The following is a 144,179-nucleotide window of genomic DNA, read 5'->3' as shown; positions in this document are numbered from 1 at the left end:
TCATCTATTCATTTAAAAGCATCTCTACATGTTTTATGTCAGAGGTTTTCCCGGGATATCCAGCCTACTAGAATATTAGAAATGTAAGTCCTATTTAAAAAAATTTTTTTCCTTACTAATAATATATAATGAACATATTTGGTACCAATAAATATTCATTTAAAACATAATTCTTATGAATGAAAATATTTGCCTGTTTGTATAGTTCTTTGTACATTTCTATAAGAGGTTTCCATTTCATTGATATTTCAATAGACAAATTTAAATATATGGATCGATTTCTCCATTTTGAAAAGTGAGCAGTTTGGGGGTGTGGCCAGCAAGCAAGCATATCCTTTTTACTGCTGCATCCTGATGACAACTTAAACAAGCCTTTAAACTTTGTCCCAGGTGTGGGTCTTCTGTTTCTTCTTTGTGCAGACGTCCCCTCCCCCTCCTTGGCTAAATGTCCCAGACATTATTATCCCTGTGCACACTTACCAATGCTATTTATAAAAGCAAGAGAAATAGACAGAATGTGTGTAAGTGTGTGTGTGTGTGTGTGTGTGTGTGTGTGTCAGAGACACAAGCAGAGCAGAGAGACTGAAGACCCTCAGAGGTGTACGTACTTACCTGTCACACAGGAATCTCACAGAGAGGAGAAACCACGGTTTCATCTGATTTCGGTTTCCCATCGTGAGCTCCGCTCACCAGGGCTGTGGCTAAACCTGGCTCTGCATTGCTTGGGGCTGGCCTGGGCTGCTATTGATTTCAGGGTTGCTAATGACCGTATGGAATAGAAGAAGCTTTTGTGGCCAGACTGCACCCAGACGCAGAGTCGCATGACTAACTGTTCCTGAAACGCCGCCTGCTGAGGTAGTCAAAGTGGGTTTTATATTTTTGTGAACTTTTTGGCTCCAGTCTCTCTGAGGCCGGTGAGATAGGCTAGGAGGGCAGTCTGGGCTGGACTGGGTGCCCCCTGGGAGGCGAGATGCTGAACAAGGAAAGGGTTTCCTCCAGGGGCAGTGGAGGAGGGAAGCAACCTTGGATGAGTCTTTGGATACACCCACATAAAAGGCACAATCTCCTCCTAAGGTCACGCAGACAGCAGTTGCTTTAGGGATATCCCCCCTCCCCACCCGCCCCCGGGTGGCAGACTTCCTCCCAGGACTCCTGGGAACACATACTAAATGGAACAGGCCTGGTCCCAAGCGTCCTCTTCATTCAAGGACATATACAGAGTGCTCAGGAAAAGGACCACACACCAAGCTCCAAGTCAGCAGACGTCACAGAAACTGAAATTTCCTCAGTGTCCAAATTCTGGTTTTTAGGATGTCTCTCACCTTGGCTGGGATGACTGAGAAAGAAGGGAGGCTCCACTTCTGTTTTCCTACAGGCATCGGATGACTTCTCACCTCGTTAGGGCTTCAGCTGTGTGTAAAAAAGAAAGAAAAAGAATATGTAAGTATAGTTCAGAGCACCACTGGAATATCATCCAGTGGCCATGTCCACGAATTGTTCTAAAATGGACCACTTGGCACTCTGTAGGTTGAACAAGAAGAAATGGGGAACTTCATCCATCTGTCCATCCATCCATCCACCCATCCATCCATCCATCCATCCATCCATCCATCCACCCACCTATCCACCCATCCATCCATCTACCCACCCACCCACCCATCCATCCATCCAACCATCCACCCACCCACCCACCCATCCATCCATCCATCTATCCACCACCCACCCATCCATCCATCCATCCATCCACCCACCCATCCGTCCATCCACCCACCCACCTACCCATCCATCCGTCCATCTATCCACCCATCCATCCATCCATCCATCCATCCATCCATCCATCCACCCATCCATCCATCCATCCATCTACCCACCCACCCATCCATCCATCCATCTATCCACCCACCCACCCATCCATCCATCCATCCATCCACCCACCCATCCGTCCATCCACCCACCCACCCACCCGTCCATCCATCCACCCACCCATCCGTCCATCCACCCACCCACCCACCCATCCATCCGTCCATCTATCCACCCACCCATCCATCCATCCATCCAGCCATCCATCCAGCCATCCACTCACCCACCCACCCACTATCCATTGGCTTATCCATCCACTCACTGAGTGACCCCGCAGCATCAGACACTATTCTGGGTACTGGGACACAGAATCAAAGAGACAGCAAGAGAGCTCCCAGCCTGTCAGGTGAGATGGATAGAGAATAAATGATTAGGCAATTCATCGAATTGGTGGTAAAGGCCGCATGACGAGCATTGCCTATTAAGACTGACGGCCACTCATTTTCTGATTCGTACCCCTTTTAACCTTTTCACTGCAATCTCTCTGGTCCACGTCACCAGCATCTCTTGCTTTCTGAATGGACTCGTGTTTCTGCCCCTCCTTGTTCTTTTTCCTTCAATCTGTTCTCCATACAGCACCCAGAGGGACCCTGTTAAGAACCCATCCGTCGTCTCCTCCCTCTTCCACTCACCACCCCTCCAAGTGGCTCCCTTTGCAGAGGGACCTTCCTCTTCTAGCGCATCCCATAACTCTGGGACCTCATCTCCTGTTGTTCCCTGCTGACTCACCTGCCCCAGCCACCCAGCCTCCCCGTTGCTCCTGGACCATGTCAAACCCACCACAGCTCTGAGCCTTTGCTCTTTCTTCTACTTGGAATGTTTTTCTTCCAAATATCCACATGGTCAGATCCCTCACCACCTTGGTCGGTGTCCAAATGGTGCCTTCTTGTTTTCCAGATTTATTCTTCCCTCAGCTCTTACCGCCAACACCACACATCTTAATTACTTACAGTATTTATGGTCACTCTCTCTGCTTTGGAGTTAAGGTCCAAGAGAGCATGTCTGTGTGTGTTGTTCTCAGCTGATCTCCAGCAACTAGAACGCGGCCAGGCTGCTCACAGGCTCTCTCTTTCTCTCTCCAAGAACCTGACATGCTAGCATCGTGATCTTGGATTTCCAGCTATTTTCCAAAACTGTTGTTTAGGCCACCCAGTCAGTGGGATCGTGTTAAAGCTGCCTGAACTGAGAGAGACAGCCATCCACCAAACCCAGGTGCCACGCATTTCAGCCCAGAGTCTAGCTGGCCATAGCCAAGAGGAGGATCCCCAAACAAGTTGAAAAACCAGGGCTGTCATAAGGAATGGAATGCAGTGGCAGAGTGGCCCAGGAATAGACCTGGGGGTGACTCCTAAGCTCGTTGTGGGGCCAGCTGCTGTTTCTGAATCTACTCTCCACTGCAAAATCAGACTTTTCTATTTACCATCCTCTGGGGCCATTTTTTGCCCCCTCATGCCCTAGAGAGCTTGGAGTTACACTCTCAAGCCACTAGGTGGTGACCCTGCTTTGAAAAGTCAAAACCCACCACTGACCAGGAGCTGGGCACTCCATAGGAAAGCATGTTGCATACACCATCTCATTTAAACTTCATGACAACTTTAAGGAGTCAATGCTATTATTGTCTGTAATTTACGGACCAAAAAGCCTTCGACTTATCAAACTTTAAGGGTTTTGCCTAATGTCACTTACCCGATAGGTGGCTCTCTTAACACATTGTACGTTTGGGATGGGAGGAAAGTAAGCAATGACCCTTTTGCAGTTGTGTTGTAGGGACAGACGAGGCAAGGCACCGAAGACAGCAGGAGACAGTTTTATTTGGCTGCAGCCAGGTTCAGAGGGCACAGCTTTTGCTGTAATCAATCAATTCCCTGAACCCCGAGTTCAGGGAGTTTCAGAGTTTTACACCCAGTGTGTAAGGGGAGGAGCTCAGAAGTTCACAGTCTGCAGAAGTTCACATAAAAACAGCTTTTTCTTTCACTGTTCTGGGCAAGTTAACTCCTCAAGGACAGCACCTGAGAAGGGGGGAGCTTCTTCTCCCCTTTCTTCCCTCCCTCTGCCAGCTGTTACCATGGAGCCCATTTGTAAGGTATCTTAAAAATGTAGACACCTCTGGGAAGCCCAGCTCAAGGCCAGAGGACTTGTTTGCACATTTCTACAAACTACTATACTGGAAACTAGTAGGGGCTGTCCAGCACCTGGAGTGCTGGTATCTTCTCGGTCAGTGGCCAAGTAAACAGGGCGACATGAAAATAGGAAGTTTATCTACATTGAACTCTTTTGCTGACAGTCCCCATGTCAGCCCTGGTGGAGATTTCTGAAGAAGCCCAATTAAGACTCTTCTGTGGGGAAAGGGGGTGTCACTTCAGCTGGACAGGGGCAGTGCTCCAGGAAGTCATATATATTGAAAAAAATCACTATTGGTATTTTGTGCTTACTGGTGGAGTACTTCCTACATCTCAGGAATGACGGTTTACAGACAATATTTAATTTAACCCTCAAAACCACCCTATCCGTTGGGCACCGTTGTTATCCTCACCAGATGGGTGCATTTATTGAGGTGCAGAGAGTTTAAGCAAATGGCTGTGTTGTGTGTCTGAGTAGGTGGAGCCCCAAGGTCAATGGCAGAGAGATTGCCTGACTTCTCAGGTGCTGTGCCTGGGAATCTAAGTGGGAACAGGGAAGACCTCAGTCCTTGGCATCTGCTGGAGGTTTGGGGGGGGGGGGTCTCAGAAAGGGTGAGGGTAGCCCGATAAAATTCCCAAACTTCCTCAAACAGGGAGCAGTCAAAATTTTGACTCCAGATCCTAACTTTGGCCAGGAATTAAGCAATTAGCTTCCCCTGTGCGGTGGGGCTTGTTTTTTCTTTTCTTTCCCAACTACACAAGAAGGGGTTTGACTCCCTCTACATAAAGGTTTTCCACTCAAATGCTTATAGAGCCAGACAGGAAACTAAGCCAGTTTTTGTGTGGGCCAGGCAGGGACTGTGGCGGGCTGGTGAGGCCCCTTCCAACGGGAAGCTCTCACCTCTCATGGCTATGAAGGAACGTGGGTCTGTTGCTCTAGATCTTTTGATTTTCCAGAAGAATCTGGAATATCAATTTTTTAGAAATGTAAAATCTCCTTTAAAAATGTTGGTCATGGGTTCAAACCTTAGAAAACAACACAAAATAAAAAAAAAGAAACTTTCTGATAAAACACAAACACACACACACATACACACACACACACACACCATGATCTGGATTTGGAGTTGAGGGGCCAGTCCTATTGACTGTGCTCAAAGATGCCTTTGGTTATTCCCAGTTCTGAGCCCCTCTCATTGGCTGAACTTTTGGAGACATAGAAGGGGGGCAGGAGAAGAAATTAGGAAGAAAAGAGAATTATAGGAGGCTGACTCTTAGGGAAGTCCTCCAAGGTCACAGCCTCATGCTTTAGACAGTTTTAGTCACCTGGGCCTTCATGAGATGGCCAAGGCCTAGGTCCACTTTCCTCCATCAAGTTTGGACCTCTGTGCGGCTGGTGATTTCTTCAGATGATTCGGACACACACCAAGGTTTGAGAACTATTGTGCTAGAGCAGCGTGCCTCAGCACTGGCTGCAAAGGAGAGTCACCTGGGAGCTTTTAAGATGGCGGATGCACAAGCCCCTCTCAGGACCAGGACCTCAGCCCCCAGAGGATTCTGATGTGCACCCAGGGTTGAGACCCCCTGACCTGGATCAATGCTCCAGCCAATGCTTTTGATGGGCTGGAGAATCAGCTCGGGATCTTGTATAAAATTAGCAGATGGAAGCCAGAGACTGAGATTCTCCATTTCCAACAACCTCCCAAGTGATGCTAATCCTGCTGGTCTGGGGACCACACTTTGAGTAGCCAGGGTCTGGGATATGGTGTTTTCCCGACTTTCCTGATGATAAGAATTAACTTGCTCTGGTCAAATATATGAATTTTGTGACAATAAACCAAGACCCACCCAATGAGAACAAAGGGTCTTTCTTCAGAGCTCACTCTAGCAAAGGAGGTGGCCGCCATCACTTCCATTTGGCAGAGACTCAAAGGCAGGCAGAGGATGGGAAAGCTTTAGAGTGGAAAGGGGAGGATTCAGGTGTGTCCTGTCGGAAGCTGTGAAAGCAACTAACTAGAACAGTGTGTGTGATTGGTTAGAGGACTTGGCCATCATTAGTCCTACATTGAAATCAGAGCCCCAAATTAGAAAAGTTGTCCATTATTGGTTAAGTCCTGTTTTGGGGGGTGCTGATTGTTATAGGAGTTGACCCATGAGCAATGGGTCAGGGATCCATTTTTTTCTATGATCTGACCATTGTCCATTGATATATTCAGTCTCTCAATATCAGGGTCTCTTCTCTGGACTTTCTGATCCAGAAGGTCAGGGATGGGGCCCAGGAATCTCCAGGTGACTCATGTTATCAGGAAAGGTGGGGAGACACCCATGGAAACTATGTTGTACCTGGCCATACAAATTGATAGTCACTACCAACACCCTATTTGAAACTCAATGTGTCAGAATCTTGGGGGGTGGTGGTGGTGGTGGTGGTGAGGAATTTGCTTGTTTCCTATATCAGTTATCTATTCTTGAATAATAATTATCCCCAAACAGTGGCTTTAAAATAGCAATAATTTATTATTTCTCATGTTCTGTAGGTTGACGGGGACCCTCTCCAGATTAAAAACTCTGGATCTCAAGGGCAATTCTAGCAAGCCTACTGTCCCCAACCCCAGCAAGGAAACTTGGTCAGCACTTTGGAACCATCAACAAAGTGTACTAAAGTAAAGCCCTCCAATGGGTATTTTGACAGGCTTTGAATATCCAAACGTAGTGATTCTCATGAATTCCAAGGAGGAATTTCTTTTAAGAAGATGAAGTAACTGTAGGAATTTAATTTGCTGCCTGACACTGACTCTAGGGGCAGTGATGGAAACATTGTAAGTTTTTGAATGATAGCGGTCTTGAGAAGTTCTGTTTCCTACAAGTAATAAAAATGATAAATACATTCCTTGTGCCAAGTGGTTCTAAATACTTCACACGGGTCATCTGCATTTAGTCTTCACGACCTTATAAAACAAGGTCCCATCTGTCAGGTAGGAAAAATTGAGGTGCAGAATGATGAAGTAATTTGCCTAAAGTCATAAAGCCAGTCGGTGGAGGGACCAGGAATGGAACCCAGGGGATCTGACGCTACTGGATCCACTCAAATATACTGAAATATAGCATATACACTGCAACGAGAGGAAGAGGCTCCTTCTGGATCCCCAGTTCGATGTCTCTCAGCACCTATTTCTTGGGCTAAATAAAAGAGCCTGTTTTGTCAGCACAACTTACCTGTCAGGTCACAAAGAACCGTTTAGAGGTCTCAGTCTTCCAAAAGAAGTCACCCCCCCCCCCCCACCCCATTGCCGTCACTCCTCAGCTAGATGGACGTAGTCCCTCTAAGCCCAAGTCCCCTGTCTAGCACCCTGTGATCCTCTGGACACTCGGGGCAAGCTTGACAGTCTAGAGATGATAAAAATAAAAACTGTGGTGAAAACCTGCCACATCATCCGTTGCTATGCCAACCAGTGTTGCAACCCAAGCTATTCTATGGGGGTTGTCAAGGTAGAAAAGATTCTGGAGGATAGGTGGTAATGGAGGGTATTCAAAGTTTCCCTGAATGGATTTCACCTCTAATCTGCTTTCAGTGTCCATCAGTGACTCACATTTGCCTTTAGGGTAAAGTGTCCCTTGTCACCATGGCGTACCACTATCTGTTCACCCTGCCCATTTGGCTGGCTCCGTCTCTCTCCATCCCTTCCTTACCAAGTCCTCGTCCTCCTGTTAGATGGAACACATTCCTTGTTTGTTCCTTCCATCCCTCTTCTTATTCCGGTCATCCTTCAGACTTCAGTGTGTGTCACTTTGGGGCATGGGGGTGTTCCAAAATATCAAGGACTGAGAAGTCTGTGCATTCACTGGTTACCGTTTTGTAGATCCCTCAGAAGACATGAGACACGTGGATCTGAGATAAAGGATAGTTCGATACTCCCAGCCACACAGAGTCCAGAGTAGCAGCAGCATTTTTGTGTTGGGTTCACTTAAGCCCCACTTCCCACAGTGTAATGTGAACAGGGCTTTATGACCTGTATGTTCCCGAGAGCTAAGTTATCGGAGAACCCTTGGGTAAAGGGAACCGGAATTTTTCTGTGCTGAGCAGTGAGCATGCTACCCATTGCTCCAGAGAGAGACGATTATGTTCCAAGGTTGTTTGCTATTCAGACATCCTTGAAAAGATAGCCCAGGACAAAGACAGGCGGGGGCGAAGGCAGAAATGCAAGAGATCTATGGAGAATTGTCTTCCTATAGCTCTGGGTTCAACGCCGTCTCTGTTTGTCCTCCCAAGTAACTTCCTCTCAATTGATCCCCTTTCAATTCAAGGGGATCTTTTTTCATCTCCCTTTCTCATGGCCAATGTCAGAAGAGTAGTAAATTGTCACTGAACTGGGTTCAGGCTATAACGATTTGCTCATTACTGAGGTTATTTGATAAATATCTCCATATCCCATTAGTTTTTACGTGGGCTTCATGAAGGTAAAGACTACGTCTATTTTTTTTTTTTTTTTACAACTGTATCTGTATTGTTCCGTGCAATGCCTGCTACACAGTAGAAATTGAATAAGTGTCTATTGAATGAATGAGGTCACAGAATTGAATAAAAATCACTGAGGCCCAGAGAAATGAGGTCATCGGCTCCAAATTCCCTGAACCACAATCCATTTTCTTTTCCCATCTTGGAGGCTTAGTCAGATTTTGTGTCCACACCGTGGTGGTGAGGAATGTCGATTGGCAGGGCACTGGAGAAGGGCAGGAGTGACTTAGGCACCGTTGAGAAGCATCTGGTCATCCTGGCTGGAAGACGTTTCTCTCAGCTGTTTCTGCTCTGGGCTTCATTAAGAACCAAAGTTAAGATTATTAGAAGCCTACAAGGCAGATAAATGAGTGGTTCAGAGCTTCAAGTTTTGTGGAGATTATAAAAATAACCTCCAATTATTCCTTGGATAGTCTTTTCCCATAGGGACCCGGGACTGGCCTTCTAACTTGCTTTGACCCATGGACCGCTGACATATATGTTCTGTGCTCGTCTGCTTTGTGTTACAAAAATGAAAAAACTGAGGCTAGTAACCTTATAAAGAAAGGACGTGGGACTTTTAAAAGTCTTTTCCCCCCTTAGGACGGGATTGAACCCAAGGGCACTTAACCCCTGAGCGCCATATCCCCAGTCCTTTTTATTTTTTTGTTTTGAGAAAGGATCTCACTAAGTTGCTGGGGTCTCCCTTAGTTGCTGAGTCTAATCTCAAACTTGGGATTCTCCTGTCCCAGCTTCTGAATCCTTGGGAGTATAGGCCTGTGCCACCATGTTGGTCAAGAAAGAATTTTTATTTAGTTCACAGTTCTGGAGGTTCAAGGGCCCATCCAGTGATGTCCGTCTTGCTGATGGAGTCCCAACATGGTGCAGGACATCTCCTGGCTAGAGACAGGGACCATGTGTGTGGGTCTCTTTTTCCTCTCTTCCTACAAAGCCACCGGTGTTCAGTCATGGAGGCTCCATCCTGATGATCGTATCCAATTCCAATCATCTCCCATCGGCCCAGTTCTATATACCACCCTCTTAATACCTCGCAATGGGTATTAAGTATTAACAGATGAACCCTTGAGGGACATACCCAAATTGTAACCAAACCATAGCATGACCCTAGCCGAGGCTTAAAAACCACTATTGGGATCTTGTCCATTTGAGGCCTTGGTGACGACTGGGTGTGGATGTATCCAGGGTAGCTGTTGGATGATGAAGCACACAACCAACTCATCACCACCCCTGATGCTGACCAGGAGCCAACACCAGACATGTGAATGAGGCCATCCTGGACCACCCAGCTCCAGCATTACTGCCTGTTGACCACAGCGATCTGCTGAACTGACCTCGACCAGAAGAACCTGCCTGTCCATCCGCAGCACGAGGAGAAGTAATAAATATCTGCTGTCTTAAGCCATTACATTTGGGGATGGCCTATTAAACTCCGAAAGCTAACAGATTACAACCACGGGTTGTCGAGATGGAAATCCCAGCCTCACCATTGACCTCCCTGCGCCTTAGTCCCCTCACCTATGATATAGTGGTTCTAAATTCTCAGGACAGGGCCTCAGCACCGTGAGCGTTCCACATGATTGAAACAAAAACTGTTTGAAAAAAAATTGATAAATATCAGGACGCCTGCGAAGTTTGCTTTGCAACTACTGAATGCCAAGGGCCGCGGGCACCTCCGACCCCCTCCACATTGTGTGCACCCCCCATTGCTGGTCCCTTGTGTTCTGGATTGGGGGAACCCCCGCTGAGAGCCCCTGGGTGGAAGGATTCTCCCTCCTCTCCTGGCAGACATCAGGATGCAGCCAGCCCCTCCCTGCAGCAGCAGCAGCAGCAGCTGCATTTCACCGGGGCTCATCTGTATTCAGTCAGGGAGCTCAGCACCCAGCAAGACATTCAAATGCACATTTGAGACCCCACAAAGCCTATTCCCTGGACCGTGATCCACAGGGAGGGCAGAGCCCTTCCTGTGCCCACAGGGGGCTCTGTCCTCCCTCTTGGGGGGCTGTGCTAATGAGGGTGAGAGCTCAGATAATGGGAGGGCTCAATGCAGGCCTTGCTCTTGCTCTGCTCGCCCAGCCTTCCCAGGGCTCTAGGGGTTACAGAGACCGAGGCCTTGGACCCCTTTTCCAGCCACAGCAGCTGACAAAATTCTGTTTCCTTTAGAATTTCCATGGAATGGTCTTAACAGAAAGGGATAAAGGGGTCTCCCTACCCCTTGCATTATATGATATCATGAAATCGTCCCATGGGGGGTGACGTCATGGCAAGCCATCGTCCCTCCTGGAGGCCTCTGGTTTATATCCAGCTCATTATTAGCTACCAGGGCCCTGACGTCTCTGAATGCGCAATGGAACAAAATGTGGGGCCAGGGAAGGGCGCGGTGCTGAAAGGAACACTGTTGACTCAGCCCTTTTTATTTTCCATCTTTTTCCTCCTGGGCACACACAGACTGCAGCTCTGATAAGGGGTGCAGTGGGGGGGATTCAGAACACAGCCTTCGGTGAGATGGGCTTTTGGGCTGGGCCCCGACTGAGTGACTTACTGACCGTGAGGCTTGATCATGCCACTTTAGCCATGCTTCAGTTTCCCCAAATGTAAAATGAAGATGACGTGAGTTCCTGCTGGACAGGGTGGTTTGGGGGTTCAAAGAGACAAGGCAGGCACCCCCAAAACTCCACGTGCTTCTTCCTCCTGGAACATCCACCAGGCGCCCGCTTGATGGGGAATGAGTTCCTTCTACCCAAGAGGAAACAAGACCTGAGGTGGGAAGTGGGTGGCTTCAGCATTAGGCAAAACAGTGGGGGTGACCTTCTCTGGGTGCAGGTCTCCTGGTCCCCAAGCCCTTGACCTGTCACCCTGCACTCCTGTTGGGAGCGTCTCCCCGGTGACGTGGGGCCTTCCCAGTGCTGCCTGGAGCAGGAGAAGACCAGAATGAGGGTGGCCCATCTGCTCCTGCTTCAGGATCTGGCCGAGTGTCACTTGGAGAGATCATCACCCAGAGCAGGGGTCATGGAGGAGGGGGGCCAGTGTCCCGGCAAGAGGAAGGTGCGGGGCAACAGGATTTAGAGCAGAGAAAAGAAAAAGCACAGATGATGTGGTCACCACAGGAAGCGTGGCCCAGAGTGGGCCCTCGGCAGGTGGGTGTTCTTGGGTTTCGGGGAAATCTGTCACCCATCATGTCCCATGGACTTTCTAACGGAGCCTGCTTTCCCTGCCTTGTTTGAAAATTAAACTGGGACATCGATGCCGTGAGATGCACTGCTCTAAGGGAAGGGCAGGTGGTGAGAGGTGCAGGGTTTGACAAGGAGGAAGGAATGGTCTAAAGCAGGTGGGAGGATAACTGGAAGTACTGACCACCTCTCTCAGGGTGGACATTGTTCTGGGTACTTATTTCTGCGGTAACAAACCATCCCCAAACTTAGTGGTTGAAACGCCTATTTAGTAGTATCTCCCAAGGGCCTGGGGGTGGATGGGCTCAGCCAGGTGGGATTCGATTGGGGTTCCTCCTGTGTGACGGGAGGTGGAGGGCAGCTAAGCCCTAGTCACCTGAAGGCTGGACGTGGCTGGACACCCAAAATGGCCACTTATATGGCTGGAAGTAAGATGTACCCCAGGGAGAGGGTGAGTGACTGTGTCGCTGTGTGAATATTTCTGGCAGACAGGCCAAATGAGCCCTGTCCCTCAGGCCACACGGGCCACCAAGCCGTAGTTCAGGGTTTTTCAAGGCCATCGGGTGGGCTACATTTTCAATGATCCGTGACCAGACAGCTAGACCGAAATGACATCCGGATGGTGTACTTGAGTCATGGTTTAAGGACCGAGAACGTGCAGGCGTTGATTCAGAAAAGGCTAACTGTCCTTTTCCTGGAGGGCAAAGCCTTCCCTCCTGGTGACCTATGACCTGTGGATCAGGTGAGTAGCATCTTGCCCACAGGCAAAGATGTTGGTGGCTCTGAGTTCCCAAAGATGGGGAGACGTGATGTCAAAGAGGCTCACCCACCCCCACTCTGGAGACCAGAGCGCCTGTGGACACGGGAGCTGCTAGCCCTACCCAGAAGGCCGATTGCTCCATGCCTGGACAATGCTTTGTTTACATAGGTCACTATGCAAGGACACAAGACCAGCGCTACCACCAGTATCCATTGCAAAATGGTGCAAAATTGACTCTAGAATCTTCTGAATCTTCTGTCCCTGGGGGCAAAAAAAAAAAAAAAAAAAAAGGTGTTTTATATTTTGCTTTTTATTTTTTTAAAGGAGCAATGGTGACCGAGCTATCTCCTGCAGAATCAGTTCAAACAGAACCCTGTTGCTGCTCAACAGTCGGCTTGCCTTCGTCTGGGGTCCTCCTAGGTGTTGGTGACAACATCTCAACGAAGCGGAAAGACTTGATTGAGTTTGACAATGAAACCCAAACATATTTATACTTGACTTCCTTCTTTAAATGGTTCCTAGACAGGCGGGGGGGGGGGTGTTGGGGGGAGACGCTGATGCTGGAGCTCAGGTGTCTGCAGTGACAGGGGACGGACTGGCTGCGTGCGTTTCCGCAGGGCTTTTCAAGTAGCCAGAGTGAATTCTGGGTTTAGCAGGTGGTGGCAGAGGAGCCAGGGGATGGAGGGTGGGGTGAGCAGGTTGCTGAGATGAGGGATCGTGGGGGTCTAGGCTCGTGATGCTAAGAATTTAGCAGACCAGGAAAAGAGCCCGAAGGTCTCAGTGTCCTTGGAGCCTGGAAGCCATGGACAGGGTAAGAAACTTGCATTTATGATGTGATGCCCCTCTTTTGAGAGATGCTAAGAAGTTTCAGGCCTGGCTTGAGTTGAAGGGGGGAGACTTCAAAGTATTGTGGAGTCAAGGAACTGGGGGGCAGGGCATCCTGCAGACACTGAAGTTACCCCACCGAGGGGGGAGTGTCCAGGAGGTCGTGGGTGACAGTGATGAGGCTGGGGAGATAGGTGGTTAGATGGTGTGGGCTTCTTTTTTTTTTTTTTTTTTTTTGCTTAGCATTGGAGGAGTTGATGAGGAAGAAGTTCGGGAGAATGTGGAGATGGGAATGATCCAGGATATGCAGGATCCAAGCTGGTTGCATTTCGTAAAGTGGAGCTGTCTGGTGGCATGAGCTGCTGTTGAGTTTCCAGCTCAGGTGACAAATGTCCGGGAGACCCCCGAGTCCCCTGGACGCCTCTGTTTTTTGCTTTTGTTTTTAAAATCAAGGTCTCACATAGTTGGTGGATCTTGAGCAAACAATTCATTCCCAAAGCAAATGGTGGATAGAAAGCAGAGGCAGAGGGGTGGGTAGTCACCACAGGGGACGGAATTGCAATCTAGGTGACAGTCGCACAAGCCCTGACAGCCTTCGGGGAGAAGAAAGACCTTAAGACCTTGCTGCTTGTTTCCCTCGGTGGGATGGCATATCCCTTCCCAACGGCGTGCTCTTAGGTTTCTGTGGATGGGAACGAAGACAGCCCTGATGGCCCCTGAGCCCAGAGGACGCTTCCTCTCTGATGGCGATGGCTCCTCTAATTTTCCTTTTGCTGATTCATCCTGACATGTTTCTCCCGGGAGGAGCCACTGTGTGTGAGACTGTCCGTCCCTGAGTTCTGAATACGTCCCAAGTGCAAAGGGTCTTCCTTTGGGGGATGGCTTGAGGGACGGACCTGATGCCATCTTTCATTTTTGGAACACTCGTGGGAGGTGCTGACCCAGGATTCCCACTCCCACATCCCATGGCCTCCCCCGTCCATCAACACAGTGTGTTTCAGAGGAATGACACACAGAAAAATCAGGTGCATGTGTGTTCTTTGGGGAGAATGGCTTGGAAATAGCCTAGTGGCTGGACCGGGTGTGACTTTACTGTGGGGAGGAGCTGATCTGAGCGGGGACTCTCATGGATGATAGGTGATGGATGAGAGCCAAGACAGGAGGGGAGGGGGGTAGCCTGGAGGATGGGAGATGGACAGGGATGAGGGATACCACCTCTGGCCTTTGGCCACTCTGTATCCAGAATTTTGGGGTCAATCCCCTCCCACCCACCCACCCCTCAGAACAGGTGGGCTCCCCTAGGACGGCTGAGATTGTGTGTCTACCACCCAAGGAGATAAGGTCTGGGGTATCAATGAAGGTTGGCCATAGAACCATCCAGAAGGCTCAGTTTCTTGCCTCTCCAATATGTGGACTGGAAATTGGTGCTTCTGGGGACGGTGTGTCAGGAATTCTAATCAATTCTGGTTTTAGGTTAAATTGCAGGTCTGCATGCCATAAAAAATGGGAGAGATAAAGCCACCATCCCTTAAGGCAATGCTGACGTCCTGAGAGAATCGGTGGGCAGGGAAGATTCAGTTAGTTTTTATTTTTGGTCTCTGTGACGATTACCTGGGTGTGTGTGTGTGTGTGTGTGTGTGTGTGTGCGTGTGTCGGGGGGACAACTTAGAGGAGAAAAGATTTACATTGGCTCACAGTTTCAGACCACTTTGGGTGGGCTCCATGGCTTTGGGCCTGAGGAAGGGCGTGGGGGAGGAAGGGCGTGGGGGAGGAAGGGCGTGGGGGAGGAAGGGCGTGGGGGAGGAAGGGCGTGGGGGAGGAAGGGCGTGGGGGAGGAAGGGCGTGGGGGAGGAAGGGCGTGGGGGAGGAAGGGCGTGGGGGAGGAAGGGCGTGGGGGAGGAAGGGCGTGGGGGAGGAAGGGCGTGGGGGAGGAAGGGCGTGGGGGAGGAAGGGCGTGGGGGAGGAAGGGCGTGGGGGAGGAAGGGCGTGGGGGAGGAAGGGCGTGGGGGAGGAAGGGCGTGGGGGAGGAAGGGCGTGGGGGAGGAAGGGCGTGGGGGAGGAAGGGCGTGGGGGAGGAAGGGCGTGGGGGAGGAAGGGCGTGGGGGAGGAAGGGCGTGGGGGAGGAAGGGCGTGGGGGAGGAAGGGCGTGGGGGAGGAAGGGCGTGGGGGAGGAAGGGCGTGGGGGAGGAAGGGCGTGGGGGAGGAAGGGCGTGGGGGAGGAAGGGCGTGGGGGAGGAAGGGCGTGGGGGAGGAAGGGCGTGGGGGAGGAAGGGCGTGGGGGAGGAAGGGCGTGGGGGAGGAAGGGCGTGGGGGAGGAAGGGCGTGGGGGAGGAAGGGCGTGGGGGAGGAAGGGCGTGGGGGAGGAAGGGCGTGGGGGAGGAAGGGCGTGGGGGAGGAAGGGCGTGGGGGAGGAAGGGCGTGGGGGAGGAAGGGCGTGGGGGAGGAAGGGCGTGGGGGAGGAAGGGCGTGGGGGAGGAAGGGCGTGGGGGAGGAAGGGCGTGGGGGAGGAAGGGCGTGGGGGAGGAAGGGCGTGGGGGAGGAAGGGCGTGGGGGAGGAAGGGCGTGGGGGAGGAAGGGCGTGGGGGAGGAAGGGCGTGGGGGAGGAAGGGCGTGGGGGAGGAAGGGCGTGGGGGAGGAAGGGCGTGGGGGAGGAAGGGCGTGGGGGAGGAAGGGCGTGGGGGAGGAAGGGCGTGGGGGAGGAAGGGCGTGGGGGAGGAAGGGCGTGGGGGAGGAAGGGCGTGGGGGAGGAAGGGCGTGGGGGAGGAAGGGCGTGGGGGAGGAAGGGCGTGGGGGAGGAAGGGCGTGGGGGAGGAAGGGCGTGGGGGAGGAAGGGCGTGGGGGAGGAAGGGCGTGGGGGAGGAAGGGCGTGGGGGAGGAAGGGCGTGGGGGAGGAAGGGCGTGGGGGAGGAAGGGCGTGGGGGAGGAAGGGCGTGGGGGAGGAAGGGCGTGGGGGAGGAAGGGCGTGGGGGAGGAAGGGCGTGGGGGAGGAAGGGCGTGGGGGAGGAAGGGCGTGGGGGAGGAACGCTACTTCAGCTCACGGTAGCTGAGAACCAGAAAAAGAGAACAGAGAGATGGGGTCAGGAAGGGGTGGGAGACAAGAACTACCCCTCCAGGACATTCCTCCAGGGACATACGTCTGTTCTCCAACCGGCTTTACCGCCCCGTCTCCCACGCCTCCCACTCAGCTGTGAATGGATTAATCCACCCATGAGGTCAGAGCTCTCACAAGCCAATCACTTCCCCAAAGCCCCACCTGTGACCACTGCTGCCCTAGGGACCAGGCCCGCCACACTGAGACTCTGGGGGACATTTCAGATCCCAACCCTAACAGGTGACTTCGGAAGTCACCGCTGATTTTTAAAACAGTGCTACCTGGTGGATGCCCTGGTGGACAGTTTCCCACCCAGTGGCAGGATGAATCAGTGAAGGAGAAGTTGGAGTAGCAATTGTCACCTAGGAGGGAAGCCTCAGGCTCTCTGAGCTCCTGTCAAACCAGAGGGCCTCTTGGGGCGCCCCCCGAGTGGCATCCCTTGGGAGGTGCAGGGGGGACCCACTTGTGGGGATTCTTCTGGGCACTAGAAGTCTCCAGGGTGGAGCTGGTGGTGGTCAGGGCTCTTGGCCTCTAGAAGTGTGGCCCTCATTAGCAGTCTCCCGTGGCCCTGGGCGTGGATTGGAATAGTTTAGACATAAATGCCGCGTTCCTGATTGACTTGTTCCCATCGAGTCCATACCTATTAGGGATCTGTTGGTAATTATCCGGCTCCACTTCAGCCCCTGGGGGCCCGTGTGCCGCAGCCGTAATGAGGCTGAGCAACCTCTCTGGCATAATAAACAGCCCCGAACGCACACAAGGGCACTGGCTGCCGCTCTGGATAGGGCAGCTCTGGCTTCAAGGACGGTGCCGAGACTCACGAACACCAGCAAGCTTTAATTGCTTTTGTAAAAACTGCAGATGAGGAGCACGCGCTGAGGTCCCCCCGAGTCTTGGTTGAGAAGTGAGCTCTTTATTCATCTTGCTTATTTGGAAAGTAAGTAGGAGTCGCAATGACAACAGCCATCGTTTAGTGAGTGTTTATTATGTGCGAGGCTCTGTGCAGAGGAACTTTGTGCACGTATTTCATTGAAAACTCACCAGATCTGGTGAGACTGTGTTGGTGTATGTACATTGTCATCCCAGAGACCTGGGGGGCTAAGGCAGGAGGATCTTCAGTTTGGGGAAGAACGTGTCTTTTAAGACCCAAGAGATAATATAATTTTTTAATAGAATGGGAAAGAAGCAACCAGATGGATCAAAGGCCAGAAAGATGTATATCACCCTCTGAGGGGTAGAATTCTCCTCGTTTGATTTCCCTCCTCTTTTTGTTTGCTATAATGAGCCTATTTTTTAATTTAAAATAATCTCTAAAAACGGTTATTTTTAAGAGCTACAATAAACATTTCTCTCCTACAAAGTCATTTCAAAGAAAGTAGAAATGAAATATAACATCTTCGATTTTGTGGGATAAGTTGAAACTAGATTCAGGAAAAAATAATTGTCTGGAATGTTTTAGTCATTAAGCAAGTAGAGAGTGAAAACAAATGGGATGAACATTGACCTCAAGCGTGAGGAAGAGAAGAACAAGAAAATCAACTCTAGGAAAGCAGAAGGAAGGCCTTAAAAAAAAAGAGAGATACGTCATAAATCAAACCAGAAAAACCTTAGACCAATAAAAATTGATAGCTTCATCTGAGATCTGGGTCTTTAAACAGACCAATGAGATAAACAAACTTCTAGCAAATGGAGAAAGGGAGCAATATTCAGAACAGAAAAGGAATCAGAGCCATGGAATTAGAGGGTGTCTGAAAAGAATTACCAAGGCTGGGCTTGGCACACACCTGTCATCCCAGGAGGCTGAGGCAGGAGGATCGTGAGTTCAAAGGCAGCCTCAGCAAAAGTGAGGCCCTAAGCAACTCAGTGAGACCCTGTCTCTAAATAAAATCCAAAATAGGGCTGGGGATGGGGCTCAGTGGCCGAGTGCCCCTGAGTTCAACCCCTGACACCCCCCACCCCCAAGAAAGACTTATCAAAGGACCCTATGATGAGCAATGCAAATGCATTTGAAAATCTGCGCAAAGTGACTTCTTTTCAAGGAAAATGCAAATAAGTAAAATTGAAAGAAGTGGGAAATGTAAATAGACCAGTACCCCTGAAATAAACAGCAAAACCTTGAAACAAACACACAGAACCCCACTTCCCTGAGAGAGTCCGTGCTCAGACAATCTGTGGGTGAGTTCTTTTAAGTACATAAGAAAGGTCCCGACTTGGATAGAGCAGATAAAAAGAAGAAAAGTCCCTCGAATCATTTTTCTGACCCTAGCGTAACCGAGAGTCACATCTCCAAAACATCACCGAGAAGGAGTGAGATCCACCAACCAGACATCCTGGGGAGTATTGGTCTAAAAACCCCCAATAAGACTTCATCCAACCGAGTCTCATCAGATTGATTCTGACACTGTTCTGAACACAGCCCAGTCAAGCTTCATCTTGCAAAGCTAGGACCGATGACGGTTAGGAACGTTATGAAAACATCTGGTCGCAACAGCAAATCCAAAAGAGAAAACCAAGTCATCAGCAGATATTTTTTAAAACCATGTGACAAAAATCAATGTTCACTTTTCTTACCAACTCTAGGTAAAATCAGGATAAAAATGTAGTTCCATAATATGACAATATAATAAGACGATAATAAATAAAATACCAAGGGTAAAAGAGAGGCCCGTTACGATTTCCATACGTCGACATTTAACACTGCTAGATTTCCAGCCCCAAATTTTAAAAGATAATAAAAGCTAGTCAGAGGTGGACTGAGAGAGGTGAGCCTTTATGCGGAATGCTAGTTCCAACCTGATTTTAAGCATTCAACATTTGAATTCTAAGAGTTGTGCATGCTTGTTGCATTAAGTTAAACCATGGATACCATTCGAGCTTCCAAATAGTATTAATGACCTATATTTCCTTGTGCAAAGTAATATTCCTATTAGGCACCTTTCCCCTAGCTTATGTGAATGTATGAAAATACTAATACATACCTGGGTTCCTCTTTCTCTTTAAAAAGTGGAGAATACAAAATATCTCTTTAGCCCACTCACTTTGGCCAGTTAACGGTTTATGACAGACAAGTAGTTTTCCAGTTAATAGATAATACTCCACATGGTTAAAACTGATATTCATGAAATATTTGTTCAGTAGGGAAGTGGCTGGGTACTGTGTGGGACAGAGTGGAGAAGGAGTGGACATCAGACTCTCCACTGGTGCACCGACAATTCAGCTCTGCCCCTGAACTTGCACGCTCCACAGAGCAAAATAACATCCCTTAGACAGTAGTTTAGTGACCCTCTTTTTGTTCCTTAAGCCAGTCTCTTGAGGGGCCTCTCTTAATCCTCTAGACATGGTTCGTCAGCACATACCTTCTAACCGAGAGGAATGTCGGTGAATACAATGTTCAGCAACACTTGGGTTCACAAGTGTTTGACTGATGCTCTAATACACTGTGGCTCGGGAGTGGGAGAATGAGCCCTCGTAGACTGTATGTAATTTGATGCACAATCTTTGCCTGGTGTAGTTTGTACGTTGAAAAGGCATTCCATCAGATCAGGAAGTTGAACATAAAATAATATACAAAAATTCACTTATTACATAAGTCAAATAATTGGAGATTCTGGACAAACCTTTCTGGACAAAATGTCTCACGATAACTTATTTATAAAACATCAGAAGATTGGGAACGATCTAAACATTCATCAACAGGAAATATGATTAGGGTACGTTTATGTAATGGGGTGCTATGTAGTTGTTAAAAATAATGTTATAGAAGATCATTTATTGTCTCAGGAAAATACTTATAATATTTTGACAACTGACAGATTGACAGGTGCCTGCGCCTCTCTATTCATTCAGTGTATTTACTGAGTCCAACGTACCCACGCCCACAGAAGGTACCAGGCCCAGGAACACGCCAGGGAGCGACACCACTCCACGTCCTGTTCCCAGGGAGCTCAGGGTTCAGTGCAGGGAGGACACATCTTAAAGCAATGGTCACACCAGTGCACGTGACCTTAAAGAAATCCGGTCAACTATTCCCGTGAGCAGTAATAGTGGGAACGTGGGCTTGAGTCACTCCCTCACCCAGGACCTGCGGGTCCCCTTCCCTTCTTTTCCCAGGGCAGTGGGGAGGCAGCTTCCAGCCTTTAGTCCTCCACACCACAAAGTGACAGAGGAAATGGTCTTTCTTTCTTGTCTTAGGGTCAGGGTACGGGCAGGGCTCATGGTGCAGCCACTGCTCAGATGCAGGAGAAGGAGAACAAAGCTCCCTACTTATGGTGGCTCTTGAGGTCCTCCTGTGGGGAAAACAAAGAAATAGAAGTAAGAGGAGGGAGGCTAAAACTGGAACACATGAGGGGAGGATCATAGAGGACACAAAGTCATTTTCAGTTGGGACTACTCGGACTAGTTGAGACAAGAGCAGACTAGGCTGATCTGTTTTTCCACCTCCGGAAAAAAATCACAAAATCCAGACATCAGCAGCAGTTTGCTTCAGACTTGCTTCCTGCCCATGGTTGCCAAGTATTGCTGCTCAGGTTGTGTACTGCACCACTTCAGAGGCTCCATTCCTGTGGAGCATAATAAGAATGACGCTCCTGGGAAATCGTGCCACGTGGGGCCCCTGCCTCTGTTTTAACATGCGCTTTGCATCTCTGAATTAGGGATCTGGATACATAATGTGTCATTTTCCCCAAAGCCTTATTTAGGCCAGCCAAGGATCCCCGGTTCCTCCACGTACTAGCAGGGCTTATTTCCAGCCGGTGCCATTGGAATTGAATCTTATTCTCTTCTTTGTGATTTTTCCCATTTCCCAGTTTCCCTGCAATGAACGTGTATTCTTTCTTTAATCGGAGACGGGGGGGGGGGGGGGGGAATGACAATAAATGTTACATTAAGAAAGAAGTAAGCAGAGGTGCCCTGAGAGTCTGGCAGGCAGGGGGGCAGAGGCTGGCGTTTGCTGGTAAGTGAGAGGCTGAAGCGGCCATGAGAGCATGTGCAATGAGGCCGAGAGTCCAGGGAATGTGCCAGAAGGGGGCTGTGTGATTACTGTATGCATCTAACAGCCTTCTTTAGAAATTACTAAGTGCACAGCGTCCTGGGAACGTAGGGAGACGTGGCGACAAGCACCAGAGAGGGTACATGGCCCTGGGAATGAGGACTGAGGGCTGCCTTGCTTTCTCTCTCCCCGAGGGCATGGGAGCTGGGGAGAAGCCTGATTAATTACCCAGCTGTGGCCGGTGGATAAGAGTTCAATGACAATGTGCTGCTCATGCAATACCCTCGCCGACCTGCAGGGACCGCTCTGCCTTCTCTAAGCACAAACCAGGAGGCTGGAAAGTGTGGCCTGGGGGCACTGGGTGGGGCTGGGGGGCTGCTCCCCCAGTTTCCCTGAAGCCAGGTAGAAACTAACTGCATTGGTGTGCATACACTGTAGAGTGCTTCCATTTTTTGTTTTTCATCTAAAAGACAAGGACAATAATACGATCCTCACGGGATTATTGGAAGAATTAAGTGGTGTGACTTATACCAATTTCCTTTTTCCTGAGCTAATTCAATGTCAAATTCTTAGAGAATGCACCTGCAGGGGGCAGGCCACTGGGCAGGGCTCTGCAGAGAGGGGGGACTGAGTCATAGAAACTCTATTCTTTCCCATCGCCTTGATCCCATGAGATAAATATTTGATGATAACTTTGGTTGTTTTTAAACTTTTTAACTTGGAAGCAATTTTAGGTAGAAAAGGTAACAAAATAGCGTAGAGAGATCTCATAGGTCCTTGACCCAACTTCTGCTAACGTGAACGTCGAGTGGAGCCATAGCCCAATTCGGAAAAACCAGAGTGTTTTAACCAGGGGACCATTCTGTTCAGCAGACTACACAGCTGATCTGAAGGACCCCAGTGATTTCCTGAAGATCCTTCTCCCCTGCCGGGATTCGATCCAGGATCCCGAACTCACAAAGGGATGTGGGGCCCGTGGGGCCAGGTCTTCCAATTCATTTCTTAAAAAGGAGGATCCAGGGATCTGGATTCTCATGTGAAATAGCCCGATTCTTAAATTTGGGAAGCTGATTAAAAGCATTAGGAGCAATCCTATGTGGACCCAACAAACATGCTGGATGTGGCTCACCTCTGGGCAAAGAGAGCAGAAAGCTGAAAAATGATTGTTAAGTGAAAGAAGAGGAGGAGAAGCCATCTCCAGTGACTTTAGGACAGCTCCGGTGTCCTCAGGTCTTGCCCTGGAGTCTGCAGAGCAAGACTTAATAGCCCCAAAGCCCACAGGGGAGGGTAGGCGCGCTGGAGGTGTCTGCACAGGAGCAGAGAGGTGACCAACAGGGAAGGCCAGGAGTCCATCCTTCCTCTTTAACAGTGAAGTGCTGATATTCAGTGGGCTCACGGCTACTTGGAATAAAAGACTCTTCCCCCATCCTCTCTTGCAGTCGATAGGGCCATGTGATTACGTTGCAGCCAATGAAATGTAAGAGGAAGTGTACACAATTTCAAGGAAGTGTCCTTAAAGGGGAAGGACACATCTTCTCCCCTCCTTTCCTTCCTCTGGTTCCCTGGAATGTGATGTAATGGCTAAGCACAGGAAGCCATCTCGGAGGGGACAGGCAAAGGATGGTGGACCATCAGGACAGGAGGAGTCTGGATTCCTGAGGACCCTGGAGTCATCAGACCAGCCCTGGACTTCCTACCTCCTGACTTACTGTTGAAGAGAAAACTAAATTTCCATCTTGTTCAAGTCACTGGTATTTTGAAGGTTTTGGTCGTATGCATGTCGAATGAAAAATGAAGAAAGGTCATTTGGTGTGGGAGGGATCAGAAAGCAAGTTCCATCTAAGACTGTCAGTTTTTCCCAAATGCTCCTTTTACTAGAGTTTCCTGTCATGACAGAGCAGATCCCGAGTCATGGTCTTGCAGATCCCATGAAGAGAACACCTAAGTCAGACTCTCTGGAAGTGAGTATCAGAAATATGCATTTAATTTGTTCCCCAGTGTTTCTTAAATTATTTTTTATTCTAATTTGTTATATACAACAGCAGAATGCATTACAATTCATATCATACATATAGAGCACGATTTTTCATATCTCTGGCTGTACACAAAGTAGGGTCACTCCATTCATGTCTTCATACATGTACTGAGGGTCATGATGTCCATCTCATTCCACCATCTTTCCTACCCCCAGTGTTTTTTTTTTTATGCACATTAAAGCTTATGATTTAAAGGAAGGGAATGTTTGGAGGTAAGAAGTAGATTATCAACCATTATGTAAATCCAATTGCCTAAAATTAAAGTGGAAGGTTACTGTGCTACTCCTCTCTGCAGGAGAATTAGAGCAGTCCCCCCTCATCTGTGTTTTCACTTTTAGTAACCAGGCATGGGTCTGAAAAGTTTAAGTGGAAACGTTCAGAAATAAACAATTCATAAGTCTTAGATTGTGCACTGGTGTGAGCAGTGTGACGAGACCTTGCACTGTCCCGCCCATCTATTCCGAGACTTGAATCATCTCTTGGTCCAGAGTATCCATGGTGTATATGCTACATTCCCATTAGTCACTCAGTAGCTGCTTCAGTTTTCAGATCAACTATTGTGGTATAGAAATGCGTGTGTTCTAGGAACCCCCACCCTCCTTTTTTTTAACTTAATAATGACCTCACAGTGATGCCGACAATTTGAATATGCCAAAACAAAGCTGTAAAGTGCTTTATTTAAGTGAAAAAGTAAAACAACAATAAAATATTTTGAGAGATAGAGATCACATTCCCTTAACTTTTTAAAAATAGGATATCATTTAATCATTCTCTTTTATTAGTACTTATTGTTAATCTGTCCTTGTCATAGTTTAAGTGTGCCCCCCATACCAAATTTCATGTGTTGGAACCTCAATGGGGCAGTGTTGAGAGGTGGGACCCAGTGGGAGGGGTTGGGGTCATGGGGAGAAACCCTCATCTATGGATTTCATGCATCTTTGCAGGACTAGATTAGTGATTGAGAGAACTGGTTAGTATGAAGAGAGATTGCCCCTAGCATTTGCCTCTTTGCATAAGCCTGTGTGCCTTTCCCCTCTGCTTGAGCTGAAGAAGCTGGAGGCCCACACCAGATGCAGCCAGCTGATCTCTGACTTCCCAGCCAACAGAAGCATGAGCCCAAATTAACTTCTATTCTTGATATATTACCCAGTCTCAGGTATTCTGTTATAGAAACAGAAAATAGACTAAGATGCTTCCTTTGCCTAATTATGAGTTAAACTTTATCTTAGGGATATGTGTACAGTATATATAGGATTTGATACTATCGGTGGTTTCAGGCATCCTCTGGGGGTATTGGAATGTATCCCTTAAGGGTAAAGGTGGGGGACTACTATATACTACCTGCCTTGTTGAGCTCAGGCAAAGCAATGAGACTTGCTTTGGACAATGTGAAGAAGAATCACTTCTTAGCAGAGCCACTTAAAGTTAGTACTGAGTTTACTATCCCTCAGTAATATTCCAGTATGATTAACCTGGATCCTCACATAAAGATAACATGGAGCAGAGCCCCGGTCAATCTGGGCTGAAAATGTGGAACAAGCAAGAAATAACCTTTGCTGTCTGTGTTCAGCCGCTGAGATGTGGGTGTTGTTACTTCAGCAGAACCTAACCCATTCTGACTGATACCAAGTCATTTATCTAAAGGCAATCCACCTGGTTGCCTGTTCATATAAATATAAATTATGTGTCTCAGTTTCCCTAAGGGAACTTTTTAACTGATTTTTTTAACTTATCTGAAACATTTATGCCATTTTATTCTTGCGGATGTCCTTTTTTTCCTTTTCTTTCTGCTGAAGAACCTGTTTTGAAATTGTCTATTTCTTCCAATAAATATTTTTAGACCTGTAGCAGCGTTTTGAATAGGATTTACCAAATTCATCCATTTTCATTATTTTTTTTGTCTCCTTCTTGATTTGGGGGCTTCTGTTCTGCACTGTGCATGCTCAAGTACCCTTCACGGGCTAAATCAAATTAATATGTTGTCAGTGTTCCCTCCTGTTGAAGAAGACATTGGTGCTTTGACAGCCGGGATGAAGGCAGGAGATAGATGGGTTTAGAATCGTATTGAATTTCAATCTATTCTATTTTCAAGATATTTAATTCATAAAGTAATTCTGCGATGATGAGACACAATGGTACGGATAATATGACTACCAAATATATTTATTACTAAATTACAGAACTGTGGAGAGAAGGTCTCTAGGCAAGCTGGCAAAGAGCCATCCGAGTGTTTGAACATTTCTTCAGTCAATACATATTTATGTCTCAGATATACCAGGGGTACAACAAGGAATGACAGCTGTCCTTGTCGAGGGTCTATAACAGCAGACGGGAGGCAGTGGGGTAGTGAGCAGAGGCAGGCTTTGGGTCAGGAGGATGACTGAGCGATTGGCTTCATCCTCCTTCCCCGGGCCTCAGTTTCCCCATCTGTAAGATGAGGATGATTGTCATTCCCATGGTTGCTTGACAAATGAGTGAATTCATTAATTAGGAGATCTTTATTCATTTATTGAGACATCTTCCACGGCAGAGAGGAAGTCTAGAGTGCCAGCAGGAAGATGCCCAGGAATCTGGAGGCAGAGAGAGGCGGAGGCTGAAGCTCTCAGCTGCCAGGAACCTCTTGGGAGGAGGAGGGGGGCTTCTGGGGCAGCTTGAAACAGTTGGGAAAAAGCACCAAAGTGAGGACAGTTCTAGACTGATCCCTTCCCTCCATCCTGTTCCAGGGGACAACAGCTGGTATAGACCAATGGGACGACATTGAGCAGAAACATCCTCGATGGTCCATTTCAAAGGACGGAGGTGTAGGGAGGTTGAGAACATGGAGGCCACCCATTGGTTTCTGTGGCTTTACAGGTGAGTCATTTTGGGGCTCGGTTCGACTGCACCTGCGCGCATCCGTGAGTCTTCCTTCATGCTGTTCCATCTGCCAGGAACACATCTCTTGACTCTTCTTCTCCTGGTTAATTTCTTCAGATCTTAACACAGGTGACTCCTTCTCCAGGAAGCCCTCTTCCCTCCCCTCGGTTTTCTTGTACTCCAGTTGTCTTTTTAAATTACTGTGCCCCCTGCTAAACGGTAGGCATCACTTGTCCCCCAGCCTCCAGCCCAGTTCCGTGCTCCTGGCACCCAGCAAAAAACCCACAGATGCTCATGGAAATGAATGGATTCGGTGGCCCCAAGAAACAATGACCAACTCTTCCTGTAGGTGGCGCTGGTTGATTAGGCAGATCAGGGTGGGAAGGACCCTGTAGGTTTAAGGGGCTTTCGATGTCGTGGCTGGAGGTGGCCTCATCTCTACCCAAACGCGGGGGCTGTGGAGTCTTCCTGCGATTCCATGAAGGTCGCGGGCTTTGGAGTTGGACTGAGTTGAAATCCAGGCTTTGCTTCTTACCAGCTGTGAAACCTGGGAGGGGGGGCACTTCACAAAATCCTCTGACCTTGGGTTTACCCTTCTGAGAAATGGGCGTGAGAATAAGAGGACCTGCCTCCTTCCAAAGATGGAAGGGGGCGCGAGGCGCGGAGGCGCGCTGGGCAGGGCACAGAGCAGTTCAGAGACGGTCGGGAAGACGGGGAGGGCTGGTCTTGGGTGCGTCTTCCCGCCCCAAGCCTCCCCGGACTGCACCGAGAGCCGGCAGCAGAGGTTTCTGGGGTCTGGAGCCCGACTGGGGGTTGGGAAGCCGGCCCTGGGCTGTGGGCGCGCGGCTTCCGCTGCCTCCCTCCTCCCCCGCTGCACGCAGCGCTGCGGCACACAAAGTGGCCTTTTAAATGGTTTTTATAGCGGTATAAAAGCGCCAGCGGGCGGCCGGGCTCCTCCGCGGTGACCTCCGAGCTGGTGGTAAATTGCATCTCTTGGCAGAGGCGGCTGAGGGAAGCGCCAGGATCAATAACTGAGCCCTTGCCCCGCCAAGGGCAGCGCCCGGGCGCTGGGCTGCGCAGCTGGGGACTGATGGCTGGCTCCGCCTGGCTGTGCACCCTGCAGGGCAGACAGGGGGCCCGGGCCAAGGAACCACACGGGCTTGCAGGACTGAAGCTTGGCTAGGATGGGGCCTCCCTGTCCCTGAAAGGTTCCTTGGGCCTTAGAAACTCTTGCGGTTGGTGGAAGTGTTTGGGGGTTGGGTTTGGCATAAATGGAACCCGGATCTTGGAACTGGTGGAATTAGGGGCTATAACCCCACCCAGAAGTAGCCCTCAATACCCACTTTCTGCCCAGGAGCCAGGCAGGAACTGATGTCACCTTAGGGGGTCTTCACCATAAAATAGTGGTTACCAGCAATGAGCCCTGAACTCTACAAACAAAACTCTTACAGACTGTGACTTGAGGGAAATTTGCTTTTGGGGCCTCAGTTTCCTCATCTGTGAAGTGGAATTATAAATCAGCTTCCTCAAGTTGCTGCTGTTACAGGATTTGCACAATATGGTTCATTGCCTCTTCTGCAGCCAGGCAGACATGACTAATGGATGGCAGCAGTCAATCCTGTGCAGTCCAGAGAGACTCAGCAAGGTACTCCCAACTAGCTAATCAAGAGTTGGTGCTCAGGATGAAACCCAAAGGCCATGACTGGCCTTGGGCCTTGCCAGATTCAGGGCTCCAAGCTACATGGCAATTATACCTTATTTAGCCTCATTAAGGAGGAATCTGCTATTATTGCACATAAGAATGCTCCGATTTTCATTGCACTAGAGAAATGTGTGTGAGCCACTATATTTATAAATAAATGTACAGCCAATGCATTTATAAATAAATGTGTGTAGTCGCTCTGCCTTTTTTTTTTTCTTAAGAGGAAGATAATGTATCTGGGGGCATTTCATCTGCAGAATCTAATGAACTCAACATCATCCGATATTTACATAAATCTTTCCCAGCTCAAGAGACTACCTGGTTAGAAATCTAAGCTGAGTTGGCAACTAGAGAATGTGAACGCTCCTCTTTCTAGAAAGTTCCAAGGCCAGGTAATAAGAACTGGTTCTTGGCATTTGATGGGAATTAAGTGTTTTATGAAAGTTTTTTTTTTTTTTTAGAGCAAAGACTGAAGGGAGGGATTATAATCATAAAGATGTGTGAGTGAAACAGATGGGCTGTTGATTTGTGTAGGGGTCAGCAGGGGTCGTCTTTTGTGATCAATGAATTTCTCTAGATTAGGGACAATGTTTTTATCATATATAGTTTCCTTTTTGCCTCTCCACCCCAACATCCTGTGATTTAGCATGACCTGCTGTCTCTACCTCTAAAATATACTCTGTGCCATAGTTTGAATGTTTGCCTCCCAGAATTCATGTGCTGGGAACTTAATCCTCAAACCATGTTGATGGAGTTTGGAAATGGTGCCTTTTGGGAGGCAATTGGGATTAATGGAGTCATGAGAGTGGGTCTACCTACCTGCAACCCCCAGGATGGCATTAGTAGCTTCATAAAAGGAAAAAGGGAGACCCAAGCTGGCATGCTTGTTCTCTCTGGCCACGTGATGCCCTTGTGATGATGTAGCAAGAAGGTCTTCACAGTGGTTGGTGCCATGATCTTGGGCTTCTCAGCCTCCAGAACTGTAAGCTAAGTGTGTTCATCAGCTTTTCGTCACTGTGACCAAAACACCTGACTAGAACAACTTAGAGGAGTAAAGCTCACTTGGGGCCCATCGTTTCAGAGGTTCAGTCAATGGTTGACTGACTACATTGCTCTAGGTCTGAGGTGAGGCAAACCATCATGGCGGAAGGGCATGGCGGAGGAAGCTTTCAGCTCAGGGAAGCCAGGAAGCAGAGAGAGCAAGCAAGGAGCCAGGGACAAGATATAGTCCCCAAGGGTACGCCCCACCCCTCTGTGGCCTACTTTACTTCCTCCAGCTAACTCACTTGCCTACAGTTAGCACCCAGCAGTCCCTTCAAATTATTGATCCATCAAATGCATTAAACCACTGATGAGGATACAGCTCTTATAATCTAATCATCACCTAAAAGTCCTACCTCTGAACCTGTACTGGGGACCACGCCTTTACAACATGAGCTTTGGGGGAGATGTTAAAGATCCAAGTCATAACACCAAGCAAACCTTCATTTTTTTTTTTTCTAAATAACTTGCTGCTCTGCTTGGAACTCTGTTCTCCCCCATCGTCTCCATCTTCTCACCTCCACTTAGTCACCTCATCCAGAGATTCAAGATGGTGGGCTGGAGGAAGGCTGCATATCCAGTGGCTCTGTGGCCTGGAGTTCAAGCAGTGGGAGTGACACTTCACAGCGAGGGCATTGATGGATCTTGGAAAATGACTGTGGGATTTTTATAAACTTAATAAAATAATTATATGATATAAAAAAGGCCACCTCTCTCCGATGTGTGAAATAGGGACTCTGGCCATTCTCCATCCACCTACTCTGCTTTATTTTGTATTTTATTTACTTATTTTGGTGGTGCTGGGGATTGAACCCAGGGCCTTGTGCATGTGAGGCGAGCACTCTACCAACTGAGCTACATCCCCAGCCCCTCTGCTTTATTTATTTTTTTCTGCCATCAATTGATTTGCTTATTTACCATCTATGTTATATCTCCCCCAACAAGTGTTTTTGTTCCCCACAAGATGCTTTAACCATCTTCTTCAGTGTTGTTTCCCTTGAGCCAAGAACAGCACCTGTCATGGTCCAAGTACTCAAGAACTATCGGTTAAATGAGTGAAAAAATGAATCACCATTTGGAGATCCCCTGGGCTCTAGCACAAGCCAGGCAACCACTCATTTTTGGAGTGACTGAAGGGTTGGCAATGGCTTTGCGCCATCACCTCAGGGCATGACTGTGTTTCAGGATTGGCCATGTGGTGGTTTTATTCTTCAGAGGGTCCTTGAAATCCAGAAAACATAAGAAATAAACCTCAAGACAAGGTCAGCCCCGAGCGATGGTGCCTGGCATCCGCCTCTTCCCTGAACCACCTCTCTTCTGGACCACCTCAGAGTCCGGCACGAACAAGCTGATCCAGCAAGGAGCCGGTGGGCAGGTGAATATCTCCAAGGCTTGGTTGAAGCAATCATCAATGCTCCAAATGTCTGGGCTTCGGTGTGTCCCTGAAAGGACACCCTGTGGGGGTGGGTGGAACGTGTAGTCAGCATTTATTAAATGCCGCTCATTGCCTGGATACTGTGGTGCCATGCTAATTTGTATTTCCTTCCTTTTCCTTCCATGCAGGTGGGTGGCTGGCTTGGTGTTTGATTGCCCTGGGGGAGGGATGTGTCAGGCCAAAGGCAGAAGCATCCTCTGAGATTTCGGCCATTATGGCCAATAACTCAAATGTGTGGAGGATCAGTTTGTGAAATTAAGCAGAATGACTTGGAAGATTCAGAGGAGAGAGAGAGAGAGATGGGCTTCCCTCAAACCAAGAAAAAGAGAGACCCCTCACCCTGACAGGGCCAGGTAGGGTAGAGGAGGGAGCCAGTAGGTTCCTAGAGCGGGGGGAGGCAGGAAGACCCCAGGGGACAAATGGGTACATGGTGTATCCATGGCCATGAGGCCACAGAGACCCAGGTCTCCTCTCTCACCAGTGAGTCCTGTGACCCACACCAGGCGGAGCAGTAGGAAGGACCTGGGGCCAAAAGTACCACACAGAGATGGAAGAGCAAACTCTCAGGGACAATTGGTGGCAAAGACCCTGCGCTCTGTGACCGGGCACTGCAGAGGAGCCCGTATCCTTGGCAGGACAGCCTGGTCGAGCTGAGGGACACCCTAGGAAACCCAGGTGGGAGTTCCTGCTGGTTCTGTGAGGCTCCAGATGGGAAATTCAGCTGCTTCTTTAAAACAAGATGCAACCATTCTTGCATCCCGGCTTTTGGGACAGAGATTCCCATCTACTCTATGTGCATCTGAGAAGTGAGCAAGAGAGGAAGTGACGTGTGGATGGATTTCTGGTTGGCCAAGGGGTGGCTGAGCTGGTTTCCTGGAACCTTGGTTCCAGGGTGTGCTTGAGGAGATTCAGGGGAATGGCTTCCTCTGGGCTTCTGTGTTCAAGGTTAGGGAAGTAGTCCGTGCCTGGGGGTGCACCATCACACCTTCTTTTGTGTAAATAATACCTAATAAAGCGAGCTGTGAGCCTGCTGCTGCAGAGAACATCAGCTGTTAAACGTTTTCCTTTCCACTCCATTGACTCTCCCTGTTTATAGCAACTCCAGCAGAGTGTTCCTGTCAGATTCCTTTCCTGCCAACTGCTGCCCTCCTCATCTTAATTCTGGAGGGTACTTGCCCAGGACCACCTGGTCCCTATGGTGCTGGCTTCTGCTGGGGCCAGGAGTCAATAGGGAAAAGGCAGAGGGCACAGGGACTTTCTCCCTCTTGCTCTCTAGGCTTGGCCCAGATGTGTCTTTGCAGATGGCGGCAGTAACAATTCTCTGACCTGGGTTTACCTGGTAGAGGTAAGGGGCATCTACTGAGAGGAGAGGATTAAAGAATCTGGGTCAAGAGGAGGCTTTTCTTTTGCAGGGGGTACCGGGGATTGGATTTAGGGCACTTGACCACTAAGCCACATCCTCAGCCCTATTTTGTATTTTATTTATAGACAGGGTCTCACTGAGTTGCTTAGGGCCTCACTCTTGCTGGGGCTGGCTTTGAACCCTCGATCCTCCTGCCTCAGCCTCCCAAGCTGCTGGGATTGCAGGCATGTGCCACAGTAAGAGGAGACTTTTTGTTTTCAAAAGAGGACAACAGCTGTGGAAAGAGCCAGAAAGGTGAAGACTCCATTTAGGATGGGGATGTTTTCCTCTGACTAACACTATTTGTAATAATAGTAATGCTTGGTAGTTAATCTTTATGGAGTTGCTTCCTATGTGCTGATCACCGTACTGAGAACTTAAATAAATGCCTTATCAACTTAACCTCATCCCAACCCGACAGGGAGAGTGGACAGTATTAATCAGGGGGGAGTTGCTCATAGGAGGAGGACCATCTTGTAGCTGGTGAGTAGAAATAAATGAATTATGCGAGCAATCGTTCAGGCAGAACCGTGGCCGTGTTATTTATTCCTCAATCCCAAGGGCGGATTCTAATCCAATAGGAGTCATGTCTAAGTAGAGCCTGAATCTGCACAGGCACCACTTCTGGTTGCCCTGGTAATGGGACCCTCACTTTAGGACAAGAACATTATAATTGGAAAATGCAAATGAAATCAACAGTAATTAGAGAGGAACATGGTGTGGCCTAGTTAGTGCTACCTGGGGGGACAGGAGACAGTGGGTGGGGACAGGAGGGAGGACTCTTGTGTTGCGTATGAAAGTTACCTTGAGAGGGGGCAAGGCCTCTACCTGCAGCTTCTCCCAGGGGGTTTGGGGAAAGTGGGATGGATAGGAAATCATGGTTTGCTTGTCCCCTCCCACCCCCGGCACAGCCCTGCACAGAGACATTTTCCTGGGGAAAATAATGAAAGACCACCTTCATGGTCATCTGTGGCTTTGTACTTGGCTTTGGACACTGGGGTTGTGGCTGCCCTGAGATCTGAGATGGACAGCATCACCACACCGTAACATTGACCATCTGCTGCTTAGATCTTACCAACACCAGAGAGTGGGGCATGCCCCAAAGGACTATGGGAGTAGTTCTTACTTTTTTTTGGGGGGGGGTACTAGGATTTAGCCCTCGGGGGTGCTTTACCACGGAGCCACATGCCCAGCCCTTTTTATTTTTAAATTTTGAAACAGGTTCTAAGTTGCTTAGGGCCTCACTAAGTTGCTGAGGTTGGCCTCAAACTTGTGATCCTCCTGTCTGAGCCTCCCGAGCTGCTGGGATCACAGGCATACGCCGCCACGCTTGGCCGGTTCTTGTTATCGACATCACTTTATAGAAAAGGAAACGGAGGTTCAGAAAGGCTAAGCACTCGGTGTGGGGCTCAAGACCAAATATTTGGCTCTGGTCTAAGCATGCCATTCTCTGTGGCTTCTTAGTCATCTTTACAAAACTAAGGAGACTCAGAGATGGGTCAAGGATGGCCCACCTTGGCAGACTGGCTCGGCCAACCCAGGAAATTGTGGCAATAATCAATGTTTATTTTAATTCGCACTGAAGTTTTAGGACTGTTCATTGTGACAGCACTCTGGTGGCAAGAGCTGAGCAGTCCAATAGGCTATGGGGACTCCATCCCGGAAAGATGCACAATAGAGTCTCAGACAGCAGGAGAGCAAAGTAGATTTGGTGGATCACAAGGACTCTCAAATCTGAAACCCTCTGAGGATTGTGCATGGATAGAAGAAAGTAGATATTTTCTAATTCCATCCTCCTCGGAGACAGTCTCCTTGGAGAAAGATAAAGGAAACCAATATTCCATGCCAAGTAGTTGAGATTCATTTTTCTGTTTTTCTCCTTTGAGCCAAGGGAGGGGAAGGCACATGCCCAAGGTCACATAGCTGAGCAGTAGCAGAGTAGGGATCCTCATCCAGGTCTGATGGACTCCAAGGACCAGCTTCTTCTTAACCGGCTCTGTGCCTTCCAACCTGTTACAGGGCAGGCATTTATACGCTGGACACGGTGCTGGGCTCAAGATTTCCTAGCTGAGTGGTGGAAGATAGTCTGTGTCCCCAAAGAATCGAAAGTCCGTGTGAAATAAGGTGCTTTGGGTGACAGGAGATAAGTCCTCTTGGAGTGCAGTCCCTGCCCTGTGGAAAAGTTCTACATGAGAAGGTTCTAGATCCAGGTCATGATTAATGGACAGCAGTTTTCATATCCAATGCTTTTGACTCCCCTCATCTTGAAATAGGCTTGGGATCTGGGCCCCAAGTATGGGTTTTAGGCAAGAATGAATTCTAGGCTGGATCCCCTCTGAGTTCTCAGACAGGAGCTTGATTGTGTTCTAGGATGGTGTCCAGAGAAGGCTCGAGGGTTCTAGTTGGATTATACTTACTGCCCAGGGAAATGTTGGGTCTTTACCTAGATTTAGACTTGGCTAAGCTCAGGACTAAATATTTCACTCCGTCAGTGCTTGGCTTTGGGTGCTGGGGTCTCGGCAGAGCTGGGACATGAGATGGATAAGGCAGGTGGACTTAGGACACCATCCGTTGTGACGTCCTGGCCGGCTTCTCTTTGGTTGCTCTTTCTTTTGTTCCAACTGCATGTGACATTTATCTGGGAAGTCTTTCTCAGCCTCATTGGAAGAAGGCCATCGTTTCTCCTTCACCGAGGAGTGAAAATAGAAAAATTGTGTTTTGCATGGTTTCTTAATCTATTTACCACTTCCCCCCAAAATGACACCACTTCCCTGGTTGGTGTTAATCTTTATGTCTAAGGACAGATGCTGACTGCAGAATGCCAAGGAAGTCCTTTCTAAAGGCTCAAGGCCACTGGGTTGAAAGATCCAGGGACTTCCAACGATCACCTTCTGAATGAACTGAGGGGCGGGGGGCACCAGGTCATGAGCTACTGGGTTCAGTATGTGCAAAGTGAGCTGAGCAAACCTGGGGACCTGGGATAGTTTGGGGGAGGGGGCTAGATTGAGGGGAGTGTGGTGAGGAGTTCCTAGGTCCCTCCCCTATTCTTGCAGAATCCGGGCCACTGACCGGCTATCTACCTTTGCCCACGGGAAAAAAGTCCACAGAACCAGAAACAGGTTGATAGGAGTAAATTTCGAGATTCTGGGCCAGAGTAGACAGCAGGGACAGAGGGAGGCCACGGCTGGAAGCCACAGGGAGAGAAGATCCAGGAGCGAGGAGATGGGAAATTTAGTAATCGCATTAAAAAATGAAACAGCAGGCCTCAGTGGTTGTCACTTTCTGTCCGCTGAGATTCACAACACTTGACATCCAATTATAATTGTGGGTTCCTATAAAACAGCCCATTAACTGCAACTATAAATTATTATTGCTTATGTGGAGTAGGCTGCTGGCTTAGTACCTGATAGCGAGGATTACGGAAATTATTAACAAGCCACAGTGTCTCTCGGAGTCCTCCTGCTCTGGGGAGGATGTATAGACCCCCCCCCCCCCCCCCGGCCAGGAATGAAGACAGCTGTGTTGGGGGGTCCTCACTGCCTGTTCTGCCCGGGATTACGGCTGCCTTTGTGTCTGATGGGGGGAGGGAGGACTTCTTTCTCAACCGCTCCTCAAATTTCCCACCTGGTTACCTTCCAGAGACAGAAAGGTATATGCGTCCATGCATCTGCGCGCGCACTTAGGCACACACTTCTGCACGTATGCAGTCAGGTGGTATTAATTGCTCACATCTGCTGAGTGCTTTCCACGTACCTGGCAAAAGCGAAGGGATTTCCCAGTATTTTTATTTCATCTTCGTTATGGTTGGGATCTGGAATGTTCCCCCGAAAAGATCACAGGTGGGAAAAGCATGGTCCCCAGGGCAGCCAGGTTCACAGGTGGGGCTTTGAGGCAGTGATTGGGTTAGAAGAGCTTGGACCCCATCCATTTGGTGGATTAATAATTTGAAGGGACTACTGGCTGCAATTGTGGGCAGGTCGGTGTGGCTAGCGGAAGGAGGTCCCTGGGCATTTGCCCCTGGGGATGATAGCTTGTCCCTGCCCCTCCCTCTCTCTCTCTCTCTCTCTCTCTTCTCTCTCTCTCTCTCTCTCTCTCTGTTTTCTGAGAATTATTCCTCTGCAGGACCTTCTTCCATGATGGTCTGGCTTGGAGCTGGCTGACCAGGGACCTCGTCCTCTGAAACTATGAGCCAGAATAGATCTTTCTTCCTCTTAGTTGTTCCAGACGCATCTCTGCATCTCCGTACAGACAGACATTCAGGAATTTACTCCACTTTCTAAACACACAATCCCTCCAATGCCACATTCCACCCCCTCCCCTCTGGGGACAAGGGTGTACCAGGGATTCAATCCCGGGACATTTAACCACTGAGCCACATCCCCAGCCCCCCCACCCCACCCCACACACACCTTTTTTAAAATTTAGACACAAGGTCTTGCTAAGTTGCTTAGCGCCTTGCTAAGTTGCCGAGGCTGGCTTTGAACTCACGATCCTCCTTCTTCGGCCTCCTGAGCTGCTGAGATTATAAGTGAGCACCATCATGCCTGGCCCAATGCCACATTCTTAGCTGTTCCTAGATTCTCATGCGGACAACCCAATGTGTGTACACACACACACACACACACACACACGCGTGCGCGCTCACACAAGCATGCACTTTGTGCAGCTCCTGGTACCTGTCCCACCTATGAAGGAAAAACCAACATATATGTTGATATATACCGTTTCTTGAATTCCTTCAAATCAATCCTTTCATCCCTTACCAACCTTTTGAATCAGCAACTTCTGCTCTCTCCATTCCTCTCCTCTCTAAGCCGCACTGCTTCCTGGGAAGGGAGGGCCAGCCAGGGAGCCTTGGGCAACCAGGGATGGTCTTGCCAAGGACTCCATGTGCCTTGGAATAGTAGGGAGAGAGCCCTGGGCCCTGTCCGCTTCACGCCTTCCTGGAATGTTCCAGAGCCTCTGGTGAGTTTATTCTGGGGTTATTGAAGGGATTTGCCTTTTATCATTCCAGTGCAATTTGGAGAGGGAATAGAAGTGAACACCCAGGCTAGATTCAACCCCAGAAAACAAAAGTGGTCTGTCACTTTTTAAGAGTCAGTAAATTATTTTTTTTTTTACAGCAAAAAAAGTACATAAGCATTATTGACCGTTTTGCCGAACACCTGGTATCTATAATCACATTTAATACTCCCTGGAATTCTGTGGGGGAGGAACTATCATTACCAATCCTTTTTACAGATGAGGAGACTGAGGCACAGGGGCGTTTTCTTGAACAAACTCGAACAGCTAAAAAAACGACGGCACACATTTGAACCTGGTTTATGGAAATCCAAAGCCTGTCCTCCTAACCCCACCCATGCCTTCTTGTGGCCGAAAACAGGGTTTCTTAATTGTTCTCTTTTTATAAATGCAATGTCTTCTCAAGTCTCAAAAAAAAAAAAAAAGTACAGACTAGGAATAATTACAAAAAGTTTTTCATTTGTCTTGGCTTACATTTCCGAAGAATCTTTGAGTGCACTCTTTTTTTAAAGTCTGGAATCTTCTCTCAGTTTTTTTTTTTTTTCCTCCTATAATTTTTCTTTCCTTGGGTATTTTTACAGAGGGGGATTTTCTTATGCATTCTTGTGTGTGTGCGCGGGGTGTGTGTGTGTGTGTGTGTGTGTGTGTGAGAGAGAGAGAGAGAGAGAGAGAGAGAGAGAGAGAGAGAGAGAGAGAGACTTCGTGTTACTAGGGATGGAACCTGGAAGGCTGGCCTTGAACCTGGGATCCTCCTGCCTCAGCCTTCCCAGTGGCTGGGAATCCAGGCCTGCACCATCATGCCTGGCTGGCTTTTTAAAAATGGGTTTTGCTGGAGAGCATATGGGGCCCTTGTTCCATCTTTTTTAATTTCAGACTGAGAGGAGACGGGAAAGCTTGTATTTTTGTAGTTTTCTTTTTCTGGTCTAGGGTTTTGGTTGCTGTGATGAGTAGGAAGTGAATTTCCGGGGAGTCAGCATCGCCCAGGAGAAGCTTCCTGATGGGCAAAGCAATTTCCTCTCTGAGTTTATTCTGGCAGCAGAAGTTAGGAGGGTCCTGGCCTCTCTTCTAAGCTCCCTCGTTAGGAGCTCCCTGTGGAAATGCCTCTGCTGGGCTTGGCTTGCTGTCCAGGGGCCCACACCTCTGAGGGCCCTTGCTGATGCCGCCCATGTCACAGGTGTCCCGTGTCCTGCCCTGTGCCCACCGCTCCAAGGAGAATCCCACCCTGGCTTGTGGCTGGCTGGCTTCCCTGTCTCTCCCTCCTCTCCCATTTTTATCTCCACTTCTGTGACCATTACAGTTGGAATTTATGAAGAAAGAATTAACAGCGTGAGCTTAAATGATTATAATAAAAATGCAAATTTGAAATGTCCCCTTTAATAAGGAAAAAAAAAAAGGGACTAAGAGGACAAATACTCCAAGGTACCTCTGGGCAGTGGAATGATGAGTGATTTTTATTCTTTGCAGTTTTTCCTATCTCATTTGGGGTCTCTATTACTTTTACCTCGTCGTTTATCTTTTCATTTCAAAATGTCAAACATGTGGAACATACTAGAACCGACATCTGTGAACTCGCCGTGAAAGTTTAGCACATGTTAACATCGGCTCTTGTCCGTTTCAGATTTTCTGCTTTTTGGACATCTATTCTTCTCATCGTCAATGACTTCAATACTGGATGCAAGGTAACTTGGGGACTCTCCAAAATCCTTCAGGAGATGGTTTATTTATTAATAGCATAAGAGGCAGCAGAAACTATAAATGGGAGACTTGGTGCCTGGCTCTCAGAGTGACGGAATCTGGCTTTGCAGGGGTGCTCCTGTGGCCTCAGACCTTTCATAGAACTTGAGGGAGAAGTTGGGGTGCACATACAGGTTTAATGGCTGGGAAGCGTTTCCCCCCCCCAATCCTGTATCTATGGGATCTGCAGACTAGCGTTACCTGGCAGCTCTTTGGAAATGCATTGGGGCCTCTTCCACCCTAATGTGCGCACGAATCACCTGAGGATTTTGTGAAAATGCAGATTCTGATGCCCACCTGGGATTGTGCATCTCTGGAAGCTCCCAGGGGTTACAGATGCTGCTGGTCTGCAGACCACACTTTGGGTAGCAAGGCTTTAGAGAAGTTTCCATGACTCTGAATAGAAGAAAGTCACCCTGGTTGTATACAGTTGGCCTTTAGCCTCATTGGTCAGAGCCACTGTGGTACTGAATTTATAATTTTTTTTTGAATATCACCCTTGTTCCTGGAGAAAATGTCCAGCCGCTAGAATGCTTTAGGATTTTCCTCCCAGATTTGAGTGCCCCAATTATTGCAAATTATTGTTATTAACTCCTTGAATGGAGTCCATTGGGGGTGAACTCAAGGTGTAATATATTCTAGCTAGGAAAAAAAAAAAAGGGTAAATTTCTGTAATCTCCCTATTCATTATCCATACTCAGAGTGCTTCAAAGTGAGAAGAGTTGTCTTATTGTTGGTAGGTGAGAGGGTTTTAGCTATAGCACTGAATTTTTTTAAAAAAAAAATATATGAATATTTGTTGGGATTTGAAAGAATACCACAAGGTAAAATAAATAAATAAATATATATTTTTCCATCTGAATTCTGAACCAATTGAGAAAAAAAAATGTCAAAACCAGAAGGTAGATTGGGAGATGACAACCATATCCTTATTATGATAAAGGCTAGAATTGAGACCTGATTCTGTGAATTGAGTCCCCCTGAGGAAAACGCCAAGTCTGAGGAACAGGCACACTTGCCCAGATGGTGCCTGACCCTGGCCTGGACAGATAAAGGACGTAAAGAGACAAAAACTAAACATTGTTGATAAATCAGCTCAATCCCATCAGGAAATTGAACCAAGGACTGAACCGGCTGTTTCATCGAGCTTTCCCGCCCGTCACTGTGACCAAAAGATTTGACAAGAACAAGTAGAGGAGGAAAAGTTGATTGGGGACTCAAGATTTCAGAGGTCTCAGTCCACAGTTGGCCAAGTCCATAGTCTGGGCACAAGGTGAGGCAGAACGTGGTGGAAGAGGGGGCAGAGGAAAGCAGCTCAGGACAGGGCAGCCAGGAGGCAGAGAGAGAGCTCCACTCACCAGGGACAAAATATACACCCCAAAGGCACACCCCCCAGTGACCCACCTCCTCTGGTCACACCCTACCTACCTACAGTTACCACCCAGTTAATCCATATAAGTGGATTAATCCATATAAGTGGATTAAGCCATTGATTAAATTGCATCTTTCATTACCCAGTCAATTCACCTCTGAACATTCTTGTATTTTGCACACATGAAATTTTGAGGGCTGTCACCTATCCAAACCATAACACCCACCAACCAGGTAAATTCTGCACAGAGAGGAAGGGTAGACCAGAATCTAAGAGTGTTTTGTGAAAAAATCCTTCTCCTGGGAACCCGATGAATGGGAGCGAGACATTCCTTTATAGCAAGGGTGGTTCTTTTGTGTTTTAATTCATTCGTGGAACTGATTTTTTCCATTTATGACAGCAAACACAGAATTTCCTTTTAAAATAACTGAAGCAAATAAAAAAAGAGATGTTTTAGAGACAAAGAGTAAATAATAATAGTACAAATGAAATGCAAATATGCCAAAATTATAAAATGATGTTCAGATGTCTAAAATTCAGGAAACATTGACCCCCATCAAGAATCCCTGAAATCTCAATGTCATATTTCAGCTTCACAAACTGAAGATCGGGACTTCTTACCTAATGTTCTTCCTGAGGGATGGAGGCTGTAGTTCAGTTATCTGACCATTGGCCATGGTTTGGTTGGGTTTCCCTCAGTAGAGAGTTTTAGAACAAATAAGCTCAGACCCTTGATATATGATTGGCTTTGATTTCATATGTATAAATCATTTATAGGCCAAGTCAGATTATCTTAATAGTATTGATCCAAGAGTTTTAATTCTCTTTTTTTGGTCTCTCTCTTATTTTTGTAAATTTACTGTGAAAATTCAAGTGGGTAGGAGAGCAAATTCCATTTTTCAACAGCATAAAAGGAGACTGCAGTTTTTAGATGAACCAGAAACATGTTCTGTCACTAGAGGAGAATTGGGGAGTTCCTGTAGAGGGGAACCCCAACTCAGGACGAGTGGGCTTCTTGGCAGATATCACAGAAATGAATTTAAAGACGGATAGGTTAGAGGCATAGAAAGAGCTTTATTTAGAAAAGCAGAGACACATGCAAGAGAGAGCACAGGCCTGTCTTCAGAGTGAGAGATGCTTCTGGGGTCTCAGGCTCTTCTTTTAAAGGAAACCCTGTGAGGAGCAGGCATGACATCAATCTGGTGATCACAAAGGGTGGTCTGGCAATTCTCAGGATCCTTAGGGTGACAGCTCTCCACTATCTTATCAATAGATAATATTGGGAGAGTACCCTATATTTTAGGTTTCTGGAAAAATATATTATAGGCTTCCTATTTTTCTTTGCTCCAACTATTCTAAAAATATAGTTATTTATTGGGCTAATAAACAGCGCACAGAGCAACTTTCATAAGTGGTTGAATTTTCAGTACCTTTTAAGATCTTAAGTGAAAATTTGTAGATTTACCTGAAATTTGGAAGTGACAGGCCCCAGAGAGAGATCTGGCTTAGGGAGCAAAGGTCTGTGGAACTTTCGTTAAAGTCTTTCTGATTGAAGGTATGGTTTCTTGTCCTTCCTTTGGGGTCCTCTTTACCTATCTTTTATTTCTTCTGTCTTATCTCAGTTGTACTGATGTGACAAACGGGGACACCAATATCCTTTCATCCATCGCACGTCAAGGTCATGTTCACAGGTTCCAAGAGATAATGACAAAATGACGCCAGGTAGAATTAGCTACATGGGACTTATGCCAAAGGAAGGAAGGAAGGAAGGAAGGGAGGGAGGAAGGAAGGAAGGAAAGAAGGGAGGGAGGGAGAGAGGGAGGAAAAAGGGAAGAAAACCTGTATTTGGCAGAAAAATCTTGGCATCCAAATGAGAAACATTAAATCGTTCTACACCAAGATTTCATTCACACTGTTACCTGTGGGCCATTTTGCTGATAAGTTCCCCCACCCCAAAGGTTATTGTACTCAAAATCAAATATGCAACTGTTAGAGGTGACAGCCTCCCCCACCAAGAAACTCTCTCAGAAAAGACAGGAGTCATCTTACATTTGAGACTTTATAAAGTCTATATTAAAAGAGACACCCTTTACGTTATTGTCTTTGGAATCACGATGTTCTGTGTGTGCCGCCTGAAGTGAGCTGACTCAGTGCTAATTTGGGATGTTTATATAGGTCGCTGGATGGACTTGGAGACAGAACAGGAGAAGAAATGTAATACAGAGAAGGCAGAGAAACCTGGCGCAGATTTAGTCCTCATTCTGGGCCACGTGAACCCACAGTGCAAGTGTTGGAGGTAAACAAGCTCCTGGAAGGTCCTCGTAACAAGCCCCATGTGACACGATGACATTGCTTGGATCATGACTCCATCCATTCTCAACCAAGGACCAGAAAGTTCAACTGTCTTAATGTCCTGGGAATGGGTGCATGGAACTGGGAGGAGGTTCTGCCAGGTGACCATGCCTGGGTTTGCAAAGAGGAGCTTCCCAGACAGCCTCAGCAGAGAGCTGTTGGGCAAGGCAAAAAAAAAAAAAAAAAAAATGAGACCCAGATGCCAAAGATTAATGAGAATTTGCATATTATAATTTCATAAAGCGTGAGTGGGAAAGCAACATTTTAAATCCATCTGTTTATGCAGATGATCTGATTTTAAATATATCCAAGTCACTAATGTAAACTAGACATTAGGGGTAGAAGCTGACCATGTAACCTAAATTCCTAAAAATTGAGACTAGGTGGAGTCCTGGGAGTTTGCCTACAAGATCAACACAGCCAAGTCCGGGCAATTTCGTGTGATTCACTATCATAAACTCAAGTTGGCAGAACACATTAAAAAAAGAATCATTGGGACTTCAGTAGATTCCCCTTGGCCGTGGCAGGCATTTGAGTGACAAGGTCACAGTGGGACTCTGGAGCCTTCTAACCTCAGAATCTTCAAGGCCAGGGCTCTGATGTTATTTTAGGGACTTGACAGAGCATTTGTTGAATTTTTTAATTAACCTAGAACCGTCTTAAGAGGCATACTCTTGGCGGACTGTGGCTTTTCCAATAATCCTCCTTTTTGTAGAATAACCAAGCTTTTAATTGTTTTCATTACAAATTATCATTTTTGTTGACTTTTTGCCCAGTTTCTCTATTAGGTAGACCTTTTTTTTTTTTTTTTCGAACAAAGCCACAGAACACTTGTCCTTTGTGTAGTCACTAGTGTTCGTGGTGAATCTTCTGTCTACAGCTAGTAACAGAAGAAGATGGCTGAGGGTTTTTTTTTTTTTTTTTTTGGCGGGGTGGGGGGGCGGTCAGATGATCACCACTCTCTGAATTCCACAGGTTTTATCCTTCTGTCAAACTCGATTGCCCCTAATTTGTAATCCTTGTGCAATACCATCTCGATCTTCCCCAACAGAATCACCTTCATGGAACCATTATCTTAAACACTTATTAATTCAGATTTACCCTTATTTTTTATCTAGCAAACACTAATGTGTGGACTATCCTAGGATTTCCTGTGAAAGTAATTATCAAAGATACATTATATTGACCAGCATGTCTTTTATGAAGATTTCCTTTAGGAGATTGATTCTTTCTCCGTTGAGCTCACACATTTAGACCAGTGGAGGTATATTTTCCATCAATTTTTTTTCTTTGTCTTGACAATTAGGAAACTCAGAGCTATGTTTGAGCTCAGTCATGGCAGAACTTTTCTGTTTGATAGTATCCTTGATCGGATTCTATTTTCTTTTTAATTACTGAACTTTAAAAAAATAGTTTCTTTTTTAGTTGTAGTTGGATGCAATACCTTTATTTCACTTATTTATTTTTATGTGGTGCCAAGGATCGAATCCAGGGTCTCCTGTGTGCAAGGTGAGCGCTCTACCGCGGAGCCACAATCCCAGCCCCTTAATTACTGAACTTTTTTTTTTATCTAGAATTTAGTATTGACCCCTGTGGTATCAACTTCACTCCTCCCAGACAGTTTGGTTTTGGAGGACAGGCTTGGTTCAATTCCCACTCCATACCCCTTGAGACTTGTCTTTGTAGCCGTAAATGAAATATTAGAACTGTGCCCAATTTCTTCTTCTTATCTCCACTTCTCAGATAATAACATACTGGACTTAGAAGACACTATCAAAGCCACTGCATATCTGTTTTCCATTCCCAGGTCTAACAAACTTCATTGGTGGCCAATTCTTCTCAGAAGACAATTTAAAATTTAGCGTTGTGGCCTAAGTCTCTTCCCTATAAAGAGAAGGAATTTCAAGTTAGAAGTAGCCCATTTGAGTCCCGACTGTGTAACCTCAGGCAATTCCCTTTAAAAAAAAAAAAAAGTCTCTGGGCTTCAATTTCTTCCCTCTGAGAAGCAGGAATAAAATTCTTAGTTATTGCAAAGAGAAAATGATTTAAAGTATGTGATAGGACTTTATTCCCTTAAACTAGTATAGAAGTCGTGATATTATTATTCAAGGACAGGAGGAAAAATCCGAGTCCTGTATAAAATGCCTTTGTGTCCTGAATTCTTTACCTCTGTCATTGAATCTTTGTTTTTTTCCATCTTACCCAGAATCTCCTTCCTGGGCCTTTGTCTCAGGGTTCTGAACGGCGCTAGCCTTGCCATGAGGGCAGGGGACTTTGAAATGGGCATAAAAGACCTTTAAAGCTATGGTAAAGAGCCTTGCACGGAACTCCATTAGGATCCAATTCTGCTGGGTTTAGTGGGCTGCAGATACAGCCAACTACAGAGCACGGAAGAGCCAAGTCGGGGGCTGAGGTAGAGCCACAGTCAGGCTACAAATGCATCTGTCCCACACTAGGTCTGGAGAGGAACAGAGCCCCTTCCTAGGAGCCCGAGGACAGGATGGCGAGATGGACAGGTGGCAAGACTGCAGGGTTGAGCATATGTCAATCAGACCCATACTCCTCAGACAAGCTCCAGACTGCGGTGTGCTGAGACAGGCCATGTCAGTCAGCCATGATCCAATTAGCCGTGTGCAGTCAATCATGTTCCAGTCAAACGGGCATCAGCCAGACATGTGTCAGTCACGTAGACTCATCTCCAGGCCTTCGAGGCACATGGGGATAAAATAAATGTCAGTCATACACATGTCCCCTGGATGCGTTTTCCCAAACACTCTGTTGAGTGAGGAAAGAGAACAAATCACACCCCTCTCCCCCAGCAGGAGGAAGGACCATGTAAGAATTCAGAAGTTTCTAGAAGCCCTTCCATCCCCCCCCCTGCTTTTCTCTTATATCTTTCCTTCATAATCTAATCCCTTTTCCTCCTGTCTGATGATTATTACTTGTGGCTCTGTGCCAGTGGGGACAGATGCCCAATGGTGAGGTCAGATAAAGTGGAGCTACATCTTACTCAGAGATGGGGTTTCAAAGTCAACAGATCAGGGACAAAGGGACATAAGCAAAACTTGCTTTGAGAAGTCCCCTCAATCCAACATTGCCGGTTTTACCATTCATGCTGTATTAGTCCATTTGTGCTGCTATAACAAAACACCCCAGGCTGCAGAGTTTATAACAATAGAAATTTATTTCCCATAGTTCTGAAGACTGGAAAGTCCAAGATCAAGGCACCAGTAGTTTCTGTGTCTGGTGAGGCCCCAGTTGCTCTTTCCAAGATGGAGCCCTGGATGCTGTGTCTTCCGATGGCAGAAGCGAATGGGGGGGCCAAAGGTGGACAGACTCATCCCCTTCAGCTTTTTTTTTTTTTTTTTGAAGGATGCTCATTCTCCACCCATGAATGAGGAGCCCTATGGCCTAATTCCCTCTTGCTACTGTTGTGTTTGGGAGATGAGGTTTCAACATGAATTTTGCAGAGGATAAATATTCAAACCACAATTTGAATGGACCATCTTTGCAACAGATTTCTGTTTTCCAGTTGGACACCTGAGGAACTAGGTGATTTGCACTGAGGAACTGTGGGGCATAAAAAGTAACGATCAACATTAGAGTCACAGTTAGTGTGGAGGCAGAATGCTCCTACTGTGAAGGGCATCCTTGGACTTGGAGGGCAAAAGATACCAACCTCCCTTCTCATGGATATTGTGTAGTTATAGGTTCATTTTATCTGCAAAATGGGAGACAAAATTACTTACGCCATTGAAGTCATCTCTCCCTTTCTCCCTCTGACAGAATGGAATTGAATTTAGGTGGACTACATGCTAGAAGTGACTCCATCGCGTCATGAGATGAAATGTCATCTGACTTAGTGTTGAAAATGTGTCTGGTCCCGTGCTCAGGGCTCAGGTGAAATCTGGGCACCGGCACACGGGTGCGTAACGAACGCAACTGTCTCTGATTCCTCCTCTCCAGTGTTTCCTGGACTGGGAAACAGGGAGAGGAGAGATCAGGCAGAGATGTGCCAGGGCTGGTTAGTTCTGTCTCCTTATAGTTGATGGTGCACATCTCTTCCTAGCACTGCATTCAGTGGTGCCATGACGGTAGTTTAAAACTGGTCATGATGGGAAAGGATGGGAAGAGATATTGGAGGTCTTAAATATGGGAAATGCTGGAGCCACTTTGAAGATTGCTTGGAAAATGTTGGTACGCAAAGAGACAGCTTTTTCAAACGGTCGGGGTTGCATTGTAACAGAGACTGTTAAGTGCCTTCTCCGTATCTCTTCTCTCCTTTTTCCTTAGCATCAAAATCCTGGGTTGTCAGGGAGGCAATGTATTCACTCAGCAAAGAGATGACATTTTCTGGCCTTTGCAACTCGAGGTGGCCAAAAGATAAACATCAGTCACTTGGTAGATTTTGGGAGAAATCTCCTCAAAGTGGGTTGACTTAGAAGGAAAGTTTCCCTCCCTCCCTCCCCCCCTTCCTCCCTCCCTCCCTCCCTCCCTCCCTTCCTTCCTTCCTTCCTTCCTTCCTTCCTTCCTTCCTTCCTTCCTTCCTTCCTTCCTTCCTTCCTTCCTTATCTTTCTAGATGGAACATAGCCGTGGTGATTGGAGCCTCAGCAGCCATCTTGGACTATGAGGATGGAAGCCAAATGTTATGGTTTGGATATGGAGTGTCCTCCAAAGCTCCTGTGTTAATGCAGGGATGTTCAGAGGTGAATTGATTAAGTTGTGAGAGCTGGAACCTAATCAGTCTGTCTAGTTTAAATGAACTGTGTGATATCTGTAGGCAGGGTGGGCATGACTGGAGGAGGTGGGTCACTAGGGGTCTGTCCTGGAGGGGTGCATCTTATCTTTGGCCCCTTGATCCACTTCCTCTCTCTGCTTCCTGGCTCTCTTCAATGGAGCAGCTCTCTCCACCATGGCTTTCCACCTTTCCCAGAACTGTGGACTAGACCTCTGCACCATGGGCCAAAATAAACCTCCCTTCCTCCAAGTCACTCTTGTTAGATATTTTGGGCACAGCAACACACACAACCGTGGGCTCAGGATTGTAATAGAAAGACAGAAAGAGCCTTAGTCCCTAATCATACAACAGCTGCTGTTCTGGCTCTAACATTCCAACCCCAGGCTTCTTGAATTGGAGAGGCTAATTCTTTAATTCGTTTAAGTCACTCTGGTCTGGGGGAGGGAAAAAAAGCCCATTAGGAATACACTTTCTATTTAAATAGGACATTGATGTTTTCATTCCACACAAGAAAAATGGAACGAGTCTTTTATACATTCGTTTTGGGATATTTATGCGGACTTCCCACCCCCAACTGATAAGAGCCACACGCTCTCCAGACTTATCAGAAAAAAAACAACAGTGCCAAGTTCATTGTCAGAGCGAGGAGCCCACGGGACACCTATTTATTGGCCTAAGTTGACTGTTCATCTCTGGTGCTGAACTCTGAAAGGCGAGGAAGGAACATGAGGTGACATTTGTCTAGCCAGGAAGACAGCAGTCCGTATTCTCCTGGGAAAGGAGTGGATCTCTATTTCTGCACCTACTACAGGTAGACAGGTGTGAGATCCACCTTGAATTGGGGGGGGGGGGCGGGGGAAGAGTAGCCCCTAGACTGGGGCATGGTGCAGACAGACTTAGAGACAAATCCTGTTCCAGAATTTAGCCCAGGATCCTTAATCCTTGATCTTAAGGAGCTCCCCTAAAAAAATCATGCCCCCAGGGGATTTTCCGGCTGGCAGGTAGCACTCTTCTCCAAAAGATGAGGATCCTGAGGATGTCACTTTCTCTAGGAAGGTCCCCACCCACTTCCTGTTATCCTCATCAAGGTAGATAACAGTTATTTGTTTCTGTGACTCTCCTTCGTTGGAGAGCTCCATGGGTGGGGACAGGGATAAAGACCACACGCTGTGCAGCCTTGGCACCCGGCCAGTCTGCTGAGGTGTTCAGTAAGTAGAGGCCGGTTGGGTGAAATCCCATCAATTCTTCATTTCTGGGATTTCACCCAGTAGGTTCTTTACCAGGGTGAGGAACAGACCATATCAAGTCCCTCTGATTCCTGGGAGATGCACTGTCATTGCACCTGTTTTATCTAATCAGCAAGTGGGACTTTGTTCACACCCTGGGGGCCATGGATATTAGTTCTATCTGGCCAGAGACTCTGGATCCGAGAGTCTAAACTGAGCCTGCTTGGACCAAGCCACTTGATCCTGGGTTGCAAGAGTGATTTAATTCAAGGCACGTTGGAAATCTCTTATCATAAGTTCACTCTATGTCCCAATTTACTAATGGTAAAAATTGGCCCAGAGAAGTTAGATAATTTGTCCACAGTCAGGACATTGCAAAGGTAGGGCTTCAAGTCAGTCCTTTTGGGCTCCCCAAATGGTGTTTGCCTCTGTAGCATGTTGTCTGTAGATAGAAGCAGGGTGGGGACAAAGCAGGGTCAGACACAGGGTGGACACATGCTATCTGTAAGGTGACTCACAGCCGGCATTCCCCAAGGTGTAGAGAGAAACATACACACCCACAGAATTTGCTGTGTGGATAAGATTCTCTGATTAAGAGGGTTAGGTATCCCTAATATCTGTCCTCTCCTTCTACAGGAGAATCCCCTATTTTTAGCTGAACACAGTAGCACGCAAATTAAGGATTACATTTCCCAGCTTCTCTCACATTTCAGTGTAATCAAGGGACTGAGTTGTCAAGGGAATGTGGGTGAAAATAGTAGCACTACCTCCATCCACCCTTAGGGGGCACTATCCACAGTGCGGAAAAGTTGTGATGTTGCAACCTCAAATGGAAGAGGCATGTTCTTCCCGTGCCCCTTTTTGCTCTCGAGATACTAACTATACGAATGGACAGTAGCCAGACAACTTGACAGTGGACCTCTGACCCACCACCTCTGCACCATCTGGGCCAGAACTGTTCAGGACTTGGTCAAAGATGGCTCACTTCCCTATATCTGTCCTTGCCTCCAACTCAGGACCAACTAGAAAAAGTCAAGTGTGTCCCCAAACTATCACAGAAGCTGTCCCACTTCGAATGAGTCTGTCTCTAGCTCCCCTCCACCAACAGCCCCTCTAACAAGCAGCCTCCACTCCAGGGTGACTTGAAGCCTTTCTTTGGTTCCACTATAAACCTTTCTCCTCCTCTGCTGCCTTGAGTCTCTGCCAGATGCACGGCTCCTTGCTCTAGCAAGCTCTCAATCGATAGCCCTGTTTGCTCTCTTTTGGGTGGTCCTCATTAGTGTCTCACTCCCTTCCTGCTGAGTGGAACGCACAAAGGTGAACCATCCTGAATCACAGGCACCTAGAGACCAGTCTCTGATGTCCTGGACCTGTCACACGCTCTGGGTTCTCAGTTACAGAGAAACACACCTCAGTCTCTTAAAGCACTGCCAATTTGGGATTCTGTTTCAGCAAATACACCAGCAAACACACACACATGCACACACACACACAAAGATACACACGCACACAAGAGACTTCCTTTTTGGTTTCCAATTGAATAGTCAGACTTCATTTATTTAAACCTCACTAATTTGGAATGTGTGCAAGTTTGCCCCAGGGCAGCCTGGGTAAAAGGGACCATTTGCACTGGATTAAAAATTAGAGTTTGCTGAGTAGATTCATGTACTCTGAATTTCACTCATTTAAACTAGAATTTTTTTAAGGTACTTTTGCCTCTCTCATTTGCATACAATGATTGATATGCTAATTACAATAGACTCATACCTATTCATTAAGACTGGGAGGCTACTTAGTCTGGGCAGTCTGAGAATGTTTGTAATGCCAAGGAGTTAAGCTGCATTAATGCACATAAAATTCAGAATCTTCATCAATTCTGACTGAACTCTTCCCAATCAGGATAAACAAGCACATTTAACTGACTCTTTATCAGGTGTTTTCTTCACACCCCTGTGTGATTCTGTCCCTCTGCATCCAGCTTTGGCTACTGCTTGGCTCAGGATTCCAGGACACCAAATACTTTGGGATGGGGGATATATAAGGGCGATTTATATATAAGCCATCCCTTTTCTGGTCACCAAAGCTCAGGACCTCAGGTTCCTGCTGATAATAGCGCTTCCTTCTGCATCATTTCTCCAATTCCCTCCAACCGAATAGAGGAAGCTCAGAGGGGCGAACCCACAGCCTTGATTTCTCTGTACCATGGACCCATCACTTGATGCCCTGGGAGATACTTAGGTCAGAAAGATGAACCAAGACACAAATCTCATGTCTTAGACTTTTGTGTCTTCTGCCCTTGTGAGTTAGATTTTGATTCCAGAGTGTCCAAGCAGAGAACTGACCCAGCCAGACTTACGTTTCAGAAAGAGAACATCCCTGCACGTCTCCATATGATCCTTCTTTGCCAGACTTTGCTAGCAAGAAATCCCCCCTGCCATTTCTGCCCCCTGGCCTCTCCCCCCATGCCAGGCTGTTATGGTTTGGATGTGATGTGTCCCCCACAAAAGCTCACATGTGAGACAATGCAAGAAGGTTTAGAGGAGAAATAATTGGGTTTGGGGAGTCTTAATCAGTGAATCAATCCACTGTTAAAGAGGCATTCACTGAGTGATAACTGAAGCCAGGTAGGGTGGCTAGAAGAGGTGGGTCATTAGGGGCACTTCCTTGGGGTATATATTTTGCATCTGGCAAGTGGATTGTCATGTGAGCTGCTTCCCTCTGCCACACTCTTCTGCCATGATGTTCTGCCTCACTTCAAGTCCCGAGGGGGCTCAGTCTATGGACTGAGACCTCTGAAACCATGGGCCCCCAAATAAATTTTCCCTCCTCTAAAATTGTTCTCGTCAGGTCTTTTAGTCACAGCAGCAAAAAGCTGCAGCCCGTCCTCAGGCCTAGCTGCACCTTGTGTTGGGAGGAGCTGAATGAATGAATGGGTGTGTGGAGAAGAACTCAGCCTCAAGGACACAAGAGAGCCATATTTATTTCACATGGACAAGCATGATTCCATCGCATGCTGAACATGAACGCTTGCGTGAGGAAAGTACCCGTAACAGCAAAATTATGTGCTTTTTTTGTCCACAGGGAGCAAGGAGTCACAGAGTGGTTTTCAAAGACAGTGTCCTTCCAGAACAGTTGAGACCACACAGGCTTTTGAAATCACTGGCTTATTTCATCATCAAAGGGTCTATCTCCCAGGAGGGGCCGGACGGATGCTTCTGGCTTTACCATCTCTTGTTGAGCTACTAAGACGGTGTCCCATCCCACCACCAAGGGATGCTCAGGGAAATTGAGCTCAGAGGGAAGATACATGCCACTTGGAATTCACAAGCCCCACTCCTGGGTAGACAGGGATGGGGACAGACGGCTGTGTTCATAGCAACAGAACCATCACCACTTATTATATCTGTTATCCTTGGGAGAGCCACGCTTCTTGATAGCAGAATTGCTCAAGGCCTCTCTCTGATGGGCAGGAGGGAGAATGATTCTGGAGCTGAATGGGTGTGCCAGGAGCAGTAAGAGCCAGGGGCAGGACCCTCTTGTTGTCCTAGAGGCAGCTGGACATCCTGGTTCCAAGATGGGATGGAGCCTGTGGGTTGGAAGAGGAGGATGAGTCTCATGGAACTTCATGGAAGAGGCCATCGGGGAAACCCTTGCCTGTAGGTGACTTATTCCCATCGGAAGTCCTGCCCGACCGTTTCATAGAATTTGATATTATAAGGTCTATAAAATTCCCGGAGCTGGTCTATCACTTCGGGATCGATCTGTACATGAGTTCTCCCTTTGGATTTGCCCAGGCATCGAGGCAGGAGGTTCGATTCGGTTTTTTTCAAGCAAGGGAACCCTTTGGTCTTGTTGAAGTAGAAGTGTCTGTCGGTGATGAAGCGCTTGATGCCCAGGAAGTCCTGCACCCGCCCCATCTCGCCCGCGGGGTCGGTGATGAGCCGCTCGCCGCTGACGAAGTGGATCTGGGCCAGCGGGAAGTAGCGCAGCCAGCTCTCCAGGTGCAGCACGTACATGCCGATGCGGATGGCGTTCCAGGACACGTCCACCAGGCCCAGGCTGCGATTGCGGAAGGACAGGCCCTCGAAGGTGGGGATGTCGGGCTTCTTGGACAGCGTCTGGGTGTAATCCGAGATGGCGCGCGTCACGGGGTTGCGCACCACCACGATCAGCTTGGTGTCTCTGGACATGTTGAAGATCCGCCGAGGGGCCTCTTGAGTGACAAAGTAGCTGGGCGTCTTCTCCAGCGTGATCTGGGTCTCCAGGGTCCTAGGCATCAGGCTCCTGGTGGGGGGAGGGGGAGAGAAGGGGGACACATGGTCAGACAGGGTTCCCCTGGTGGGATGAGTGGGGGGCGCAGGCACTGCCCCATCAGCTGCCTCTGCCCAGTGGTCAGTTGGGCCCTCTCCTCTCTGTTACCTTTGAGGTTCTCACCTGGTGAGGAACCCACCAGAATTCTTGATTTATTTTAAACAAAACAAAAAAGTCTTTAACTGGCTTGCTTTAAGACTGGCATTAACCTGGCATGGTGCGCATGTCGGTCATCCCAGAGACTTGGGAGGCTGAGGCAGGAGGATCGCAAGTTCAAGGCCAGCCTCAGCAATTTAGCAAGGCCCTAAGCAACTCAAGGAGACCCTGTCTCTAAATAAAATGCAAATAGGGCTGGGGATGTAGTTCAGGGGTTGAGTGCCCCTGAGTTCAATGTGTGCACACACACATTCACAGAAGACTGGAAATAATTTAAATATACATCACTGTGGGTTAAACAAATTATGGAATAGCCAATTAGCAGAGTCAGGCAGCTCTGTATTTTGCAGGGAGAGGCACTCAGGACTGAATATGGGGCTCTGCTCATGCTAGGTGAGTGCTTTGCCACTGAGTTACATCCCCCGCTCTGCACATGCTTATAGGGAGGATTTCCAACATACAACAGAACAACTCTCTGTAATCTGTGGGTTCTCCATCTCTGGATTCAACCAATCGCAGATAGAAAATATTACAGGGAAACTACATCTGTACTCAAAATGCACAGATTTCTTATTATTCCTTATATAAAGCATAATAATAATCATTTACATAGCATTTACACTGTATTAGGTATCATAAGCATTCTGGAGATGCTTTAAACTATACGAGAGGATGTGTATAGGTTATAAGCAAATTCTACACCGTTTTGTATAATGAGCTTCTATGGATTTTAGTAATCCCTGGGGGTCCTGGAACCTTTTTTCCCAAGGATCGACTTGATAGTTTCTAATGATGACAGGCAGGATACAGCATGTTTATCTCTGGAAGGATACACAAGAAACTGGTAAAGATAAGTTGCTCCAAGGGAGGGAAGATGAGGTGGGTGTAGAACTAGGAAATCAGGGATAAATGTGAATTGCTTTTGATTGTATAATCTTTTACACTGCTTGAAATTTTTAATGCATTTATTACATATTCAAAAATACAAAGTAAGTCACTGAATGTTGTTCTGGCAAAGATTTTTTTTACAAATACATTAAGAAAATCTTTTTCTGGATTAAAAAAAAAAGCTTGGTTTGCAGGGATAGCAACTGTTACAGAAATGAGGTCTGGCATCTTTCTCTGTCAAAAACATCTGAAATACATTCTTCATGTGGACTAGAAGAAGCACGGAACTCCAGGTGGGTTGGGACCTCAGTCAGAGTCAGGTAACACAACCCCTCTCTCTCCCTGTTTTAATTTCCTGGCTCTGCTTGAGATGTTAGGGGCTATAGGTAGGGGATCTGAAGTCTCCTTCCCAGGTGTGCTTTCAGACCTTGATGGAGGTGGAAGGGTCTGAGGACAGGTGGATAGGTAAGCCCCCCTGCATATGCTTTTCTCTGAGACTAGCAGGAGGGGTTCAGGATGGGTACAAATAGAGGTCAGGTTTAAGATTCCAGAGAGGAAGATTGAAAGAGTTGAAATGTGACAGCTTATACCTTTCTAGTGTAACAGGAGACTCGCTGGACATTAAGGGTGGTGACAGGAGTAGGGTAGAGGGTTAATTATGAGAATCTGGAACATTTACTATGAAGGATGATTGGGTGGCAAAGGGCAGGGGAGTCCTGTAAAGACAAATTTAAGATTATTTGGCAGGGCCGAAGATTCAGTTAAAACTAGAATTGATAAACATACACAGGATGTGCTTGTAAGGGTCAGCAATCTTGTCCATGCTGGTTGACAATCCAGGGACAAAAAATGGGAAGGATGAGAGATTGCACTGGTGCACTGTTAAGGGACTGGGACAGCAAGTCACACAAGGAATTAATGGTGGTGATGACGCTATTGAAATGATTGTTGATTGAATCCAGGGCAGGAATGGAGGAAAGTGAAATAGAAAGGGTCATAGATGAATTTGAGGATAAGACATTTAATGAGTTTGAGACTGTGGTAAATGTGGAAAGAATCAAGGTTGTAATGTGTGGTTTTGTGTGGGTGCCGTAAGAAATAACCATAAACTGGGCAACAGAACGCAACGCAAATTGATTCCTTAGTAATTCTGGAGGCCAGAGGTCTGCAGCCAAGTTGTTAGCAGGGGCTGGTTCTTCTAGAAGCTCTGAAGGAGAGATAGCTTTAATGCTCCTAACTTTAATGCATTTGTTAAAACTAGCTTCTGGTGGCTGCTGGTGGCAATAGATAAATTACTCCACACTCTGCTTTTGCCCAGGTGGCCCTCATTTCTGTGTGTCTCCTCTCCTCTCTCCCACTTTCTTCTCTTAAGAGGACGCTCATGGTTGGATTTGAGTCTCACCCTAATCCCTGACGATCTCATCTGCAGGTCCTTAACTTAATTACATCTGCATAGACCCCTTTCCCAAATAAGTTCATCCTCACTGGTCTATCTCAGTGGACATATTCTTTTGGAGGGTCATCATGCAACCTATAACATTACCCTGTGAAATTCCAGAGTTAACCCTTCAGAATCATGAACATTTCAATGACAAGATCCAGGTATGGCCATTAATAAGCGTTGCTAAAGGGAAGAGAAAATGGAGACATTTGGTGTAGAGGTGGTCCAAGAACTGGGAGGCCAGGTGGAGATGATCATAGAAACTAGGAAACAGAAGACCAGGAGCCAGGGATCTCTATGCCCAAGGAGTGGAACATCAATGGACGTCCTGGGGGTTGGGAAACCACAGTGTTAGGAGTGAGAAGAGGAGGATTGCGGAAGGTGTTTTTCCGTCTGCCTTCACTTTGGACCATCTGAGTTAAAAACAACAAAAAAAGTACCCACGCCTAAGTGTTTTGAATCAATTTGTCTTAAGACAGAGCCCAGTCAATTTTATTGGGAAAAAAGACAAAACTCCTCATGCGGTTGTTATGTGCAGCCAGGATGATAAAAATCCTAGTTTGAGGGCAAAACACAACCTTGGGAAATAAGTAGCCACTGGGAACCCACCCATTAGTCCCTTGAGCCTTCAAATTCATCATGCAAGGCTGATGCAAGTGATGCTTTGCTTCTAGGCCCAAGGTCGATATAGACACTTGTGGGCCGAAAGTTTTAATAGTGCTATTAAAGTGAAGCATGCACATTTCTTTTTAAAAGGTATTTATGAGAAAACAATCACAAATGAACTTGATTGGAATTCTTTGGATTTTTTAAGGATTCTGGCTATATTACTTGATGGCCTTGGTACACTTTATAAATACATATATTTATATAAATATATTTTATACATTTATATATATATATATATATTTACACACAGAGATAGATTAGATAGATAGCAGGCATTTAAACTCTAAGAACTTTCTAAACCCTGCGGGGGTGATAGAACGGTCTCCCCAACACAAAGTTGCTGACTTTGCAGGCCGTTAAACAGATTTCTTTGCAATATCCTCAAATACACACACACACACACACACACACACACACACACACACAAAATCCAAGAAAAGACTCGTGGGTTCAGCACTTCCTGAGCTTATTCGACCACGGAGCTATGAATGTTTGCCAGGAGCGTGAGTGAACATCTTTCTTTGTCACCAGTTTGGAAAATTCAGATCCATTCCCATGATCTCCAGAGTAGCACATCATTCCGTCCAAGGCCGACCACCAAAGTGAAGTTCCACGGTTCTGATTCCTAAGGGGCACCTCAGTTGCAAAACCAAATGACAAATACAAAAGTGTAAGAACAGGACTGCAACAAATTTGTAGTGGACACACAGAAGCCAAAGGTCTCCTGTGTGCAGCAAAGAACCATCCCATCAAGAACCCTTGAATATTTAGTTCTCCATAGGTCATGAGAATAGCACACTGAGGCCTGTTGGTGACAGTGTGCCAGAAGATTCTGTGTGCACATCCCTGCTCTGTGCACACTGAGAGGGGTGATGCACCCTGCCTGGAGGTTCATTCTCCTTATGTTGCAGATTAAATTTTGCTTCCTAGTTCCTCGCACCTGGTGAGCAGCTGAACTTTTCTCTCACCCCAACCCTCTTAAGTTTCTGCCTCTTTTCTTTTCTCTGAATTACTGGAAGAATAGTTTAGCGCCCACTGTTTGGACTTACCTCCCATCTGTTGTTTTAACTTGCTCAGCCATAATTTTCCCTACATCTGGCCACAGCCCCCAGAGTTTTCTTGGAGGAACCCCCACTCCTACTTTGGACAAACTCTTGGTGGGCTGAAGAGTGGGTGCACCATGGAAGTGAGGCCAAGAAATGCCAGTTGTGTCATAGAGACTAAAAATGTGTCCTAGACTGAAAAAATGGAGCTCTTTCAGCCAAACACAGGGCCCTGGAAGAGATTCCCCATCAGTGTCTGATGCCGAATCCCTACTGGTCTTTGGGTTCCTGCCCTTTCCTCCAGACTTTGTGAGATACTACACAAGCTTCCAATGTCTTCTTATTACTTTAAGTCCGAATTGGTTTCTGTTGCTTATACCCTTCTCTTTTACAATCTGCCTTCTTCTCCTTTGAGGAAACTATACTCACTCCTCTCGATTATAACCTCCATGAAGACAGGGCAGGCTGTATCTTATTTGCAGCTTTATCTCTAGAGTGAACCACAATGGCCACTAAGGCGGAGTCCTTAAATCTATAGTTCTAACCATCTTCCTCCATGATTCTGGTGATCAGAGGTCTCTGTCTCTATATATACATTTATTTTTTTTTTGTACCAGGGTTTGAACCCAGATGCATCTAACAACTGAGTCACATTATCCCCAGTCCTTTTTAAAAATATTTTATTTAGAGACAAGGTCTTGCTGAGTTGCTCAAGGCCTCGTTGAATTGCTGAGGCTGGCTTTGAGCTTGCAATCCTCCTGCCTCAGCCTCCCAAGCTATTGGGATTACAGGCATGTGCTGCCGCACTAGATCTATGCTTCTTTTCCTATCAACAGATCATTACCAACTTAGATCTATTGCTCATTCATGTTTGCCTTCCTAGGACATTTGCCCAGCATACCACAGGTGCTCAATGAATGGATCCAAGATCCAGGGTCAGATTAGGGACCTGCTGGTCTATGACACCCAGCTCTTGCGTAGCTTTCTGGCCTTGGGAAAAGGAAGGTTTGGCAGGTGGTCCTGGAGGGAGTCACTTTTGTTACGTTAAAGGTTTTATGGTGGCTACAGTTTCTCTGATTCACAGAGAGGAATCCGAGCTCTGGCTTCCACGACAACCTCCAAACGAGGAGATCGGAGCACATCTCCTTCCTGTTTTACCGCCTGCACGCTGTCCCTCGCCCGAGGCTCTGCCGTGTGGCTGGGACCACTTGAGGAGCTTCTGGAGAAATGCAAATGCCTGGGTCCCAAGCCAGACTAATTAAACCAGAAACTCTGGGCACAGGGCCCAGGAACCGATGATCTGAAAGCTCCCCAGATGATTCTGGTGGGCTAAGAACCGCTGGTGTGGACCGTGGGTTCCTTTAGCCACTTGTTCTTTAAGATGCTTTGCACAGTGATCATCTCAGGTGAGCCTCAGGGGAAAAAATAATCCACAGGCTTCTCCCCTGTACCTTCCTGTTCTGTGGGTTGGGGGGCGGAGTCCTTAAATCTATAGTCCTAACAGTCTTCCTCTCTGATTCTGATGATCAGAGGAGTCTGGGGAGTACGACCTTAATCGTAATAAAACAAATGTCCTCATAAGTGATATAATCACACCCGTCACTGAGATACTCTATATTTGTATGTTCAGGGGCCGTGCCACCCTCCACCAGAGATTATAAATCAGGGTCCTTGTCGGTCTTGTTCACTGCTGTATTCTCAGTACCCAGAAGGGAGCTGGCACTTAGTAGGGGTTCAGAAAATATTTTTTGAAGGGAAAGAACTAAAGCCAAGGTTTTAATCTGGAAAATAAGGCAGTCTTGTTGTATGTATTAGCAGAGATGACCGCTCTTCCCATGCCTCAGAACTCCATGCTTTATCCTCTAAAGGGGGAAAAAAAATATCAGACTTCCTGGGGTATCTACTAGAAAAAGACCCAAATACTCTCATCCATCTGAGGCTCTCTGGAAACTCTCTTTGTTTTTTTTAAACCTGTATTTACCCACTCAGTGGAGCAGAGACAACTCCTTCGGCCCCTGCTGTCCACACAAGGGATGTCCCGTGCGTGTGTGGAAACTGTCTGAGCAGGCCATTGTCAGAAACTTCCAGAACTGGCATGCCTCTGATGATTACTGATGGGATTCTCTGGAAGATTTCATGTCCTGCTCCATGTGTGAAAGTCCCAGCCGCCTGGGGGACCTGGGTGATTTATTAGCTCCTAACTGGGCGACCAGTCTCCTTGAAAATCACTGTGGTCTCCAGAGGGATAATTAGGAGGAGGAGAAGAAGAGGAGAAAGTCTGTATTGCGAGGAAGTGGATCTTAAATGTAAACCCGCTAGACTCCCACGAGCCGAGCTGAGAGCCAGGCAGGCACCTGCGGCCATTCATTCTTATCTAGTTAAGCGTAGACCTGAGTCCCCTATCACGAAACTGCTTCCTTCCAGGTCCACAGCCCCAAATCCTTACTCTTATATGACCCAGGAGTAAAACACTAAATCCAGGTTAAACGCCACTAGTCATTTGTCATTGGTCACATGATGTTGTCCTTGATGGAGATTTCTGTGGTCCCTTTGATCCTGCCCATGGCTAACGTGGTTCGGTCTGAGCTTCCGCCCAAAGACTATTTTTTTCATACTTAGGGACCTTTGACATGTTGTCCCATTTGCTTAAAGTCCTCCTTAATGTCCAGCCAAAGTTTTTCTCTCTGGCTCATCACATTCAACCAGGAAGCCTTCTCAGACTGTGCCCTTATTATCGCTGCCCCCCACCCCAGCCCAGGAGAGTTGGGCATCACCTCTTTGCAATTCCATGGTACCCACTGAAGATTTCACCCCTTTGGCACATTAAATGAGTCTGTCAGCCCCCTAGACTGTAAGGTCCCTGAGGGCAGGGATCACGGATGTCACATCTCTACATCAGCAACGCCTCGTCCTGTGTTTGATATGCATTCGTGGATTCTTTCATCAGGAGAGCAAGTGTTTGGCACCTACTATATGCCAGGGATACAAAGATAAGTGAAGTGCAGTCTCTTGGCTCATGGGGATAACAGCTTTGTGGACCAACTGCAGCGGGAAGAGATGAGGTGCCCTTCTTCCATGGGAGGGGCTGCACCTGCACTCAGCTCCCACAGTTACCCACAGCTTCCTCCCCCTGGAAGGAGAGTCTATGTCTGAGCCTGGTTTCCTATAGGTGCCCAAGGTCCCCAGGGGCTGGGCAGCTAACTCTTGTAAACCGCTGGTGCCTGAACCCAATCAATAAGCAAGTGACCATTTGCTTATCCCGCAAGTGACCATTTGCTTATCCCCTGCTGATAAGGCTACTCTTATCCTTGTCCTGTAGGAAAGGGTATTGATGGAGGTTTGGGGACAGATTTTCTTCCCCAGGCCATAAACCCACAGCTGATGGCGGCCCTTGTTGGGCTTCTCTGTGTAATTGTGAAAAGACAGGATGACCTGTCTCCCTGACTCTCCTGTTGTGACTCTTGGCTTGCAAAGGTCCCCAGTCAAGCCAGTTCTTTCACCCATACCTTTTGCATCATGGAATTTGAGGCCTGCCTTGTGACAGGCAGACACTGCGTGATACATCTGGACAGAGGACGGTGGAATATCTTAATGGACAGTTATGCCTTTAAGATTTAGAATCAAAGATGCCTTTCTGCTGAAGTCCTGGCACTTGCTGGCCATAAGAAATGGGATTGGAGCAGACATCGGCCATACACATGGTCAGGTGCCATAAACCCAGGACATAAAGAAGCTAATAGCTAGCGTTCCTTGTGCAATGACGAGGCCATATGCTGTGCTAAGCTCTGGGTATGAATCATCTCCCTCCAACTTCACAATAACCCTACCAAGCAAGCTCTCTCACTGTTCCTGTTTTGGGGCTCAGGAAACTAGGACACAGAAAACTACAGTAAATCACCAAAGCAACACAGTCAGTTGCAGAATCTGGATTCAAGTGTGACTCCGGCACTTGAAGAAAACGTGAGAGTATAAAAAAATTAATCTTGGCACAAGGACGGCCTTTCGAGGCATGAGACGAAAACATGAAGGAAAAGATTGAAAAGGGAGGCTACATTAAAAAAAAAAAAAAAGGTAAGTCTCTGGAATGAAAAATTACCATAAATTAAATAAAAGGAAGACAACTAATTGGAAAAATATTTGTAGTATTTACACTAGAGATGCAGAGGGATGATTTCTTATTTTTATCGATATATGTGTATATTTATTTGTATTTTTCAGACTTCTTGCAAATCAATAAATAAAAGAGAACCAGCCAGAATAGGAACACAGGCCGAAAGGAAAGAATTGGTAGAACAAGCCACAAATGGAAAATAAACATAATGAGAAAATTTTAATATTGTACTTTATGTCTTTTGACATTATCCAATATGTCTGAAAATTTAAAGAAATGCAAACTAAAAGCACGATGAGATCATATCATTCACCTCTAAGGCTGGAAAATACACTTAAAAAGAAAAACTTTAACAGTTCTAATTTTAGCAAGAGTGTAAAGAACCAACACTCTCCTAATATCTGTAGGAGTGTGAGTCGATGCAGGTCTAGGAGGGTGAGGAGAGTGTCCATCAATATGCACAGTGAACACACCCCTTGATCCAGCAAGCCCACCTTGAGGAGAAGTTCATCTGTACCAGTGCAAAAATGTCCACATACAAGGATGTTTGGTGCAGCATCTGCTGAAGAGATGGAGGCAGCAACCAAAGATATCTGCTCCTCCCTTCACAGTGTGGTTCCAGAGATGGCCGTAAGCCCAAGGCTAGGTTCCTCAAGTTCCTCTGCACCCGAGTGGGGGCCCTGGCTTGCTCCTCCCATCTCCTAGTACTAAGGATTGAACCCAGAGGCGCTCTACTGCTGAGCTACATCCTTAGCCCTTTTTGCTTTTTATTTTGAGACAGAGTCTCATTAAGTTGCCCAGGATGGTCTTGACCTCGCGATCCTCCTGCTTCAGCCTCTGAATCTTTGGGTTTACACGTGTGCACCCCCATGCCTGGCCTGGGACAGGTTCTTGACAGGGACAGTGAGTAGAATTGCAGTGTACTACAACCAGGCCAAGGTGGTGACCAAATAGGTGTGTCCTCTTGATTGTCTCTTCTGATCCACTAACTGAGTCCAGAGGACTCTCCAGCCCTAGAATGGGACGTATCCGAAAAGTAGCAGGGGAATGGGAGACCTCCTACAACTTAGGAAACAGACTCCCTGGACTATGTTGAGCAAGACAAAAATTGTTCCTTGAGAGTTTGTTGTTGTTGTTATAGCAGCTAGCATGAACCTGACTCTCAAAATATTGTTCATAATTAAAAAAAAAAAGATTTTAAAATGCCCATGTGGCATTAGTAGGAGTCTGATGAGGTCCTATAGTACTTTATTATGTGGCTGTTATAAAATGAGGTGGGTCTACATAAATATGGACACAGAAAGGAGTCCAGGATGCCTTCTAAAGTGAATAAAGCAAGTTGCGCTTGGGTTACTATGTCCTTATTTGCATACAAAATATGCACACAGATGCGGATGTGTATAGGCATAAGCCTCTCTAACAGAATACAAAATAATCCTTAACAGTGAACGACCTTGGGGGATCTGAGATGGATTGCAGTGTAAAATGGGACTTCATCTTCACCTTTAGCTTTCTGAGCTCATTGGATTTTTTTCCCCCACTCTTTGTGGTGAACATGTATTCTTTGTCATTCAAAACACACTAGCTAATGGAAAGCTATTTTAAAACAATTCCATTGGTACTATTTAGGAAGAAGAGGGCCTATGGCGAGGAGTGAGGAGAGGTGTGAGTGGGCAGCAAGGACAGGCAGGCTGAGGGTGCATAGCTCCTTTCTCTAGAACCTGGCTCAGAAGAAGGGAGGCAGGTGATCGTGGGTGTGGAATGAATGTTTTAGCAGCTGCCTGTATAGCTCTGCTAAGTTTCCAGGCAACTGAACCTCAATTTCTCAGGCTCCATCTATGACTGACCATAGAGATACTAGATGCAAGTCCGATATCCCTCCCTTTCTTTGTCTGGCCTCCTATCTGCCTCCCTTCCCTGGGAGTGGATTCCTTAAGCCAAGCGCTTATCACACTTTAAAGGTGCATTTGCATCATTGGAGTCAGGAGGTCTGATCCTGTAGGTCTCAGAGAGGAGCCCGAGGTCCTGCATTCTTCCACGGTCAAGCTGACCTGCTGGTCCTTGCTATTGGAGCAGCAAGGTATTAAGGCAGCTCTGGCGTTACAAGCACAAATTCTGTATCGGATGCATATTTATTGTATGCCTTGGAAATGGCTCATGGATGATGGGCAAGGGATTGTGGATGCTTTGAATTCAGAAAACCTGGATTCCAGTTGCTTCCTTTCCACTTCCTGGCCTCCTGAGGTCCCTTCAGCTTCCTTACCTGCAACCCCTGGGGTGATGTAATGCCGAGGTCCCTGTCTGTTGTAGGTCTAAACTGAATAAGCAGGCAAGAGTCCCTTGTAAACCAGGAAGCACGGTCCCCTCCAAAAATGGGGCTCCTCTTTCTCTCCTTGATTTCCCGGCTTTAGCTCAAGTCTTTTCATTTTCAAGAAGCGCATGGTCCGACCTCCACCACCACTTGCTACAGACCTGTAAATCTCCTGTTCTGCCAGCCAATGTCCTTGACCCAAAGCTCGGTGGCTCTGCTTCCTCCCTCATGTTCTCAATTTGTCACTCAGATTCCTGTCCCATCCGGCTCTGAGGTGGCTCTCAATGAACACACCCCTAAATGCCAATTCCACCTTTGGTTGGTCTTGTTTGGCTTTTCTGTGGCATCTGGGATGTTTGCCCACTCCATACTCCTCCTCCTCCTTTTTTTTTTTTTTTGGTACAGGGGTTTGAACTCAGGGGCACTCAACCATGGAGCCATATCCCCACCCCTTTTTGTATTTTATTTACAGACAGGCTCTGTCTGTGTTGCTAGGCACCTCAGTAAATTGCTGAGGCTGGCTTTGAACTCACGATCCTCCTGCCTCAGCCTCCCAAGCCACTGGGATTACAGGCATGTGCCCCACTGCACCCAGCCACTTTATACTTTTGAAACTTATTATTTAATTTGGCTTCAGGAACACATGCTCTTGGTCTCCATACATATTTCTTTTTTTTTTCTTTCTCTCTCCTTTTTTTAGGAGGGAGGAGGCAGGGGATTGAACCTGCACACATATTCCATATACGCATTTTTCCTTGACCTACCAACGGTCTCCCCTTGTCTCCATGAACGGGTTCCATCATCCACCAGTTGCTGTAGCAATGCCCACATCTGATGTGTAACCAAATCCAACTCATAACCTCTCACTCTTCTCCCTCGCTGTCTTCCAGTGTCCTTTCCAGCCAGCTCAGGATCATCCCAGTTCTTAGTATTGTCAGAGCCGAGAGCAGCTCCTCACCTTTCTCTAGCGGGGCTCCGCTTCCTAGCATCTATTCTGAACCAGCTTGCTCTTGTGTGACATTGACATCCAGGACACAAGAGGGCACCTGGGGGTAGTGATGGTGCCAAGTGGTGGTTGAGGGGATCTTTATCCCCCCTTATAGTCTCGGTCTCAATCTAAGTGAAACTGCACCCGTAGAAACTCCAACACAAGCTTTCTATCCTTCCTCCAATGGAAGGAGTGGCTTGCCCCTCCTTCCCTTCACCCCCTTCAGAAATTTTGGAGCCACTACTTCCAGAGAATGACAGATCATCCCCCAAAGACCTACAGGGGGCTTTCACAAAGGCCAAGGAGCTTCCCCAGCGGTTCTGGGGGCCTGGCTGCCCTTTCTCTAGCCTGGTACTCCAAGGAGAAGAGCGATGCCAGGGAACATCTTACATTGGCAGGTTGCTCCCTCTGCAGACGCCCGATTGCCAACACAGAGGGGACCTTTACCCCCAGCTGGCAATCCCACCGTGTTCAGCCAGCCAACTGGCTCTCCTCCTCTGCACAACCACAATTTCAGAACTTTCTTTCTTTCTTTTTTTTTTTTTTTCTGAAAATGGCCAAACCTTTCTGGACACTCTCAGCGAGTGAGCTTGCACCATACTCCATAGAGAATTTTTAAAAAGGAGGAAAAAAAAAATAGAAAGGAGCACCCTATCTACCCTGCTACCAGACTTACGAAGTTTCTCGCACTGACCAGCACTCAGCTGAAGGCGGAGCTGATCCGCCTGGCAGACGTCTGGTGCCAGTCTCCCTGGTCTGAGCATCTTCATCCTCATTGCCTAGTGTCTCCTGCCCGTATTGTGCATAGAGCTCCCGGGCCCCTGTCTGCACTCAGATCTGCTGGAGGACCAGTCCGTCCCCACAAGTTCTGGGTACTTCCCAGGCACTTGCAAACCCCCCAGCCAATGATTGGATGAATCCACGAGTGTACTTCACTTTTTTAACACCAAGCTTTGCAACCTCACACTCTGGAGTCCCCAGGGGTGTGAAGGGTTTTGCAGGGATGAGTTCCACAAGCCAGTCCCACTTCCTGCAGCGTAACGGTGCCCCCTAGTGGGAGGTAATCCAACTACAGCTGATGAGGCGAACAACTGCGGGTCCCTCTGCAAATACTTGCCTGTTGCTTGCTTGGGAGACATGACCCATGGATAAGGGTCTCTTCCATTTTGTTTCTTGAACATTGTAGGTGACTCAGAAGAGATTAAGTTCTATGGTTGCAAAGGGTCAGCAGGAGTTGCCTAACGCTTCCTGCACCATCAAGAATCAGTGTCCAGTGCTGATGGACAACGCACCAGGAATCCAGCTGTTTCAGTATCACCCGGGGCCTCAGATGTGGCCTTGAAGCTACATGTGTGCTGGTTGGGTCACCAATACTTTTTTCCAGATCCAAGAGCTGCCTAAACTATACAAATCTGGATTCTTGTCTAGGCTTTGGTGTAGAGTGGTCCTGCTCTGCATTTCGGTTTTGGAAGGCATACAGGAAACCCCGCAAGATGAACTAGCAGCGCTCTTGAACCCTGAAGTCCTACTTTTCCTGTTTCAAGGACTTTGCTGTCCTTTCTGCCTGTAACACTTGGCCCTGACTCTTCCCCTGGCCCAAGCAAAGAGTCTCAGTTTGAATGTCTCCTCTTTTCCAGTGACCCTGTCTAAATCCCACTGTTTGCTTTCCTTGTGGCTCTAAGCACACGCTGTCATTGTCTTGCATATCTGTTTGTTTCTCTGTTGCCTTCCCCCCAGTGAGCCTGTCAACCTCATCAGGGAGGGACGGCGTCTGCCTTGTGGGCTGTAGAGTCTTTAAACCTTGTCACTGTGCCATCCCATCCAAAGCAGGCGAAAGGGAATGAATCATATCCACCAAATATTTTTACTTGTCAAATGAATAAGATGGGAAGGAACCAAAGCTTAAATCAAGAAGACATGGGCTCTCTGAGGAAAGGAAGCCACCTAAGATCTCCAGGAAGGATTTCTCAAAGTGTGTTTACCTGTTATCTGTGGCTCAAAACTGACTCCTGGATAAAAATGTACATTTTCACAGTTATGTGTTTATCTTAATATGTTTTAGGAGACTGGAAGTGGGACATCACCTTTTTTTTCGACAGATTTTATCACTCAGGATGAGGCTTACAGAGGTAGTGAATGTAGAAAATGTGAGTTGATCTAAAAATAAAGATTCAATCAGTCATAGTACAGATGGTATAGAGATGTGGTAAAAGGTCGCTCTTTGATGACTGAAGTAAACAGCATTGGTGTCACCACCCAAGGGAGTCCGAACCAAATTAATGTGAACAGAATGCCCATTCAATAAATACTTATTGAGTACCTACTGTTTGCAAGCTATTTTGCTAAGTCCCGAGGTCATGGCTATACACAGAATTAAATGTAGTAAGTCTCCTCATGGAGTTTCTGGCTTGGTGGAAGAGAAAATGAGCAAATAAAAAATATCTCAACACAACTTGTAATAAAGGAAAAGAAGGAAAACAAGTGTCCTGAGAGAATTAAGTGGTCAGGGAAACCCCGCTGGGGTCATTTGAGCTTATGGTCAAGTGGTGATCCCAGGCTTGGACGGGAAAATATGGCGGATGCAAGATGGCGCCACAAAAAAGTAAAGGATGAATAATGGAGAAAATAGAGGTCAGAACAAACTTGAGCCAGATCCTCAGGTGCTAAAGTCAAGGTCTACAAGAGAACCCCATGAGAGGGAAGTGGGCCTGGGAGATGAGCGGTGGTCGGCAATGTGTGGTTGGCTGCTGTTATCCAAGAAGAATCCTGAAACAAAATGGATAGAACTAGAGGTAAAGATCTCACGAAAGAGACATTTCTAGACAGAGAAGATGACTATGTGGGTAGACTCAAAGGCCTGCTGAGCCCCAGTGAAATAAAACCCACAACCATGAATCCATCCATCCATCCATCCATCCATCCATCCATCCTCCATCCATCATCCATCATCCATCATTTATCTGTTCAGAAATGAATCAGAGCAAACAGTGCAAATTAGAGGTAAAATGCAGAGGTTTCGCAAGCATTATAGGTACCCAGGGCAGGTAAAGCAAGCAAAGTAGTTTTTATAAACACTTAAGCCTGATAAAGACATTTTAGCAGCATTAAATGTGAGAGAATCCAACTATTATCCAGAGTTTTTGGGGAAAAATATGACTCCTAATATTTATTAGTCGCTCTGCTTGTGAAGGCAAAAGAACAGCTTTGTAAGACATTCAATCGCTTGAAAAATATTAATCTTGCCTTCCAAAAATTCCCCTGAAAATTAAAGCAGCTGCCTGAGTAACTGCATGAGAGGGCTCAGGATGATTGGGAAATATGTGCATTAAAGGACAATAATTGAGGTTCAGCAGAGCACCGAGCCCCAATAAGTAATGCTTTTAACTTCCAGTATCAAGATCATTCCCCCCAGCAAATACCACACCCCCTCACTTATATGCAGAGCTAAGAAAGTCGATCTCATAGAAGGATAGAGTAGTTACCAGAGGCTGGGGAAAGGACGGGATGGGGAGAGGACCGTGAGTGGACACAGGGTGGGGGATGGATCAGAGAATGACTTCTAATGTTCTATAGCACAGTGGGATGACTATGGGACAACAATTAATTGCATATATAATATGCAATTAAATATATATATATATATATATATATATATATATATATATATATATATATATTTAAATGTAGTAGCAAAGATTTTAAATATTCCAAGCACCAAGAAATGATAAATACTGGAGGCAATGCATTTGCTAGATACCTGATCTGATCATTACACATTGTGTACATACAGGTATTGAACTGTATGTATCACACCAGGCCCCATACATGTGTATGGTTATTATATGCCAATTAAATATAATATAAAATGAACATCTTCTTACCAAAAGAAATAAACATTAATAATTTGGTAAATTAAACCCCTAATCCCAGGTTAAATTAACAAAGACCAAAAAAAAAAAAAATGAAAGAAATGGAATAAAAGTATCCAAGACTCTTAGGTAAAGACACTGTCTACTTGTTGATCAGAAAATGTACAATGAAGAGTTAAAAACAGGACAGATACTTTCCAAAGCACTGAAAAAATATGAAAGTGAGAAAATGCTGCTCACATAAAAAAAGAAACAGCATCATAGAAAAACAAGCAGCTGGGGGCAGTGAATCCCAGCAACTTGGGAGGCTGAGCAGGGAGGATGGTGAGTTCAAAGCCAGCCTCATCAATTTAGTGAGGCCCTGTCTCAAAATAAAACATAAAAAGGGCTGGGGATGTGGCTGAGTGGCAGTCATATCGAAAGTATTCAGAAGACTACCCCAGGACACAGGGACAGACACGTTTTATGTGAAAATGGAGAGGTTAAGATACATCAGGAAAATGCTATTCTAAAGAAAGCTAGAGTCAGGGTATCAGTTCCAGGAAAAGTGGGATCTGAGGCAGAAGACTAAATCAGACAAAAGGAAGGGTTTAATGTTGATAAAAGGTCCAGTTTATAGTTAGAACTCGTGTCCAGTATGGGAGTCAAGCTCTGTGTTTATCCCTACTGCCCCTCAATCACCACTACATTGATAAGAACTGGGTAAAAAGTTATGACCTCAAAATATCAAAGAGAAATGATGGGGGGTTGGTGATAAATACGTATAGACACATTTTGGAAGGAGGGAGCTGCCTTACCAAGGGTATCAGTCTTAGGAGAGCTTTGAAACTTGAGTGTCAACCATGGGGGAAAATAGATTCTCAACACAGACTCAAACTGGTCAGTTGGAGGATCCAGGCACAGTGACACTGGACACAGTGAACGGTGGGGTGACACTGAGCCAGGAGGCTGGAAGGCAGGGAGACAAGTGCATCTACGCCTGGATCACAAGTGGAGGAGACAAACCTACCAGTCAGGATGGCAAGACCCATCTGCCAAGGCACGATTTATTAAAAGAAAAGCTGCCAAGTCCCATTGAGATCAATAGCATTGCATGGGATGCAGTTATAACTCAGAAGTAGGTCAAAAGAAAAAAGAGATGGTCTCAAGAGGTTCTGGAAAAATACTTAGTAAATGGAACATTCATTACTAATTAAGAAAAAAATAACCTGAAGAAGTCAGGCTTGGTGCATCTTCAACAGGAAACGGAACTTCCTCTCAGCGCCGCTGGATGCTAGCTTAGGAAAGATGCTGAGATAGCATCAGTCGTCAAGGGCTGACCCTGTGTGTACGTGGTGGTGTGTCTGTGTGCTTTCTTCACATGTATTATCTCATTAAAACCTCGCAGCAGCACCAGGTAGGTACCACTGTTAGCTTTATAGATTTATATTTGACTGAAGGGAATTAGGCACAGAAAAGGTACCTACCCAAGGACCCAAGGTACCGAGAAGTGAAGTCAGGATTATTTAAACCCCAGTAAGCTGATTCCAGTCTATTCTTCCAAAAGCCAGGCTGCGAGCCTCATTAAAGTTAGGCAGGACAAGATGACTGTGAACACAATTAATATTTAATAATGCTCTCAATTAAAACTTTAATAAATGGAGAGATGGGAAATCATAATATTAGAAGGACACCAATTCTTCTCAAATTAATCTATAAATCAAGTATAATTCCAATCCAAACCCCAAAAGGATTTTTTAAAAAATTGAATTTGGCAAAATAATTATAAAGTTTCTACTAGATCCGTAAAGTCATGAATAGGGCCAAAGCATTTTTTTTGTTATAAGGAAGGGGGGATTGAAATATTCGATATTAATATGATGTATAGTAATGTACATAGTGAAGCTGAAGTAATTAAGCAGTGTGGCTTTGGCTCAGTAATAGGCACATGGATTTTAATAGAATGTAATACAGAACCAGAAGTAAGCAGCCGTGTGAGGGAAAAAATAGGATCAAAGTGGCATTTCAAATTAGTTGGGAAATTGTGGATTATCGGATCTTTGCTGGGATAATTGGCTGATCATTTCAGAAAAAGTGGAGTTGGGGTTCCTCATTCACAGATTCCTCCAATATTAAGTCAAGATGAATGAAATTGCTCAATGTCAATAAGCAAATGATGACATGGAGAATTAGAGTATTAATAAATAGGAATATGTTCTTGAAAATGGAGGAGGTCTATCACCAGGCTGCCTTAGGAAGAAAGTGAAGGGGAAACTTCAGCCATGACTGTATAGACATTTTAAAGTTTTGGAAAACAAAGTTTCATTGTAAAGTGAAAGAAAATGCAAAAGACAGACTGTGTTCCATATACAATATACACATATTTAATACCTTTAATACATCGTGTTTTAATAAATTCCCGAAGAAAAAAAATCTCAATGGAAAATGGAGAAAAATTCATAATTCCTGAAAGAAGATATAAAATTGTCAAAATACTCTAATTCACTAGATATTAAAGACACACATATTAAATCCAAATAAGGTAGCAATGCTAGGATATTATTTAGTGTTAGCTATGGCACACAGAAATACACCCTCAGACGATCCCAGGATTGCAAATGAAACGAAATTTTATGAAGACAACTTCTAGAATTTATCCCATCAACATATTAAGATAGTTGTACAAAGATGCATATTACAAGGATTTTTAAAACAATAGAAATAACCTAAATGTACACAACACTAATATTGATTAAATGAAAGACCAACATTTATTTAAAGAAATGTTATGCTTGGTATAAATAACACTTCAGCAGGTGTTTGAGACAAAGGGAAAATGTTGATATTAAATTGGCAGGCTAAAAAAAAAGAAGTTAGTAAATATTTGTCCCCAGGATAACCAGTCTGTGAGTGTGTGTATACTTGGATATCAAAAGGAAGGGCACAACTCTGCCTGACAGCACACACCTATAATCCCAGTGGCACAGGAAGCTGAGGCAGGAGGATTGCGAGTTCAAAGCCAGCCTCAGCAGTGAGGCTGTAAGTAACTTAGAGAGACCCTGTCTTAAAATAAAAAATAAAATGGGGGCTGGGGCTGTGGCTGAGTGGCAGAGAGCTTGCCTAGCATGTGTGAGGCATCGGGTTCGATTCTCAGCATCACATATAAATAAATAAAGTAGAGATCCATCAACAACTAAAAAAAAAAAATTAAAAATAAAATAAAATGGGCTGGGATGTGGCTCAGTGGTTAAGCCCTCCTGGATTCAATCCCCAGTACCCAAAGGAAGGGCACAATTTACTTCATGATATTCTGGTATCTTCTTCCTCTGCTAATATATATTTAAACATATTATTTGCTGTTCTCGACGGTCCCTGAAAGACTATAGTTTGTTTGATATGCACACAACACTCTTGGCTGCTTTGCTCCCAAAACACTTATAAATTCTACATCAGAACACGATCGTTGTCCATTTCTGCCAAACAACTTACAACAGCAACTTCAAAGAGAAATTAGGGTGAGATGCATAGAACATATCGAATGAGGAAAAGGACATGGCGGGCAGACTCTGGGAAGGGAACTTGGAGACCAAGAGGCTGTCAGGCAACTCTTTCTCCTTAAGCGGCATAATTCCTGAATGAAGATGCAAAATTCACAAAATATCAAAATTCATTAGCTATAAATAAACACAGGTCAAATCCTTTGCAGTTTTAATTTTATAGTTAAATTTAAACTAATTAGAGTAAAATTTAATTTGAAATTGGTCCTTTGTCATTTTAATCCTTTGAAGTACAAATTGTATCCTTTTTCTATCAATTTTTTTTTTGGTCAAATGCATTCTTTTTTTCAAATGGTGAGTGGAGAAGGAGAAAGTTTGAATCCCTGTTTGGTAGAACTGTGTAGCTTCAGGTGAGTCACTCATTCCGAGCCTTGGTTTCCCCATTAAAGGGAAGACAATGGAATTTATTCTTTGGGAGTGTGGAAAGTTCTGGAGATGTTGCTTGGAAATTTCCCAGTATGTTTCAGTGCATAGTAGGCGCTTGTTGGCTGTAGTTATTATTATTAATTGTGTCCCTGCCTGGGACGGTCGGGAGAACTGGAGCAGAATGTAATTATCCACATTGGCACCGAGCCAGGATACCTGAGTCTTGCAGAACATGCAGCTGAATGTTCCATGGAGATGTGTTAAGTACGCAGAGCTGCAGAACATAGCCAGCACTTTCCCCCAGGGTTTGGGAAGTAAAATGCATCTCACCATTGCACATCTGCTCATTTTTTAAAATTCCACAACTAATTAACCAGAATCCTCATCAGCCATCTCTATGTGGATTAACTAAACGTGTCAGCAAACCCTAGCCCTTTTCTGTTCAACACAGGCAAATTCTTTTACCAGTGCCTCCAGCAAGAGGCTGGATGCTGGAAGAATTAGACAGTTAGGCCCAACTTTTACTAAGCCCATGGGAAGATATTTCTAGTGCACTTGGTCAGTTTGATGGCTCTTTTAAATCAGGATAGTACAAAATATTGCCAGTTAGATCTACGGGATTCTGGAGTCTGTCTGACATGGCTTCTAATTCTGTTTGCTCATCTCCTGAGATCCTGGGGGGAGTTATTTAATCTCCTTAAGCCTCAGTTTTCTCATCTGTTAAATGAGACCCATTGTGGTGCCTGCCTCATAGGATTATAAAGTAGTGCAAAGATGGATGAGAATGAAATCATCAAATGTGCTTCGTACAGTGCCTGGTGCGAGTAAATTCTCAAAAGATATCAACAACACAAAACAAAGATGTATGAGCTTTTGCATTAGCAGATCCGGAGGGAGAGAAAATGTCTTCATGAAGACCATCAGAGAAAGAAACCTGCTGCCTAAAGATGAAGGTACCTGAGATTTTTTTTTAAAGCAATCTTCTAACAACCAGGAAAAAAAAAAAAGGTATCAGTCTCAAAGAACATTCCTGTTGTCCTCTGTTAAGCATATAAATAACTTGTTTATTAGATATCCCTTAAAGGGAAATGTAAGAGAAACTATTTAGAACTACAATTCTGTTAAGGTCAGAAACATTTCAGTGATTTCAAAGAAGAAAAACAACAATGTTCTTTTGAAAAGAAAATTTCTTTAGAAAACCCCCACATTCGAGTTATTATTGTGATTATCAAAAGGAATCTCTCATCACTTTTTTTTTTTTGTCCAAGGGGTAGGTAGGCTGTTATATAAATGTAACTAATTATTATTTAACTCTCAGCTCTTTATGAAAAGTAATTTCCTGATTAGCCAGGAGGTCAAAGGAGAGATGTCCACTTTTGTTTTTCTGATTGTACAAGGCTTGCCATGGAGGATACACGAGTTCTTCCTTGTTCTAGCAAGAACCCTGACTAGCTAACATAGTCACAATTTAATTGTTATATCCGGAGGTCAATCCTGAGGATCATCATTGCTCCAAAAGTAACAATGTTGTATTGTTACATTATTTTTAGGTAAATATTTTTATCTAAAGACCTTTATTTCCCAGAAATTATTAGGCAATCCCCAAACTCCAGGACTCCTCTCATCTCCTAGTTAGGGTAAAAACCTGTTGAATGTGCAAAAGAGCAATTCCCACCAGAAACTATGTTTGTGTAGAAAAAAAACACAGATCTAAGTTGTAAGCTCCATCACTTAAAAATTGGGGGATACTCAGCAAGTCACACAGACTCCCCTGAGTCTCAGTTTCCACACGTATGAAACAGAGAAAGTCATTTATTTCCTACAAACTTTCGTGAGGAGTCAAATGCATTCAAGGTGTTTGCATGGTGCCTTGCATGTGAAGGATGGAATGATGCTCTACACAGCACCCCTGCCCCCACCACCATTTATTGTCATGACAGCTAGGTTTGATTTTGATTTTTAAATTTATTACCCAAGTTTGCGAGTTGGAAGCTTTCAGTGTTCTCCATGCTTACTCCTTTATTTTCAGGAAGTGTGCACATGTATTTGTTTTTGCATTTGACTTTCCACCTAGACACATCTATGTGTGACCAGAGCACAAAACAACACGGGTTGACATTGATTTTTCACGATGCAATGGCGTCTGGATGGTTCTGTTAACTGGTTCAATTAATGTGGATCCAGGAGCTAACTTGTTTGTGGTGTGCACTGTCCTTGGTTCTGAAAGCTGTTTTTTTTTTTTTTTTTTAAAAAACCTTAGTCAAGGAGCTCATAATGTAGCCCATGAAACAAACGCTACAAAACAATAAGAAGTGCTAAAGGTGAGAATGTGTTCAAGATGCGAGGAGAGCAGGCCAGGAGGCGGGGAGAGCTTTAAGTCACCATCAACTTGCTTAAATCCATTCCCTAACTAGCGAGAGCTCAGATGGAGGAGAAACCAAGGGGTAGGGGTTTCCAGAAGGAGCAAATGATCAGCGGTGCCTAGTGCTGCAGGCAAGTCAAAAATGTCCTTGAAAATATATTCTCGTATGTAGAGATCACAGGAAGCCTTAGCCGGAAGTGAGTGTCAGAGTACAGATCAGTAACCAGCCTTGAGAGAAAGCCCATCGAAGCATTTGGGTAGTGTCTAGGTGTGTCCCTTCCCTGGAAGGAGATACGGAGACAAGGATTTTATTTGGCAAGTGATCTTAGGAAACACCAGAGAGAGGGAACAGCAAGCAAGGAAGCCAATAAAAACTATGCTATGACCGGGTGCAGTGGCGCACGCCTGCAATCCCAGCGGCTCGGGAGGCTGAGACAGGAGGATCATGAGATCAAAGCCAGCCTTAGCAACTGTGAAGCCCTAAGCAACTCGGGGAGATCCTGTCTCTAAATTAAATACAAAATAGGGCTGGGTCTTGGGCTTAGTGATTGAGTGTCCCTAGGTTCAATCCCCAGCACCCTCTCCAATCCCCTGCCAAAATAAAGAAAGAAAGAAAGAAAGAAAGAAAGAAAGAAAGAAAGAAAGAAAGAAAGAAAGCAAGCAAGCTATGTTATTAAGCCAGTTACCACTATGGGTAAAGCAGAGGCCCATCCCACAGGGGCATTCTGGGAGATGAGTGGAATACAGCTGAGAGTTGTCCCCCAAAAAGATGCTGGATCACCTATCCACCGAGTCTTTGTTACTGGTCAAGGGTTGTTCCAGGGATATGAAGTTTCCAGACATTGGTTTGCCCTTGACAGACAAGAATGCTACTTGAGCTGTAGCCTTCACTGTGAAAGAGTGAAGACCTACACAGACCTCAGCAGGGCATGAACAGTGTCTGCAGTGAGTGCCTGTAAATGAGTAACTAGGTGACAGTGGTGCCAGACACTGGTGTTTATATTGCCCCTCAAATGCATGCGTTGAAACCTGATCCTCAAGGTGATGGGATTGGGGGGGCTCTCAGAAGGGCTCTGCCCTTGTGAATGAAATTAGTGTCCTTAAAAAAGAGACCCCAAGGAGTTTGCTTGTCTTTTGTACCATGTGAGGATCCAGTGTGAAAAGATGGCCACCTGTGAACCAGGAACCAAGCCCTCACCAGATACTGCAGCTGCTAGTGCCTAGACCTCGGGCTTGGCCTCCAGAACTGAGAGCAATAAAGGTTTATTAGCACCCAGTTTGTGGGACTGTGTTACAGTGGGAATGGTCTACTACAGTGGCGACGGGAGGATTTGCAGGAGCAAGTCACCTGTTGAAGGGCGGGCAGGGATGGCACTGGAGACTCAAGGTGGAATGAAAGGTTTGTGATACCCTTGGGGAATGGAAGGGAGAGGTTACCAGGTGCACACAACCAAGTCGCTCGGATATGCTAGGGACTTGGATGACTTGTGACTCATTATTCAAAAGTGGAAATCAATGCCGCACAAACACTTCCAAATTGAAGTCAAAACCAGCAAGGAAGAGTGGATCCAACGTCTTCCTTCTTGGGTCCTTGAGTTTGTTCTCCATCTCTATGCCACAGAGGTCACTGTCTGGGTAGTACCTTTACACCCCCCCAGAGGGCATCAGACTCTGTACTTAAAGTTATGCAAGGCATTTCCTGACCAAGGGAGAAATGGAGGCTAAACCCAGTCTCCCTGGGGCTGTCTCTCCTGCAGTTGGGCTTACTGAGAAGCGACACTTCTGCCTATTCTGCAGGAAGTGGTAGTGGTCTTGGGCTTCGTAGAAGGAATGTCTTTCACTGGGGCTTGGGACAATGCAGATATGCAAAAGTGGGCCATCTCGGCCCCAGGTCTCACGGAGTAATGTGAACATACTATGGTCTTATTGCACCCCGTCTCCAAGTTGTACTTCCCAAGAAAGGTTTCCTGCCTATTAGCATGAGAGAGAGAGAGAGAGAGAGAGAGAGAGAGAGAGAGAGAGAGAGAGAGAGAGAACAAAAAGCTCTACATCAATTTGTTTATTGCACTAAAGCATCTGTTACTTTGCTATGTTTTTCAGGGAAACTTGGCATCTCCTATTCATAAATGGGTTGCTTTGGGTTTAATTGTGCAGCTAACTCGAGCCATAAAGTGGAATCCCTGGCTGCCTGGAGGGCATTTTGAGGGAAAAGTAAATGAGCCCTGAGGGCTACTTTGCTTAGAAGATAATGCATGTGTAAGTGATATATATTTAACTCTCAGGCTTGGGAGGTAAGGAACTGGGAAAGAAAAGCTGCTTTCTCATGGCCGGACCCTCAGGGAGTAGCTGAGAGGGTTGGGCCAGATGGTCTACTGAAATCTTTGACTCCCAGACTTTACAACCAATGACCAAAGAGGGTGGACCAGAACTTCCACACAACGCTGAATCCAGGGTCCACCACGAAGGTGTTCTTTTAGAGAAGGATCCTCACCTTCTCCCCATAGAGGGGAGTCTATCTGGAAAAATCTAGGGCAAAATGGAATTTATAGGGACACACAGTGAGGCCACTCTAGGAAGGAATGATATTTGAGGGCTAGAGCCCCAAGGTCAAGTTTTCTAGTCTTCCTGAGGTTTTCACTGATTTCAACTTCATCTCCAAAGACAGTGAACTGGATTAGAAGCTGAGCGTCCTCTTATATTGGGGGTTTATGGAAACAAAGATTGAGAAGGGTTTTCCTTTCCAGCCTCCTTTCATAAAGCCTTAAGCTAAAGAAGCCAAAACAAAGAGGTGAGGAGGTGATAACGTGTTATCTGGAAGTGAAAAAGACCGTGCTTTAGAGCTGAAGACCTATCTGGCCCTAAGGAGTGATGGTTATAGAGAGGAGCGGAATCCACCTAACAGGCAGGTTTTCATGGGGCATAAAAGCAACCGTAGGTACATTTCATCTCCATTACGGAGGTGAAACAATTAAAGTTAGGGAAGTTATCCAAGGTCATCCAACACAAAAAAGGCAAAGCAGAGGGTGTGAATGAACTCGGGTGCCCATGGGTTTCCATAGAACATACTGGAACGTGATACTCCAGACCGGTTCCCAGGCCCAGGGAGAAGACGCGGGATGTGAATCTCCCTCTATTATGAAATTCTGTGGCAACAGGCTAAGGAGACTTTACATCCCCGTAAACACTCTACATCCCCTCAGGAAACTATTGTGAGGGAAGTTTTTGATTTTCCTTCTGCCTTGTCAGAGGCTCCAATTCAAAGTCAGAGGAATCTGGGTTTGAAGATCAGCCCAGCCTCTTAACTAGTGTGTTCTTAGGCAAATTGGTAAAACCTCTCTGTTCCTCAGGTTTCTCATCGGTAAAATGGGGATGATAATAGGGACACTTCACGGGCTGTTAAACAGATAAATGAGAAAATATAAAGCCCTTAGAATAGTCCCGGACACAGAATTAGCACTCTGTGAGTGTTAGATGCCAGAATTAACATTTTATAGGGTAGAATTTGGGTCAAGCTATGTGAGCGTCTTTCGCGACCCTATTTTTTCTTCTATCTTGTGACTTGCCTATCAGAGAGAAATGATGAAACCCTTATCCCACCTGGAATATCCTTAGCCCTTAGCTCTTACCCTGGCCTGGAACAGGTCTGGGGTATTACATTCCAGCATGTTCTATGGAGACCCATGGGCACCTGAGTTCATTCAAACCTCTGCTTTGCCCTTCTGATTCCTGAGGCAGGTCTGATGTTCCTCTACTAGACCTAAAAGAGGGCCCAGATCCCCTGTGTGGCTGGCTGGGCAGATGCCCTAACTTGTCCCAAAGGCAGGTCCAAAAGGTAGGTTTATGGGTAGCATTTGGATCTTGAGTCAAAGATACATTCTTCAATCTATCCTGCCCAGAAAGAGGTAGAAATTACATTTTAACTTTACATGTGAAGAGCTATAATTAATATCTAACCTCAACAGAAGGAAGGGATATATACAGTTCAACTGACATCTAATATTTTATCTTCAAGTCAGAAAAAAACTCTCAAAAAAAAAAAAAGAAAAGAAAAAGAAAAAACACCCCAAAACTTCACTTGGTTATTCTAGACACTGTAGTGACTGCCCAAGATAGCTCGCTTTCTTTCTTTCTTTCTTTCTTTCTTTCTTTCTTTCTTTCTTTCTTTCTTTCTTTCTTTCTTTCTTTCCTTTTCTTTTCTTTTCTTTTCTTTTCTTTTCTTTTCTTTTTTTTTTGATAGTGTTAATTGTTACTCCCTGAAGTTCCCCTCTAACGTACAGAGTACAGGCCCAATTTCTCTTTCATGTAATAGCTTTTCAACTATCCCTTAGACAACTTTTGTGTCCTGGCAAAATATCCCCTATGCCTTTAATTCTTGGCTCATTGAGCTCATTAGTTTTCTTGCCTTTTGGTCTCTTTTAATTTGTCTGACTCTCTTACAGGGTGTCGCACCCTCAGATTGAGTTGCTGGGCTGATGTTCTGGGCAGCAGTTACTTGACGCAGGTGAGCTGCACCCCCCACCCCCCGCCCCCGTGAGCTTCTTTGCTATCATTTGCTTTCATCCTGTGACTCTCAGAGGCACGAATGGTCAATGTGCTCCGGAATTGGCATCTGCTGGCAGTTTAGGATATTCTGCAAGCACCGTAAAGTGACATGCATTTTCCCCAAATGGAGCATATGGATATCAGGACTATTACCGTGGTCTGGGAATCTCAGTGCAGCTAAGTTCACCTCCCTCTCTGCTCCCTAAGACTCTCCTTGGAAATCCCACATATGAGATATATATATATATACACAAAGTCAGAAATAAAGATTTCCATGTGAAATTTCCCAGTTGTAAGATATTAGCAAATGTTTTTTAAACAACATTAATAGCTATCAAGGGAAAAAAAATAACACGATAAGCAGCAAATAAATCGTGTCTCCCGATGCTACAGTCTATTGGCTGCATTTGTGGCCACTGTGCCTAAGCCTTTGGCACTTTTTTCCTTTCTTTCACTGATTCTTATTAAGGACTGTGAAATGCCAGGTACTTGAGAAGATGCTGGGAGAAGAGACGAACGTGAAGGACCCATCGTTCTCGCCCTTGCAGATCCTGCAAACAATTACATTAAGTTAAGAACCATTGGCATAAATTTATTAAATGTCATGAAGAATCTTCTCCAGCTTCTCAAGGCCACTGGAAACTTCTGTGTCCCATTTTGCTAAGACGTTAGGATTCCGTCATATGGAAGTCACCTCTCTTTATGTTTCTTGGCTCCTAATCCTGTGGGCTTACTTTGACTCTTATCATTCCAACATGGTGGGATGTGTATTCAGTTGCCCTTTTTAGAGAATGGAGGAGCCAGTGACTGAGGGTGGTTGGGAAACAGATAAAAGGGGGACAGACAGTGTGAGAGGCAAGGTCTGAGAGCAGCCCTGGGGCTCGGTATGTCCATGTGGGTTCTGCCATATCTTCTCCCGACAGAGCCAATGACCTCACCACATAGCATGTGGTACCATGTTCACTCCAGACTTCTTCTGCGCCAGGTTAGGAAGGGAACTGGCCTTTTGCTGAGCACCTGTTCATGTCAAGAAATGAACAGGTGCATTCTCAGTGTTGTTAACCCTCCCGGGAGCCCTACAAGGCACATGCAGTTGTTTATATTTTTTAGAAAAGAAAAATGACTTTAGACAAAAATAAGTTCTTTCCCAAGAACATATAGAACTTGCCACAGTCTGTCTGGGCACAATTCACGAGCCACTTATCAAGCAGAAACGAACTTGCCACAGCACAGGAGCTCTTCAGGAACTCCCTCAGAGCCCAACTGCCACCACTGGCTTCCCACAAGTCTTTCAACCCCCCCAACCCCACTCCTCCTGCTCTTGAGGCAGATTGGCTGGGTCGCGTGGGTGGAGCCAAAAAGTCCCCCAAGGAGCAGCTCCGTGGTCTGAAAGGGCGGGGAAACAGCCCAATGAGCATCACCTTAGAGGAGCTAATCAGCTGGCAGCTAGAAGTTTGCTGGGGCTGCTGTGAGCCAATCATCAGCTGGCAGCTGGAAGTTTGCTGGCAGCTGGAAGTTTGCTGGGGCCCCTTCTGCTGTGGCTCTCAACAAGAACTAGTATTCAGAAGAGCTAGAGTTTGAGCTGAATTCTGCCATTTGCTTGCAAGTGAAAAAAACTAAGCTCAGACAACAAAGGAATTTATTACCAGATATGTTTTGGAACTCCCATGATTTATTCAGCTTCAGGAGCAATTGGATGTAGGGGGCCAAATAGTGTCCTCAAAGCTCTCAGTCCTTATCACTTGGTTCTGCTGTCCTCTGTATGTTGGACTTACTTTGTAGACCACTTCTTTCATGTATTTGGCAAAGATGTCCATGGCACTTGGGTTACATAATACATCTTGAGGTCTCAGAGGAAGCGACTTATTTCTACCAGAGTCTGTATTTCAAATCTTAGGGAGTTTGGGATTCATCCACTTTGAGTCACATGCCATTGCCAAACAGGTCATAATGACCAAGGAGCATGGGATTCCCTTATTGGCCATCCCAGGTCCATCTCAGGTGTGTGGTCCTCAATCAGGACTACGTGGCTCTAAAGAGACTTTCTGATGGAAAATCAAGTTCCGGTACCAGCCAAAGAGAATAGGTGCTTGGCAGGCAAAATCCATAGCTGTGATCTATACTTTGTGACATCAAAGTCTTTTTTCCCCCACATCTTTACTGGAAGGAAGACAAATGAAGATATGAGATTAGCAAATGTGAGCCTTTCCTCATGTCACCTGATCACTCTCTCATACCTACCGTAAAGTCTTTAAATAGTCCCAGAGGCCAGACTCTCTGCATCCTGCAGCTTTGTGGATCAGCAGAGGCTTCTTGTTCTTTGTCACTGTGATTCACCCCATCCCTGGTTGGCCGTCAAGTTCTCCTTCCCAGACCAATGGCCCCTGAGCCTTGTCTGGGGTTCATGGTCATGGAAAATCCCCATGTTTTGATGGCAGCAGGTGGAATTGACTGTCGTGTCCTCTCTGGGAGCCCAGGGAGAGATTTTTAGACACAAACACATTTGGAGGAAGAATTCAGCAGTGGAGTTGCTACCTCCAGATTAATTTACACTCCGGCAACCCCAGAGAGGCTGACAGACTGATGGATGGCCAGCCTGCTGGGTGTGCAGCTGTATTAATGCTGCCATGAACTCAGCTCATTAGCTCTGCACTCCTTTCCTTCCCTCACCACACCTAGGACACAGCTCATCTCATGTAAAATGGGGCCAGCTCGCTTGGGCCATGTGTACTCAAGGTCAGATCCCTGGGGTAGATTCCCAACTGGGCTGCCAACCCAGCCGAGAGGGCTCCACTCCCCACCCCTCCTCTCCATCTGCCTTTGCCATTCCAAGGGCATGTTGCAGGACACTGGCCAAGAACAGCGTCCACAGAGGAGCTCAATCTCCTTCCCCTGGGGAGCTCAGGAACAGTCCCAAAGACAGGACAGCTCACACGCCAGAAGCAGGCCTGCCTGTGGGGCAGGAGGTGTGTGAACGCACTGGCCGTGTCCTACCAGCCACCGAAACACATGGTGGATTCCACAGGAATCCAAGGAAATGATCTTTCAAGCTGGTTCTTTGCTCAGAAAACAAAGCCTGAGTGTGGGGCTGTCTAGACAGAGATGTTGGGTTGGCAGTGACACAGCACTGATGTTGACCTTGTAGCCAGAACCTAGGCCATCCCACCTCTCATGGCCACCTGACTTTCCCCGTCTTGGGCACCCTGGTGTCATCATGAAGGCCCTTAATGTCATGAGCCGTAGAGTCTGACAGAGACACTAAGGCTTGATCATCCTCCTTGACTTAACCTCTGGCTGAGCCGGCACATGAGTGATTCCCATGTCTCAATTTCCTTTTGCAAAATAATAATAATAGTAATAGTAATAATAATAATAATAATAATAGTAATTGCACCTAATTGCAGGATTTAGTGCGCAACATGGTGCTATGTCAATGGTGGCTGCTCTTGGGATTGTCTGATGCTTCTGTAGCCTTGGACCCTAATACCCTCTCTTGAACTTGATATTGGCCCCAGACTCCACACCCACTGTAAGAGTCTTGCCCACTCCACTGGTCCAGTCCTCGTTCCATTCCACAGGGTACAAGGATCAGGCATGTCTTACATTCCAGACTCTGGCCAAGTCTTAGGGTTTAAACCCTGATGGGTTTCATCCGAGGACCTTGTCAGCTCAGAACCTTACAATCACTGGAACTAGGGGCCTAGGGACACGGGATCCAGAAATCTGAGCAGAACCAGGAGATTTGTCATTGGTTCAGGTGGCTCAGCTTTCTGGGGCCTGGAGGTACACCAGGTCCCAGCACTTGTCTTGACTGTGACAGGTTCCAGCCCCAGCAGATGCTCTGCTAGTTCTCGGCAACGATGCTCACTGTAAATAATGCCTTTGCCCAGACAGCATATGGCGCTGGCAGATTTGGGCATTCCAGAGACTCAGGCTTACAGACATATGGGCCCACTGCCTAAGCTACTCTCTGGTCAGGCCGGGCAATGTAGGGAGGGATGGGCTGGGGAGACTTGAACGGGGATCACAATGAACCGGGCTTGAGAAGAGCTGGAACAAATTGCCCGCCAGTTCAAGAACCTGCAGATGGGATGCAGGAGGAGGACAATTTGCCTTTTGAGTTTTCCACTTACTTGATGGAAGGAGGGAGCCACCCCCTAGCCATGGTCACAATGAGGTTCATGATTGGCTTCAGTGACTCCCCTTCCTGGATGGATCCCCTTTGGGGGTACCCTCTCACACTGACTCAAAACTTGGTTTGGCCACAGGACAATAACAAATGTGACCCACGTGGGCACTTGGAAAGCTCCCGGATCCCGGGTCCCTAGGCCCCTAGTTCCAATGATTGTAAGGTGCTTACCCTCCTGCTACTCCTGGGGTCCTGTGGCTGCCAATGAGCACCCCCAGAGGAGGGGCAGCCATGTGAAAATGGGGGTCCCTATCACCTCAGGCCTTCTGCACCAGACCACCACACATCAGTCAGCCCTAAGTAGGCTCCAGATGCAGGATCAAATCCAGCCAGGAGCAGCCCAGCTTGGTCCAGACCGGAAGAAACTGCCCAGGTGAACTTGGGCCAAGTTAACAACCTGTGGAGTCACTGGGCTCAATAAATGGCTATTGCTTCAAGCTACTAAGTTTTGGGGGTGTACCACGTAGTGTGTTGATAGAGACTAGACTTACAGCAGCTAGACTAGGGTATCTGTTCACAACACTCCAGAATGGTCATCATTAGCAACGTTTACACAGCAAAGAGAGTAACTATGTCTTCCAAACTGCCTGTTCCAGAGATAAAGAGCTATCTCCCATTGCTGCCTCTTTCAGTCTTGTTTACCCTGCCACCCAACAGTTGGGGTTGGATATAAGTAAATGTCAAGAGAAAAGCGTTCAGGAAACTCGCCATTAAAGTGAGATGAGATGGATTGTTTAAATGCCTGCCGTCTTCCGGGCTTTGAACTGGGATGTTTTAGAAATCATTGGCTCTGTTTGCCTCCAGAATTCCTAGGATCTAGACTCTCTGAGGCTCAGAGTGGTGTGGTTTTTCCCCAGGAGTGGTACAGCGAAGCCTGGATTCCACTCTCTTAGCTCCTAGTTCAACTTCCTTCTTGACACCCCAGATCCCCTATGCCAGCAAATACTGCTGCGATGGCTGCCATATGTCCCCTGCTTCTATAGCCAGGTCCTTTCCTGAATGCTATACATGAGTAAGTCAGTCCTCTGCTCTAACCCTGTTATCGTTGCTTTACAGATGAGGAAACCGAGACGTGGATAGGTCAAGCAGTTTGTCCAGGGTCACGCATGTGGTGAGTGGTTGAGGCAGGATTTGGCACTGGGGTTTCTGTCTAGAGAGCCTACTCTTGCAGCCAGAGGGCTCAGTATTGGAAGCTGAAAAATCTTGATATGTTTCTTCTGACTTGAGGCTCCAGGCAGGGAAGCAAGCTTTTGGTTCTTTAGGATGAAGTTTGGAAGAAACTTGTAATCTGGGGCCCAGGGCTCCTTTCCCATCCTTAACAGGGCAGCTCACCCCTCAGTCGAAGAAGTGAGGGTTCAAATATTTACCTGGTTGTGACAGTGGCCATCTAACGGGGAAACTGCTCCTTCCCAGCTGGCTGTTAATAAGCAGGCATATGGATCTAACGTTGCTGGAGTCCCCTATTTTTCAAGATAATCCAGAAATGTGATTTTTTTTTTTAGTAGGTTTTGATTTTTGAGTTGGTACGCAACAATTTTTTGTTTTCCTCAAAATACCACATGAGCCAAACCGAACTTCTCTGGACCAACTATTACCCAAGAGCAGCCTTTGCTGAATTTGATATGGGAGATAAAACTCAGGGTAAATGATCATAAAAATCAGAATGAGTTTAAGGGGGGAACTTATCTGCTGGAAAATAAGTCTGGAATGATCATCTTTAGGGTCGATATGAGAAGTGAAGAGTCGATTATTAAATAGTCTTCTTTTGCTTGGGTTTTTCTTGAGGGCTGCCATTTGACATCCTAATGCTCAGTTGACAAATCACAAGAATGTCCTGCTTCTGTGTAGAGAGCAGATTTACAAGCCAAGTTCTGAAATTTTCATCTCAGAGTGGCTGCCGTGCAACTGGCTCTCTGGGTATCGAAAGGAGACAGATCTCATTTCCATCAACAAAAAAACAGGCTGCCCAGAGAACAGACTCCATCTGTAATCATTACACTGTCACCCAGAGAAATGTTTGTATGCCTGGTCACTTCCCCACAGGGCAATTCTAGGACTGTTCCCCCACCTTCCAGGTGGGCCATCCCCATCCCTGCCAAGATTGGAGTCTGAGTCACATGCGCATTTCTAGCCAAGGAGGCGTGGCTTCTAACGGTAGCTATCCATGAAGGAGGCTTGCTGGTTTCCCTGGGATTTTTGCTTCCTGGGTCCAAGACCCCTGTGGCTAACAGGGCAATGGACCAGGTTCGTTCATTCATCAAACATTTATTGAGCATCTACTATGTGCTAGTCCTGTTCCAAAGCCCAGCGATGCACTGATCAAAAGAGACAAAATTCTCTGCCCTCGTGGAGATTGTGTTTTTGTGGAGAGATGGACAATAAGCAAGATGGATATGCAAAATATTTAAGAGTTAAAGCATATTAGATGCTTTTCAGGGATATTCATTAACTGTACCTACCTTATAAATTTAATGTGAGGATTTAGGATTATGGTTATATAATACTTCATAGTAAATGTTCAATATACATGAACTATTTTTTGGCCAGTTTTCTCAAAGATCTAGTGACTCAAATAAAAATGGATGTTCTGAGGCTATGCGTTCTACCATGGCTAGACCACAGGTTATGTGAAAGGGCTCCTTTGGCTCCCTAGGTCTAAATTAGGAGGTCAAAGACCTTGCAGTTTTATTGGGGGGGGGGGCGCTCTCTAATACTGAATCATGAAACCAAATCCTGGGCTAGCAAAGTCATTCACAAAACCCTGCTCAAGATTACGGAACCAGAAAGTGGCAAGGCTGGTTTGAACTCACTGATGTCTGATGCTAAATCTGAGCCTTTAACTACGATGCCACTCGGCCCCCCACGTGAGATTCAGGAGGACCTGCTCAAGATGCTTCCAGCAGGCCAGGGGAAGGAGGCCCCATATCAGAGCAAAGTCTGGGCTCTGTCTCTGAGGGTTTAGATGACAGAGACCTCCTCCTGATTCACTGGGCTTCTGGGTGCTTCTCGCAACAACATACATCCCATGTGCAGTTCTTGTTGCTTGTTAGGAAAATGCTAATTTCATTGTAAGTTCCAGCGCTGTTCCAATGTTCCCAAGCAGGTCCATCATGAATCCACAGGGGACAGCATGTCTAAGTGATTCCCCCACAGACTCACCAGTGGAGCTCCTAAAACTGCTGCTTCGTTAACGGACCATCTCCGTACTTGTTAATGTCTAATTACTGACACTAATGGGGCCATGCATTCTAAAAATGAAATTATGAGTATTATTTAATTAGGAAAAGCACTTGATAAACCGCTGAATAAATCTGGCAAGGGACACAAAGGAGCAGGATTTAAGCAGGCATCCTCCGCTGAGGGAGACCTCAGAACACTGCAGAAGCCAAGTGAATTCCCCCAAAGGATCCCGTCAATGCCTGGAACTGTCAGATGGAGTGATTGTGAAAGGGCTCCTTTGGCTCCCTAGGTCTTGAGATGAGCCACAGTCCTGGGCAGGACCCAGGCACAGAAATGGAGCTAAAACTGAATCACCACCGACTTTTAAAATCTCTCCTGACTTTTCGATGTCTGGCTGATGTTCACGAATATAACACATCACAAAAGTAAAACAAAACAAAACAAAAAAAGCTCAAAGATCTTGCATACGTCCACCATGCAGAGGTCAACATTAGGAACAGTTTGGTGTATATCCTTCCGGACACTCATGTTTCCACTGGCGTCCAATTGTAGGCACATGTGATATTTTTGAAAGCATAAACACAATCACACTCAAGGAATGCATTGGTTTGTGAATTTTTTTTACCCTAGGTCATATACCATGGATAATATCTCATGTTAGTAGTTTACCACCATTTACTACTTCATCTTTCAAAACAGTTGTATAGTATTCCAAACCCATCTCCAATTATCAGTATTTGTTTGCATTTTTAATATTCAAACAAAACTATATTAAATATTCCTGGTTAAATAGGCATATGCTATGTATGTCCTTTGAATGATTTTCTGAAAGCAGATTCTGCGGGCAATTGAATTATAGGTTTTGAAAAAAAAAAAAAAACAGCTAAATTTCTTTCCAGAAGGTTGTTGTAGCAATTGACATTCATCATAGCATCAGAAGATCTTTTCAATATTTTCCAAATTCATAGACAAAAAAATAAGGTGCTTATTATTTTTTACTTCATTTTCCCTTGACAACAGAGCTGAGGATTCTTTTCTTTTACTTGGTGATCTTCCACTTGAACTTCTGCCTTCCCACACACCTTGCTAATGTGCTATGCCCAACTTGCATACTGGGGTCTGTCTCTTTCTTCTTTATAGGTAATAAATCTTCTTACAGAAAGCTTTGACTTTATGTGTTCAATATCCCATTATCCATTTTTCTTTCTGCTTTACCATTATGATATTTACATGTAAAAATGTTTTATGTTTTTATATCTTGTGTAGTTTTACATTTTTTAATCTAGTCCAATTTCTCCATCTTTTCCTTGGTGTTTTCTATCCTGGGTGTCATACTTGGGCAATCTTCACCACACCATACGTATAAAATGGTTTTATTTTTAACCTGTGAATCTGCGATCATTTTGAGACTTATTTTGGAATCTGTGAGGGAAGGATTCTTTTCCAAATGGCTAGCCAGTTGTCCCAACACTATTGGTTGAACAAGTCTTTTCCACGGATCCAAATGCCACCATATTGCATATTAAGTTCTAAATATTTTTATGGATTTTTCTCTCCTATTTCACTGTTTTTTTCCCTCATAGCTGCACTATCCTTTTAATTAATACACACTTATGTTTTACTATAATAATCTGTGTTGAAAACGTTCTCCGCTGTTCTTGCCAACCTGCTGATGAACTTCACAAGTTTTCTTTTAACTGGACTTTTACTTAACTGAATCAATAGAATACATTAATTTGAAGAGAACTGACATCTAGGTACATACCAGATCCTCTGCTTATTTAGGACTTTTGTTTAAATTATCTAGCAATGTTCTGTAGTTGGACGATTTTTTATTTTTTTGGTACAGATTCTTTCTGTACCAAATGTTTAGCATTTTAAATTATGTTGTAAAGAACATTTTCCCAGCTCCCCTACACACACAGAATTGTGCCACTGGTTAGTTGTGTGTGTGTGTGTGTGTGTGTGTGTGTGTGTGTGTGATTCCTCTCTGCCAGATGCTCTTGATTAGTTCTTTTTTGGTACTGGGGATTGAACTCAGGGGCACTCCACCACTGAGCCACATCCCCAGCCCTGTTTTGTATTTTATTTAGAGACGAGTTGCTTAGTACCTCACTTTTGCTGAGGCTGGCTTTGAACTCAAGATCCTCCTGCCTCAGCCTCCCGAGCTGCTGGGATGACAGGCGTGTGCCCCTGTGCCCAGCTCTCTTGATTAGTTCTAATAGGTTGCCAGTTCACTTTCTTGGGCTTTGTATGCAGACAACATACTGTCTACTAGTCATGAAAAAGTCTGACCTCTTTCTAGGATTTTTGTATCCATTTTCTCTTTTGCTGCCCTCTTATATTGCCTGCACCTTCCAGAACAATCCTAAGTAGTCAAAGTCAGATTTTTCTAGGCTTTAAGGGTTGCCAGAGGCAAAACAAAGGACATAGTTACATAAATATTATTTATCACATAAAAAGAGTATCCCGTAGCCTAATTTAGTATTTCGTTTTTAGAAATAAGTCATCCAACTGATTATGTGTTTTCCTTCTGCAGTGTTTTAATTATATTATTGAGCACCCAAATAGCAACACATCCTGGCATTCCTGGAAGAAACCCTACTGGGTTACAATACATCCCCCCATATTCCCCAGACGCCGGTTTCTCTTGACTCATTTAGCTGGGTACTATCTGCTCTTCAGTTATTCAGATTTTTTTTTTTTTTTGCATCTGTATTCAGAGTTTGTTTTCAAGGTAATCCAGTTTCTTGCTAGTAAAATAAAGAAAGAAGTATTTTTTTTCCCCCACGTCTGGAAGAGCCTAAATAGCCTTGAAGATTTGATTGAATTTATACATAAAATCTTTTTGGTCTAGCAGTTTTAAAATAGTATTTAAAAAATAGTATTTAAATAATACTATTTGAAAATACTTCTACGCTTGTTGGGATATTATCAGTTTTCTACCTTTTGCGGGGGCGGGGGGGCAAAATTTTTTTCTAGAAAACCATCTTCTTGGGCTGGGGATGTGGCTCAAGCCTGGCATGTGTCTGGCCCGGGTTCCGTCTTCAGCACCACATACAAACAAAGATGTTGTGTCTGCTGAAAACTAAAAAATAATATACATATATATTATATATAAAGAAAACCATCTTCTTAAATGAGGTGTTACCTATTTTTTTGTATGGATGTATGTGTGTATACAGACAAACACACACAGACACACACACACACAAACACACACATATGAAACAGGGTCTCCCTAAGTTGCCCAAACCAAGCTTAGGATGCTCTTACCTTCATTTCCTAAGTAGTGGGATTATGGGCAGAAACCACTGTGCCTGGCTTAATTAAATTATTTTTTAAAAAATCTGCTGTTTTGTTTAATATTCTTCGTTCCCTTCCTTCCTTGATTTTTGATTTTCCTGCCAGCGATCTGTTTGGTCTTTTGAGAGCAGCAGCCCTTGGGCAGTTGGGTTGGTTTGTTAACTACAGTGTCTTGAGGGCCAAGCTCCCAGAAGCACAGCAAGGGATTTGTGGGAACTCCACCGCCAGGACGAATCTGCTGTGGGCTGCCTGCTCAGCCTCCCTGTCCCTTCCCCAGCCGCCCATCACCAGCACCTCAGCAGCCCTGTTTGAACTGAATAACTCACACCTCCTGACTTGGGCTGTGGGCACTTGGCTCCAGCTACACCAGCCAAACAATCTCTCCTGGAACTTGGAACTGAGACATGCCAGCGAATGCCTGCCATTTGTTCAGCTGGATGATCACTGTGTTGGTTCCTGGCTCTCGCCCTTCCTGAAGTCCTGTATCTTCTCTACCTGATTCCCCCAAATATCCTTGTGACTTCATGATAAACCCCCTCTTTCTGCTTTGCCTGATTTGGACATGTTCATGCTCCTTGCAACTGGATGTCACTTGAGGCCACCACTGTGGGGTCTGCTTCCACAGTACCAGCACCCCAGTAGGAGAAATCACATGCCACATTGGCATGGACTTGCCTGAAGGAACCGTGTGGATTGTATGACTGCCGGTCCCTCTATATTTTGGGGTTTTAAGTTTACATGTATCTGGTACCCAGTTCCCAGCTACTTGCTAAGGGGGTTTGCCTGGTCCTTGGAGGTGACCCTGATCACACAGGCTTCAGGCTGGAGGCTTTCAGATACAGCGAGGAGCCAGAGTTGCCCCTAAACTCAGCACAGGGAGGAACGGTGAGCCCCGAGGGTGAAGGAAAGGGCAGCGGGCATTTCCCACTGAGGCTCGGGTCCAGGAGAAGTGTGGATCGTGCTGAGCGTCGGATGGCTGTGTCATCTCTGGGACTTCTAGGCACTTGTGTTGGGAACCCCGTGAGCAGAGGTGGCTCTCTGACTCTGAGTAGCAGAAGCAAAAGACATCAAGGCATCCATGAGACAGATCCTAGCTAGAGGCAGGACAGAGGTTTTGGGGGCTTCTTGGAGGAGGAAGAAGGGTGTTGAGTCAGAAGCTGTGAGGGGGTAAACCACGCTGGGATGGCTGCTCTCTGAGCACATCCGTGAGATAAGAGCCCCTCAGAGCCCTAGGGGACAGACGGACAGTGATATCTCTGCACATGACGTCCCCGAGAGCAAGATCCAGGGGCATATCATTCTCAAACACCGACTATGAGCTGCTCGTTTGGAGGCACCAGTCGGGCTACTAGGAATCCAACAAGGTCTTTGGAAGGTTCCTGGCCATTTCTAGTGCCTGCTGCTGCCCGGAACAACAGGGGTGACCATACGAACTGGACTGAGTAATGGCCCCAAGATCCCAGATCCTGCCTGCTCTCGAGGGCTGCCTTCTGCATCCCATCCCCTTAGCCGAAGTTTCAAACCTTTGCTCTCTGCCTCACCCCCGTTCATCCTGGCGATCAAGTTCTGGGGAAAGGTGAAGGCCATCCATCAGCCCCATCTCACCAGCCCCTGAGCCCAGGAATGTGGTAGCCAGGCCTGAGGCTGAGTGGCGGGTGGGAACTCTGCTTCTCCAGCCAGGTTCTTGGGAAGGGACTCTGACCCATGAGGGCAGCAGCAGAAGCCACAGAAGGTTGGTTCTGAGTCCACGTCAATCGGGGGCTGGCAGGCTCCCCCGCTGCAGGGGTCCCGTGGGAAACAGCAACCTGCCTAACAGCCGGAGGCAAGTGTAACAGGTGCCTGGTGAGTTCCCTTTTAGAACACCACGGGAGGCCAATCAAGCCTCCTCAACAAATCCACGGGCTCCCTGTAGCCCACAGCCTACCAGTTTACAACCGGTGCTGCTGAGTCTCTTCAAAGCCTGTCTCCTGAATGAGACTCACATCCCCACAGTGAGTGTTTTTTTAGATCCCAACTCAGGAATGCCTAATTGGCCTGTGGGTGCATTCGGCCACTGCACAGATGTGCATGGAGCACTGTGGAGTGCAGGGCTCTGTACGGGGTGGCATCGGGGCTACGGTGGTAAGTGAACCGGAGAACAGGTGCCCACAGCACTCACCTTTCTGAGGTCAGGGGGAGGGACGAGCCACGGGAATTTAACAAGTGAATTTGCTTTTTTTTCCCCTGTGGAGAAAGTAAGCAGGATGGGGTCCGTTATTTTAGAAAGAAAAGTCTCCCCCCTGGGAGGTACTGAGCTGAGGTTTGAATGATGAGGGGAAGCCAAGACTGGGGAACAGAGCACTCTAGGAGATAAGTGCAAAGGCCCTGAGGCAGGAAAGAGGGTTGGCAGGTTTGAGAAACAGGGGCCTGTGGGCTGGAGTGTGGTGAGCAAGGGAGGAACAGGAAATGCGGTCACAGAGGTCTGCAAGAGCCATATCACACGAGATCTTAGAGGCTACTGTGAGAGGTCTGCCTTTTATTAGTTTCATTCAACTATGATTCCAAGAAGGGAGCTCCGTCCTCAACTCTGAATCAGTTTCCATGTTTAAAGAGCCCAAAGCTCTGTGCACCATTTACTATTCAGGTCTTGGCTCCAATGCCTGCTGGAAAGGGGGGACTGAGGCTGGTCCTGAGGCCGGGGCATCTCCAGCTCCTCGTTACCTTCCCTCTCTATTGCCCTGCCCGGGCCCCAGGACAGCCTCCCCAGCAGGTACAGGGTGTCCATGCTGTCCCCAGCCCACTCTGCCAGCTTCAGGTCACAAGCAGAGACCAGGGTGGGGCGACTGACCCAAGTCTAGAGTCCCCAGGGGACCTTGATTAACTGCACTAGTCAGCTTTTCACCACTGTCACCAAAGAGACCTGGTAAGAACAATGTACACGTGGGAAAGTTTATTTGGGGCTCACAGTTTCAGATCTCAGTCCAAGGACAACCAGCTCCGTGGCTCCAGGCCTAAGGTGAGGCATAATGGCGGAGGGGCCTGGAGGAGAAGAGGAGCTCTGGACATGGACACCAGGAAGAAGAAAGAGAGCTCCATCATCAGGGACAAAATATAAACCCTAAAGCATGTCCCCAGGGACCCCCCTCCTCCAGCCACATCCTACCTGTCTACAGTTCCTACCCAGCCACATCCTACATCAGTTGATTAATCCACTGATTAGGCTGAGGATCTTATAACCCCATCATGGCCCCTCTAAACCTTCTTGCATCATCTCACACATGAGCTTTTGGGGGACACCTCACATTCAAACCATCACATGAACCCTATACGATCCTCTATTTATCCATATTTATACTCACATATATGTCATATTCACATGTGTGACTGTGATGCACAAAAGTCCTATGTTCAAGTCTGTGGCTATTTCACTTGTTCCTTCTATAAATATTTCCCAGGAGCCTGCGATGGCTCCCAAGGGTCCTCGGTGCTGGAAATGACAACAGGGAACAGAATAGAGGGCAGTTCTGCCTGGAGTAGGGAAATGAAAAGCCCATAGAGATGGCGTCGCAGGACACGCTATAATTTTAAATAGAATAGTTGAGGAGGGTCCCCCGACACTGAGGCAGAGATCTGTGCAAAATAGGGGGGGCAGGCCACGTGCCAACAGGGGGAAAGGATTCTGGTGGTACGAGCAAGGACAAGGCTTTGCAGCAGGTGCTGAGGAAGGGCCAGGTGGCAGGACACTGGGCCCAGCAGGTCCGACGGAACCTCGGTACCCGTTGTCAGAACTCTCAGCCCTGCATCTGCTCACTGCTGCCCCAATCCAGCTCCTCCGCCAGCTCTCAGGGCATCCACCATGTCCCCTGAGAAGCCCTCTGGAACCAGACCAGGTGGAAGTGACTTGTCCCTCCCCTTGGAAATACGACATTTATTGCTTATGGCCTCACTTGAAGTTGGAAATTAATGTTTGCATGTTTCATTTAGTTATACATCACAGGATACAGACTGCTGGAATGTTCCATCGAGCCTAGCAGTGGGAATTTTGAAAGCAGAACTAGAGACTTCCTCTAGGACAGGCTGAGAAACCACCTCGGGCGGGAGAGGACCCGTCTGGCTCACCTGAGTCCTCGCCTGTGTCCTCTGGGACACAGGGAGGGGGCCATGGAGGATTCTTAATGCCAGGCCCATAAAAGATGTAAGGAGGTCTGGCAGTTGTCATGCTGAGAATGAAAATGAGTATTAAATTATTGATTCGATTACATTTTCAGAAAATAATAACAGAACATGTACTACATTCAAGTTATCTTGCCTTCTGCCGACTGGTGAGTCCCCAATATCCTTCCCCAAGTTTCCCCTTTGTGCTAAGAATTATTAGATGCAGTGTTCATTGTTTGCAGATAAGAATAACTTGTACTTTGAATTCTGCAAAATTCTTAATACTCGTCTCCAGTGTGAAGGCTTTGATCTCTCTGGACGATGGGTAATATTTTTTGAGGGGAGAATTGGGCAGAGAGGATCAGGAAAAGAAGAGGATTTTATTCTATTCCTGGTCAGCAAGACTTTGAATTTTGTTGACTGATACAATACTTGATGAGCCATACAGCTAGTTCATGCACATTATCTCAGACCAGCCCAGCAAGAGAAATGAGGAAAATGTCTTAGAGAGGTTAAGAGACTTTGTTTGAGGTCACACAGCACAAAACAAGGACTCGAACCTCAGCTGTCTAAGTTTAGCTCTTTCTATCCTAACATCCTGACTAAATAGACTACCTCTCCAGAAGAACCTGCTTCCTCTTAAACAAAAGCCACTTGGTTCCAAAATAGGCCATCTAGAATTATATTTGTAATAATATAGTGATCTAATTATCCTGCACTTCATCATTTAGGAATGTAAAACATTTCTTCTTGGTGTCTCAGTCGCTGAATTTTCCAAGTTAACAAATAAGCAAAATCCACACGACAAACATGTATATGTGCATCCTTGTCTGTAGCCCAGGAGCTCTGGGTGAGAGCAGGAGAATGGGTTATCATCCTTCCACCTTCGGGTCTAGTGTGGCACCTAGCTCATTGTAGATACCAGTGAAGGTTTGTAAAATGAATGAGCGAACAACACCCGAAAAAAAAGCTACCCTAATAGGAACACCTCGTCTGTCTCCTTCAGCTTCTCCCCAATGCACCAAGCAGCTTATTAATTATGGATGGAAATGGAAGTTCTGAAACAGAAACTGATGTGGCTATAATCACACCCTGTGTTTGCATGATCATAAGAAGATTATTAAAAATGGATAAGGCAGCCATAATTGGGCTCCAGCCTACCAGAAATCTTAGAGGAAGCAGATGGAGCATTTGGGCATTTTCTGTGCTTTAATCTAAACCAGCAGGAAAAAAAATTGATTAGAAGATTGTCTTTCACATTCCATTATTGATGTCCGGGCTATCATTAGCAAATGGGTCACCCTAAGAGCCGTCCCCAGCCTGGCATCAGAGACATGGGGGATTTGATTTAGAGAGAAGTTGAACTTTGTTCTGTTTGTCAGGCTCTTTGCACAGTTTGGGCATTTGGCCAAACTTTGTAAGTGAATTTTCCCCCAAACACGTTTCCCTTTCATTTTGAAATGGGGCTGGAAAGGAAATTATATTAACACATTTTTTTCCACTGTTTATGCTTTAAAACCATCTCAAATACTCATCAAGAGGCTTTGGAGAAAATAACGTGGAGGAGTTTTCCTAGCAGAAAATCATCCCAGGGCCTCTAGTTTGGTAACAGGTGTACAGAAAGATACAAGAAGCATCTTGTGAGACAATCAGCGTTGCTGCTTTCCAGTAGAAAACATTATCACTGTGGGAATTAACTTGAATTTCATCACTAAGCACCAAGAAGTCACATATGAAGTCAGGAGAATGAGACCTAACTGATTTTTTTTTTAATTACCAAGGTGTCACTAAGCCCTTCCGAGCCCCACTCATAGGTCTCTTTATATAGTGACACATCCCTGCGGGGGTGACGTAAGGACCTAATAGCATTGTGTGTACAGGTCCTGACTTAACGGAGGTTTGACTTACGATGGTGTGAAAGGGACACACATTCATGGACTTTGTGGGTTGAGATTTGGGTGGGACCATCTTCTCTGGCAATGCCTGGCAGTGACAGAAGTTGCCGCTCTCACCAGCCACAAAGTCATGAGGGTGAGGGACAGACACCTCCACAGTGCACTCATTTAGTATGCTGGGTAGATGAGATAGATGACATACATATTTGGCTTCTAATATTTTCAACTTACGATGGGCTTATTGGGATATAACACCAGTAGCTACACACTAGGGCAGCACCTCATGTGAATCTATGTAGTAGTGAAAAAAGGGAATATTTTTTTCTTTCTTTCTTTCTTTCTTTTTTTTGGTACCAGGGATTGAACCCAGGGGTGCTTAACCACAGAGCCACATCCCCAGCCCCCTGCCTTTAAAATATATATATATTTTAGAGACAGGGTCTTGCTGAGTTGCTTAGGGCCTCACTAAGTTGCCGAGGCTGGCTTTGAACTCACGAAGCTGCCTCAGCCTCCTGAACCCCTGAGATTACAGACATGTGCCTCCCCACCCAACCTGAATAAAGGGATTTTACTGAGACTATCTAGCATCCCGTGAAAAATGTTTTTATTCTTACCATCACACACAAGCAGGCATCAGGTCTACAAGTGACCAAGTCTTCAGACATGGTCCAACTCTTATTTCCCATAGAAGGACCAGAGAAGTGATGAGACCCACCCAAGCCAGAGAAAAATCAGCTTTAGAATCAGGTGACTCCTAGCCTGGACTCTTGCTGGCACAGGCCTGCTCCTTGGGGCACTTTGAGGTCACTTCCAAGTTGATGACACATCAGAAACCAAAAAGCCTTAGAAATACTCAGAACCAAAGAGTAAAGGACAGAAAAGAAACCCCGACTGGTTTTCTCAGTGGAGTCATGTTTGGGGGTATGTATGGGGTGGGGGCAGGATGCATGTCTAAGTTTTGTTTTGACTGATCTTATATTTGCAATGGGATTTCTATTCTTGGGAAAAGACAGAAGATTGAGCACTTACGAGCTCAAATATGCACAAAATAATCTGGGGAAACAGCGTCGGGACTGGCAGCTCAGGGAGAAGAACTGCAGCTTGCAGAAACACGGAGTAAAGACATCCTGAGAGGGCTGCCAGTGATCAGCGTTCTGTAGGACAGACACCTGTATACAATTAGCCAGAGGTGCCCCTTCCACGAAATATTACTTCCATCTGTTGGAAAATTATAAAGGTTATGCAAATCCCTTGTGTCTGTGAGGTGACTGGGAGGCCCTTAGATGTGCCTGGTGGCACAGTGGGCACAACCTGCCCAAATTTAAATGACAGTCCTGCAAAGCCAGTTCACAGCCCACCACGCTCAGGAAGCTGAATGGCTTTGGCAGAATTAAATGGAGAAATCTTGTATGAAGAATATCTCTTCTTTGTGCCACTCATCCTTCTTACAGCAATCGTACCCCGATATCTCTTTTTAGGGTTTGGAGGCAGATCCACATCCCTGCTTATGAAGTGAGCAGATGACCCATGCTGAACTCAGTGGAATATCCCACCCCCTGGATGTGACGAATAAGTCAAAGATGACAGGGGACCCCATCAGATCCAACAAGTCACAACTAGACGGGGGATGCTGGGAGAAAAGAAAATGTTCTTTCTGTTACATTTGGATTTGTGATGATGTGAGGGCTGAAGCTATAGCAGATAGCATGCTACGTAAGGCGTAAGGCGTCTGAGAATGACGTCAACCCAGGAAGTGGGAAGAGAGAAGGGGAGAGAGGGAGAGACAGACAGGGGAGATATTTCTCCTGATAGCCCAGAGGCCAGGATCACCCCTGCACTTTTCAGGTATGTGAAACCAAATACATTATCTTTTTGCTTAAGCCAGTCTGGGTTTGCATCCAAGAATCCCAAGCTGCACAAAAGCCCCCTAATTTTGAGGGTAAGGCCTAGAGGTGGCAGAGGAGCAAAGACCCATACAGATTCCCTTGCAAGAGACACTTCTGCAAGATCTCTACAAAGCAGCAGAGTCCTGGCCGTTGTAGCTGAGGAGAAGTCCTCCAAGGTGGCAGGGCTTCATGCATAGGTGTAGGGTGCTGTCACACAGATGCAATGTGGACACTTGGGGTGTTTGGAACCTGCCATGGTGACCTTGTTGAACGTGGAGAAGTCACAGCCCAGGGCTGGGACAGTCTGGCCTCACTGACCTTGTGAGCCAGAATGTTCAAAAAAAATAAATAAATAAAAATAAATAAAGCAATGCCTACAAAAATTATCTGTGTCATAAAATGGGCAGGGGGCGGGAAACTGATTTAGTATAGAAAATAGAAGTAAATTGCAAGAGTATTTCCCTTGAACTTTCAAAAATTGTTTTAAAAATGCAAACCCCATGAAGCTAAAATATTGATGAGACGAAAAGACAAAGAGACGAGAATAATTATGGTTTAGAGGCGGAAGGAAATTAAATAATTTAAAAATGCATTCGATACAGTAGCAGCTAAATTAATGTTGCAGAAAAACACAATTCAGTGATGTTGAAGATGAACGCAAGAAAGTGTCGCAGGATAGAGGGGGGAAAAAGAGAGTGAAATGTTGAGGCAGGGGACACCCAAGTCAGCCAGCAATGAAGATACAGCACATAGGAAATGTGTACCTGAGCCCAAGGTACCAAAATAACTGTGACAGAAATAATAGTCAAAATGAGAAAAAGGTTCTCACTAAATCTGTGTTTCAGTGAAGTATAAATCATATCGGGGAAAAAAAAAAACAATCATGCAAAGACATCAAAACCTAGACATGCATCCTGGTAAGGTTCCAACTTCAAGGAAAAAAAATGCTACACATACTTAAGGAAAACTTATAACGGAAGACGTCAACCTCACCTCACACTTAACCTTTGTGGCATTAGACCTCAAGGACAAGGTCAGGTTTGGAAGGTTCTGGAAATCTGCATTCCCAGGACTCAGCTTGGGCAGCCACATGGCTGTTTTCCCATGCACAGCAACAGGGAGATCTTCCCCAATATTCAAGGGCTTAGAAAGTTCAATACCCACATTCTGTTGAAACAGTACTCCGGCCAGCCATCAGCCGATTCGGAAGGCAATTGTGAGACCACATGTGCAAGCTTATAAATTGAAAAGTTGGATGAAACAAATGCTTTCCTAGGGGAAAAAAAAAAATCATCAAAATTGACTAAAGAAGAGTCTACCTGCTTAGACCAATAGATGTGCTGGGCTTCTTGCTTGACCAGACCACCAACCTCAGAGGAGCGTGTCTCAGTGGGTTTTTATTTGTTTTGGCTGCTGGTGCTGGGGAGATGCCTTTTGTGGAGTTTTGGGGCTTGTGGCCATGTGCCAGTGTCAGAGGAAGCCCAACCAATATGCTGGCTTGGCTTTGGTTTCTCTGTCCATCCAAGGGCCATCTCTGCTCCTCTCAGGATGGGGACAGTGAGGCTGCCCCCCCCCCCCCCATGGCCCATGGACCAGTCTCATCTCTATTGGTCTCACAGAAATTCCTTGAAGTTTCTATTAAACAGGTGAAACCACTCCTGGTACAGATTGAATTTCCCTTATCCAAAATGCTTGGGCCCAGAAATCTTTCCAATTTGGATCTTTTTTTTCTGACTTTAGAATATCTCATGCACATAATGAGATCTCTTGGGGATGGGACCCAAGTTTGAACACGAAATTTATTTATGTTCCACAGAAGCCTCACACAATAGCCTGAAGGTAGTTTCCTATGATACTTTCAGTGTGCCTGCGCTTTGGCTGTCTTCCATTGCCCAAGGTCAAGTGTGGGCTTCTCCATTTGTGGCATCATGTCCATGTTCAAAAGGTTTTGGATTCCGGAGCATTTTGGATATGGAATTTTTTTGATTCGGGATATTCATATTATGTGTAAACGCCAATGCAGATTTCCCCGCTGTTGTGTTGTGCCGATCACTGACAGGGAGTGAGGGGAGGCCGAGGGGGCAGTGCTAGATGTGTGTGTTCAAGTGTCCATTAGTTCTAAATTCTCTATTACCCATTCATGGACTCATGAAATAACAGCGGTTGAAATTTTACCAAATCCTTCATCTTTGTGGAAGAAGGCATTTAGAAGTCTCTAACAGGTACACCCAACATTGTGGATGAATTTCAAAACACAATGACTCAAAGAAAGAAGCCGTATCTTGTAAGACACACTGCATGATTCCACCTATGTGAAGTTCTTTGGTGACAGAAGACAGAATAGGTGTTTCCTTTTGGGGGAGTAGCGAATGCCTGGGAAGGGCCACAAGGTACCTTTGGCGGTGATGGAATGTTCTAGATCTTGACCCGAGAAGCGGTGACACAGGTGTCTCCCGATGGGAAATTTTATCAAGGTGTACTTCTCCTGCTTGGGCATTTTACCCTATGCAAAATGATATCTCCATTTTTGAAAAAAAATATCTTCCAACATGAGTGAAAAGGTGAGGGGTATAACCTAAGAAGCTTTGTTCAGTAGATGAAAGATGTTTCTCTAATTTATTTGGTGTGTGTTGATTAATCCGAACCTTATCCTTTTCTCAGTTTGGGAAGCAAGACCATACACAAATATCCTAAGGGGTGTGGGGATTTTGTGAAAGGTCAAAAGGAACACTTTTCCCACTTTCTGGAAAAGCAGAGAATAAATTAGGAACATGGGTCACCATCAAGGCAGGCGGTTGTCAGGGCTGAAATAAGGAGCAAATGGGCTGAGCTTTTCTGCAGGAGAAAACCAGCCTTAGTCACCAGCTGGAGAAGTCTTCAAACTGGAAGTGATTAAGAGGGGCAAGGGTGTACCTCATGAGGCATAGGGGCATGAAGGGCCTCGGAAGGTATGTGGGACACAAAATCAAGCTTCAGGGAGGAACCTGTTCATCTGAGGTAATACCTTCCTCTGCCAGGAGGGCTAAGAACTAGTAAGAATCTAAGCTTATCTGCAGAGCCAGGCCCCTCCCCCACCTTTGCCAGAGGGATTGATCAGGGACCGGTGCCAGCAACGAGACTGCAAAGTTTAGCTGGGAGGGACCATTTATGGAACTTGCCTCATAAAACAGGGTGCTCACAATTGCCATCACAGTTGCCATTTATGGCCACAATAATGCTGCATTTTAAAACTCCCACAAAACTCAGAGGTTTCAAAGAATAATCACTTAGTTTTGCTTGTGAGCCCACAGGTAGGCTGGAATTTGTTGCTCTAGACCAGCGTTTCTTAACCTCAGCACTACTATCATTTTGGGAGAGACGGTGATTGATTACAGTCCTGTCCTGCACACTGTAGGGTGCTTAGCAGCAGGCCTGACTTCCACCCATTACGTGCCTTAGTAGCCTGTTCCTCGTTGTGACCACAAAAATACCTCTAGACATTGCCATGTGTTTCCTAAGAGGCAAGATCACTTTTGGTTGAGAAACACTGGTCTAGGCTGAGTCTGAGCTGAGCTCAACTGGGCTTGGGTCTAAGCTTCAAGTTGGGTCCAGGCCTGTTCCAAGTGTCCAATGTCCTTTTTAAACCAGCTGGCCACCTGGACTTGCTCTTGTGCTTCTTGCAACGGCAGAAGCACAAGAGAGCAAGTCCAACTACACAACACACTTCGAACCTTTGATCGTGTTCCATCAGCTCGCATGCCACACGGTCAAGCCCAATGTTGATGGATCAAGGAAGTACCCTGTGCATACCTCCATTCATTCAGTTAGACCCCACCTCCGACAGCTTCCAATAATGCCTTCAAACTATTAATCCACTGAGGAGGTCAGAATCTTCATAATCCAAATGCTTCCTAACAGCCCCCACCTCTGGACATGGCAACAATAGAGACCAAGCCTTCAACATAGGAGATTGGGAGACATTTCAGATGCCAAACACAACACTACCACCATCATCAAGACCATCACTGGCTTAAAATTATAGGAATCCAGGAAGTTCCTTATCTTTTATCTTCAATTATTCCAGAGAGGACCCAGGTAATATGATCAAGTAGAGTGAGGATCTCCCACAAATCAAGAGAATATAGAGTTTAGCTTCTTCCTTCTGGAGGATAGATCTCCATTTTTATTCTGAAACCCATGTTCAATACTTATATAGTCAGCCCTCAGAATCCCCAGGTCCCATGTCCATGGACTCAACACACCATGGATCAAAAATTCCGGAAAACATTGCATCCATACTGAATATACACAGACTTTTTTCCTGTCCTTTTTTTCCCCCTAAACAATACATTATAACAACCATTTAGATAGCACTGACATTGTATTAGGTATTACAAGTAATCTAGAGATGATTTAAAGTATACGGGAGGCTGTGCATAGTTTATATGCAATTACTATGCCAATTTATTATAAGAGCACCTATGGATTCAGGTATCTACAATGGCCCGTGGATATCAAGGGAATAATGTACCACTCCAAAGAGGAGACAGCTGGCGCAATGCAGAGAAAAGAATACCGACTGGGAATAGAGCATTTGAATTCTAATCGTTGCTTTGTCACTTGTTAGCTGATGAATTTGGGGCAAGTGCCCTGATTTCATTAAGATTTGGTTTTTCTCATCTGTAAAATGAGTCTGAATCAGTTTCTACCCAATAGAATTAATGTGAAAGTTAAACTACATTATGCATAAAATGCATATGTGGTTCATAGTATTCAAGATGGCGCCATCAGATCCTTCTCTCCCTGTATACACATGCTACTCCTCATGTAGGAGAGGGACCTAATTCCCCTTCCCCGGAATATAGACTGGCCTCAATGACTTGCTTATCCAAAGAGGCCAAAGTGATTGTCTGGGACTTTTGAGACTGAGTCATAAGAAGTCCTGTTGCTCTGCAAGGACCCGTTGGAGCACCTATTCTCAAAATACTTCTCAGAACCCAGTTGCCATGCACTGAGAAGACCAAACCGCATGGAGAGGCCACGTGTAGTGACTCTGACAGCCCCAGCTAAGCTCATAATTGAGAGACAACATCAACAGTCAGTCACGTAAGTGAGACACCTTGGACATTCATCCCAGTAGAACCTCCAGGTGATGACAACCCCAGGTGACATTTGAATGTAACTATACAAGAGACTCTAACCCAAAACTGCCCAGCTTGGCCCAGTCAACCCATGGAGCCTTGAGAGATGATGAATTCCTGGATTAATTAATTAAATTTGGGGGTGGTTTATTATATAGCAGTAGATTACTAGAACAAGACATGCCATTGCAAGGGATTATTTTAGGGGTACACCACACATATACACCTAGGGGGAGCTCTGGGTCCTTTCAGCCCCAATGTAGTTACTAGTTACTAATTACTGGCTGATGCCAATCAGTAGCCACTGTCCCTCATTCTGATAGGACAGCATCCCATTTTTGCTTCGGAGAAATTGTCCTTTCCCTAAATGTGGTTTGGGAATGAATGGGCTTCTATATGGGGCTGCTGATTTTAGCAAACAAAAATATTAAGATACTCAGTTACATTTGAATTTCAGATCAACAACTAATAAATTTTTTGGTGTAAGTATGTTCCAGGCAATATTTTGGACTTACTTATACTAAAAAAAAAAAAAAAAAAAGTTGCTTCTGTGAAACAGAAATTTATGGGAGCGTCCTCATTTTTATTGTGTAGGAATAACCCTACTCCCAGGAGCATCTCCAGGAGCAGGACCGTCCTATGCCAAGCCAATCGTGTTCTCCCTGTCACAGTTATCAGGTCATGATGGCTAGGTTACCCATCCAGGGCAATGAGACAGGGAATCCCAGGGGTTGTCTGACAAGGATTTGAGGGGACCCTGCCTCTCCTGTTGAGGTCATAAATGAGAACCTGAGAATGGAGATACGCCAGGGGAAGCAGATTTGCATGATGGAACATAATGACGCTGTTTGTGCCCTGAATCAAGCCTTTCCTGAAGTGGTTCTGGGCAGAAATGTTCAAGGCCAAGGCATGATTGACCACTTTCCCTTTTCACTTCTAGGATGACCCAGGAAGCTGATGGCAGGATGAAGCCTCCATGAACTGGGTTCCCGAGTGACCAACGGTGAATACAGGTCTCCTGCTGACTTCCAAGGGCATGTAGCATGAAAAAGAAATAAGCCTTTCCTTGTTAAGCCATGGTGATGTTGGGGGATGTTTGTTACTGCAGCACATCCTAGTCTGTTCTGTCTCTAAATAGAGTGAGAGCTAGACAATAAAATAGGTGGTATTCCCACTTAGAGAAGAGGGGCTACAATATACCTGTGCTGCAAACATTTTAGTAAAAGGTTTATTTTCCTCTAATTTTATACTCTCAGTTGCAGGTGGCCTCATTATTTTAAAGAGACAGAGGACCGGATGATATTACACAGGTAGGAGCTTCTATTGGCAGGCATGGGTGAGACCACATGGCTGGCTTTCTGTAGAGGTTTGGGAAGGCCATAATCACCACAGGGTGTGATCACATCCACTAACCCTGCCTTTTAGACCACATTACATGCTTTTCATCCCTCTGGGTGTCTCAATACACTGTGCCCAAGATCATTCCCGTTTCCTAGATGAGAAAAACAAGGCATCGAGAGGTAAAAACATCAGCTCGGCGAGTCGGTCACATTGTCCAAATCTGCTGGATTCAAAATGTTCAAAATGTGAAAGCTTTTAAAGACTCTCAGGTTGAATGCAAGATTTTAAGAAAGCAGCTGGATAATTTTATAGCGTGTATAACCTGCTGCTAAGATGAATGCAATCAATCTAAAGGCCTCAGAAAAGCACCACGGTCCACAGGAGCGTGTCAGGATTTCTTTTCTCGGCAGCAGGCGTGGGGATAATCGGACAGCCTCACGTTCAGTGGCGGCCTCTCTAAGGGACAGCAGAGAACAAAGCGAGAGAGGAGTCAAGTTGAATACTGAGAGTACTTCTCCGTGAGACCAGCGGGGGAAGGTGAGTGAGAAGTCACAGAGTCCTCAGGACTGAAGGCAGAGAAATAGAGTTAGGGAGTGGGAGGGAGGAGGCGGGCGGGAAAGGAAAGAATTCCTTTCTGAAGGTATTCAAAGGGGAATATTTCACAACCACACGCAGAAGCAGCCCTGATGTTTTTTTTTTTTTTTTTTCTTTTTAATGTTGTATGGAAGTTCTTTTTAAATTGGCACCCAAAGCCGTGATCTTTTGCTCCCATCTACGGTGAACGTCAATTAATTTCTGTTCCAAAAATCTTGACAGAACACCTCTGATGTGTTGGGGACCATAGGAAATACAATTGAGGAGTGGATACTAGCTAGCGTTTATTGAGCAGCTATTTAGTCACTGTACCAGAAATAGATCTATTTTCTCATTTAGTCTCTGTAACCAATCCTCAAGAAGGTCTTACGAGTCTCTACATGAGGAAACCTGGGCTCAGAAGATAAAGTGATCTGCTCAATGTCAAATAGACAAGAAGTGGAGGAGGCTCATTTTGGCTCCGAAATCCATGCTCTTCCAGCTACATCTTGCTGCAACTGGGTACCAACGAATGAGATGCAAATCCTGCAATTAAAGAGCTTTCTAGAAGGTTGTAGGGAAAGGACACAGATTAAAATAAGAATTACAGGATTCCAGAAAACACACAAAGATAACCTGAACAGGCAAGAATTCAAGGAGACAGTGAGTCTCAATATAGAAACTGTTTCTTTCCTCTTATTATTATCGTTTCAACATTGGGTGTTGAGAGTTAGTCCCACCCCCAACCTATAGCTTAACATCATTGTTGGCTTGAGCATGGCCCCTTTCTGTGCATTTATGATTTAATGTATCCATTTGCATCCTCATTCCCTTCTTCCACAGGCAATCCAGTTCTCATATTTAATGTGTATCTTTTGGCTGGAGTCTGTTCTTGCAAAATGTTATCTTGTATTGTATGTGGGTTTTTAAAAATTTACACAAATGCTATGGTGCTAAATACCTCTCTTCCTGTCTTGAGTTTTTCACTTGCCTTACACTTTCAAGGTCTATCCACGTTGTCTTGTGGTGTTCTGATCTGCTGATTCTAAGTGCTGCGGAGAACCCCCACCTTTGCCCACCCCGATTTGCTGGAGCTGGATATCAAGACGATCTTCGATTCCCCACCGTCCTAACTACTCCTCCACTATTTTCCTTGTACATGTTTTTTTCATGAAGCTTGGTGAGAATGTCTTTGGGCTATATGCCCGGGAGTGGGCCTCCGGGGCTTGATCTGTTTAATTTGACAGCAATGTTGAATTGCTCTTCAGAATCACCCTGGTCCTCCTTCCTATCAGCAGTGCATGACAGTTCTTCAAGTCTCAGCACTCCAAATTGTGGCATTCAAAAAAGAAAAAAATATATATATTGGTAATCTAATCAGTGTGAAATAACATCTCAAACTGAGTTAATTTTACTATATCGGGTTACAAATGAGTTCCCAGAACACATATAGGTTTTCCAACACATGCTATGTGCTTGGCACCATGGGTGATGTGGAACAGGTATATGACTTGGCCAAATCTCTCATTAAGTTTACACCAGGGTACAAAGTAGGACCAGAATACACCCAGGGAGGTATTAAGAGGCAGGGCACAGAAAGAGTCTACAATGAGATGCATCAGGGACAAAACTATCCAAAGCTGATGGTAATGTGTTAACAGGTGTTGACTGGCTATACTGCAGCAATCAATCCAAAGGGCCAACTCATGATGACTATCCAACCTAAAGTGACAACAGACCACAAGGGTCTTCGTTGATGAAAAGAAAACTCAATTTGCAAAGAGTAGAACTTTAACCAAATGTTAGATTTGCCTTAATACAAAAGTCTTATTTTCAACCTCTAAATTGCTAAATTGTTTATCATGTTGCTAAACAGATGTTGCCATGATTGAAGAGACATCATGGCCCCCTTACCAAAGTAACCTGGGCTGGCATGGATTTTCCTATCAATTGATATGACTGATGAAATCTATGGTAAAAAAATACAGAAAAAGAAAGGGAAATTCCTAAATACCCACAATGATAAGAACATTGATAGCTTGCATAATGCCATAATAACTATAGAGACAACCTTATATAGACTGTCTTAGTCCATTTTCCATTGCTATTACAGATTACTTGAGACTGGATAATTTATAAAGGAAAGATGTTTATTTAGCTCACATCTCTGAAGGCTGAAACACTGAGATATAGCAACCTGATGAGGGAGGGCCACAGGCTGCATCATAGCATGGCAGAAAGTAGGAAGGAAGTCCAGAAGGAAAATGCAAGGAACAGCCTTGCTTTGTAACAACCCACTCTCACAATAACTAATCCAGTCCCTGAGAAGGGCATTAATCCATCTCAAGGACCCAATCAATCACCTCCTTCTAACACCACCACAATGGCCATCCAATTTCAACATGAGTTTTGGAGGGGACAAACCATATTCAAGCTATTGCATAGACCTTAGTATTTGGAGCTGTCATGTCCCCAGGACTGAAGGTGTGGCCCTAAGTTTAAGTGAGGTGGGGATCTGGAATTGAGATCTTGCACAAAGCTGGGAACCTTAGAAAGGTTGCTATTTTTGACAAGGAAAAATGAAAGAAGCTCTTCCACTGCTCCAGGGTAACTGTAAGGAACTTTTTCTCTACTCAGGGGTCCAGAAAGAAAAACCAAGTCTTGAGAGATTGAAACCCTGAGCTTATGTCTATCCTGGTGCAGGAATCTCTAAGCAAGAAATTAACACACACAAAAAAATTTGTCTCAGTGTAGCAGAAACAAATACAAAGGCATTCAATAACTCCCACACCCAGGACACAGTGACATATGATAGAAAGAACCTCAGCTAAGATGCGCTGGAAATTTAAAAAATCTATAACTCACCAGGAATAATGGACAATATAAGACCTGACTAAAAGGAAATGAGTCTACCCCCAAAAAACTTGAGATGATAAAACAATTTAAGAGAAACTGTAAAATAAGTATATTTAACATAATTGAAGAGATTGAAAAATAGAAACACTAATGAAAGAATAGAACATCATGTTGGGGGAGGCAAACCTAAGTCTTGGCACAGGTTCTCATCTTTCCAAATTGAGCCTTTTTCTTGTTAAAAATACTCTCAAGCAAACGAGTAAGTACAGAAGAAAATTTCTATAGTTCATCGAAGAGAGATTAAAGGAAAGAAAATTGAGAGAGAAATGTTCAGAGATGGGGGAAACACACTAGAAGGTGCAGACTGTGTCCAACAGGGGGGTTCTCTAAGGAGGAGATAGAATGGAAAGCAAAATATTCAAGGAGATGATCATTTTCAAGAATTGATAAATGCATTAATATTCAGGATCTGAAATCAAAATGTGTTCTGACGCCCCCCAAAAAAAAAAGTAGAACTGTGGTTACCAGAGACTGGAGCAGGAGTAGAGTTGGGTGGGGAATAGGAGGTTGGTTAAAGGATATAAAGTTTCAGTTCTCAGCAATAAGGTCAAGAGGTCCACAGTGTAACGATAGCTAATAACAATGTATTGTATATTGAAAACGAAGAAAATACCCCAAATCTGTGTTTAGGGAGGTCATCTTGAAATTACAGGATACCAAAGATACAGTACAAAGTAGCCAGAGAGAAAAGATGGACAAGTGTGGTTTCCAGAGCAGATTTCTCAGAAACAATAAGAAAGTTCCTGTAACACTGGAATTGTCATTTCCAGAATGTGTGGGGGTGGGGTGGGGGGGTGGAAATAACTCCACGTGGAATTCTGTCTTGAACTAAACTCTTCATTGAAAGTAAAGGCCAAAATATATTACCAGATATATAACCTCCATAGATTGTCATCATCTGCTCCAGAATCACTGACATGTCTCCTCAGGGTACAAGGCAGGTCATGGAGAAAATCATCAGGAAACCACTCCCCCCAGACTGTAGCTGGACAACTTTGCTACTGTCTTTCCATTCACCCAGTAAGTAGCCTGTTTTCATTTCTTGTATGCTCTCTGACACCATCAAAGAATTCCCATTCTGTGAGCTCCTTTTGGTAAATTGCAAAAGCAGACAACATCTCTGAAATAATGAAGTTTCTTTGCCAAGCAAAGAATATGCAGACCGGGCTTGAGGTGACCTTCTGGACACAAGTCCAGAGAATACGATACAGCCTGAATTCCACAGGAGGCATCTTAGAGAATCGTGGGCTCTTTGACCCAAGGCCACCCTGGTCGGGCAAAGCTACTCGTGGAAACTCTGATTCCATTTGCTTCTGTTTATTTTTGTAAATAAGTGTCCATCATCATCAAAACCAAAAGTCAGAATCGATTGGATGTCAAGAATGGTGCATGTAGTGCAGCACAATTTCAGCTTCTCATGCAGCTCTAACGTTGACATTGCTTTTGAAGGAAACGTAAAGGCTACTTTTTGTCTTACTCTGCCACAACTCTGAGTTCATATTTGTCCCCCAGAAAATGGCCACTTGCTTTTACATTAAAAAGCTGGGGCAAAAAGTCCTAGATAACTCTATGCAAAGATTACTCTCATATTGCAAGGATTTGAAGGCAGATCGACTTCCAGTGCAATAAGATGGATTCTTTGCAAAATGTTGTACGTATGTAGATATAAATTTGAGAGGAGCAGAGTGGGAGTATGGCTTTCATCAGAGTCTCAGGGAAATTTATGAACAAAAGAAAGGCGAGAGGCATCCAATGCATTAATTCTAGCCAGCAAGAGGAGCAGGTAGGGGGCATATCTAAAGCTTTGGGAGAAAGGGGGGAAAATTGTGTGTCATCTCAAGGAAAAAAAAATATAATATCCTGCCTTGAATTGAAGAAAAAGAGTGAAATTACTGCTACTCAGGAAAGGAAATTTCGCAGAGCTCACAGAAGTTACCTATGCAGCAGCTTTTGTACCAGGCAGAAAACAATATTGAGAAATGCTGCTCTAAGGTATGATTTAATTTATCAAATGTGATTGACAGATCACTCAAAATTACAACTATTCCAAAGCCATAGGCAGGAAGGAACGTTGTTATACTCCTCCCTCGCTACTTATACTTTCCTCAAGAGCTCCTGCCAGGTTTCCTGAGCAGTTTTTTATTGTCTCGTGCATTTGCAACTGTGAATCAACAGTCCGTCAAGGTGCGGTGGGGGGCCTGTGAATTAGAATTTCTGAGTCCTGATCTGCTCTTGGGGTGCAAACCTGAGTTCGTTCATTCGACAAATATTTATTCATCTTCTTATATGCCAGACCCTTTTCTAGGGTCTGGGAGATACAGGCACAGACAAAGCACCTTCTGACCCTCCCTGTTCCAGTCTGCAACAGGTAGTGAGGCACAGCCTTCCAGAAACACCCATCCAATGTGCCCTACTGTGTGGGATGTGGAAAAACTGGCTCCAGGGGCCCCACCTGCCTTCATACACCATCGTCCTTTAAACAAATTGCCTCCTCACTCTGTCTCATCCGTGCCCTTCTCCACGACCCCTGCCCTTTCATAAATGCAGCTGCAAGACCTTCTGCAGCTGAGCTTCGGCAACTGGAGACACCTAATCGATAGCTCTTCATAATGATTTTCTCCCCAGCCAGGACTCCTGCCCAACTATCCAGCTACATCACACCTGGATTGAACTAAACAAGGACATCAAAGCAGTCAAAGAAGCAATTTGTCGTTTATGATATTTAAGGACTCATTCTGCAGCTGCTGCAGGAGAGAGGCCTCCACCGACTGTCAAAAAGAACTCTTGGATCCACTGCACCAGACACGTGTGGCCCAGGAGGGGTGGTGCTCGGTGTGTCAGCTATGGACATCTTCCAGAGGACTCCAAAAGTGCTGCATCCGCCATCCCCAACTGCACACACAGATATTTTTTTTTTTGTTCAAAGGGATTTCTATAGTTTGATAAAGGATCTTTAAATTCCTTTTCTCCCAAATCAGTCACTCCCACACAACTCTTGCCATATTCTTGTTATTATTTACATTGCTCTTTAAAATACACTTGACTTTTGAAATTTACATTAAAGTTCATATTTTTAGTTTTTGCTCCTAAAACTTTGTTAGACGCATAACAGGAAATGCAGTCAGCTCTTGCCACCCAACAGCAAGCCAATGTAAAAATAACTGCAGGGAACATTTTTAAAGATTAAATCCTAACGAGTGTGTTACTTACAGGTGTTAGTGTTCAAGAGCTACGAACACCAAACCAAGACCTTCTCCCGGACTCCGTTAGAACGAGGCCATGAAAAACAGAAAAGGAATGTGTCCACCATGCACGCACTCTTGGTGTGTAACGTGAGTGTCTCATCCCGTATCCCCTCAGGTCTCAGTTGAAACCACTCAGTTATGATGTGTTCACCACTCGGGGTACACAAATCTAGTTGAATCCTCTAATTTTATAAATTAAAAAAACAAACAACAACAAAAAAAAACCCTGACACTGAGAGTCTGCAAGACATCAACTCAAGGTCAAAGGCAAGAACGTCCTTAAACTAAAATAGTGGTTTTTGACTAAGGGCCAAAGCTTTCCTTCCATTGTGATGCAGGGCCCCTGAGCATCATTTGGTTCCCCTGGGAGAACCAGGCTGATGTTATCAGTCACAGCAAGGCTTAGCTGTCTCCCACACATCTGAGGCAGCTCTGACCCTGGGGTGCTAGAGCCATAGAAATGCCTGGCTGCTCCAGCCTGGGCCTGCAGGAGCTCTGCTCTGGAGGAGAAGGTCTGGCCTGCAGGACCCAGAGCCATATCAGGCCTTGATAGGCACCTCTGAGCTAAGGCACCTAGAATGGGATTGAACCTGGTCTTGGGACTCCTCATCCAGACCAAGATCAACTGAAAAACCCAGGAAACTTGAAATTTGCGGCTGAGTTAGCAACACTGAGCAGCAAACCCGATCCCTGATGGGATGGTCTTTGGGAGTTCTCCAGATCGGCTTCCAGAAAAAGAACTCTGGATGAGGACGCAGCTAGAAGGACGTCTTTTTGAGTTGGTGGGTGAGAGGGCTCTGACACATCATGTAGGAGACACAGTCTGGGCCCCAACTCCATTGCAGCTGTGGTGGTCAGAGGAACCAGGGAGTCTCTTGGCTCTGCCCAGGGCTTTATCCAAAGTACAGGGGCCTGCTGTTCCCCAAAACAGGGCAGACAAGAAGCACAGAGAAGGAAATGCCCCGTGCAGAAATTTTCCACCAATGGTTCCTTGGGAGGAAAGTTATGAGGCACTTTCTCCATGATTCCTGGGGTTCCCCAGCAGGATTGAGTCCCAGTCACCACAGGGACAAGCAGTTATTCCTACCTGACTTCTCTCCCTTTCCGGTATTCCTCTCTCCATTCCAACATTCCCGCTTTCAGGAATCACCTCCTTAAAAAACTACTACACTCACGTTCTTATCTCCAGCTCTGTTTTTAGGAAAATCAAGCAAGCCAATACCTCATGCAATCTAGATGTGGCCCAGGTGTGTGTCAGGCTTCAGGGAGGTTACAATCTCAGGATGTCCTGATAGAGGAGATCAGCCCTCATCCCTCTCATCAGAGGGCACTCTTCCTGGAGAGTGACTACTGAATTCCTGCCAGTGTGACAGGAATTATTCTCACAATAAAGATGAGATCACACTCATGTCTTGGGGGTTTTCTCAGATACTGGAGGCCTTGTCCTTAAGCAAGAAGACTATTTATTTATTATTTTGTTTTTGTGAGACAGGATCTTGCTAAGTTGCCCAGGCTGGTCTCGAACTTGCTATCCTCCTGCCTCAGCCTCTCAATTGGCTGGTATGATAGGCATAAGCCATTACACCTGGCTCAGAATCCTAGATTTAAAATTCAGGCCCCACTACAAAGAAACCCAGTAGTCCCGGGAGGGGACAGATGATGCTACAAGCTAGCTTCAGTTTAAAAGGGCTCCTTGCAGCTTCCGCTTCCTCCACCCAATCTCTCTGGTCCCTTTTGGTCAGGACAAACAGGAGAAATCTGTCTGTGTCAGCTCTGAGACCTGGAGATGATTTAACTTACATTCCAGGATTTTCTGGATTTTTTTTTTTTTTTTTTTTTACCAGATACAATAAAGATGAGATCACACTGAGGGGAAGACCCCACCAACCTGCGATTTGCCGCATGGGGTGTAACAGCTTGCCTGAGATATATGTGGAAAGACTTCAGCGGGATCTGGGAAGCACACCTGAATTCAAAAGAGAGTCGTGGAGGAAGGGTTGGCTCGTGTCACCCGGTGGTGGCGACGGGTGGGGGTGGAAATCTCAATCTTCCTAATGTCTTGGGGGTTTTCTCAGACATTGGAGGTCTCGGAGAGCAAAGACCCTACACACTTATCTTTCTCTCTCTCTAAATCATCTGTATATATGATTTATTTGACTGACACAAACCAGAAGCTGGATGGAGCCACAGTGGTCATCTGCAGGCTGGGGAGCTGGTGGAACCAATACCCGTGAGATCCAAGATGCCTCAGGACAAGAGGGATCAACGATGCTACCCCAGTCCAGGACCCAAGGCCTGGGAACTCCCTGGAGAATCACTGGCAGAGTCAACTTTGGGAAAAAGTGAGGGAGCAAGAGTCTGAGGTTCTCAGAGGATCCCAGCAGCAATCAAGAATATGTTCAAGAAGAATGGAGCTTGCATCTGCTTTCTTTCTTCCAGCTTTTATTCCATCCCTGCTTCCAACCTATTGGACTGTCCTGCCTCCACTTTAGTTGGCTCTTCAACATGCGGATCATTCCTAGACACACCCACACTTAGGGAGGGCCTCCACTTTAGTTGGCTCTTCAACATGCCGATCATTCCTAGGCACACCCACACTTAGGGAGGGCCTCCACTTTAGTTGGCTCTTCAACATGCCGATCATTCCTAGGCACACCCACACTTAGGGAGGGCCTCCACTTTAGTTGGCTCTTCAACATGCCAATCATTCCTAGACACACCCTCACTGACCCACCCAGAAGTCTCGTAATCTTGGGCATCTCTTCATCCAATCAAGTTGACAATTCAGATTGATTATTACAGAAGCCAATTTGGCCAATAGGGTTACTCCTGTCAGGACGATAGGCGACCCTTTGGAAAACCCCTTTAGGGGGTGCTGAAACCCTCACTACCCTTAGGAACAAGTTAATAGCAAGATAAGGCTGAAATATTTAATAGTGGTGACAATAACTTAATATCAAAGTGGAAAATTCCTATAAAGTCCTTGCTGTGGGCTAGGTCTTCTTCTAACCACTCTGCATATGATAATTCATGTCCATCCTCACGTTATCCCTTTGTGACCAGTACTGTTATCACTCTTGCTCTTAAGGGACGTGCAGAACATTTAAGTATATCACTCAAGGAAGTAGAGGAGCTCAGGTCCAACCCAGGGAAGTCTGTCTTCAAGCCTCTATTTTTAATTTAAATAATAAAGAAAATTTAAATAATAAGCATCTATGCCTAGAGAACAGAGCAAAACAAAACAGTGTTCCCAAGAGGGGACCTCCTCTGCCACCTCTGCCACCCACCCACAGAGATGCCTCATGACAATCAGATCATGTTTTCAGAGGTGCTTTTTAAAAGATTCTGTTTTATAAAGAAATTGGGGGAAAAAACAGATTTTATTCTAAATTTCAAATCCACCCAATTATCTCTCAAGTAGGAGAAAAACAGAAAAGATAATCTTTAACCTGCAAAGGGCTCAAATTAAATCCGTAAGTGAAAAAAAAAAAAAAAAAGCAATTCATAAAAGTCCATCATCGGAGAGATAAATAAAAAAACCAAACAACTAAAAAATGCTATGAATTAAAAGAGAAAGAAAGTCGACTTAAGTTGTTAATGTGGTTATGGAGCTTAAGTTCAATATCAGATGGAGTATTTAAAACAGAAGGTAAATTATGTAAGATGATTTAACAATTAGACATAGAAATAAACTCCTCAGCAATCAGTGCTCCCACCGGCCACTCGACTCCTTTCTGTGACTTTTGAGAACTTGCGTGACCCATGCCTTAGTTACCCAAGTTTCTGGTATTACAAGCATGTGTCCCTGGCTAAATGTTAAGATTTCATTCAACTCTTTACCAGTATCATGGACCTAGGTGAGCCCTTTGCATAGTTTAAAAAAAAAAAAAAATCTTGCAGTCATATCCTCTTTTTTAACTCCTAATTTCATCTATCTCTGTTATCTTTTTGTGATTAGATACTATAGCTGTTGGCTGATGTTTCAAAGAATTGGTCCTTGGATTTATTTCCTAGAAAAATCAATGTTAGTGTTTTCCTTGAGTCATTCATTTCTGTTTTCATCTTTCCAATCGACTTCCTTGTTTCCTGATGTCGGTCTTACTCCTCTAACACTTGGGGTCGAATCCTGAGTCAATTAATTTTCTTCATTTAATAAAGGAGTTAACTGGCTGCTGGGTATCGTTCTGGTCACCTCTGACAAGTTTCCCTAAGTATTGTACACATTATCATTATTTTCTACTTCTTGTACAATTGTGGTTTTGAAATTCTTCTTTTATCAGAATGATTGGCAGGTATAACTCCCAAGGTTATCCTTTTTTTGTGTGATTTATAAGATGTAGCAATATCAACATGTTCTTTTGGAATATGGAGGAGCACAGAGGTAGACAGAGCCAAAAAGAATGGAACATTGGTTGCTTCCATTTAAGAGGGAATCAGAATGCCCAGAAGTCAGGTCGTGGGCTGCTGTGTTCTGTCCAGCCTTCTGATATTATTTGACTGTTCAAACCGTGTAGACACACTGTTTTGATAAATGTTAATACTGCAAAAAAATGAAGAAGAGAAAATGCCTGGCAGCCTTTTCACGGACAGTGTTGGAGGAGAGGGAAGCTCAGAATCACTGTTTTCTGTGACACTTTATTAAATCTTTGATTAGATATAGAGGCACCTACCGAAAGCACAGAAATAGCTAATATAACTTCCTTTCTAGCTAAGGAAAGAAAACAAGGGGAATAAGAAAAACTGCACCAACCCAATAGCAGAGTCAAGAGAAAAGAGGAGAAGAAATAATTACAATGGGCAAAACTGATGACGAAAATATCCAAATATATTGGTCGTCCAAACATACTTTATAATCTGGACTTTCTTACTGACAGATGAAAATTATCTGGCTGGATAAAAACAAAATCCAGCCAAATTCAACTCACCAGAAACAACCAGAAAAAATAAACTAAAAGATGAAGTCAACCCAGAGTAAGAAACACTCATTTGTAAGCATTTTCTTATGAGAATAGAAAAAAAATCTCCAACATAAAAAAAAAATTGAGGGAAATAAGTGGAAGTGGGTGATATACATTTTTAAATAACTATCAAAAGTTTTTCAATTGAAAAGAGAATTTTCATGCATTGGAATGGCAAAGATCATATAGATGGTTAATAGTATCAACAAGGTTGAAAACAGCCCCTTGACAAGGGAAAAATACTCTTTTAGATTCTAATAGTGAAATATAATGCCACAGCCTCAGTCTTTTTTTTTTTTTTTTTTTTTTTTTTTTGGTTACCAGGGATTGAACTCATGGGCACTCGACCAACTGAGCCACATCCCTAGCTCTTTTTGTGTTCTATTTAGAAACAGGTTCTCACTGAGTTGCTTAGCATCTTGCTGTTGCTGAGGCTGGCTTTGAACTCGCAATCCTCCTGCCTCAGCCTCCTGAACCACTGAGATTACAAGCGCTTGCCACCGCGTCCGGCTAGCATGCTTATTCTTAGAGCGTAAAGTGTCTTCAAAAGAGACTTTTCCCCCTTAGGAAAGAAATTGGTTAAATAATGATGTATCTCTACAACTAAATGCTGTGCAAGCATTTTATTTTTATTTTTTTTAATTGTTGGTCGTTCAAAACATTACATAATTCTTAATATATCATATTTCACAGTTTGATTCAAGTGGGTTATGAACTCCCATTTTTACCCCATATACAGATTGCTGTATCACATCAGTTACACTTCCATTGATTTACATATTGCCATTCTAGTGTCTGATGTATTCTGCTGTCTATCCTATTCTCTACTATCCCCCCTCCCCTCCCCTCCCCTCCCCTTTTCTCTCTCTACCCCCTCTACTGTAAATCATTTCTTCCACTTGTATTATTCTTCTCTTACCCCTCCTTTCCTCTTTTATGTAATTTTGTATAACCCTGAGGATCACCTTCCATTTCCATGCGATTTCCCTTCTCACTCACTCCCTTTCCCTCCCACCTCTCATCCCTGTTTAATGTTAATCTTCTTCTCAAGCTCTTCGTCCCTACCCTGTCCTTGGTTACTCCCCTTATATCAAAGAAGTCATTTGGCATTTGTTTTTTAAGGATTGGCTAGCTTCACTTAGCATAATCTGCTCTAATGCCATCCATTTCCCTCCAAATTCTATGATTTTGTCATTTTTTAATGCAGAGTAATACTCCATTGTGTATAAATGCTACATTTTTTTATCCATTCATCTATTGAAGGGCATCTAGGTTGGTTCCACAATCTTGCTATCGTGAATTGTGCTTCTATGAACATTGATGTAGCAGTATCCCTGTAGCATGCTCTTATTAGGTCTTTAGGGAATAGACCGAGAAGGGGAATAGCTGGGTCAAATGGTGGTTCCATTCCCAGCTTTCCAAGAAATCTCCATACTGCTTTCCAAATTGGCTGCACCAATTTGCAGTCCCACCAACAATGAACAAGTGTACCCTTTTCCCCGCATCCTCTCCAGCACTTATTGTTGTTGGACTTCATAATGGCTGCCAATCTTACTGGAGTGAGATGGTATCTTAGGGTGGTTTTGATTTGCATTTCTCTGACTGCTAGCGATGGTGAGCATTTTTTCATGTACTTGTTGATTGATTGTATGTCCTCCTCTGAGAAGTGTCTGTTCAGGTCCTTGGCCCATTTGTTGATTGGGTTATTTGTTATCTTATTGTCTAATTTTTTTGAGTTCTTTGTATACTCTGGATATTAAGGCTCTATCTGAAGTGTGTGGAGTAAAGATTTGTTCCCAGGATGTAGGCTCCCTGTTTACCTCTCTTATTGTTTCTTTTGCTGAGAAAACTTTTTAGTTTGAGTAAGTCCCATTTGTTGATTCTAGTTGTTAACTCTTGCGCTATGGGTGTCCTATTGAGGAATTTGGAGCCCGACCCCACAGTATGTAGATCATAGCCAACTTTTTCTTCTATCAGATGCAAAGTCTCTGATTTAATATCAAGCTCCTTGATCCATTTTGAGTTAACTTTTGTGCATGGCGAGAGAAAGGGATTCAGTTTCATTTTGATGCAAATGGATTTCCAGTTTTCCCAGCACCATTTGTTGAAGATGCTATCCTTCCTCCATTGCATGCTTTTAGCCCCTTTATCAAATATAAGATAGTTGTAGTTTTGTGGATTGGTTACTGCGTCCTCTATTCTGTACCATTGGTCCACCCGCCTGTTTTGGTACCAGTACCATGCTGTTTTTGTTACTATTGCTCTGTAGTATAGTTTGACGTCTGGTATCGCTATACCACCTGATTCACACTTCCTGCTTAGCATTGTTTTTGCTATTCTGGGTCTTTTATTATTCCATATGAACTTCATGATTGTTTTATCTATTTCTACAAGAAATGCTGTTGGGATTTTGATTGGCATTGCATTGAACTTATAGAGAACTTTTGGTAATATCGCCATTTTGATGATGTTAGTTCTGCCTATCCATGAACAGGGTATATTTTTCCATCTTCTAAGGTCTTCTTCTATATCTCTCTTTAGGGTTCTGTAGTTTTCATTGTATAAGTCTTTCACCTCTTTTGTTAGGTTGATTCCCAAGTATTTTATTTTTGGGGGGGATATTGTGAATGGAGTAGTTGTCCTCATTTCCGTTTCAGAGGATTTGTCGCTGATATACAGGAATGCATTTGATTTATGCGTGTTGATTTTATATCCTGTGCAAGCATTTTAAATAAATCTGTAGATCTATACTTAGTGGCATAGAAAGATATCCATGCAATATTGTTAAATGGAATCTCCAGTTATAAAATGGCACACAAAGCACAAAATATATACTACATACACTGATATATACAGCAGTATGAAATGGTTTGTAAAGTATACAGTGATTTGTCTGAAATGGTAAAGAGCAAAGTTTGAACAATGGTTACAATGAGGAGTATAATTTTGGCTAACTTAAATTCTATTATCAGTTTCTTATTTTATCCACAATGCACAATTTCCACTTTAACTTCTCAAAGAATACATTCACATAGCACAAAAATATATATATATAAAAAGTAGATTGCAGCCAGGCACAGTGGCGCACACCTGTAATTCCAGAGACTTGGGAGGCTGAGGCAGAAGGGTTGTAAGTTCAAAGCCAGCCTCAACAACTTAGTGAGGCCCTAAGCAACTTAGTAAAAGCCCATCTCAAAATTAAAAAATAATAAGGGCTGGGGATGGGGCTCAGTGGTAAAGCACCCCTGGGTTCAATCCCCAGTACCAAAAAAAAAAAAAAAAAATTAAAAAAGCATATAGTGAAAAGTTTCTGCTCCTTGTTCTTTATCCACCCAATTCTACCACTAGAAAACTGCTGTTATTTGTTTCTCATAATCATTCAGAATGTACTGATGTATAAATGAGAAAATGGGAATATACATGATTCCTTTCCCTCCTTTTATATGGAAGATAAGATGTTTTTCATTTTGCTATTCCTCTTAAGTGAGCAATGCATTTGGAGAACTTTTCATGTGAGTGTGTATTTTTTCTTTACCTGATTTCCAGGTGGATGTGTCTTTATTTCCTTGTTTGTTTATTTGTTTCCTTATAGATCAATGACTATTATAATCAGAACAAATAAAAGTATTTATGCGTTGGGGACAATATTTTTTTTTGAAACAGGTAAACAGAAATAAACAAAGCTGGTCAATAACCACAAGGAAATGGCAGAGTTAGAAAATGCATGTCTTTCCCTTAGAGATGAGCAAAGAATCAGAGTAGCAGGAGGTGTGGAGGAGACCAGCATGCCCTGGGCACCTGCCCTCAGCTCCACTGTGGCTTAGGAAGTGACACCATACTCTGCGCTTCCTCATCCCTCTGCAGGGTACTTCCTGGTGACCTCCCACTTCTTGGCCTCCTTCTCCATGCAGGGTCCTGGGTGACTCCAGTCACTTCCAGGAATTTGGTTATCATCCACAGGCTGAGTAATACCCACGTCTAGGCTGCCAGTCCAGGTGGCTTCAGTACAGCCACCCCCAAGTGAGGGGATTGACAACTATCCAAGCATGACTTAGTCATTTAAAGAAAATAAAATTATTTAAACTAACCCAGGTTCTTAAAAAGTAGGATTTGGGAAAGAATGCAGGGATATCTTGTGGATATAAAGTGCAAGCGATTCAGCCAGGCTTTAATGGCTGGGGTGTGTGTGTGTGTGTGTGTGTGTGTGTGTGTGTGTGTGTTATCTTGTGCATGTGTTCTTAGTGTCTAGATGCCATAGAAAGAGAGAATATAATTGGTGGCCCATCTTTACCGGGGTCCTGTGGCACCTGGGGCTCTGGGAAGCACAGGTTCTCTACAAAGTACTGGGCGGGAGGACACGTGGGCATCTCTGGTCCAAAGTGATTGTACTTCTCCAGCTCTGGGGTGTGGTGGCTGAATGGGGCATTAGGGAGGCTTTGGTCCCTGCTCTGCTGGCTCAGGCTGGAGGGGGTGCTAAGCACGGGGTGCTGCCAGCTCAGTGCTTAGGAGGTCATGGGTGCTGTTGGTAGATTGCAAATTGTTTTGTTTTGAGAAAATCCTTGGATACCCTTTCCAAAGTGGCTTCCAAGACCCATCTTTCCCTATCCTGAATTCCGCCCCCTAACTCCCCCCAAGACATTGGCCTGCAATAGGAATTTGGGGATACAGAAAAAGAATAGACTGAATCTCAAAGAAGTGTGCAGGAGGCCCTGGAATGCAGAAAACACCATGAACCTTTGAAATGCAAAATAAGCCATCCTGAGCAACCCAGCCCTCATCCTGGGCCCAGGCACTTGACTGCAAAAGTAATCTGAGGGCAGTGTATAAGCCCTAGAAAAACTGGAACAAAACTGTGTAACTCGGCCCTGCCCCCACCTCTAGTCCAGCCCCTAACAACTGTCCCTCTATAGATAGAAACACCCCACATCTCTCCCTCTGGAGATGGCCAGCATTCTCCATTGAAGGTGTATTCCTTGCTTTACCCCAAAAGGTGTCTCTTTCCTGAGAGAGCCCTCATTCTCCCTTAAACGTGCATCTGCTTTCCTAAATAAACCTCTGTCTTTGCCTCTGGATGGCACAGGTTAAAGTTAGTTTGCACCATGTGTGCCAAAGACCCAACGTGTCCTGAGTTGAGGTCCCCTCTCTGTGACTCCTTGGACCTCTAGTGGGAAGCTCCATCTACGTAGTCACCAACAGTGACTCTGACAGAGAAATACCCTCGCCCCAGCTGCCTGCCACCGTGTGGGTGTGGACCTCATGCCTGATAGAGGCGGAAGCTGGACTGGACCTCTGGGCTGGCCCCCCTGCCCCCGGCCCTGGCTTCAGACTCCAGCATCGTTCAGGAGTGTGGAGGTGGAATGGAGGCGATTTCAATGCTACCTACATACTTGATTCTAACTTGTAATAAAGATGGATGATACGGAAGCTTGTAAACTCCAAAAACTTTGAGTGCTGGGTCTCTGAGAATTAGCAATCACTACTGAGGGGCATGAGATAGAAGACATCACTCCCAAGTTCTACTGTCATGGATGTTTTTTTTTTTTTTTTTAAACATATTTTTTAGTTATCATTGGACCTTTATTTCATTGATTGATATGCAGGGCTGAGAACTGAACCCAGGGCTTCACACGTGCTAGGCAAGTGTTCTACCATGGAGCCGCAACTCCGGCCTTCATGGATGGTTTTTAAATAAAGTCTATTTTTTTTAAAAAACTTTATCTTCAGAATTACTATACTATTGGGGGTGTTATGCTTCTACTCCTGGTGTGTGTGCGTGCTTGGTGCTGGGGATGGAACCCAGGGCTTCATGCATGCTAGGAAAATGCTCTTCCACTGAGCTATCTCCCCACTCAAGAAATTTGAACACGTGTATAGATTCATGTGACCACCACCACCATCGGGATACAGAGCAGGTCCTGAAGGGCGTCTCTACTGAACACCCCTCCCACCACAAATTCTCATCTGCCTTTTCATACCCCCACTTCCTTGCTACCCTAAGCCCTGACAACCACCAATTTTCTCTCCAGCACTTTGGTTCTGCCTGAGAGTCTCATACAAATGGGAACATACAGTACATAACTTTCTTTCTCTTGGCATAAGGCCTTCGCCATGAGATTCATCCCAGTTACAGTGTTTTCAAGGAGCCTTCAACAAAGGTTTTACATAGGTGATTTCAATGGGAATTGTAAAAGAAACTTTGGGTGAGGCCCCAGGCAAGATGTTAGAGAGCAGATATTGGAACTTATCAAACCCAAAGTCCAGATACAGATTATGCAAAACCTACCCGGAGGGGGGGAAATAAAAAGATCTAAAAATACTGCAGAGCTGGATCTTTTCCTTCCCATTTTTCACGTCTGCATTTGCTTTCCCATGATGCCCCATCCATTTGCAATTTAAATTGGAATCACAGCTTTTTAAACCACTCAGACTTTGTAATGTCAGCCAGTCCCTCCCAAGCTGTTGATGGGCTGTGACAACCAAATATGATAAAATAATACAGTGGCATCAAAGCAAGAGGGACTTAAGTGGATAGGTGAGCATTTCCCAAAGGGTGGGATATGTTCCACCCGTGATTAAGAGAAATCAGGAGGTCCACATGGTGACTTTAAATGCCACCTAACCACATCATTAGGGAATAATTACCTTTCTTTTTTCACTCTGTTCCAGTCTCCTGTTACATCAGGAAGAAAGTCTTGGTGAGGTTCTAGAATGCTGTTAACACCTCTCTAATTGTTTCTGATCTCCCTCTTTAGCAAGAGAAAGAGGCTGCTTTGGGCTGAACAGAGAAGAGCCAATGAGGATGGAACTGCATTGTCTGGTTATAACTGGATTTTTTTTTTTTACTATTTTCTATTTCTGGCAGGAGTTATGAGGAGTCTCAGATAGGGTCATGATATAAGGTTTTGTTTGGAAGCAAATGCCTTTAAGTAAAAGTTACCAGCGGACTTTACAATGAAGTAAAGTAAATGAGGGTTTTTATAGCTATGTCCAAAACCCAACCGTGACCATCACACACAAATGTCTGAAGGTTGGGAAACAATCGGTTAGGTTTGGGGAAGAACAACCACATGATTGGGGGAGCTTGCAGACAGATTGTTCCAGAGGCAAGATGCAGCTGGGATGATCTCCCAGCTCCTCCCTCTGTGGCTCATCCAGGCCCTCCATCGTGACCACACAACCAAGTCCACGGGACCTTGCTTCGCATAAAGCTTTGCTTGACTTTAAAGAGAACCAGGTCATTTCTGATGACATCTGGTGAAGATTTGTTCTCCTAAGAGGTGGTCACCTTCTCTGCTCGTCACACTAATCCATTACTCCAGCCTTCTTTATCTCCTCTGCCCCTCCAGCCCCTCCACCATGACCCCAATGTGGCTCTATCTGCAGGTGCTCAGTCCTGATCAAAGCCAGTCCCTCCTCGTCCATGCGCCTCTCCTTGTTGGCTAGATCTCCCTCCCTTGGGTGGACTCCACACCTCCAGAATCAGAAAGTCATTCCCCTTCTGTGCAAACAGGGTCATCTCTAAAACACGACTCTCTGGGCACCTCTGTCCCATCCAGGTGGCTGACACCAAGAGAAGCCTACAGAGGGATGGGGGTACTCTGAGCCCTGGTGGCTATGGTACTGGGAGCTGGGAGCAGTGACTGAGCTTCCCACGGAGAAGCAGCCCGGAGCAGTGACAGCTTCACACACTCAACATCCTGCGGGGATTCTGTGGGCACAGGTGTTGTGGGATGATGAACAGGGGTGGAGACTGTTGGCTCCCTCCCTGGGGGTCCAGTCCTGCAACCAAATGGGTTTCTCCAACCGCAAGACACTCTGGCTCCACATTGTTCTCCTCATTGGCCAAAGCGGTAAGACCTTCCTTGACAAAGGTCCACAGTATGGCAGGGACTGTCTCTGATCTCCTAGGCACGGCCATCAGCTTAGAGATGGTCAAACCTGCACCAAACACAATGCTGGAAGGGACACCCAAAGCCATAAAAATAAAATGGAATGCTTTATTATATCCAGTCACTACAGCAACCCATGAGGTAGGAACACTGGATAGATAGCCTTATGTTATATAGGAAAAAAAACAAAGCCTAAACAGATGAGTCAACATATCCCAGGGCAAATACATGGCAGAAGCAATATGAGAAGCCAGTAGTAGTGTCTGTTTCGAAGGCCCAACCTGTCAGATTCAAGAAGTGGCAGATGATGGGTAACACCTGGCCCCCAAACTAGTTCTATAAAAGTCGCGAATCCATGAGACACAATTATAAACGGAGAGTTCACAGTTTTTTAAAGGCCATATTTTAAGCTTTTTCTGCAAAGAAAAAAAATAGTTGGGTGATCTGGCAATAGGGGGATGGCCAAAAATTTCATTTGGAACTGACTAGTGGTTGCGGTCGCTAAGTGGGACAAGTCCCCTCTCTCAATGGGACTTGGGTCATTGATTGAGACAAGTCCCCACTTAGTCTTATTGTCCCCAAGCCAACATCATTCATTCCTTTACATGTCCACGGGGTCCCTGAGGATACTGAGTGTTTGATGCTGTCGCTGCTCCATAGGATAGAAGCTCGGTGAAGTTCGGTCACTGTCCCTAGCTGGCAGTGCCATATGCAAACAGCTCGGAACCTCTCTATTGTTCCACATGCTCCTCTTTGGCATCAGCCACCTTGATGGAGCAGAGGTGCTGGAGGCTCATGTTTTAGAGATGACCTCGTTTGCACAGTTGTCATCGGAATGATGCCCAAGTGCCAGAACCTACAAATGGCTTTGCAGAAGTACCTCTCAGAGTTGTTTATGCCTGCTTCCTCCTCTTCCTCTCCCACAGGAAGAGAGAGAGAGAGAAAAAAAAAAAATTGAATGAAGTCGAGTTCTTTCCCTCCTGGCGAAAAGACTGACAGACAGAGATCTGGCCAAGTTACCCTGGAACATCCGGGTAATGGAGATATTTGTGCCAGAGAAAATTCCAGAAAGGGCGTCTGAAGCAGGGAGGGAGCCCCCACCGAGCTTTGCAATGACTTAACTCATTTTTCATGGAATTAATAATTCAGATCCCACACTGTTGCAGTGAGAAGTGGCTATAAACTGCACAGAGTTTAACCAACCACTTCTGAAAATGGGGATTGATCCTGGGAAACGCTACCTCCACTTTAAGCCATCTCGCCCGAGCAAAATGAAAGCTGTGAGATGATTTCATATCTTCATTAAAACCATCAAAGCAGAAACACGGGGCGAAGAGTCTGCCAAAGCAGAGAACATTTCCCTATGCTTGAGCAGCTTTGGGGAAGTTGGGGAGAGTCCGATCCCGATTATCCTGGAAGGAAGGACCGCAGTGTTCAATTCTGTTTGAAGGAAACCACACACAAAAGCCCCCTAAATCTGTTAATGTCATCAAGGCCACTACCTTGCCATGCATACTGATGAGGCTGGGCAAGAGAAGGAAGCTGAGTGGCACAGACAGAGACCCACACGACTTTTCAGGGTTGGAGCAAAACTAATTCAACATTCAAAGGGTCCCAAGAGTTTACCTAAGAACTCTGCATTTATAAAAAGGGTCCCCAAGACACCTAGAAAGAGGGACTCCTCCGTCTTCCACCTATTTGGGAATGAAGGCTCCAGCCTGCAGTGAAACGTAATGCTCTTGTCTTCTGTTAGTTCAGGGACACCTACAGATGCATGCTGGACCCGTCAGGTCCAGGGCTGTAGCCAGCACAGTGCTGGGTTCAAATCTCAGCCTGTCACTTGCAAGGGCCTGAGAGCTCACATGTCCTTAATAGATGGAAATATTCAAGGCAAACACTCTAAAGCCTAGGTACCAGCCCCAGCCACACCATCACCGTCACTGTCACCATCTTCCTGGACGCCTCTCTTTTACACCTCGCCCCTGTGCAACCCACTGCAGATCCTACAATTGCACTTCAAGCTGCTGAAATGACCTCTCCCTCCCCTCTCTCATTGCTTCGCCAGCCTCCTCCTCGACACTCTTCCTGCTTCTCTGTCCTTGCCCCCTGCATAGCAGCTCCTTAGATCCTTTTAAAATGTCATTCAGTCCATCCACTCTTTCCCCATTAGTCAGAGGGGAATGCAAAGTTCTCGCAAAGCCCTGCTTCCTCTAGCTCCTGGTCCCTCTTCTCTTTGCCTACCTCCCTCTACCAGCCTGGCCCCAGGGCTTTCCTCCATCACCCCAGCTACTCTGCTGACCCCAGGGCCTTTGCATTTGTTTTCCCTTCTAAAATGCTCCCCCCCCATCACAGCACACTTCACCCCTTTACCTCCTTTGGGTCTTTGCTCAAATATCACCTTCTTGGTGAGGCCTTTCCTGACTACCCTATTTCAAAAGGGCAACTCCCTCCCCAACCAAACCCTCTCTCCCCTCCTTCCCCACAATCCTCACCACTAGCTGACACAGATGTTTTGCTTATCCTTTGACCATCTCTCCCCCACCCCATAGAAAGTAACCAGCATGAGGACAGGAATTCCCCCCCACCCCAGGGTTGGGGGGGGGTACCAGGGATTGAATTCAGGGGCACGTGACCACTGAGCCCCATCCCCAGTCCTATTTTGTTTTTTATTTAGAGACAGGCTCTCACTGAGCTGCTTAGCACCTTGCTTTTGCTGAGGCTAGCTTGAACTTGAGATCCTCCTGCCTCAGCCTCCCGAGCTGCTGAGATAATAGGTGTGTACCCGCTGTGCCTGGCAAAGACAGGGATTTTGACCAAGTGTTTCCCTTCTCCCTCCCCAGTGACCACTACAGTGCCTGGCACACTGTAGATACACAATAAATATCTGTTGGTGGAAGACCGAGTCACCAACATCCAAATCCTCTCATCCCATCAGAACCAGTGTCACCAGCCAAATAAAGAGATGGGGCAATGGGTGACCAGGACCCACTCGCTGATTTTTAGTCATCCCTAAGTGAAGTCACTCAACACATATTTATTGAGCACCTACTGGGTGCCAGGCACCACTCTGAGCTTTGACAATTCTGTCATAAAGACGACAGATGAGATCTCTGCTTTCAGCCTATTTGGGGAGACATAAGTAAAAAGAAAAAGGAACAAGAGAATTTTGAATTGTAATAAAATGTATGAAGTCAATAAAACACAGTGGTGGTAGAAGAGAGAGCGGACTGGGGAAGGACAGCCAGCTTAGACCAGGTGGAGGAGGAGGACTTCTTCAGAGAGGTGACCTATGGACTGGATGCTGCATGACAAGAAGCAGTCAGATCTGGAATGTTCTGAGGAAAGAGGGAACTCAGTGGCGAAAACTGCAACTCAAGCTCCCTGATGTATAGTCATCAGCTCTTCCCAAACCCTCTCTGACCTTCTCTGAGTGGGGTCCCCTCTTCAGTGACCCCACAAATGCCAGAGACTTCTCTCTCTCAGCAATCCCTCCCGTCTGACTTGGTTTCCCCTCTGGCTCTTTAAGAGAGATCCTCTCTCCCTTATCATTTTCCCAGGGCTCAGCACAGTGTCTGGCACACAGCAGGTGGCCAATAGATGCCTGCAGAACTAAAGTGACCTGAAATGACTGTTTTGTGATCTGATGGTAACCAGACAAGAAACTGTGGAGTGAATGCATTTAGGAACAGCACCCCTACAGAGCCACATCTTCATCAGCGTCAGCCGTATGCCTGACTTCTCTTGTCTAGAGAAATCCTGACTACCCACTGAGGCCCAGACCACATACTGCCTCCTTCAGGAAGCCTTCCCAACTTCTTCCCACTGGATCTCATCTCCTTTCTGTGCCACGGTAGCTTTCCTAGTATCTCTGTATGGTACCAAGCCCCATCTGACCTGTATGCAAACGTTCCATGAGTATCTCAAAATCCCACCACACGGTGAACAGCTCAGAGGCAGAACCTGTGTTCTATTCATCTCTGTGTCCCTCTGGATTGAAATCTGTAGAGGTTTGAAGAAATCAATGGCTAATAAAGACAACGAATGCTTGTCGGACACTGTGTGCCAGAAATGTTTGGAACATTTTCATGGCAATTGCTCATTGATACTCACAGTGGCCTTACATGAAAGTTAATATGATTAATCCCAGTGTGCAGACGGGAAAACTGAGTCACAGAGAAGCAACTGGTTGGTGGATAACACTCCAAGCAGGTGGTGGAGCTGAGATTCCAACACACTCCTCCTGATCCTAGAATCCAAGCTTTTCATCACTGTACTGAAACTGCCTCTCTTATTAAATGTCTCCCTCATATAGTTTTTACCTTCTGCAGTCCACCATGGTCCAAAAAATATGAAACAGAAAATTCCAGAGACAAACAATCCAAAGTTTTAAGTTATGCACTGTTCTGAAGAGTGTGATAAAATCTCATGCCTTCCCAATCCACCCTGCCCCATCCCTCCTGGGAAACATCCCTTTGTCCAGCGTATCCACATTGTATATGCTACCTGCCAGTTAGTCACTTCACAGCTGTCTCAGTTATCAGATTGACTGTCACAATATCTCAGTGCTTATGTTCATGCAACCCTTATTTTACATTACAATGGCTCCAAAGTTCAAACTGATGCCGGAAATTTTAAATATGCCAAAGAGACGTGTGGCAAATGCTTCCTTGAAGTGGAAAGGATGAAAGTACAATAAAATATTTTGAGAAAGAGAGAGACCGCGTAGCTTCTACTACAATACATTGTTGCAGTTGTTCTATTTCATTGTTGCTGCTGTTGATCTTTTGGGCATGCTTCATTTATAAATCAAACTTCATCATATATGTACACACACACACACACACACACACACACACACAAAATGTAATAGATACAGGGGGTCTGGTACTCTTCATGGTTTCACACATCCACTGGGGGTCTTGGTACACATGCTCTGCTGATAACAAGACACCATTGTAATCTCTGTTTCTTTCTTTTCATTTTGATTCATTTCCTCCATGCCTTTTGAATTTGGACTGGTCGCTCTCCCGCTCGCGCTCTCTCTCTTTCTCTCCATCTTCTTACTGGTGAAAACAAATTTCTCTCTGACTTTTGGGGCACTGATGCCTGCAGATGTGTATTTGGTCATAGTGGGGGGACCATGGATTTCCACTAGTGAGGACAATGAAGAAACCCACGGTAACCTTGTGGTTTAATTTTTTTTTTCCTTTAAGTACCCACTATACCCTTTCTTCAGGGAAGCTGGGGTTCTTCCAAAGGTTAGATGCCCTTGTAAATATTCCAAGTGGAAACACTTCTCCTAATGCTCCTATTTGTCCTGAGTTTTCCTCTGGCTTGTCTCTCCCAATCATTAACACACCAAAGGACCCTGAGAAAACTAGAACCTTCATTGGAATGACTTAGGGATCTTCTGTAAACTCCGTCAACATTTCCCATGATGCTGGTGGTGCTCCTTGTATCCCATGCTACCCAGACTTCCCAAACACCACCAAATCACACAGGGAGAAAATGTATTATCTTCTCCACTTTCATTCCTATGATTCCATTAAGGAGAAAAGTCTCACAGTGATATTACTATTGCTTTAACTGCCTAGTCTTGTATCCTAACAGACCCCGTTAAATAAAGATAGAGAACGCTGCAGGGTTGGAACATTTCAGTCAAGCTATTTAGCAAAAAATTCAATAACCACTGTTTTGTTTTCAATCCATCTACATTTGGGGTTATTTTCTAATTATGGCAAATGAGGTTGGTTTTCCATTGAGGGTGGTTTTTAAAATAAAGTTGCTGTGTAAAAGTATTTATTTTAACCCTATTTGCATAGGATGTGTTAGGTTTACAAACACATAGCATATCTTCAAAAGATTACCCCCCAAAACAGGTACCTATCATTGCTTTTGGAAAGAGGGACTTCATGGCTACAAGATGGAACAGGAAGGAGGGGAAATTTTTTTCTCAGAATATCCTTTGTCACTTTTGAACTGCATTATATGAATATATCAGAATATATTAGCTATACTAAAATATACAAACTAAAAGAAAAATAAACCTGGCTTCTTATGAAAAATCACATTTTTTAAAACATTTAAATTTATTTTTAAATGGAACACATAGGAATATGAAAATCGTACATATTAATGGTGCTATAATTTGGATCTGAAAAATTTATAGAAAGACCCTCGTGTTAAAGGCTTGGTCCCCTGCTTGGTGCTATTGGGAAGTGGTGGGACCTTCAAGAGATGGTGTTTGGTGGAAGGTCTTAGGTCATTTGGACACCAGACCCTTCCTCTCTCTCTCTTTTATTTCCAGACATGAGGTGACGACCTCCTCTGTCATCCACTCTCACCAACTGACCATGGACTGAAATCTCCCAAACTGAATCATGATAAATCTTTCCTCTTTTTAAATTGATTATCTCAGGTATTTTGTTACAGTAACATAAAGCTGACGGGGTACACAAATGTGGTGCCATGTGATGTTTCAATACATGTATATACCGTGGAATGTTTAAATGTATATATGTTAAATGTATATATGTCCTCCAAAATATCATTTCTGTATGGTGAAAACATTCCAAATCCTTCCTTCTAGTTTTTGAAGTACACAGTACATTGTTGCTATTTAGAGTCACCCTACTGTGCAATAGCACATCAGAACTTCTTGCTCCTATCTAACTATAACTGGTCAACACTTCCCCAACCCTTTGTCCCCTGGACTCTCCCCAGCCTCTAATAACCACCATTGTAATTTTTGAATGGGTTAAACAAAAATATTAAGATAATAACCAAGGTTGTGCCAGGCTTTGACTATATGAAGGTGGCAGGAGAATGATCCAAGTCTAGAAAACTCTGCCTCCAAATTGGTGGGAGCTCTGTCAGCAATTGGAAGATGACAGTGGGAGGTCCCCAGGCTTCTATTCAGAGCAGACACCCCTCATTTTCCTACTTGGGGAGCAAAGATGGGCACTGGTGGCTCTGGGCACTGAGATGGAACTACTACTCTTCCCCAAGTCAAAACAACTTGGGAAGATGCACCCAATAGATTTGTGCCCAGGAAATCCATGTGATGCTAAAACCCCAAATCATCCATCCCGCACCTCGGGGTCCATGTCTCATGGAAGAACATGCTCAGTAATAACCCCCTGTCCCTCATCCTGTCACATCATCCTCCTGAGAAAACTCTTGGGAGTGCAGCTTTGGACCAACAGCCCAGCTGTGTAGCTTGACAAGCAGCAATTACCTCTGAAACGCTGAGTTATTTCCACTCCCTGGTGGCTTTTACCCACCTTGTCAAGCTGCTCATGGGCTACAAAGCACTTCAGCCCATCAGTACGGCCCATTAGGAGGGGAAAAAAGTGGCAGCAGAGCCAGCCTGCAGCAGCCTGGCACGGAGCCTGGCAATGGTAGGCGTTTGACAAATAAATGGATTAACCCGCCTCAGAGTCAGCGTTGGGGGAGATGGTGAGTCTCCCAGTTTGAGGTTGGCTGTGTGACCTTTCAGACCCCCATTCACAGCCTGTGAAGCTACGCATCTACCCCCATCCCTAGCTGCTGAGGCCGCAATCATGGGAACGGCCTCCCCTCCAAGTCTCCCAGCAGATCTGATCAATAGGGAGCTGTGTGCTGCCGCCCCCTCCACACCCACTCTGTCAATCACTCAAAAATGATTCACCGAGACCTAACCCAAGGCAAGAACGCTCTTCTACAGTCCTGCGTATCAGATGCGAGGAGCACTGACAGGTAAGAGCACCTACTGGCATTAACCCTGCGCCCAAACCATTAGGGACTGTTGGGATGTGTCCCCAAACATGAGAAGTACACAGAGGGCCTCCTGACAGCAGCCCCTGGAGAACACACCTAACATAGCATCTTATCTCCTGGGCATCAGCCCACACCTTCTCTGATTTTTAGGATAGATGCTTCCAGGGAGATGGCATGGGTGACATTCAAAAATCCCAAATGGGTACTGTTCCTTGACCAATCGGAAGAGACCCCTGTTGGCTACAGAGAGGAAGCAGGGTCCGGGAGGGTATTCTCTGGGCAGTTACTTTTATTTGCTCTTTGGAAGGTCCAGAGAAGTTTCCAGGGCTAGCTGGGTAACTCAGATCTCCAAAGCAGAAGGAGTCTTGGTGTGGGGAGAAGGGCTCCCCAATATGGAAGCACCATGAGTCCCTGAATCCAGGGTATCCATCACCAATGGTGAGACCCATCCTTATCTCAGAGGTGATAGGTTCTCGGATAAGTGATATTTTCACCTATTAATACCCCCAAACAGCTCAACGGTGATGAAAACCTTGGCGGCTGTCTGGGTCTTCTCTACCTCAATATCCACATCCCAGAGATCTGGGGGAAATCTCGTTCATCATTCCACGTTCTCCTCCTGTCCCTCTCAGTGTGTGTGTGTGCGGGGGGGGGGGGGGGGGACCGGGAGTGGAACCAGCTCTTCAGAAAGCCTCCTTGAGCAGTGACAACCCTGCTGGCCCATTCTGCATGCTCCTTGGTGCCCGACAAGAACTGAACATGTGCTGGAACTAACTATTATATCTCCAGCGTGCTGTGAGGCTGACAGAGAGATGCAAGATGGATGGGGGATTTAGGGACTCAGTGGTTTCATTTAATCAGAGTGTGTGTGACACTCCCCTGGACCAAGGCAGAAAACACCTTACAAAGACATAAGTCTGCAGAGACGCTGTATCTGTGTGAGTGCACGCATGGGGCGCGTGTACACCTAGGCATCTGTGCACACCCAAGTGAGCAGAGCTGACCAGTCTGTCTCACATGGGACCAGTCTGCTCTGAGAGGGGGAAGGCCTCTGAATTGGCTGCTGCAGGAAGAAGCCCCCCACCCCGCCACCCAACACCTTCTGCCTCTGGGTTTATGTTGTCCTAATGTTGGCTTCTCCGGTTTGGTTTTCCTGTTGGAATATGATTCCTTGATTGAAATGAGCTTGATAATGTGATCGATTTCCCTCTATGCCTTTTATTCTCTATCACTTAGATTATTGCCTCTGGGGCAAAGGCTGGGTCTTTTTTTTTTTTTCTTTTTTTTTGCCTTACGTAAGTCCCCCAAGCACCATGGGCGCTGAGCAAGTAAATAACCAGAGTTGTGAAATGGAGTCTAAAATGTACAAAACAGTCTCATCTGTCAAAATTTGGACACCAGAGCACAGAGTCAATTATCACATATTAGCCTGCTCTTGTTGGCATTTTAATGCATTTAGAAAAGATTCACTTGCTTTACACAGACACACACACACACACACACACACACACACACACAACTCAGAACACAAGCAAAATCGAGGCTGTTTTAGACAAAACGCAGCTTCCTCCTCAGACTCGGAAAGATTACTGGACACAATCAAGCTTCTTTTACTTAAAAAATAAAATATGAAGACCCTGAATAGTCCCTCTCCCAAGCAAACTTCAATCAAACAGTGGCATCCCAAATGTAATCTTCCATTTTTAGAAGCATTTTTTCACAGACTGTCTTGTATGATTTTTCCTCAGATGGTAAAGCAGGGCAGACATATCACATGCCCATTTTAAAGGTGAGGAAACTGATACCCAAAAGTGTGAAGAGACTTCTTATCGATGCACAGGGAAGAAGGAAGGAGGCAGGGGTGGACAGTGGAGGAGAAGGCAAAAAAGAAAGAAGACACAGAAAGGAAGAAAAGAGGAAGAGAGGGAAGGGGGAGAAGAGGGAAGAAAGCAGAGAGAAAGGAAAAGTATGAAACTATTTTTTTAGCAATTAACTCCTCAGCCCCATTTTGATAACATCTGTAGAGACAGAAATGAATAGTTTTAATATGAATCGTGCTAATGGTGATAACAGGAGTGTGGTAGCAAAGCAGTAGTCATAGTAGCAACCAGGGGCAACATTATTGCCTTATCTTTATCTACCAAATATTTTTCCAGGGCACTTGCAGTGTTTCCTTCATCCTACAAAACCAGCTTCCATCCTACAAAACCATCTCCATGCACCCACAGAATGGTTACTACAGGTCCCATTCTATGATAAAGAAGCTGAGATGCAAGAAGACCCCCTTTCTTCCAATTGCACAGCATCTGGGGACCACCTTGCATCTTCTCGCTCGGGTGATCCTGTTTTGATTCCCTCATTAGCCGGTGTCACTATGCATAACTAGCAGCTAGTGGATCCCACCCTGTAGGTTCAGCTGCTGCCTTGGGGAGGAAATTTGGAGTGGGGGAACCCCAGGTCAGACGCAGGTGAGGTAAGCATCAAAGATGAGATCACAGAAAGATGTGTGAGATGGGAGGGATCCCACCATAAGGGGCTGGGCTCTCTAAGGGTGGCCTGACGGAGCCAACTCCCAAGAAAGGGCTCAGTCTAGGAGCAAGGAAGGTGCAGGCTGAGTCTTCTGTTCTTCTGGCTGATGATGAGGTCTCTCCAGTTATATCTCTCTGCCTCCAGCATCGTATCTCCATGCACCCACAGAAAGAAGTCTCATGTTTGATTTGAGGATGGTGATTTTGATTTTTTGACTGTCTAGATGGATTTAGGTCCCCTGACCCAGAAGAGTATCACCAGGGGCTTCAGTGTGAGCACAGCATGGTAAGACCCACTACCTGCAATGTGATTCCGCAACTCTGCCTTTGGAAAACACAGTCTGCCATTATGGGTATGAGGATCCCTTGATCATTTCCACCCAGATAGGCACTGTGGCTTTATTGATGGCAAGATGTGTCACAAGCAAGGTGGTGGCAGAGAGAAGAACACCCTGTCACCCTCCATACCTAATTGATGACATTCAGAAAGAAAAGCAGGACATGGATTTTTAAAGAATCCCAGAAATCCCCATCATTCCTTCCATTAAGGCATGTTACTTGAGTGATACTGAAGGATAAGGCACATTCTGAGAAATGTTCTGGAGATGATGGAAACAGAATCCAAATGGGCAGTATCACCTTCTGCACAAATGGTGATCCCCATGGAAACCCTTGACTCTGGGGGGGGTGTCAATTAGCAACTGAAAGAAGCACCAAACACACATCCCTTTCCTGATTGCTGGAGGCTTCTCAGCCTTCCTGGGTAAGAGATGAGCACAGCAGTTATGACCAGACCTCTGGGCTAATTATTCTTTTAGAAATATGAAGGAATAAAGGGCGGTGGGGCAGGGGGGGAGTAGAGAGAGAAGCAGAGCTGTCAGTGTGCTTGATGTTAAATAAAACCTACCAAGACTCAGCTGAGAATTTTAGCAGAATCCAAATGTGCTAGGGGAAGAAGGAAAAAAAAAAAAAAAAGGCATGGCTCCCATCTCTAAGGTTCACAGCTAAGCTGGCTTAGAATCACACATGCCAAGGTTAAAAATAAAAAGCAGCCATCCCTGAATGACACAGGCTCTGAGAAGGAAGACTCAAGTATGTTTGGAGGTGGAGGAAAGAAAGGGGGAGAAGAACCTGGGTTCAGAATTGAGGTGCTTTTGGGAGGACACATCACCTAAAAGTCAGATGCTCAAAATGTTGCTGTTTTATTCTTAAAAGGTACTTCACATGGGCAAAAGATTTCATCATAATCTTCAGATTGTCCATCGAGGAAACCCTGGCATGCATTTGAATGTGGCCATGGCTGACCCACTCGGGCTGGGTGCTGCTGTCTGGGCATTTGCCAGGGTGGACTGGCTCAGACAGTGTCCTCATACACCTAGATGGGACACATCAGTGGTCTGGTCCCAGCTCAAAAAGCACAATGGGCCATCAGCAGGGGGCCCTACCTGCCACTGTATGTCACTCATTCCACAAACCAGATAAAATGGTGCTGGGGCCACCCACAGGCCAGCAGTCTTCTGTGTGGCTCCACTGCAGACAGACTGTGTGTCTGCTTCCTGAGGATAGCATGTGACCCATCCCTAGCCCCTACATCCACAACCACCATAGGCAGAGGCTACTTGGTAAAGGTGACACATTGACCCTTAGTTCCCTCTTCTTGCAAATCCAGATCTTCCTATGATGAGTCCCATGAGTCTAGTGAAATTGTCCCCTGTCCAATATGCTTATAACCTCCACTGCCTAATGGGCTTACTTTTATAAAAATAAAAGAATTAGCCTCATCTACTCTTTCAGCTACCATATGACCCCTCCACACTATGCAGATGTATTCAGAATGTCTTCAAGAGGTCAGTAAATGTGAGAATTCTGCAACCATATGTCACGGGGAGTCCATACATTACACCAGCCCCAGGGACGCCCTGACTTAGCCTATGTGGGTTGATCCTACATTTCTTCACCACACAGGGTTTGGAAGGGGGACGGTGCTACCTTATAGAAGACTCACTGTATGCTCAGACACCCCCAGGCCTGGGTAACTCTGGACCCTGGCAGTGCAACAGAGAAGAGGACAATCTACTCTCTCCACCCTCTGGGAGATTCCAGTCAGCCTTCATTTGAGGTGCCCTCCTGTATTACAAATTCCACATCCTGAATGCTAAGTGGAATTTCTACACCTTTAAAGCACATTAGCAAAGCATTTGGAAGCAGACAAGGCAAAATCCGGCTTCTCTGCCCACTGGGATAGACCGTAACAAGGCTGGGAGAGTTGAGGGAACTTGCTCAAGCTAAGTGACAGAGCCAAGATTCAAGTCCAGGCTTCTTTCCATTCCTCCAAGACCATGGACCCAGGTCAAACCTACTGCGGGGGGGGGGGGGGGTGTCAGCAAATACCTGGTTCTGCGAATGAGACTCCCTAAGGGTCTTTCTCATTCTTGAGACCTCAGCAGATGCCCTCTCATTCTGACTGAACCCTGGGGACCTCTCCGAAGCAAAGCCCCTACGGAAAGGGTCTCTGCTTGACCTCTTCACAGAGTCATAGTACAGGGACCAGAAAAGATCCACCTAGGGTCAGGGGATAGGACTGGGGTCAGGCAGCACGTGGCCTGCCCTGCCCTGCCTGTTCCCTGGGTTCCGTGCTCCATCCGCTCTAAAGGCTGAACACTGAGCCGGCCCTCCAGCTGGCATTGAGGCTCGGCTGGAAATCTCCCTTTCCTTACACGGACAAGAGGGAACGCCCTTTGCAGTAATCCTGGGAAGTTCTGGATAAATCCTGCTAGAGCCCCCGACCCGCCGCCACGCCACGTGTTGTCTGAACCCATACATCAAACTGGGTGAAGGGGGGAGAGAAAACTCAAAGATGACTCCAAGGATGGAGGAGATGACTGGAGACCTGGCACAGAGAGAGAGGGGGCTCCCCCTCCTTACCTGTACCAGTCCAGCCCGCGGCCGTAGTTCCTGTCGAAGAAATGGGGCTCCGTACCCAAGGCCCGCACGTCCGGGTGCACGCGGATAAACTCCAGCACGGCCCGGGTGCCCCCCTTCTTCACACCCACAATGAGTGCTTGGGGCAGCCGTTTGGTACCCAGTTTTGGTGAGCCAGAGTGGTTGGAAGCCGAGAGGCGAGGGGCGGGCACGGCGGCCGCGGGCGCGCTGGGAGCGCTGGGCTCGCTGGGCGTCGGCCCGTGGGGATCACAGGGGAGGGACTTCTGGAGAAGTTTCTGGCCGCTCGGGCTGGGACCTCGGAGGCAGCGAGGCGCGCCTAGGAGCCGGCTCCGGCCGAGATCGTCGCAGCAGCACAAGAAGCTGTAACACAGGTAAGTGCAGGAGAGCGAGAGCGTGAAGGCGAAGAGCAGCCTGCGCGCCCTCCGCGGCTGAGGTGGCCCCGCACGGCCCAGGACCCTATAGGCCATGGCTCCATGGGCCCGCGCCGGGGGTCATGGTTTCCGAGGGGGCACCTGCGGCGGAGCTGCTGTGGCCCTGCGTCGCCTAGAGGGCTCGCGTGGCTCTGCCCCGACAGCGTGGGTCGGGTGTCGGGGGCGCCGTCTTCTCCGGGCGCTGCTGGCTGGGGCGCGCACCTTGCCCCGGGATCCCGGGGGCTGCGGCTCCTCGGGAAACAGGCGGCTGCATTCCCAATATCGCCTGGTCCTAGGCGATGGGGCTCCGGGCAGCAGGGCGGCTCCTGGCGCTCCTCGGCTCCTCTGTGCGCCGGGTACAGAGCGCGCCCAGCGCCCGAAGCCCCATTCCCGACGCTCGGAGCGCGGCGCACGGAACGCTCGGCGGCCGCGCGACTATACCGGCTGGAGGGCGGACCGGACGGTGGCGCTGGCGCCGGCCGCGTTCTGGCTCCTCGGGAAATGCCGAGCGGAGCGCGCTGCCGGCTCTATTTAAGGAGTCGCCTGACGTCAGCCGCGCGGGTCCCCCGAGCCCGCACCGCGCCCGGGGACCTGGCCCTCCCCCTGCTCCTCCACGGTCTCACTCCTCTCGGGGACACACTACCCCAGGCCCTCTCCAGGCAGGCCGCTCCGTGAGGAGCCTGACCAGCGTGGGGCGGTGATGGAAGGGTGGGTGTCTTAGGTTCATCGTGTACTCCGCCGGAAGGCTGGACATCCCCGCCACACTGACCTCCCGACACCGAGGGGTAGAACCCAGACTGCGCCAACATCCAGTCCAGACAGAACTGGGCGCAGACGAAAGCACCCATACCTACCCCGAGGCGTGGTTCCACACACGCACCACAGACGCAGGAGCTCCTTGACCCGGACACACCCCCACATCACCCTAGGGGATGGGATGGAGAAGAACCCTAATTTTGGTTTAGAAATACACAGGGACACACCCCCTCCCCCGCCATCTCGCCACGCAGACACTCAGAGCCAGGAATCGGACATCGTGCAGTGCGCGCACACACACGCCTGGGACCTGGAGGCACGCTGTAAATGGGATGGGTGGAGGAGCGGAGCGAGAGTGAGATTCCGTGACTACTCGTGGAGCTCCTTAGCCCCCCGCGCGCTGACTCACACCCAGGCGGCTCGCTCTGTCTCACACCCGCGAAGCACGCCCCTCCACCCCAGTCTCACTCCACCTCTCCCAGCGCCTGGAGGCAGAGCGAGCCCCCAGAGCCGCGGATTCCGCGCCAGGCAGATTCCTCTCTTAGCGGTCGCCCCCTAGCGGTAGACTGCTCCCCGGGGAGTTGTTCCGGTCCTTAAGGGGTAGGTAGGGTGTTCTGGGCTGCTTCGTGCCGTGGATCTGAGAGAGGAGGGGACAAAGGACAGAAAGGACTTATTCAGGTCCAATTCTACTTTGAATGATTCCTAAGCGACAACCGCAGAACCACTGTCGGTGACCATGCCCAGAACAGGCTTGAGTGATTAGCCCCGTACTGGGAACCACACATATCGCAGAATTGGAACCCTGCGGAAGAACAGACCTAAATGGCCACTACTGAAAACGTTGCTGGACTGTCTCTCAACGAAGCCAAAAGACCGTGCAGGGTGTTTCCAAAGTGGTGACCACTGCTACTCCCATGCTCTGTTCAGGCTGTGACTGACGTCAGGGCATAACCTGATCTTAAGGACATGTGGATTTTAACTCAATCCAGGAAATATTTTGTCCCCAAACCAGGCATGTTCGTAGGGACCTTAGATCATTCCCTCTACTGTAGATAGTAATCATGGTTACCAACTTTATACAGAGCACCTGGCACATGTTAACTGGTTTAATATTTACTACCACCTATGAGTCTGTTACCTTTGCTCTCACTTCATTTTGCTTTCTTAGTTCTAATAATAGCTAACATTTATCAAGTGCTTGTGTTGTGTCTTTAATGTGCCAATCACTTGACATGCTCTCTACATCATTCATCTTTGGAGATAGGTACAATTCCTAATCCACAGTGAAAAAGAGGTTTAATGAACACATTCTCAGTAAATTGGCAGAGCTAAGATAAAACCCAGGCAGTCTGACTCCAAGATTCAAGCTCTTAATTACAGTGTTCCGAAGCCCCCTTATCTTCCTTTGACCCTTATTCACATAATTCCATCCAAAGCTCTTGACCTGGATGTGAACGAACTTGTCTATCAAAATCAGACACCTTGGGCCCGAATGAGGAATTCCAGGTGTGCACTGAAAAGTTCAACAGGACCCTCACCTCCTTTCTGCAAACTCTATTTCTAGTAATACCACCTAAGACCCCATTATCTTTTTCTGGTGGATCCATCACATCATGAACATCTCAAGCTTGTAGCCAAGTAACCTCTCTCAGTTCTTCCTTCAAGTGCTGCTGATTAAGGCACATCGACCCCATACTGTTTTTTGTACAGTGGGGCTTTTTTGGATCTAACATGTAGGTCCTTACACATTTGACCTGATTAAACTTTATCTTGTCTCATCAGTTAACTGCTCCAGTTTTTAAAAGGAGAAAAAAAAATTCTACTTGAATCTCAAGACATGATGTAGCCTTCATATATTCAAAAAGAAAAAGTAGAAAGATCACATCCCACTTTTACCCTTGATTCCAGGACTATTTTGCCCCCCTTTGAGCCTCAGTTTCTCTGGCTAAAAAAAAGGGACTTAGGAAAACCCTCCAGAATCTTATGGGGTTCTGGTAGTGTAATTCTCTGCTCCTGTGATTCCATTACCCAAAGCATGAACCAGTCTTCTGACATGTCCTCTCCACATTTGATTACAATTTAATTAATTCTTCACTCAAATTGTTAATAAAAATGTCAAAACAAATATGTTGAAAGGAGTTCTAATATCTACTTTCAACAATTTTTCACATCATGAACCTGTTATTTCCTGCACGCCATTGTTAAAATTGCAAGGTTAAACATAGAGTAATCCACTCTGACAAGTGCTTTTTTTTTTTCTAGAGAAAAACACGGATATAGTTATTTCTCACAATTTCATGCTCAACTGAATTTTAAAATTATTTTAATCCTTGAACCCATAAAATCTGAAATTCCCAGATACACCAGAACCAGGCAGGTTTTTTTCTTCCTCAAATTTTCAACCATGACAATTAGATAATCGGTATACCCAAATCCCTCCACTACCACCGCCACATAACACCTGGATCATTTTACAGGAGCACCATGATTCTCCTTTGGGAGTATCAGGTAGGATTATGTTGAGTTGTGGGGTTTGTCAAATAACAGTCATTAAACAAAATACATGTTTATTTTTCTATCCCATGAAAGTGATCGACGGAGGTGATTCAAGGATGGAATAGAAAGCTCCACAATGTTAGAAAACAAGTCTCCTCCTATCTTGCCGTTCCACTGTGTGCTTTTTTCTTCCAAAGTCACTGGTATGCCAAGATACCATCCTGTTCACATTCTGACCATCAGTAAGGAAGAAAGGGGTAGAGAGAGCCATATTTAAGAGCCTTCCTTGGGAAAAATATGTGTTATTTCTCACCCATCTTCAAATGATCACAATGCTGTTGCATTTCTATCTTCAAGATATCATTCAGAATGTAGTCTTGATTTGGGGTCTCGCCATGCCTGGCTAAACCTTGGAGCTTTTTGTTACCAAGGAAGAATTTATGAATGATTATAGAAGGCAACTAGTAATCTCTGTCATTGTGTGGAAAAAAAAGTTTCCCCCTGATTTTTTTCCCCAGGTGGGTTGTGTGGCTTGAGCCTACTTCAAAGAGAGCCTATGATCAAACCAGGTGCCCTCATTTTATAATCATCTTTCAATGATTGACAGTAACTCAGATTTTTCCAGTGAGAATCAATCACAGAACTTTGGTTGATGCCCTTTTTTCTTCTTTCTTCGTAGACGATGACCTAAGGTCTAAGGTCAGCCTGGCCCTTCCAGGGATCATCTCTGCCATCGAGGGGGGAGATCCTGAGAATGCAAAGAGGAAAGTGAGATGCCTGAGTATCCTGTGAACTTTAGAATCTAGCTATGCCAAAAGCACATCCCTGGACTTTCTTGCTCCTGTTGATTAGTTCCCTGTTAGTCTCCACTAAAAAATAACAAACAGATAAAAATAAGGGTTTTTCCCCCCCTTCAAATGCAATAAGGAACATTTTAATTAAAAAGTGGTGGAGGCGAGTTGGGGGCTTATTCTGAAGTATATGCACAGAACGGGACTGGAACCGAGATCACTATAAGATCAAGCTACTTTTTTCATTGTCTTTGCTTCTCCTTGTGTTTTATTTTTCTTTTCACTCTTAACTGTCATTTTCTCTCTGCTTTTGAATCAGTAAGGGTTCCTGAATTTGTGAGCAACAGAAACTGACTTTGGCTATTATGAGCAAAAAGGAATTTTTGGATAGCTCACATGGGAAAAGAACTTTGGTAGATCACAGAATTAAGAAGTCTGGACTCAGAAACCATAGCAGTCTCAGAACACATGTCTTTCTCTTGTCTTTCTCTCTCGGAGTCTCCATTTCTCTTTTGCACCCAGTGTTATCTTTCTTCCTTCCCACTCTTGTATGGAAGACCTTGAATTTGAAATTATAAAACAGAAGACGTTTTCTTCCCCTTGATGCTTTGGACCTAGTCAAGCTTTATTATTCAGTTTTATTTCAGTGTAACTTTTGAATCTTTTCTTGAGAGCAGAGTTTTATAAAATGTGAGAAAATGTCCCAAAAGAAGGTGACTCTTATAGGGCAAAGAGCTATGAAGTGGAGTCACATGATCTGTAGGATCCATGAGGTGCCAAGTTCACTCTGAGCCACGAGGGTGTGCATGAACATTCCACCTTTAGATGAGAAATACTTTGGCTCATGCTCCATTCTCTGGACCAAATCATCCGAGAGCAAAATTTCAAGGGGCTTCCCGGTACTGCCAGAGAAAACAGGCAAATATAGAAGACGACAGATCATGGACCATCTTAAGGACTTTGTAAGACTGAAAATCCTTTGTCTTTCTCTGTGCTGTTGCTATTGTTATTGGTAACAATCATCATTGTGATCATGGTCATAACAGCACCATTTATTGCACTACTTGCTCCACACCAGGGACTGGGCTCAGCATCGAGATGCATTGCCTACTTTAATCCTCTCAATAAATCAATAAATCTATAATGCCTACCATATTGATTTATTGAGAAGATTTATTGAACCCATATTATCGTATCACACCTGTTTGACGATCTGGCCTTCCTAGACTCTCAACTCCTTGGGGGAAGGGGCTTAGCAGCTGTTTCTACCTCAGCCGGCTGCTGAGTTTGGACTGCATGTTCATGTTGGAATTCCCTTGGTTTCTTTATCTCTCTATCTTTGATGGACCGCCGAATATTACCCCCGCCGAGGCTTCCAAGGAAGAATTAATATTTCATTTCAAAGTGCATCCAAGGCGGATTATTTGTAAAGTCGGGAAAGATTTTAAGTCTGTTCAGTTGCATAATGATATAGCACCCCTGACCTAAGTAATGTTTCTTTGCCTCTCATTTTCTTTAACCAAAGAGAAGCAGATAAGAGCGACACCATGGGTATGTCACTCCCAATTCATCAAATTCCCCCAATACAAATCTTTGTGGCCTGCTGCAGTCTGGCTGGGCACAAAATCACGAGCCACTCACAGCTTTGTAGATTCAAACAGCAATTCTTTATTCCTGAACTCACACCGGCACTCTACACACGTTCTGGGGAAATCCACGTTCTGGGCAAATCCACGTATTCCACCAGGCTCCGAGTCCCAAATACTTTTTGAATCCCACGAGAACTCAATGGGAACTCAAGGAGCGGGCATGCCTGAGGCAGCAGGATACGCCCTATTCCCAGCAGGGTACACCTTAAACCTGGAACCGCCCTAAACCCAAGGAGCGGGATACTCCCTATTCCCAGCAGGATACACCCTAAACCTGGATCTGCCCTAATCCAGTAGGATCCTCCCTAAACCCGGATCTACCCTGGTCCTTGAGCAGGGTCACCTTTCTCAAACATACATGTAATGTCACTGCAAATGTCCAAGGCAAGTCCATTTCCCCGAGTCCTTCCTCTAAGCAACATGGGGTACGCTGGCAAGGAAACTGTCATACCTACTTGGCTAATGGCTCTCAGCAGTGGCCTAGTAGGAGATGAATGGAAGAGTATACAGCTACAGAGGAAAGTAGTGGAAGATCAATTTGTCGGTTTGTACTGACTTTTAAAAAGTCCTTTTAACATTTTTATTATACAGGTAATATATCCTTGATGTCGAAGCAAATAAAAATACCGAGAACCAAAAAATAAAAATCCCAAATCGTCACACCCAGAATTTTGTGAATATTCATATATTATTAATATAGCTAATATTTTACTTCTAAGCCTTCCAATTATAAATATATTCATTGTTTATGGATCATCTCACGCCTACTGTTTTGTGAAGTTTTTTTTTTTTCAGTTCACAATATCATTAAATACAGACTTACAGAATTAGTTTTTTTTTTTTTTTTTAGAAAGAGAAAAATGACTTTCTATCCAAAATGCTAGACATAAAGATGGTAAGCCAAGAGCTACAACAAATGGAGAAAAACCTAACCTTCTTGTGACTCCATTCAACACACAGGAGTCAGCAGAGTGACGGCGAAAAAATGAGCCCTGATAATAATGTTTGAATCCCTGGATCCAGCTTTGCCTAAAGCTGTCTTTTCAAGAGGCAGTAAAACATGGTGGTTTGGGCTGGGGATGTGGCTCAAGCGGTAGCGCGCTCGCCTCGCATGCGTGAGGCCCGGGTTCGATCCTCAGCACCACATACCAACAAAGATGTTGTGTCCGCCGAGAACTAAAAAATAAAAAATATTAAAAATTCTCTCTCTCTCTCTCTCCCCCCTCTCTCACTCTCTCTTTAAAAGAACAACAAAAAAAATTCTCTCTCTCTCTCTCTCTCTCTCTCTCTCTCTCTCTCCTCTCTCTCACTCTCTCTTTAAAAAAAAAAACATGGTGGTTAGATGTGCCATTTGCCAGGTTCAAATCCTGGGCTCTGCTT

The 144,179-nt window shown here is 45.7% G+C and overlaps 1 protein-coding gene across 1 annotated transcript; it reads right to left on the bottom strand.

Annotated features, from left to right (window-relative positions):
- Nucleotides 1–51,908: 51,908 nt before the first annotated feature.
- On the bottom strand, nucleotides 51,909–137,354 carry HS3ST2 (heparan sulfate-glucosamine 3-sulfotransferase 2; the record flags this gene model as incomplete). The annotated part of the gene is made up of 2 exons (XM_081298349.1): nucleotides 136,680–137,354; nucleotides 51,909–52,527 (listed from the first exon to the last, which is right to left on the bottom strand). The coding sequence occupies exons 1-2, from the start codon at nucleotides 137,162–137,164 to the stop codon at nucleotides 51,909–51,911; spliced, it is 1,104 nt and encodes a 367-aa protein (XP_081154475.1). The 5' UTR covers nucleotides 137,165–137,354.
- Nucleotides 137,355–144,179: the final 6,825 nt, after the last annotated feature.

Source organism: Spermophilus citellus, assembly GCF_964194105.1.
Source record: "Spermophilus citellus genome assembly, chromosome: 6".
Classification (NCBI taxonomy): domain Eukaryota; kingdom Metazoa; phylum Chordata; class Mammalia; order Rodentia; family Sciuridae; genus Spermophilus; species Spermophilus citellus.
Note: the sequence above shows the minus strand (reverse complement) of the source record. Positions and strands in the feature narration are given on the sequence as shown.